General features: G+C 40.4%; 8 protein-coding genes and 1 long non-coding RNA gene across 16 annotated transcripts in view; 5 read left to right on the plus strand and 4 right to left on the minus strand.

The window, feature by feature from the left end:
* The window catches only part of arid1ab (AT rich interactive domain 1Ab (SWI-like)), a 64,016-nt gene extending 41,353 nt beyond the window's left edge, over positions 1 to 22,663 (plus strand). For both annotated transcript variants that reach the window (XM_042012011.1, XM_042012012.1), the window contains exons 5-20: positions 6,967 to 7,207; positions 8,365 to 8,454; positions 8,750 to 8,920; positions 9,435 to 9,741; positions 10,261 to 10,406; positions 11,020 to 11,117; positions 11,202 to 11,411; positions 11,495 to 11,699; positions 13,662 to 13,794; positions 14,970 to 15,145; positions 15,237 to 15,366; positions 15,459 to 15,578; positions 15,757 to 15,853; positions 16,035 to 16,851; positions 18,983 to 19,113; positions 19,205 to 22,663. In XM_042012011.1, coding sequence (XP_041867945.1) covers positions 6,967 to 7,207; positions 8,365 to 8,454; positions 8,750 to 8,920; positions 9,435 to 9,741; positions 10,261 to 10,406; positions 11,020 to 11,117; positions 11,202 to 11,411; positions 11,495 to 11,699; positions 13,662 to 13,794; positions 14,970 to 15,145; positions 15,237 to 15,366; positions 15,459 to 15,578; positions 15,757 to 15,853; positions 16,035 to 16,851; positions 18,983 to 19,113; positions 19,205 to 21,127 — 4,995 coding nt within the window. In that variant the 3' untranslated portion in view covers positions 21,128 to 22,663. The remainder of the gene's footprint in view (positions 1 to 6,966; positions 7,208 to 8,364; positions 8,455 to 8,749; positions 8,921 to 9,434; positions 9,742 to 10,260; positions 10,407 to 11,019; positions 11,118 to 11,201; positions 11,412 to 11,494; positions 11,700 to 13,661; positions 13,795 to 14,969; positions 15,146 to 15,236; positions 15,367 to 15,458; positions 15,579 to 15,756; positions 15,854 to 16,034; positions 16,852 to 18,982; positions 19,114 to 19,204) is intronic.
* Positions 22,664 to 39,735: 17,072 nt separating this feature from the next.
* LOC121656291 lies at positions 39,736 to 66,755 on the plus strand. Its single transcript, XR_006013381.1, has 3 exons — positions 39,736 to 39,789; positions 60,612 to 60,621; positions 66,744 to 66,755. It is a non-coding gene; the product is annotated as an uncharacterized LOC121656291 (long non-coding RNA).
* Positions 41,194 to 42,530, minus strand: LOC121656290. Its single transcript, XM_042011323.1, has 4 exons — positions 42,444 to 42,530; positions 42,310 to 42,365; positions 41,324 to 42,234; positions 41,194 to 41,258 (listed from the first exon to the last, which is right to left on the minus strand). The coding sequence occupies exons 1-3, from the start codon at positions 42,464 to 42,466 to the stop codon at positions 41,327 to 41,329; spliced, it is 987 nt and encodes a 328-aa protein (XP_041867257.1). The 5' UTR covers positions 42,467 to 42,530; the 3' UTR covers positions 41,194 to 41,258; positions 41,324 to 41,326.
* Positions 48,825 to 50,043, minus strand: LOC121656289. Its single transcript, XM_042011322.1, has 3 exons — positions 49,942 to 50,043; positions 49,808 to 49,863; positions 48,825 to 49,732 (listed from the first exon to the last, which is right to left on the minus strand). The coding sequence occupies exons 1-3, from the start codon at positions 49,962 to 49,964 to the stop codon at positions 48,825 to 48,827; spliced, it is 987 nt and encodes a 328-aa protein (XP_041867256.1). The 5' UTR covers positions 49,965 to 50,043.
* A 7,106-nt stretch (positions 66,756 to 73,861) lies between the features above and the next one.
* tpbga (trophoblast glycoprotein a) lies at positions 73,862 to 77,587 on the minus strand. Its single transcript, XM_042011300.1, has 2 exons — positions 76,784 to 77,587; positions 73,862 to 76,559 (listed from the first exon to the last, which is right to left on the minus strand). Exons 1-2 carry the CDS (start codon positions 77,035 to 77,037, stop codon positions 75,710 to 75,712), a joined length of 1,104 nt encoding a protein of 367 aa, XP_041867234.1. The 5' UTR covers positions 77,038 to 77,587; the 3' UTR covers positions 73,862 to 75,709.
* Positions 77,588 to 81,013: 3,426 nt separating this feature from the next.
* tmem222b (transmembrane protein 222b) lies at positions 81,014 to 90,031 on the minus strand. The gene is made up of 6 exons (XM_042012054.1): positions 89,884 to 90,031; positions 89,014 to 89,098; positions 87,003 to 87,034; positions 86,800 to 86,896; positions 86,577 to 86,707; positions 81,014 to 81,570 (listed from the first exon to the last, which is right to left on the minus strand). Exons 1-6 carry the CDS (start codon positions 90,000 to 90,002, stop codon positions 81,483 to 81,485), a joined length of 552 nt encoding a protein of 183 aa, XP_041867988.1. The 5' UTR covers positions 90,003 to 90,031; the 3' UTR covers positions 81,014 to 81,482.
* Positions 90,032 to 98,773: 8,742 nt separating this feature from the next.
* paqr7a (progestin and adipoQ receptor family member VII, a) lies at positions 98,774 to 104,276 on the plus strand. Of its 6 annotated transcripts, none has more exons than XM_042012051.1 (4): positions 98,775 to 98,873; positions 100,446 to 100,529; positions 100,643 to 100,795; positions 101,583 to 104,276. In XM_042012051.1, exon 4 carries the CDS (start codon positions 101,595 to 101,597, stop codon positions 102,651 to 102,653), a length of 1,059 nt encoding a protein of 352 aa, XP_041867985.1. In that variant the 5' UTR covers positions 98,775 to 98,873; positions 100,446 to 100,529; positions 100,643 to 100,795; positions 101,583 to 101,594; the 3' UTR covers positions 102,654 to 104,276. The 6 variants fall into 6 exon arrangements, with proteins under 6 accessions (XP_041867982.1, XP_041867985.1, XP_041867987.1 ...); XM_042012050.1 differs by having other exon boundaries at positions 98,832 to 98,862; XM_042012053.1 differs by lacking the exons at positions 100,446 to 100,529; positions 100,643 to 100,795 and adding an exon at positions 99,657 to 99,718.
* Positions 104,277 to 116,256: 11,980 nt separating this feature from the next.
* On the plus strand, positions 116,257 to 123,029 carry sh3bgrl3 (SH3 domain binding glutamate-rich protein like 3). The gene is made up of 3 exons (XM_041966914.1): positions 116,257 to 116,386; positions 118,479 to 118,646; positions 121,517 to 123,029. Exons 1-3 carry the CDS (start codon positions 116,342 to 116,344, stop codon positions 121,580 to 121,582), a joined length of 279 nt encoding a protein of 92 aa, XP_041822848.1. The 5' UTR covers positions 116,257 to 116,341; the 3' UTR covers positions 121,583 to 123,029.
* Positions 123,030 to 125,022: 1,993 nt separating this feature from the next.
* trappc9 (trafficking protein particle complex subunit 9) overlaps positions 125,023 to 143,545 on the plus strand; it is a 273,450-nt gene continuing 254,927 nt past the window's right edge. The window contains exons 1-6 of one of the 2 annotated variants that reach the window (XM_042011968.1): positions 125,023 to 125,082; positions 128,486 to 129,081; positions 133,033 to 133,178; positions 134,192 to 134,317; positions 137,598 to 137,624; positions 138,769 to 138,890. In XM_042011968.1, coding sequence (XP_041867902.1) covers positions 128,498 to 129,081; positions 133,033 to 133,178; positions 134,192 to 134,317; positions 137,598 to 137,624; positions 138,769 to 138,890 — 1,005 coding nt within the window. In that variant the 5' untranslated portion in view covers positions 125,023 to 125,082; positions 128,486 to 128,497. The remainder of the gene's footprint in view (positions 125,083 to 128,485; positions 129,082 to 133,032; positions 133,179 to 134,191; positions 134,318 to 137,597; positions 137,625 to 138,768; positions 138,891 to 143,545) is intronic. The other variant, XM_042011969.1, reaches the window with a different exon arrangement.

Here is a 143,545-nt window from a genome sequence, read left to right on the forward strand (position 1 = left end):
TTCTCCTCTTGTTTCTCTTTCAGTCTAAATTCTCGTTTTCTCTTTCCATTGCCTTCCTCCTCCCTCATTCTCTCTCTCCTCTCTCAGTAAATCAGCTTTCATAACGCCATGCAGCACAGCCTTGTTTTGCGAGGCTCTGACGCTGACAGTATTCAGAGTCCGGGGCCAGTTTCCTGTTGCTATTTTGGGGCCCGTGCTTCCTGCATGGACATGTCTTATTCAGATTCCAGGGTGCCTTTCTTGCTCCCCTTCCTTCCCTCCCTCTTCTGAGCTCGTCTTGTTTTCTCTCCCCAGTTTCGCCCCTTGTCTTTCCTCTTTATGATTTTTAATTAATGTACTTGAAAAAGTTTGGTCTGTTGACCAAAGTGTTTTTTTTTCTATTTCTTTTTTGCTTCAGTCCTGACTCCTGTCTTCCTCTTGTGAGCTTGCACACTCTCCCCCTCTTTTTTTTTTTTTGCTCAGTCTCTCCCATGCCCCTCCCCTCTGCCGTTTCTGCTGGGCTGAGCTAGTTTTGCAGCACAAAGACTGTGGCTGACTGCAGCACTGTCTGTCCTCTGCTTTCTCCTGCTCCTGCTGGAAAAAGCTGCTGAGCCCGGACGGATGAAACCAGCCTCACAATGAAATTAGCTCACACTATATGAAATAACACCCCCTCCCTACCTTTTTTTTCTCCCCAGTTTAATTCACTGATAGTGTCATTGGCTTTGGTATCGCCCTCTTATTACACACATACACAACGCTTGTGTTTGTGTGAGGTGTTCAGGAGGGGAGGGGCTGGTCTGGAAGGCAGGCAGACTGACTGTAGGGGTCTGGAGCCTCCCCCTCCCTTTCGTATCCCAGCACCCCTCACCTCAGGCTGGGCAGCTGCCTGCCTCACTTGGGCATCTGTGTGCTGCCCTGGGACTCCCTGCTACTATTGTGATCTCCACAAAAGGCCCCCCAAACACACACCATCTCCCCATTATTCAGAGCAATCAGCGCCCCCCCCCCCCCCACCCACCCACCCCACCTCCCTCCTCTTCTTCAGCTACTCTGTGGTATCTACACACAGACTGCTGCACCGCTTGTGTGTTTTTTTTGTTGTTACCCCCACAGAGAAGCTCAATTAGGCAAATGTGGAGCGTTTAAAGAAGACCTCCCTGCCTATTAATGAAGATTCATAGCCGGTCTAGATTTTTGTAATGCAGAGCAGCATCAATTGGTTTGTGCTTTTTCCACATTTTGCTGCTTCACCCTCTCATCCTCAATGTTGTTATCTGTCCCACGTGGCCACTGCTGATATAGCAGCAGCGTAACGATGATCCTTTGGGAGTTGGAGCTAGCTCATCTGTGAAACTGGTAGACATCATGTGTGTATGTGGCTCTGACACACCAGGATGGATGTGCAGATATGAAATTACAGATCTATGACGTGTCATTCAAACACCAACCAGCTTTTGAGTCAGCCGCTTGCCGTTTGTAATGGCTTCGATCAGGCAAAGGGGTTACGTGTCGCACCTATGGGGGGCTTTTAGCTGTTCTTGTGGAGTCTGTATCCAGCCCATGCTGTGTGTGAAACCCTGTAATGGCTGCTGCTGCTGTTTGAGGCAGGGGCCTGCCTTGCATCTACTCCTTTCTCCAGTTCCTCCCTCATAGTGTGATGGGAGTGCCCCCTTATGGTTGTGCTCAGCCCTGCAAACCTCCAGCATGGATTGGAGCCTATGAGAGGTCCACCACAGGGCTTTGGGTGGACCTGAGCAGGTTTCCTGTCTGTTTACCTTTTCAGCATCTGGATGTGTCCTGCTGCGAGGATGGTAAAGTGCCATGAAATCAGTATAGGTGGTTTAATCGACCAGATAAGCTGAATTCAGAAACAGTTGGGTCATGGATTGGTGGTAAGGCGCCTCTGGACCAAAACAGAAAGAAATTTTTATTTGATGTTATGCTTAAATAGCAAGAGACATTTCCCACAATCCCACTCGGATACCAGAAGCCCACTTCGTTCTGGATGGGTGGCAGATAAACATAAAAATAAAACGTAAAGCTTTCACCATCTTAGTGTGTGTTTGTGTGTGTGGTAGTCATCCCAGCCTGCTCAGCAGAAGGCCCAGAGGCTGAGTGTGTAATTAAAGTGGTGGCAGCGGAGGAGGAGGAGGAGAAAGACGGCTTTGGTGTGTCTGCATTTCCTGTAACAATGACAGGCTGCTTCTTTTGTAGTAGCTGACTGCACCATGACCCTGGCAGGCATGGAGGGAGGGCGCCCAGAGACGGGGGGGCGGGGGGGTTATAGGACTGTGTTGGCTCTAATGTGTCAACCATGTGGATCACAGTAACCATGGCAGCCCTGAAGATGCAGCCATTTTTTTTGTTTTGTTTTTTTTTTTTTTTGTTTTTTTTTTTCTCTCCTCCCCTACTTGAGCACGTTTCTACTCTGGAGTGAGTTCTTCTTCATTTTCTTCATGTATATTTTGTTTTGCATCTGGATGCCTGAGAACAAGGAAGCCTGGCAGCCAAGCGGTGGGTGAAAGACTGGGTCAGGGAAAGTGTGTGACTAAGAGATGAACTCTGCCCCATCCCCTCCTCCTCTTCTTCCTTCTCTTCCAGCAGCAGTAACACCGATCTAGTTACACTACTGGCCAGCGTCACACATTCCAGATATGTTTCATTATCTCATGGCCACTGTGCAGCCTCTCTTCTCCCACTTCCAGCTTCTCATAACCTTCTAAAGGAAAAAAAAGAAAAGGAGAGGCAGGCTAATGGCTCTGGTCAGGCTTGATTGATTCAGTGAAGTAATCTGCAAATGGAATACATTAGGATGGCAAATAGCAGAGCAGATGACTCGGAAAGACACTACGGATACACTTGGAGAGAGTGGAGAATATGGGAACAGTGGAATTTCTTTTACATTCACCTACAGCAAGCACTTTAGGGATTTTATTATAAAGAAATGGAGCATTTTTAAATAAATTTTTCACATCTAAAATGTGTATTTTGTCTCTCGTGGTGCTTTAGATATCAAAAAGACTGATCAGTTCTCAGCCCTGAAGTTCCATGTTAGGCAGTGCTGGGAAAAGCACAAAATGGCTGCCTTAGACGAAGTGCAGCTCTCTGCTTCTCTCCAGTCATGCACCCTTTTTTCTCCTGCCTGTTTAAAAAAACTGGAAAAAATCCTGTCTTTCCTCTTCATTTTCATGTAATCAGTTGCTGTATTTGTCACAGATGATGCTGTGACCCTTTTCTGAGCCTGTTATTACCCAACAACGCTGCCAAAACACACTATACTCAAACTTAACCACACCAACGCCCCTCGACTCCTCCCCTCCTGCCTGATCCACGTCCTCCTCATCATTTTTGCCTTCTAATAATGAGTGTGTTGAATAGCAGAGCCTCAGCAGCATCAGTATCACCAACTGCCAACGCTCCTCACCCCATCACCCCTCCCCCCTCCTTTTTCTCCTCCTCCTCCTCTCGCTGTCCGGCTTGTGCAGTCAGCAGAACAGGCTGGTGCTGTGCAGCATCGAGCCGGGAAAATCAATGACTGCAGAGTGGGAGTAGGTAGGAGCTTCTGTGCAATGCTTCTGCCTACCCAGGCTGAGGAATCAGAGCTCTTAGTTGTCAGATATTTGCAGAATGTCAAGGAGCTTGACTTAAATGCTGCACATGCCGCTGAAGCAAAGTATTTGTTAGAAATGCTTGTATGAATAATTTTTAGTTGAACAATTTTGTTGTGTTTAGAAAAAAATATTTTTTAGTAGTTAAATTTAATTTCACTGCGGGCTACCTTATAGCATTCCCACCAGCAGCTTTTCTCATTTGTTAGCGTTTATTTACTCTAAATCCAGTTCCTTTCTCCAGTCCCTTCGTGACTCCATCGCTTTCAAATTCACATTGAAATCTTTTTAAGGAGGTGGTGGGAATGTGGCTTCTGCAGATTTTGTTGCAACACCACCAGAAACTGACACGTAAACTGATGTGTCGCAGAATGCAATAAAACACCAGGTGACAGGTGAAACTGTGTGTCAAAGTAATGGACATGGCATGAGCTCCCTTCCATAATATTGCATTCACAGAGGTTCTTCTTTTGTATAAGTGCATTTACACTTTGGACCAACACGTCAGTCAGATGTTGAGTTAATAAAACTGTGGTGGATGGAAGAGACAGAAAAGATCATCCATAAAGAGGTTTACAATCTAAAAGTCTTCTAAAAATCACACTTTTAACCTTGCTAACACAAAGATGTTTATATTGAAAAGTGAGACATCTTCAGACATGTTTACGCACAAATATGATCAATTAGATGAGGTGTCTCTGGGGACTGGTTGTGCCTGGGATCCGACACTAAGAATCAGAACATAGCAGATGAAGAGGTGGTCGTGGTGGCGAGCAACCAACCCAGACCAAGCCCTGTGTCAGATGACCGGTCTTATGATCTCTGCTTAAGAGGTGGAGTGATGCTGGTTGGGGGCGTGAAATCAGCTGACGACAAAGGATCCCACCACGGTTGTTTGAGCAAAGAATGTCCTGCTGTTTGATCTCTGCTCTCTGTTCCACAGCATTAAGATCACAGCATGGCTCTGCCTTGTTCTGACCTGTTTTTGGATTTGTGAACATTAAGTTGGATATCAGGCAGCAGAGCACTTTTGCATACAACCCCCCCCCACAACCCACACACTCAACATGCTTTTGGAGCTACCACATCCTCTGTGCAGGTCAGAAAGACCCTGGGTTTGTGCGCTCACAGAGGCGAGAGAGGGCAGAATCAACAGGGTGAATTAGAGCTGCAGTTTGGGGGGGGAGGGAGGGAGGAAGGGTGGATTCTGAATCAGCGTTCTCCTCCTGTCACTCCCTCTGGGGTTCCTCCATCAGGTCACATCCCAAAAATAGCAACGGGCACTGTTTCAAGTGCAAAACCGCCGGCTTCGGGGCTGCAGCCAGCTTGTGTGTGTGTGAGATTTCCATGGGAATAGTTGGCCACCTTCCAGTGTGTGTTTTTTTTTTTTTTTCCTCCTTTTTTTCCCCTTCACCTCATCCCTCCTACCACCCCCTCCTTCCATGTAACTGGCAGATGAGTTTGCATTTCTGAGTGAGCACATGTGCTCCACGTGATCGGCCAATGTGTAAACATTCACCTTCCCACAAACATAATCATCAGCCGACAGCCTTCCCCACCTTCCTGCCTGTCTTTGTGCTTCAGCCAGCGAGGCTCAATAACAACACCACATGGCACCAGAACCCATGCCCAGCACCAATTATTCCTACTGCCTCCTGAGATGACTCGCTTCAAATGTTTTCCTCCCCACTTTCTCTTTGCAAGTCACACAAACAGACTTCTCCTTGCCAGCATGGATCATTATCCACATTTTGGGAGTGATGGGGAGTATTTTTAAAAGGTGGGAAAAGGATCATCGATCTCACTAGTTGACTAGCTGGGTTCTTATTTACTAGATTTGAAATGATTTATTCTTGCTTTCTCTTCCCTTTTGCAGTCTTTACTTGGACTAATTACATTTCTGCACACGGGCAAATTCGTTTTTGATATCCTGTTAGTCCCACATTTCATTAGAGGCAAAAGGTTGCAGAAAGTTCATTTTTTGCTCATTCTTTTTAACTTCAAGGCATTTGTTCTTGCAACTTAATTCCTGTTGAATTGTGCAGATTTACTCTTATAAGTGATGCATAAAGTAAAATGAGCGTTAGCATTGCTGTTTTGTGGATTTGTTGTTAGTGAATCAGCAAGAACATTTCTTGCTTCAGTCAGTGTTTATCCTGATGCCCAAAGAAGAAAAAAAGCATTATTAGTAACACTTAACGCTACCGGCTCGTTCATTTAGTTTATCAGAACAAAACAATATGAACATTTAAATGCATGAAGGGTTTGTATTTCGGAAGTAAGTCTCCATCTACAATCTTTTAAATTCTGACATTTGTTTTTTTTTTTTTTTTTGTACTATTGAGGTGTTTTTAATGAAAGATGTTCCGTGTTTTGCATTTCCTTGTGAGAAATGCTTGTGTTGTGGGATTATTGGCATTCCTATCAGGAAGTTAGAAGTTTATCAAGCATTTTGTGTATAATTTCACGCACCATGATACGCACCATAAGATACGTTTTTTTATATATATATATATTTCTGACAGTATTAGGACAGCCTGGGAAAGGAAATGAGTCACTTTTTGTTTGATTTTGACGATTCACCCATTTCAGTTTTTAGCTTTTATCTGTTGAATATACAAAAAAACAGATTAATTCAAAGTAATTATTTTTGCATATCAGCTGTAGTGATGGGTGTGGAGCGAGCAAAGAAACGCCGCCTCTAAACTTTCACACCGGCTTGTTTTACTAAATGTCCAGAGGCCGATCTTTGGGGTCTGTTATTTGTTTGGAGAAATTAAGAATGATTGTTTGGGTCCATCGTCACAGCGTTCGGTCCTCGGACTGTCGCTCTGTTTTTGTATTTTGTTTCTTGTTGTCCTGTCCTTTTTGTCCTTTTATTGATATCCTGGGTTTCTTGATACACTTAAGTAGATGAATAGAATGACTAAGAAATATTAGTTTTTCAAGAAAGGACTTGGGGGAATATTCCTCCTTATTTCAGATTTAGTATCGGATTTTTGTTGTTTTAATAAAAAAAAAAAAAAAAAAGTAAGGAACCTTTTCTGACACCTTTCCTGTCTGCTTTCAAACACAGGTTATTAGTGTCCAAAAATCCTATGAAAAATATCCAGTATGTGTCGATAAATGAAACTTAAAAGAGTCCATGTCTGTATTTATTTAGCTGTTAGTGCAGAATTGAGCTTAAACAAATGATATAATTTGGTTGCCTCTTTTTTTCTAAGATGTATTTGTTGAATAAGTAATTAATGCCTTAAAGTTTGTTTTTCTTTTTCTGGTTGTTTTGTTGATTTTTATGATTAAAATCAATTTGAAACTATTAACATAACTTCAAAACTTAGATTTTCTCATAATAAAGGGGATGTTGTTGTTTCAGGATCTCTCTGGCTCCATTGACGACCTGCCCACTGGCACCGAGGCGGCCCTGAGCCCGGGCGTCAGCACCTCAGGGGTGTCCAGCAGTCAGGGCGAGCAGAGTAACCCGGCCCAGTCGCCCTTCTCTCCACACACCCCGCCCCACCTACCAGGCATACGTGGGCCCTCACCCTCACCCGTAGGATCCCCTGCAAGCATCACCCCTTCTCGTACCGGCCCGCTGTCCCCCGCTGCTGTGCCAGGTACAGGCGGAGGACTGCTGACCGCATGACCCGAGACCTGTCAGGATTTTTTTTCCTTATATACAATTTAACATGTTAATTATGATTAATTAATTACAAAAGAAATTAACGCATTTAATCGGAGTTTCTGTTCCAAACAAACCAGAATGTTTTGTCAGGTACACAGATTAAACTGAGACGTCAGATCTTGGCTTAATCAGTGTTGTTAGTTTAACTACTTTGGTTCTTTATTTATCGAGTTTTCAGACCCATGTAGTGACTTTATTTCAAATAAGCAACTGACATCAAATCGAGCGACTTTTTCTGGTTATTGGAGACTTTTGGAAACTGACGTGAAAGCCCGTTTAGTTCTTCTGAACGAGCAGCGCTTCCATTAGCGCTAACAGCTGCAGTCAGAGCAGGAGACGTTCACCTCTGCTCCACCACCAGACTGAAAATGAAACGTGCAATGCTGGCTGATCCCGCCCTGGCTTACCGTCAGATATTTATGCCTACTAATGAAGAGTGGACGAAAATATTTACAAAGTTAAAAGTACTGTAGCATGTTGTAGAATAGCTGGAGCTGCTAGGTAAAGTACTTAAACTGACGCTTTAACTTTAGCTCTGTTAAATTTGGGCCAAGTATTTTATTTTTTCTACTGTTTGGAATTGAAATGCAATTAATTGCTTTTTCCAGACTTTGCTAGAGCTTGAGTTTACACAGTATAAATGTTGGTTTCTATTATTTGATTCAATCATCCACTAACATCCATTTAAATCTATTACTGTTTTTTAGTAATTAAATTATCTTAATATTTTATGACCTGTCAAGAACGTCTGAATATTATAGAAAAAAATGACATGATGATAACAGAAAGCACTATTTGTTTGTTTAGCTACTCAGCTAGCTACAGCAGTTATATTTTTCAAACATATCAGTATACTATACCCAACCAAAGCGTTATATCAGTCCATTTTGAGCTGCTATGCTTTCTGATACAGTCAGTTAAACAAACTGGAGAGACTGATTTATAAACAATGGCTACAATACCACCAGCAGCTTTTTGTTTGCTTCTGTTTGCTTGGTTGTGATTATTTCATGATAAGTTTTGCAAGAATAAACAGATTTCCGGACCGTTCCCAGCTCTCTGACCCACTGCATCATCACTGTCCTACAGGTAATCAGATGCCGCCCCGACCGCCCAGCGTCCAGTCCGACAGTCTCATGCATTCTTCCATGAACCAGTCAGCGATGGGCCAGGACAGGGGTGAGTGCAAACCTATCCAATGGTTCAAAACTCACAGAACATCATCAGTCGCCAGCAGGGCCAAAACATGGGCTTCATCCCCTGCAGCTCTTCGGTGTTAGTGTTTGCATTCGTATGCGTTCCTCCCACAGTAAACACTCCCCCAGGCTGTGCCTTTAAATGTGTGTGTTTGTGTGTGTATGTGTGTGTGTGGTCTGCTCACCAGGTCAAATGAGGGTAATGGCAGAGAGACGCATTTTTCTGCCCTAGTGAGTCTCTTCTGTTTGACTGGCTGTTTTTTCCCGATCTCCTACAGTGTACATGCGCAACCCTCAGATGCCTCCATACGGGTCCCCTGGACAACCTGGCTCTGCCTTATCCCCACGCCAGTCTTCAGGAGGCCAGATGCATGCTGGGATGGGACCTTATCCCCAGAACAATGCCATGGGAAACTATGGCCCTCAGGGGGGCCAGTATGGCCCACAAGGTAAGGCTTTCATTCAGTTGCATTGCTGTAAAGAACACTTTATGCTTTAAAAACTAGTAGAGGAATGATGAGAATGCAAGAACCCCCCCTCCCAACACTAAAAATATGAATGAGTTAGCAGCTGTCATCCTATGACTGTCATCGGTTCTCAGACAGACCAGACTTAAGAAAAAAAAAAGCTTTGAAATTTCCTCTCACTTCATATTTTTTATGAAATCACTTCACTTTGAAGTCTCAGACGTTTTCTCTGGACTTTGAAGAAGTTCTGCTATGAGTCATAGCATTGAACAGCGGGGGCCAGCTAAAGCCCACTTCATCAGGCTGCTTGTCAGAACAGGCGGCGCTGAGGTAAATTTAGAGCCGGGCTGGTAAAATACTCATAGGGGAGACGTAAATGGAAGTTTTCTCTGTTTTAAGACTTGAAACACGGTTGGAAGCCATGGAATAGAGAGTTGTGGGAGGGGTCATGAAATTGTCTTAATGGAGTCTAAATGTTGATCTGTAACACTTCCAGGTTATCCCAGGCAGCCGGGGTACACAGGGATGCCCAATGCCAACTACCCCAGTGGCCCTGGCATGGGCAGCTCCATGAACCCCATTCCTGTTCCTGGTCAGGGCAGCGGGGGTCCGTATGGAAACATGCCGCCTGGTAGGGTCGGTCCTGGACAGATGGGTGCTCGACCCTATGGGCCTGGGATGGGCTCTAATATGGGCAGCATGCCTTCTCAGGTGGGTTCTGGTATGTGCCCACCTCCCAGCATGAACAGGAAGGACGGCGGCCCCACCATGCATCATGGACCTTCAAACTCCATACATAACAGGTGGGTCCTTACAGCCCTCAATGACGCATAAGAAGGGGGGGCATTTGAGAACAACTCCTGAGCTTGGAGAGTTTTTCCTCGTCTATTTTGTTGAGCATGTGTGCTCCCTGCTATTGCAACAATAATAAATCATCGGCCCTTCCCACGTGCAAGCCGGTCTGTTATGCGGTTTGGTGCTCGAGTGTTCTTCAGAGCCGATGGCAGCAGACCAAATGCTTATTAATGGGAAAAAAATTAAGAGACTGAGAGAAGAGACTATGTTCTCCTAAGTAGCCAGGGAAAACACAATTACCCCAACACAAACACAATTACCCCAAGCATGGATGCTCAGCCTACAGAGCAGCCGTCGTGACCATGACGGTTGCTGTAATCGCATGATGTAAATTGATCAAACAAGCTGAAGCCTTTGAAGGCAGCACAGATTTGTTCCATCATCAGTAAAAATGACACTGAAATGTGTTTTTATGGAGTAAATATATGTTGTAAGTTTTCCCTCTAAAAAGTTGTTCTCTTCTTCAGGCCACCGGGTTACCCTAACATGTCCCAGGGCATGATAGGAGCAGGCTCTCCGTATGGCCCAGGCATGAACAGCATGCATGGAGTGATGAACCAGGGAGGACCAGGGCCTTATCCCATGGGTGCGAACATGGCCAACAACACTACCGGTGAGTTAAATACTGCTGACCTAATCAGGCCTGAAAGATGAGTCCAAAGACAGTTTTCAGTAGTTTCAGTAGAGTGAAAACTGAGTTTTAAACCATCTTGTTTTATTCTATGAAGTCTAGAAGCGGCTGCTTGAGGCAAAGCCGTGCAGCAGGAGAAGAGGCCTGGCTGTGATTTCTAAATAGTTGTACAATTCAGTTTATGACATGTAGTTTTATAAACCGAGGTTGCGAGGCAGAGCTGAGAGCTGGTATGGAGATGCTAACGCCATCTGCACTGAAGCCTCGAGCCTAAAGCACCATTTAGAAATATATATATTAAAATAAATCACATTTTATTTAGTTTATTTAATTAGATTTTTAAATTATTTATAATGTATTTATTTTATAATTGCTGCATTTTATCTATCAATTTTTTTCTCATCTGATTTTAAATCCCCCCTTTTTTTCTGCAAGGTTTTAGTTTTTTAAACTGTAGGTGGTTGCAGTTTAGTTATAAAAATAAATTAAACCAAGAGATACTAGGATACTGTACTAGAAACGTTGGAGCTTCAAGGTCAAAAAGTAAAAATATTCCTTTTATAGACATAATCTTTTTATTGTTCCATGTATGCAGGAATGGCTCCTGGTTCTGAGTTCGGCATGGACAAAATTAACCCTGCTCAAAAGATGAACAACAAAGTTGACGGGACTCCCAAACCGGAATCCAAAAAGGTAAGAAATGAATAAAAATGTGTCCAGAAGCTAACCTTGGTGTATCTCATCAGGTCTTAGTTTCGGTTTACTTCTGTCCCACAGAAGTCAAGCTCATCCACCATCACCAATGAGAAGATCACTCGACTATACGAGCTCGGCCCAGAGCCAGAGAGGAAGATGTGGGTGGACCGATACCTGGCCTTTGCCGAGGAGAAGGCCATGGGCATGAACAATCTTCCCGCCGTGGGCCGCAAGCCTCTTGACCTATTCAGGCTCTACATATCCGTCAAAGAGATTGGCGGCCTCACGCAGGTACGGCCTCAGTTTTACCTGAATTTAACCTGACTGTTTTGCGTTCAGCTTTTTGAGCCTCTGTCCTCTCTCTCATCTTTCAGGTCAACAAGAACAAGAAGTGGCGGGAGCTGGCCACGAACCTGAATGTGGGCACATCGAGCAGCGCCGCCAGCTCGCTCAAGAAGCAGTACATCCAGTGTCTGTACGCCTTCGAGTGCAAGATAGAGCGCGGCGAGGACCCACCGCCAGACTTCTTCAACACTGACACCAAAAAGAACCAGCCCAAGATCCAGCCTCCGAGCCCAGGTGAGCACCACCGTCTGCTGTGGAGGCAGCGACATGTGAAGTCATCCACCTGCTGTCTGGTTCCTCCATTTCTGACTGGTGTGACCTCAAACGGCTGATTTTGTGGGAGCTTTTTAAGAAGATGCAAAAAAGAGTTGTGTGGTTTTTGTGTTTTTTACTTACAAAATCACCTGATATTTATTTAAAATGTCGTTTTTTTATATTGTGTATTGAAATAAGCTCATTGGGAGGGTGTTTCACCATGCAGCAGGGCACTCTTAAAGCTGCGGCTTGTCTCCGGTAGAACAATGTCAGTCGACAACTTCTGTATATGAGGCAGGCGCTCAACCATACGAGTTAAACACCTCCCCAAACGTGTCATATACGGTGCTTCTCAGCAATTTTAGACAGCAGGCGCGACACATTTCTCTCACACATCTGCACATTAATCCTCAGGGGTCTGAGACTTTTTTGGTTGTCAGATACTTTTGTCTTTATTTACTACAAAATGACAAATAATGACAAATGACAAATGTATAGAAAGAAACTAAATGCCGCATCATCCCAGTCTCACTTTCATATTCGGAGACAGTAAATATTTTTATGCTTTCAAAGTTAACAGTACACAGATTTTGTGAGAGTTGGATTAATTTAATTCATTTTGGAGTGTAAATTCCTGGATGGCCTGATGAGTTATAAGCTATTATTTGTCCTCCATAAATCATCACTGTTGGGTGTTTATTAGAGGAAATGATGTGGGGGTGAAAGTGCACAGAAATACACAACATCCTCTGGATTTCCTTAACTTTGATGTTCGTGGTGAACATTTTAGTGAGCTCTGAATGTTGAGTTAAAGTCAGTGTAGAAACTGGCAGTCAGTCAGGAGGATTAGCAGGAAGGGGAGGGGTCGTCTCAGGACCACTTGGAAGCTATTTGTTTTGGAGGGCGTTGCGTCGTCGCTGCCAGGGGCAACAACACTAGGAGCAACCGCGTGCTGCTCCAGTCTGGCCAAGACCCAGGCTTCATACTGGGAGGGGGGGCACTGAGTCAGAGCCGGGAGGAAGAGCAAGAGGATGAGGAGTGGAGGGCAAGAGAAGCGTAGGGTATGAGGTGATTTGGCGAAAGTGGCGCTCCGTCACTGGCTTGTCGTCGCTCCCCGGTGCCTGGCCCAGGGCTACAGCAGCAAAGCAACACTCCCAGGAGATTAGTGCTGAGCCAGAAATGATGAATGAGAGAAGAGTGTGTGTTAGCGTGTAAAAGTCACACGATTCCCTTTCAGACTCAGTTTCTGCCATGCTACTTTTTTTTTAATGTCCTGACGAGATCCTCCCCTCCCCTTTCCTCCCTTCATCTTTAGTGGAGGGAAATCCCTGCCTAGAGGGAGGAGGAGGAGGAGGGGAGGCTGAGCCAGTTAACGTGTGTTTATGTGTGTGAACCGGAGAGGGAGATGTGAAAAAATGTGAATAAATGTGACCTGCCAATGACCCCATGTTGTGTGTGTGTGTGGTGGTTTAATGAATGGGAACCTGTGACTCATCAGACTGCCGTGTGAATAGTGAGAAGTCCTGAGCTCAAGTTAAGGATGAGCACTGCCTTGTCACACACAAACAAACCATCAGTCACTTTCACACACACAGGATCAGCTGGCTGCCTCCCGTCTCCACAGGCCTGTTATCGGTCAGAGTCGGGAGGAGGTGGGGTTTAAAGATCCTCAAAGACCAATTGGAAGTCAGGATGGAGGATCCAGCACGCTGCGGCGAGCTAAACGAATCAACAGTTTCCCCGGTTGCGCTCTCTTTGCAGCGCTCCAGAATGTCTTGATGGGATTTTTAGGACTGCCCCCCCACCCCCACCCCCCAGCAGTTTTAGACTATTGTGCCCCTCTGTCAACCTTCAGACCTGAGAAAAAAATCCCTGCCTTTCACAAACCAGAGAATTTCACGTTCAGTACAGCGCTCACCATTTTCCATCTTTGTTTTGCAGCTGGTTCTGGATCCCTCCAAGGACCCCAGACTCCCCAGTCCACCAGTAGCTCAATGGCAGAAGGGGGAGACCTGAAGCCCCCAACCCCAGCCTCCACCCCTCACACGCAAATGCCTCCGATGCCTGGTGTCAGGTACAGCACTGAAGATGTCATGTTTCTGTCAGCAGTCATCACGGTAACATTAAACGTGAACCTTGGGGGGGAAACTGAATCATCACAGCGACATGAAGGCGACACTGGAAAGATGAAATGTTCAGTCACTGTAGATTTACGTGTGGGAAAATCCACGACTGTGCCTCATGTGGCTACCCTAACATCTTCTATGACTCTTAGATTTTGGATCTAAATGTTTAATTCATTGAAGATAGACGTCAAAACCTCCCAATTTGCTTTGCTTTGGCTGATTTGTGTACAACAATTAAACAGAATTAAGTTTTAAGGTGTCTACATATGTTAATGCCAGGTTGTAGAAGGGCATAAATCAGAATGTATGTTGTGGAAAAGATTAAAGTTTTCTTAATTAAATCTCAGTTTAACAAAGTAAACCTAGAAAGTTTTCAAGTCCTTATTCATAACGAAGACATCAGTTCAGTGACTGAAGAATATCTTGGGTTTATCCTCAACCCAAATTTAATCACAATATAAGGAATATTTAAAAAATATAAATAAAATTACATACCAAATCAGGCCACCCTTTTGTACATGCTTCCATATTTTAAACTGGCTGACTTTTCAAAGCAGCCGCTTTTACAGTAAAACACGTAGATTCATTACACAACCAAGCTAAAAAAATAATGGATGCAAAACCAATACGGTCTCATCACTGCCATGTACTAAAAAAATATAAGGTTCTATGTTTCAAAAGCTTTCCAATGTGTCAACAAATTGGCACCAAAGCCACTTTGTGGATTCATCTGACGACAGGCAGCAGGTCACCAGGAATTCTGTCAGTAATAACTGGAAAATCTTCCACTGCAGAATCCTGTTTTTCCATGAAAGATAATCATATCTGGAAAACAAGAACGCACCCACTTAGGAAACACATTGTCAGCAAGGTCGTCTGAGTGTCTGTGCATCTGTTTTCAGATTATATCAAGTAGATAGGAATTAGGTTAATATTGTTTGTTTGTACTTTGTCTATTCTGTTTTATGTCAGTGTTGTTTATACTCTAAACTTTTTTCTTCCTTTTTAAAGCCCAACAAGTTGCTTAATAAATTATACTCTTTATCCAAGACATCAGGTGGTCTTTATGTCTGCTATGTTTCTTTGCATTGTCCCTAATATACAAATACCTTGTGATCCACAGGAGTAGCGTTAATCTGCAGGACCCCTTCGCTGATGGCGGAGACCCAGCATTTTCCAGAAAGAACGCCATGACTCCCAACTCTCAGGGCTACCAGCCTGGGATGGGCGGTCCAGAGATGATGAGTCGAATGGGCCCTTTTGAATCCAACAAGGACCCCTTTGGAGGCATGAGAAAAGGTGGGAGTTGCTTTTGCCACCAAATCAGGAACTCGATATCTGTTAGAGCTGACACTAATGGTGTTCTGGTCTGTTTTGTTGTTCTCTAAAGCTGGAGAACAGTTCATGCCTCCCGGCCCCAACAGTGCAATCGGGGAGCAGTATAACCGAGGCCCACCAGGCCCAATGGGCAACATGCCGATGGGCCAGAGACAACAGTACCCGTACGGGTATGACCGAAGGTAAGCCAGCTAGATTTTGTTCAAGATATAAGATGATCAGACCTGCTCGGATGTTTAAGTTAACACAGCTGTTAAATGGTGTTTGTCAACAGACAGGAACCAGGAATGGGCCCTGATGGCAACATGGGGCCCGGAGCACCTCAGCCCAACATGATGCCTTCTGGTGCTGACACAGGGATGTACTCTCCTAGCCGTCCTCCACCACAGCAACGGTTGGTCTCATTCAGAGCAGAAAGGCCTGTTTTATGGATAAATTGATTAAATGTTGATGCTCCTGAAGGCATTTTTTTCCTCTATCATGATATGATTGCTGGATTATCTCTGTCAGAGCTTCATGAGAGCATGGTGTGTACATTTGTTAAAGAGACAAACGTTTGTTGTTGTTTTCAGACATGATTCCTTTACAAATCAATACTCTGGACAAGGAGCTCCCCCTGGTGGTCCATACTCGAATCAGCAGCCTGGAATGTACCCACAGCAGCAACCCGTAAGGACATTTTGTTCAACGGTTCTAGTACTCATGCTGTGTTGTTAAATCAGTCTTTTTAAAATCTAATTTATCACATTTAGGTTTTCTGATATGAATCTGAGGTTTTCATCTCATCTCTGATGTTCTCTATATGAAACAAACTTGGTATTTTGTAATCATGAATACTTTTTAATGACAGAACTACAAGCGTCCTGTGGATGGAGGGTACGGTCCACCAGCCAAGCGCCATGAGGGAGAAATATACAACGTCCCCTACAGTGGTCAGCAGCAACCTGGACCCCAGTCTTCAGGGCACCAGGGCCAGCAGGACATGTATAACCAGTACAATGCATATCCCAGCGGAGATCGCAGACCACCAGGCCCACAGAACCAGTTCCCCTTCCCCTTCGGACGTGACAGAGGACCTTCATCCGCAGGCCCAAACTCCCAATCCCCCATGCCTCCGCAGATGATAAGTCCAATGCCTTCTGGTCCTGATGGCCCTCAGGGTCCGATGTGGCAGGGACGCAACGAAATGGGCTACCCCAACTACCCCAACCGTCAGGGACCTCCTGTACCAGGCCAGGGCCCCGGATACCACGGCATGAACCGCTCGGAGGAGATGATGCCATCAGACCAGCGCATGAACCACGAGGGACAGTGGCCCAGCCATGTCAACCAGAGGCAGCCCCCATTTGGCCCTGCAGGCTCCGGAGCACCTATGACCAGACCTCTGCCCTCCACCTACCAGACTTCCCAGAACCACATTCCTCAGGTGTCCAGCCCAGCTCCCATGCCCCGTCCCATAGAAAGCAGGACGTCGCCCAGCAAGTCGCCCTACATGCATCCCGGCATCAAGGTGCAGAAAGCCGGACCTCCAGTGCCCGCCTCCCACATCGGCCAGGCCCCCGTGCAGCAACCCATGATCCGGCGAGATGTGGCATTTCCTCCCGGCTCTGTAGAGGCGAGCCAACCCCACCTTAAGCCTCGCAGGCGGCTCACCATGAAAGACATTGGTAAAGAACTTCCCTTTTATCCGAATTACAACCTCTGTTACCCCCTTTTCTCCCTTTCAAACTCCCTGCTTTGGAATCGGAAAACTTATTTGAATCTGTAATTAGATGCATTAGTCATATTTACATGGATACAAGTATTCTGAATGACAACCTGATTGAAATAAAAATGCTTTATGTAAACATACTAATCAAAAGATTCTGATCAGATCACGCACAATCGAAAGCTTCATTCTGTTTGAGACGGGTATATTATGCCCATGTTGTTTAAATTGACATGAAAACTAAGCGGCATCCTCTGGCGGTAAAATGTATGCAGGAGTGCAAAAAATTGCAGTTGACCCCTCATCCGCTAGGGGCTGGCTCCAAAACAGAGCAAATCCCTATAAACTCCCATGTTAAAAAGACCAACTTCACAGCAGAAATACACATGTTTAAAGTCTGGTACAAAAATCCATCTTAGCTTTAGCCTGCCTACCGCCATTAGCTGGTTAGCTACCAGTAGCTCCGGGTTAGCTCGATTAGCTCTTAGCTACAGGTAGCTTGGAGTTTACTCCACCTCTTTGCTCATTTTCCTGGAATGACAACATCCGTGACGCTGCCAAGATGGCAACGGTGGGAACCGCCCAATGAGCTTCAGTTCAGCTTTTGAGAAACCTACGGGTGACGTCATGAAAGCTCCGTCCATCTTTTATATACAGTCTATGATGAAAACACAGAAATGATGATTACTGCACGTCACTATAACATAATCCTGCACTTTATGTTACTGCTTGTATTACATTAATAAATGTATTAATATTGCACCTTAAACAGATATAGAATCAAAAAGTGCTTCACAAAGCAATACAAAAAAATACAGTGAATAGATTTAAAAACATTAGTTAAAAACGGACAGAAACACTAAAAAACCAGTCGTGCAAAAGTCTCCCGGCATTGAAAGAAAAAAGGAGGAGGGATTCACGACCTAGAAGCTACTGCTTCAAAATACTGTAAAAAATGTGTCCAAATTTTAAAATGTTTTCTAAAATGCACTGGTAACCAGTGAAAGGAGGATAAAGCAGGTGTCATATGGGCCTGTTTGTGTGTTCTGGACAACTTTCTCCTTCTTATTTTTGCAGATCAAAAGACTTTTTGATCTCGCCGGCGTGATCATAGACCTCTAAGATGATAGTTTGTGGAACTCAGTGGACTTAAAAGAGCAGCGCAGCTGGATATTGTCGGCATAAAAGTAGTAAAAAACAGTTTAGTCAGTAAAGTTTATATATACATTAAATACATCAGGTCAGGTTTCGATTTATACATTAGCCGTGAACAAAATAGAACTGGCCGGTATGTGAAAAAGACATTGGTTGAGATTTTAAAAGTATTTAACTAAGGGGGAGAAACTGAAATCAGTAAAACAGCAGTAAATAGACACGGCAGGGTTTGTTTACTTGGGAAATCACAGTTTCTTCTTCTACTGTTTCCAAATAGACAATTCTTCACATGTTAAAATGATTTATCCCGTTCAAACATGTAATGCATGTAAAGGCACGTCATGATCAGAATATTACTTTTTCAGGGTCACGTAAACGCTACAGGTCTGATGGAAACTGTAACCTGATTGAAGTTTTTGGTGCCTGCAAACATGGCTAATTTTACTATTTTGAACAGAGAAAAAAAAGGACTTTAAGTTTAACCCAGAAGTCCTCAAATTATTGGATGTTGCGAACAGATGGTGCCACACGGTGCCAAAATGGCCACTTTGGAGACCTCGCCTGAACTGTCTGATAATTTATTTTTAGATTTTAGTAGAGTTGGTTTTGCAGAGATAATGTTCACATATTATACTACAATCTGATAGAGGTTCGTCATTACAGAGACATTCATATTCATCCTGAAAATTGATGCTATCTGCCGTAAGACACAGCATGTATATATACGTATACTGATATTTACACATCTTAAAGTATTGAAATAGATCTTGTGTGACTCGTCATAATTTTTTATGCAGAGGGCTAAAAAAATGGGCACAGAGCTAAAAGGTTTCATTTAAAAATTGACAATACTCAATGAAAATCCATCTTTTTATATATAGCATGATAATAAATACTCATTTTTGCTTATATTCATTCTGTTTTTGCCTTTACAGGCACTCCTGAGGCTTGGAGAGTAATGATGTCACTAAAGTCAGGTTTATTAGCTGAAAGCACCTGGGCCTTGGACACCATCAACATTTTACTGTATGATGACAACAGCATCACTACTTTTAATCTTTGCCAGGTGGGTACCACCAATCTGAGCGCTTGGTTCTCAAAGTTTTATGCTTTTAGTTGTTAAAATATATTTGATGTCTTCTTGTTTGACTGCACAGCTGCCTGGATTCCTGGAGCTGGTGGTGGAGTACTTCAGACGCTGCCTCATTGAGATTTTCGGCATCTTAAAGGAGTACGAAGTGGGAGACCCCGGCCAGCGCACACTTATAGACCCCAATGCGGCTGAGGATTCCGATGATGAAATCCCCATGCCTGAGGGCGAAGACATGGACACGGACGAGGAGGATGAGGAAGAGAAGGAGGTGGAGGAAACAAAGACCAGTCCAGACTCCTCCTCGCTGGTCCAGGTAAAAGAAGAGGAGGAGGAAAGCTCCCTGAGAGATAAGATGTCAGAGAATGAAGAAGAAAAGGATAGGGAGTCTTCTACCAAGGAAGCCAGTAGCTCTACCTCAGGGTCCTCCCAGGACCCCAACGTCCACTTGGAAAAGCCCAAGCAGGCTAGCAAATTTGATAAACTCCCCATTAAAGTGGTGCGGAAGAAGAATCCCTTCCTGGTGAACCACTTGTCCAAGCTTGGACAGCGACAGAGCTTCGACAGTGGCCTGATACACTGGAGCATCGGTGGTGGAGACACTACTGAGCACATCCAGACCCACTTTGAGAGCCGGATGGATCTTCTCAAGCATCGGAAACGTACACCGGCTGCAACTGAGGGACGCAAGAAAGTCCAGGCGGCGGTCACGGCAATGGAGAACCTGGAGAAATCGCAGTCCAGCGCGGAAGAGACAGCTCTACAGCAACAGCCCCAGTCCTCCGAACCTCACAAGTCTCCGACAGAGAAGATCCCTCCTCCTCTTCCCATTGGTGCGCCGGTCACTGCCACCATCGATGACGTGCTATCCGCCCGTCCTGGGTCGGTCACGGAGGAAGTCGTCAGAGGAGGCGCCGAGGAGCAGAAAGAGAACGGGAAATACCTCTTCAGCATCAACCCTGATCTTAAGAGCCGACGTAACATCAAGATCTTGGAGGACGAGCCTCACAGCAAAGACGAAACGCCACTCAGCACGCTGTCAGACTGGCAGGACTCGCTGGCGCGGCGCTGTATCTGCGTCTCCAACATCGTCCGCAGCCTTTCCTTCGTCCCCGGGAACGACCTGGAGATGTCCAAACACCCAGGCCTCCTGCTGCTGCTGGGCCGCCTGGTGCTGCTCCATCACAGGCACCCCGAACGCAAACAGGCGCCGGTCACCTACGAGAAGGAGGAGGAGGAAGACGAAGGCGTGAGCTGTGAGAGAGACGAGTGGTGGTGGGACTGCCTGGAGGTCTTACGAGAGAACTGTTTGGTGACCCTGGCTAATATCTCCGGCCAGCTGGACCTTTCCATCTACCCAGAGAGTATATGCCTCCCGCTGCTGGATGGCCTCCTCCACTGGGCTGTCTGCCCATCAGCCGAGGCCCTGGACCCCTTCCCCACGCTCGGGCCCCACAGCTCCCTTTCACCCCAGAGACTGGTCCTTGAGACCCTCAGCAAGCTCAGCATCCAGGACAACAACGTCGACCTCATTCTGGCAACGCCGCCATTTAGCCGCTTGGAGAAGCTCTATGGCTCCCTTGTGCGCCTGGTTGGCGAGCGCAAGGTGGCCGTGTGCCGGGAAATGGCAGTTGTCCTACTAGCTAACTTAGCCCAGGGTGACAGCCTGGCGGCACGGGCCATCGCCGTGCAGAAAGGAAGTGTGGGTAACTTGCTGGGCTTCTTAGAGGACAGCTTAGCCGCCACACAGTACCAGCAGAGCCAGAGCTCCTTGCTACAAATGCAGGGTGGTCCCCAGTTTGAGCCGACCAGCGTGGACATGATGCGGCGGGCGGCCCGGGCGCTGCACGCGCTCTCTAAAGTAGAGGAAAACCACTCGGAGTTCACTTTGTACGAGTCAAGGTTACTAGACATCTCTGTGTCGCCACTTATGAACTCTCTGGTGTCCCAAGTAATCTGTGACGTTCTGTTTCTGATCGGCCAGTCATGACAGCCGTCGGGAGGTTTCTGCTCTGCCTCTCTCCGTTCCCCCCTCCTTAAAGCCTCCTTTTTTTCGTGTGTGTGGGTTTGCGTGTACGTATGCGTCCGTTGGCACGTGAGCGAAGAGTAAAACTGACTTTTTTTTTTTCCTTTTTTAAAAAATTTTATTTATGCAAAATCACCTCGGATTCCACTGTCTTTTTTTTACCCCTGCTTCTCACTAAAGGAAGGAATATCATGAAGTAGCTGCAACGTGGAAAGAAACTGGTGGAGAAGAGCAGATCGGGACCCAGGAATAGGACAGAATTTGTTTTCTTTTTTTTTTTTCTTTCTTTTTTAATGAAAAGAAAAAGCTCCATAAAAACAAAAAAAAGAGAAAAAAGAAAGAAAAACAAAAACTGTAACCAAAGTTGCTGTCTCGTTTACAGTGAGTTTGGGGGATACGTTGCTCGCTCTCTCCCTCGGAGAGGGGTCAGCAGGGGGGAGAGGGCACAGACTAAACAATATTATGGTTCATGTTTGGAGGCTACATAGACTCATGGACTGTGGTGTGGTATAATTGCTGTATCTTTGAATGCTATATACTTCAGCCCCCACAGGAACCACATTATTGGCTGTGAACGGACATCTGTCATTGGAGGCCTGTGCAGTAGATTGTAGGACTTTTTTCTGTACTGTACACCTTAAAAACTGTAAACATACTGTAATAATACTGTTTCACACTGAGATACGCTGGCTTGGCAGCAAACTGTAGTTTTTAAAATCAGTTTTAGTTATTGTCGAGAGAGAAAAAATGGCTTTCCCCCCAAAGTATGGTGAACCTACAACACCCCGACCTCTTCTCTTTGTCCCTTGATTGTATGACTTGACCCTTATATTAAAAAGTCACCTATAGGACTGGTCCTCAACGCTAGATGCAGTCCAAGCTGCGGTGTAAATATGATGTACATTACACTTCTCTCTCTCTGAACTTCTATTGCTCTTCACTGTTTTTAATCTTTGATGATTCAGACCCCACCCCGCCCCCACCCCTCCTCCTCTCTGCATCAAGTGCGCCATGTGATGACTTGACGCCCATCTGATCCGTTACAATTGGGCGCCGCACCCCACTCAGTTTCAAAGGAAAGAGGGGGTGTTAAGCTGCTGTCCGTCGCCCCCCACCCCACCCCACCCCACCCACATCCACGCAAAAAAAATAAAATAAAATAAAAAGAACTTTCAAGTTTCAGTTTGTCTCCGGTCTGGGTGTAGAGTATATTAACAACAACGGTGTCTGCGGTTTCATTTGAGCTCCTTCACACATGACGAACTAAACCTCGATGAAGAAACCAGTTTAATTTTTTTTTTTGTTTTGTTTTTTTTTGTTTTGTTTTTTTTTTTTTCCAGTGATGCGAATTCTGCATATTTGTATTTCAGATGATGTAGCTAAAGACTTGATGTAAATTCCTCTTTTTTCCTTTTTTTTGGCTTAATGAATATCATTTATCAGTATGAAATCTTTATACTATATGTTCCACGTGTTAAGAATAAATGTACATTAAATCTTCGTAAGACGTTTGCTGTGGGTTTATTATTAAGTCCTGAATTTTCCACTTGTACACATGGATGCAGACTCAACACACTCAGCTCAGTCGTTGATTGACATGTCACAGCTGACTCCTTACAAATACATCTACATGGGTGAGGAAGCAGACAAACACCTTGATAAATACAGGCAGACCAGGAGATGTGTAGCAAACATTAACACAGTCGTTCCCAACTTAATTTCTTTGAAAACTCCCTTCATTCAACTACCAAAAAGCCATGGACCTCCCATCCTGCCCTGTGCTGAAGCAAATCTTGGTTTTATGCTTTCATTATCTAGCTTCTCACCAGAAATGATGCATTCTGGCAGAGTCCTAAAATGTTTTCATAAAACCAAAGCTAACTATCCATATACACCCTTGTTTATTTAATATGGACCAATTATCTGCTCTGCAGAATGTTTCAAGTTTTCATTAATAAAAAGATGCAGGACAAATTAAATATACCAGGATAGGCATGAACTACTCCACTACTGTAGCTCTGCCAGCCACCTGACCTCACTTAACCACACAGTAGTATGGCCTACTAGGTAGCTTTTCTTATGTTAACTAAGGATCTATGTTTTAAAATACTGTTGTATAGCAGATTTAGATGATTTAGATGACCCCCTTTTATTTACTTTAAGACCCGTTTCCAGAATTTGTTTTCAGGCTCTCTAAACGCCAGCTCCATGTGAAGGAAACATGGCCTTGTTTTTAATCACACTGGCTCTGAACAGTCGAAGCCACTGGAACCCCAGGTTGGGAAGCTCTGCAATACCATAATACTCCATCCAGCCATCCATTTTCCATATCACTTATTCCAGTTCGGGGTCACTAATGTAATACTTCACTCAAATAAGTCAGACCGATGCACAAAGCCCTCTCCAGCACATCTCAAAGATTCTCAGTGGGGTTCAGATCTGGACTCTGGTGGCCAATCCATGTGTGAAAATGATGTCCATGTTCCCTGAACCACTCTTTCACAATCTGAGCCTCGTGAATGCTGGTATTGTCGGCTTGAGATACGGCCATGCCATCAGGGACGATGGAATAACCTGCTCGTCAGTATGTTCAGGTAGTCAGCTGATCTCATTCTCTGGACACATAACGTTGCTAAATCAAGACTAGACCAAGTACTGCAGCCCCAGATCATAGCACTGCCCCACAGGGTTGAACAGTAGGCACTAAGCATGATGGCTGCATTACTTCATCCTCCTCTTTTTACCCTGATGCTCCCATACCTCTGGAACAGGGCGTATCTGGACTCATCAGACCACATGACCTTCTTCCATTGCTCCAGAGTCCAATCTTTATGCTCCCTAACAAACTGAAGCTTTTATTTCTGATTAGCTTCACTCAATATTGTTTTTTGTTTGTTTGTTTTTTAACAGCTGCACAGCTGTTCAGGCCCAATCCCTTGAGTTCCCTTCACATTGTGTGTGTGGAAACGTTCTTACTTTCACTATTAAACATAGCTGTGAGTTCTGCTGTTGTTCATTTACAATTTGATTTCACCAAACATTTCGGTGATCACTGATTAGCATCATTCATCATTTTTTCCCAACCACATTTCTTTCTAGAAAGAAATGAAAGGTTTTAATAATGTGTTGGACAGTTCTTACCAAATTTTATTAGTTGCAGCATATCCTTAGATGTTTGTCTGCTTGATGCATACCAGTGTTTTGACCATTTTGAGACAGGTAGTGATGGGTAGGAGAAGCCTCACAAAGCACTGAAGCTTTCTTTAAAATTGTGCCAAAAAAAAAATTCAAAGCTTCAAAACTTCAGTGACATTTGGTGGATAAATGAAGCCAAAACTAAATCTTGAGAGGATGACTGAAAAACTGACACTTTTAATCCAGTCCAGGATTTTAATAAAGTTTTAGCCCTTCAAAGTTTGTGTGTATTGATAAGTTGCTATTTAAACAGTGGACACACATTTAGCTTACTGTCAAGGTTTCCAGTGTTGACATGGTCGGTTTGCTGCGGACGATTCATGCCTGGCATAAAGGGACGGTCCTTCCTCCGTCTTTCGAAACTGATCACCTGATAGATTATTTGACCCTTTAGTGTCCATGTGTTTATTAGTCACTCAATGCGAGAATCAAGGCAAGTTTATTTGTAAAGCACATTTCATGCACAAGGTAATTTGAAGTGTTTTACATGAAACATTATAAGCATTACAGATGATGCAAAGAAAGCATTAAAATGTAGTAAAAGGCAGCAACAAATAGCAAAAAATCATAATAAAATCATAAATTACATTAAAATGATTAAAAACAAGTTAAAAGTTACTGTGCAGATTTCAAGCATAGGTGCATAAGAAAATAGATGTTTTTAACCTGGATTTAGTGAAAGTTTAATCTCCACTGGCAGTTTGTTCCTCTTGTTTGCAGCATAACAGCTAAATGCTGCTTCTCCATGTTTAGTCTGGACTCTGGACTGGCTGACCAGTCTTTGGATCTAAGAGCTCTGCTAGGTTTATATTCTATGAACATATCACAGATGTATTCTGGGCCTAAAGTGTTCTCGGGTTTGTAAACGATCAGAAGGGTTTTAAAATCTATTCTGTGACTGACTGGAAGCCAGTGTAAAGATTTCAAAACTTAGTACTGGTTAAAACTCTAGCAGCAGCATTTTGGATGCGCTGCAGATGTTTAATGCTCTTTTTAGGAAGTCCTGTTAAAAGACCATTATAGTAATCCAGCCTACTGGAGAATGAATGCATGGATGAGTTCTCTTGGTCTTTCTGGGAGACTAAACTTTTAATTCTGTTGATGTTTCTGAGCTGGTAAAAAGCTATCTTAGTGAAGCTTTGATGTGGCTGCTGAAAGTCAGGTCTGAGTCTATCAACACTCCCAGGTTATGAACTTGGTTGGTGATTTTAAGAGCCCAAGTCTCCAGGTGTTTGCCAAAGCTGACCCTCTTCTCTTTGCTACCAAACAGAATAATCTCAGTTTTGTCTTCATTTAATTGTAGAAAATTCTCCTTCATCCAGGTGTTTATTTGCTCCAGACACTGACACAATAAGTCTATTGGACTGCAGTGATCTGGTGACAGAGACACATAAAGTTGTGTATCATCTGCATAACTTTGATAATTAATGCTATAGTCCTGTAATATTTGACCCAAAGGGAGCAGATACAAGTTGAACAGAAGAGGTCCAAGGACTGACCCCTGGGGGACTCCACAAGTCATGGCCACTCGCTCTGATTCATATCTGCCGATCGTAACAAAATAACTCCGGCCTTCTAAATAGGACCTGAACCAGTTAAGGACCGCTCCAGAAAGTCCAACCCAGTTTTCCAGCCTGTGCAACAGGATTCTGTGATCTACAGTATCAAACACAGCACTGAGATCCAACAGAACCAGGACTGATACTTGACCAGAATCAGTATTCAACCTAATGTCATTTAACACTTTGACCAGAGCTGTTTCAGTGCTGTGATGAGGTCGGAAGCCGGACTGAAATTTATCAAGATTTCCACTTTCATTTAAAAAGTCATGAAGCTGGTGAAATACAACTTTTTCAATAATCTTGGAAATAAAAGAGAGGTTAGAGACAGGTCTATAGTTGTTCATTATAGAGGCGTCTAGAGTCCTTTTCTTTAGGAGGCTTAATAGCAGCTATCTTTAGTAACTTTGGAAAAATGCCTGATGCCAGCGAGCTGTTAACTATCAGTAGGAGAGCACTTTCTACTGAGGTAAAAACTGTTTTTAAAAAGTCGGATGGTTTCATGTCCATGTTGTTGATTTGAGATGCCAAACTATACCCTGTAGGATTTTTAAATCAACCATATTAAATTTCAACATAACATCAGAATTATTTGCAGGTTTTATAGACAGAGTAGTATTCTTGTTTGACTGTGTGGAAATATATTTTGCCTAATTGTTTTAATTGCATTGGTTGCATTTCTCAGTAGAAAGGAGCTCTGGGCTTATCTGTATAGGAGGATTTGTAAGTTTTTCAATCATAGTAAACAGAGTGCGAGAATTGTTGACATTCCTGTTAATCATTCCAGATAAATGCAGCTCTCTGGCCTTGCACAGCTCATTGTTATAGTTACGCAGGCTTTGTTTGTACAGCTCATAATGAATTTGAAGTTTATTTTTCTCCACTTTCGCATTTGTAACACTATAGGTCTATAACTAAAAAACTACAATGAAGTGAAATAATCTGCCTGTGCAGTAAGATAACTACAATTGGTAATATTTAAAGGCTTTCATTTATAAACCGTGTGTCAGTGATATGATTTAACTTAATAAGCATGCAAAATAACCAATTTTACGATTTAGGAACTAGGTAAGAAACAAAAGACATTTACTCTCAAATCATGATAATCCTTCAGATTTTGTTTTTGTCTATAACTCTAAACATGACCAAAAAGACTTTTTGGCTCAATATAAGATTGTAAGACTTGGTTAGATAGCCAGTTTTGCATTGTAGCACGGGGGACTTTACTGGTGTTAGACCATGGACACAAATGTACTGGCCACTTTGTTGGGAAGCTATGAAGATCCATCCAGCTGACCTTGTATACAAAGTGAGTAGAATCCACCTGACACACCTGTCCACACATACTCAAAACAATTACAGGCTCCAAGGTAATCTGCAAACAGCTGCTTCTGTACCTAAAGGCTAGTTATACTCGCAGGGCGTCTGTGTCAGGTCGGTTACGCTGTCACCGCCGTAGGCTCTGTGTAGGTCCGCGGAGGCTCAACGCATCCCTTTCCTAACCAGACACGCAGTCCAGCTACACGAACGTTGCAACGCGGAAGTAATGCATTGTGACTGGTCAGTTTTCCCAGATTTTTGGATCTTCTAGCATTTGTTTGCACTGTAAAATGTTCAACAGATGGATAATTTCTTTGTCTGCTTTCACAATCTCTCGAAGACACTACACTGTGTCAGCAGTCATTGTTGTTTTAAAACAGGAAATATTTGCTGAAACTGAAGCAAACCACTGAAGAAACTCCACCCTGTGGCTTTACCAACCGATACCAGCCCTACTGCCACCTGCAGATCAGAAAAGAAGCTGCAACATGACGCTGTTACCCTGCACTTGAGTATATACCCACATTTCATTTGTGTAAGCTACGCGACCCGACCTAACCCCCAGTTTCCACTGGGAGCGTGTGTGCCATGTTCGCCGCGGCCTCCGCGGCCTCCGCTGCTACTCGCAGCCATTTTAGTGATTTGGTTCACACTGGGCACAGTGCCCCTGTGCAGAGTTGCGATCGCTGAACCATGTAAACATGTCACTGGCTGGTCAGGGTGTCTCAGTGTTTTTTTTTTTTTTTTTTCCAGCATGGACAAGACACGTTTATCCTGGAAGTGGAGTGGAGATTGTCATGTGATTTTGGAGAATGACGCGCCACAGCCACAGCCATAGCCATAACGTGACGCACACACGCCCCGGGGAAAACTGCGCGAGTATAACTCCAGTTCGCTCAGGCAGCCACCCAAAGCCCACTAAGCTATAAATAAATCTGTACTGGATTCTTGAAAGAGCTGTGAAAAACAATTATAACAACTAGTAGTAAATACACACTGCCGAAGATGTCCCAGGTCTCTAAAGACATTGTTAAGCTGTTATAATAATATCAATTGAACACCTAACATATCCCCCAAAGCTCTAGCCCACTTATTCTGGCTAAATAATGACACAGATGGTTATAACATGTTAATTTCTCAGCATATTAAAAACTGATATCTGGTAAAAACTGAAATGATTGATATTTTTTTCATAGACCATAATTTCCAGGTTGATGTGAAACATGATGTTTACAGAAAGCCTGTTTGTTCCAGCTGTTGGGAATTATTCCAAAAATATTCATTTCAAACTAAAGGGCACAGCTATGATAACATAATCAGTCTATCAAACTACAACCAAAGGCCAGTTGTAGTACATATTTAATCCACTAAATTAGAGTAACTTCTAATCCTTTCTGCAAGTTCACATCAGAAAAAGCATTTGATGTAATGTGTCTATTAAACCACAAGGGGGCATACCAAGCTAATATTTGTACTGTGAACTTAGCTGGTAGTTTTTGGTTTTTTTTAAACATTGGTCGGGACATAAAAGTGGTCCACAAAGGTCATGTCCTGTCTGTCTGTCTGTCTTTCTGTTGAAGATAACTTCTGTGATATTTCTTTTAAATCCAGACTAGAAAGGAGTTTGACAAAGCCATATATTTTCTACAGTGCAATAATCACCATAGAACTGTTCTTTAATCACACAGAACTAAGACATCTACAACTTAAATTAATCATCTTGGCGAAACCTTGAAAGAAAACATGCCAATTAAAAATTTGCAAACAATGATAACAAACCATTGTTACACAGTATATCATCCTTATAATTTGCCATATTAGAGGTAATGTTCATTTTTAGATAATGTCTCATTCTTCTTAAGAAACATGTTAAAATTATCGTCTGTTTTTTGCATGAATAAGTACCAAACAAAAATGTCTTAAGTCTGTATATTGCAATATGCCACATTATAAAATTGATAAAATTTCAAATAAACATGTAGCCCAAGTCAACTCTGAGCAACAACACTAACCTGGCTCAACATCCGTCCTGGCAGTTTCTAATTCTGTAACCTGACTAAACACCTTGATGCATGCTCAGGAAACTAACTAAGACTAATATTTACTCAACATTTGAGAAATTTTACTTAAACTTTTGAGTTGAGTTACTCTGATATAACTGGTACTCACTTTTTTCCCCAGATTTTGATCGAACCACCATCATTAGCAGAGGCATTTCTAGGGCTTCTTGAGGCCTTCCACGTACCTTTTATGTTGCCATGGTTATGAAGTCAGTTCATCCTCTAGTGGACAGTGCTGAGTTTAGGGTTCACTCCCGCATTCTGACAACATTTGGTGGCAGTAATGCACCACTATAAAGTTGTTTGCACCCACCCTACACACTCACACAGCCTTTCACAAGCTCTTGCCATTTCTACAGTCCTCCTTGTCTTCCTCCTGTTCCTTTTTTCTGGTTTTTTCCTTTCACTTGTTGCATGTCAGTGAATACGACTCAACACCAGTCTGGGTTCCAGTGGTAATACTGCTCAGACGTGGCGCGAGCATAAATCCGGCTTTAGTGGTATAGTCCAGCGCTGACCTGTGCATCTTTCTAAAGAGATGAATTGCATTTCTTTTCCTTTTACTGGGGCATTGGAAATCTTATCAAGTCTTATCAAGTATGCATTTATTGCAGTAAAAGTTTGTACTTGGGCCAGAAAAGGAGGCGACATTAGTTTCTCCCAGGAGTCCGTTTAACTGGGGTCCTTTTCTAAGGGCTCTTACAGTAGAAATCTCACCAGATCACACAAAGACAACCCTAGTCATCCTTTTACGAAGACCACAAATTTAAATTAGAAATTTATTTATCCTTAAGCAAGGACAGCTGCATCTGTTGGTATAAAATTGATTAGAAAAAACATGTTTATAGAAAGCAGGATTTAATCCAGAAGCTGACCTGCCCATGAACTACACACATGGACAAAAGTGTTGGTACCCTTCGGTTAAGGAAAGAAAAAAACTAACAATTGTCACAGAAATAACTTGAATCTGACAAAAGTAATAATAAATAAAAATTCTATTAAATTTAACCAATGAAAGTCAGACGTTGCTTTTCAACCATGCTTCAAAAAAATTATTTAAAAATATAAACTCATGAAACAGGCCTGGACAAAAATGATGGTATCCTTAACTTAATATTTTGTTGCGCAACCTTTTGAGGCAATCACTGCAATCAAACGATTCCTGTAACTGTCCCTGAGACTTCTGCACCTCTCAGGAGGTATTTTGGTTCACTCCTCATAAACAAACTGCTCCAGTTGTCTCAGGTTTGAAGGGAGCCTTTTCCAGACCGCATGTTTCAGCTCCTTCCAAAGATGCTCAATCGGATTTAGGTCAGGGCTCATAGAAGCCACTTTAGAATAGTCCAGTGTTTTCCTCTTAGCTATTCTTGGTGTTTTTAGCTGCGTTTTGGGTCATTGTCCTGTTGCAAGACCAATGACCTGCGACTGAGACCAAGCTTTCTGACACTGGCCAGCACATTTCTCTCTAGAATCTCTTGATAGTCTTGAGATTTCATTGTACCTGCATAGATTCAAGACACCCTGTACCAGATGCAGCAAAGCAGCCCCAGAACATAACAGAGCCTCCTCCATGTTTAACAGTAGGGACGGTGTTCATTTCTTCATATGCTTCATTTTTCCATCTGTAAACATAGAGCTGATGTGCCTCATCTGTCCATAGGACATTCTCCCAGAAGCTTTGTGGCTCGTCAACATGTAGTTTGGCTTTTTTATGATTTGTTTTCAACAATGGTTCCTCCTTGGTCGTCTCCCATTAAGTCCACTTTGGTTCAAACAGCGACAGATGATGCGATCCGACACTGATGTTCCTTGAGCTTAAAGTTCACCTTTAATTTCTTTAGAAGTTTTTCTGGGCTCTTTTGTTACCGTTCGTATTATCCGTCTCTTTGATTTGTCATCAATTTTCCTCCTGTGGCCACGTCCAGGGAGGTTGGCTACAGTCCCATGGATCTTAAATTTCTGAATAATATGTGCAGCTGTAGTCACAGGAACATAATGCTGCTTGGAGATGGTCTTATAGCCTTTACCTTTAACATGCTTGTCTATAATTTTCTTTCTAATCTCCTGAGACAACTCTTTCCTTTGCTTCCTCTGGTCCATGTTGAGCGTGGTACACACCATGTCACCAAACAGCACAGTGACTCCCTGTAGCCTATATATAGACCCACTGACTGGTTACAAGATTGTAGACACCTGTGATGCTAATTAGTGGACACACCTCGGATTAACACGTCCCTTTGGTCACATTTTCAGTCTTTTCTAGGGGTACCATCATTTTTGTCCAGGCCTGTTTCATTTTTTTTTTTAAATTCTGTTGAAGCATCATTGAAAAGCAATTTGACTTTCATTGGTTAAATTTCATTAAATTTTTTATTACTTTCGTCAGATTCAAGTTATTTCTGTGACCATTGTGAGTTTTTCCTTTCATTAACCGAAGGGTACCAACAATTTTGTCCATGTAAGAGCAAAACATGAACTCAACTTAAAAATTTTAAAAAGCTGCAAACATCCCTGGTACTGCCCCTGCCTGCAGTGATGAATTTGGAGCAGAGGACACCTAAACCCTTGAGCTTAATTCCATGTCAGTACTTTGATAAGATGAAATGTCAACCCCCTCCAAAAGAAACCCACACAATATGCAATGGTGCACCTGTCTGAACATTGATCTTAGGGGCAAATGGAGATTCTACAGCTTTCCCTCTGCAGGAAAAAGTTTGTGCCATCACTGCAGAACAGATACAGCCGATACCTGCTAGCAGCTATTACGAGATGTATTCCATTTGTCCTACTCTACTACAGCCCTGTTTACAAATTGGTCTATTACAAAAATTTATGGAAAACTGCCACTTAATTTCAGCATAAAAGCACTCTGGTGTAAGTGAGGACACTGAGCTGTAAATGACAATTTAGCTGGAAAATGAGCCTTTTGTCACCATCTCAAATCATGTGCCCATTAACGAATGTTAGCCATTTGAAAAGGCCCATGCAAACACCAACCCTCACTGGTAAAGGTTTGTTCCAACCCTAAAGCTTCCGAGACTTGAAATACACACCAGATGAAAGTTCCCTGTTGTAATATGGCATCTGCTGTAGGGGAGCTGTGGGGGTCTGGTGTGGCTTCTGGATCCTCACTTGATCCTGCTCAGCAGGATCTCTCAGCCGTCTGATGGGGGAGCCACCAAAGCGCTGAGGGATCTCGTAGACCGAGACGGGGGCAAAGCCCGGAGCTGAAGCTCCCACCGTGCTGCTGGGTTTGTAGCTCTCCTGGGTTTTTGTACCAGTCCCAGGATACAGTTGGCTCATGTATGGTTTCCCAGCCCGAGGGGAAAAGTTGCTGGATTTAGATCCACGATTTATAAGCACCTTCTTTGCAGGGGCTCGGGCGTAAGTCTGCATCCGTGCTGGGCTCCCATGTGGGGCAGGACCTACAGGGCTAAACAAGATGGCATTTAAGCCAGTTTGTCCAGCACCAGAAGGATACTTGCTAGCACGCGCAGACCCTGCTGAGCAGGCCAAGCTCCTTTCTGGCCGATACCACCGATGTCCTGGTTTTTACTAACAGAAGAGCCACTTGCTATAGCAGTAGAAAGTCCAAACGACTGCTTTGGCACAGCCTGAGCATTAACCCTGGTTGAAGATGTGGGTTGCCAGCTTGGCTTTGAGACCAAGCTGCTCTGTAACCTCACCGAGCTCCAAGCTGGCTGAGTGTGAGCTGCTTTGTAGCTACTGGTGGGAAGTCCTGGACCAGAACCACTGTGGACTGCAGTTTCTGTGCTCAGGCTGCTCCGCTGGAAGGAGCGTGGAGAAACTAAGACATGTCTGACTTGATTCTGGGGAAAGCTACCATCAAGCTTTCTTAGTCTGCCATCATGCTGAGAGAAGCCAGCATTGCTGTCTTGAGAGCTCCATGCTGGAAGACAAGGAGAAGGTCAACTTTCTACTGTAATTTACTTACACTAGTAATAAAAGCACATGTGCTGCTTACCTTTGGTTGCCCATGAATAACATACATGCTCTGCTTGCACTAAAACCAGCAAAACCCTGCTCACAAAACAAAAACACCATAGTCAAAACAAAGTAGACTCAAAACTTGTCTAAAGAAATGGCTGCAAACACTTACCCCAAACCAAGTCCACAAACCATTTCTCTGAGCCCTGCAGTCTGGTCAAAGGTGCAGCAACCACTCTGAAGCTACTTACTCTGCATGTGTTTAGCAGTGATTTGGTATTTATAGCAACCTGCAACCAATCACTGAGTAATGAGCTGATTGTCTGCAGGTGTTTCTGTGGTAGAGCTGGAGTGATCTCTGACCTTCACACTAGACCAGGGCTACTCAATTCGGTCCTACGAGGGCCGCAATCCAGCAGGTTTTCCATGTATCCCTGCACCAACACACCTGAGTCAAATTAGGTGGCTCTAACAGCCAATCAGGTTCTACACAATGACTCATTAATTTGACTCAGGTGTGTTGGTGCAGGGATACATGGAAAACCTGCTGGATTGCGGCCCTCGTAGGACCGAATTGAGTAGCCCTGCACTAGACCATCCATCATGGCACCATGTACAGTTTAAATATATAGCATAATTACAACAAATCCAGTTACCCACAGTGCTACACAATAAAAACTATTATAAACAAATAACACAAATAAACCAGAATAAAAAGTCAAAAGTCAAAATAAACACCAAGCTCAGTGTTAAAGTCAGTACAAACTAATGGCTCAAGCAGCTCTGATGTGAAGAGGCTGTTTAATGAAAAAGCTTTGTCACGTCTGGATCTGAACCTGGAAAAAGGAACCTCCAGGAGAAACTGGGTAGAAGACCTCAGTGCTTTGACTGCAGCATGCTGGTGTAGCAACTCTGACAAGTCTAATGGAGCATTACCATTCAAGGCTGTAATAGAATCTTAAACTGTGTCCTAAAAGTAACGGGAAGCCAGTGATGATCAGTAATACGGTTGACATGATCATGCGTCTCCTTCCAGAATGCATACCAACAGTTGAATTCTGGGCAAGCTGAAAGTGATGAGATGGCTGATCCAGATCCAGTTTCTGCAGTCTACAATGAGAAAATCCCTTCCTTTGTCTAACCTTTTGTTGGTAGGTAGGCGTTCGCCAAGCAGCCCCAATTCAGAGGAGAAGAAACACTTTTACCCACTGAGATGATCTGCTGAGTTTAAAAAATATTATCACTCCAAGACTTTGAGCATGATGTGCAGCTTAAACTTTGCAACAGCAAATTTTCAAAGTTCTTTGTGGAACACATAAAACCATTTTAAGACTTTGTTATTAAACCTTTACATTTAAAATTGTACGTACTGTAACTTTTCAGAGCCGTTGAATATTTTACTCATGTGTCTGAAATAATTGATAAAAAAAAGAAATCTCTTTTAAACTGATACATCAGTATGGCACAATGTTGCCTACGGGCAACAAACCCCAAAAACTTACAAAAAAATTATAATTACAAAAAACAAAATAAATTTCCTAAGGTTATGTTTATTTAGTCCATTTTAAGACATAAAAGCACTCCAAGCATTTTTTCCTAACTAGCATCATCGTGCGTGCCATAGAGGCGTAAATCCTCGGCTAGAGAATCACCAATTGCAAAGCAGTTGTGGTAAATATTGTGCTTTTTAAATATGGACCCCATGTGTTCTTTGGGAAGCAGACAATGGAAGAACGAAAATAATCTCATTTTCATCACATAAGTAAAAGAAGCAGAGTTGGAGAACATCTGAGAGCTTAGCATCATGATGCACGGTTTATGTTCCTCGGTTTACTGGTATGTTTCATGTTCTTGGTTTCTTGTATTTATGGTCATGTTTAGTCCTGTGTTGCTTTCTGTTTCCTGTTCATTCACCTCACCTGTGCCTTGTTAGTCCATCAGTGTATAGTATAACCAGTGTAAGCCACTGGTTTCAGTTCCTCCTTGCCATCCTTTGTTTGTTGCTGTTAGTGTTAGCTATAGTCCATGCCATGTCACAGTTCTTGCCAATATAGACTTTTGTTTTTGTAAATGTAGTTTTTGTTAAAGCTGGCACCAATCTGCCTCTTGTGTTCTATATTCACCCATCTAACTGAACTCCATGAAGCTCTACAGTGCATGCCTAGTAACAAAGTGCCAGGTCCAGATGTGTTTTTTTTCAGCAGGATTAAACAACTTTGGACCACACCCACATTCCACAAAATGGCTTCAGAAATTATAGAAAATTATAAAATACCTCAAAACATGAATGTGGCAAATATTACAGTAGTGGTGATTTTAGGGTTCTTTTGGTAGTTTATGAACGTCTTAATGGTCTTGGGCTCTCTTTTTTATCTGACCTTCTTTTAAGTCATGAACTCTCGCGGACCCTGAGGTCCTCTGATACCGGCCTTTTAGTTGTTCCAAGAGTGAGGACCAAGACATACGGCAATGCCTCTTTCCATTGTTACGGCCCTCGTCTGTGGAACAGTCTGTCGGAGGGCCTCAGGGCTGCAGAGACCGTTGATGTTTTTAAAGAGGCTTAAGACCTTTTTAGCTTCGCTTTTAACACAATTTTATTTTATCTTAATTTATTTTGCATAATTTTATTTTGTTTTTTTATTTTCATTTTACTCAACTGTACTACTTCTTATTTATTTATTTATTCATTCATTCATTCTTAGCTGTTCTTATTGTTTCTTAACGTTGTTTAATCTAAACTCCAGTGTTTTCCTCCTGGGGATCCTCCACACTGGGAATTTTGCCTGCTTGGTGTGGGGGCTGTTGCTGCGGTGATTGCCCTTATCTAGGTGGCTAGGGCTTTGCACTGCAGGCCCCGGTCTGTCCTGATAGGGGTGGTTGCTGCTGTTGGACATGGGTGGACTGGCTGCTGGTGTGGATGGATCCCCATGACATTGATATTGTTTCCTCACAGCAGCATAAGGCCCGATTTTTTATCACTTTTAGTATTTTATACCAACATTCAGTTTTGAGACAGAAATTAGAGTCATGTTTGTTTTATTTTTAATATGCATGAATGGTTTTAATCATGTAAAGCATTTTATGTTGCCTGTGGCATGAAAAATGCTTTATAAATAAAAATTGATTTGATTTGATGATATTAAAATTAGGAAAAGACACACTTCCAGCCAGTTACCATCCAGTATCATTAATAAATGCAGTCCTCAAAGCTTTCTGCAAAGAGCTCACCAGAAGATTAGAAAAAGTAGCTCCGCTTATCACAAATCCTGACTAGACAGGCTTTATAAAGGGTAGATATTCCTCCACTAATAAATGCAGACTAATCAGTATAATACACTATGCCACCATAAACAATCTAGAAACCACAATCATCTCTCTAAATGCAGAAAAACCATTTGACCGGGTAAACTGGCCCTGCCCTTACTTGGCAGGTTCGACCACAACCTAGTTCTGCTCTCACCATTATACAAGCCTGTGGCTCAGCAGCACCCAGTTACAGTGAGGACAGTGAGGAAATGATCTCACTGCGAAACACTGGAAAAACTGCGTGGAGCGTTGGAGGCTACAGATGGGGATGCTCTGTATGAGCAGCATGGTGAGGACATTGATGGCCTGATTGACCGTGTCTCTGAGTACATTGGGTTCTGTATTGACAACATCATCCCCAGTGTTGGGGTAGTTACTCTAAAAAATGTAATGAGTTACTAGTTACTCGTTACTTCTGTAAATTGTAATGAAATTACTTTACTAGTTACTGAATTTGAAAAGTAACTTTACTACTTATTACTTTACCATTTCTTAATTCACCATGTAGCCGAATCATACTGCCTGTCTGCATAGTGTTTACTGTATATTGTAAACAAAATGGCTTTGAAACCAAAAGAACAGCATCCCTGTCTGTGGGAAGAAATAGACACACTTGTCTCAATCATTAGGCCCGAGTACTGAAGGTGGTGGGAAGGCCTGTTGTAATTGTAGCGTTTTTTACGTATTATTATTTTCTCCTTAAAAGTTAATGGCATTTTTTGGGACCTGAACATGCTCAAAAACTCACCTAATTTTTCCTAACCCTCCAAAAGTATAAAAAAATGTATGTATTTTGGGGTGCTCTGGACTGTTCGGGCAAAATTGAATGAGACAACAGGTCAAATCCTTTCATGATACCACAAAAAAGTTCCTTCAGCAAATGTAACCATGGCGATTAGTGGTCCGACACCATGACACAGGAGGTCCTTGTAACTGACCCATTGTAACTTTGATCTCCACCAAACTTGGCAGGGAGGAGTGCGGTCCGGCCGGGAACTCAGCCACATTGACATATGCTGAAAAAATTGCAATATGTCTCTATAGAGCCCCCTAAAAAGATTTAATTGATCATAACAGCCCACCACATTGGCCGATATGGCTGAAATCCGACATATTGATAGAACTTGGAAAGATGTACAAAAAAGCCTCTTGGACCTATATTTTGATTTTGACATTTTCAAACCAGTCCCTGACGTGACAAAGTATGACAGATGGAGAGTCAGAAGATTTTGCACGAATTGACAGAAATCTTGTTGTTTACTGTATAAAAGAAAGACAACCCAGGGTTCATCCAAGTTTACAAAATAGGAAACAGCATGTGAATATCATCATTTGATGGACGTCAAGGCTGATCGAGATAAATCCAGAACCTACGTTTGGACTCATGCCCTCTGGTGCCACACGACTGCCTTTTATTCAGCTAAAATGATCTATTCTTCCATGTTCAAAGTGTTTGCAGACTGCGCTGTCTAGCCTGCTCTCATTGGTCAGTCCATGAAGCTCCTTGGTTGGCTGTATTGCCAGGCGACAGCCCGTGTGCACGTCTACGTGAACGAGCGCAACATTTCACATGCACGAATGTCGCCTGTCGCTTGGCTGGAGGAGGACAGAGATTTTGGCCTCAATACGCAGGTTCCAAAGAAAATGAATGGAGAAGGAGCGACGTCGCCCCCCATGTGTCAAGCCCATAACACAGGAGGTCAAGTTTATTTTCTTCCTTCAAATTTCTTAAAACTTTAATCTGAAGTTCATCAGGACATTATCCTAGTAGAAGCATATTTATTCTGAACCAACAAAAACATTGTATGAAAGTAGATGGTATGAAACAGGAGCAAGGTTATTACAGTGAACGAAAACAAATGAAAAAAAAATAAAAAGCAGAATTTAAAAAAAAAAAAAACACTCATTAACTGAAATAAAAATAAAAACTAGATTAAAAAAACGACAACTGAAACTGTATTGAGTGTTTACAAATCGAACTAAAACTAAAATTATAGCAAAAATGTCCTTCGTTTTAATTCTTGTAAATTTATTTCATACATAAGCGCTCGGGTTGATATGAAATCTATTTACTTCACTCTGCCTGATTTACACCAGCAGTCTGCATCATACAGCACCTGAAGGTCTGTCCGCCCACGCTGGCTAGCATAATGGCTACGGGGAAAATTGGGAGAAAGCGGCAGAGTGTTGCTTGGGATTTCTTTGATTATGACCGTGCCAACGACAAAATTAAATGCCTTGTACTGAAGCAGAGTGAAGCGGGTGACAAAATATGTGGAATACTTCAAGGGGAAATACACCACGAATAAGTCAATTGAAAAAGCTTGCACAAGAAGGCTAACCAGGAGTACCTGGACAGGGTAGCCTCTCTGACCCCCTCCTTTGGCTCCTTTGGCTTCAGCAAAGTCGAGCAGCATAAGGAAGGAACGTGAGCCAACAGCATCCATACTGGACTGTTTCCACTGGCAACCAAATAGCTGCTGGTCAGTAAATACACAGTAACACCACAAGCAGGAAGCAGCCTTGGTAAATATGTTTATTGAGACGGAACTGTCTACACAACTGTATCACTCGATTGCCTTTAAAAGGTTCAGCACTTCACTCAAACCGAAATTCAGATCACCCAGAGCTACAGTCAATAACCTCATTGGAGCTAAGATGAATAAGACTAAGCAGAAGTTAAAAGATATCATAAAGGAGGCGCGGAAGCTGAGTCTGTGGTTGGAGCAAGAGAGGACTACCAGCATCTTTCGTGGGTGTGTCGGCATGTTTTACCATCCGCCCAGAGGCAGGGGTTCACCATGCTTTACTGAACCTACATCAAATGTAACACCCACACACCGGGGAGGCCATTGCCCGTTGCATTGATCAGACAGATGCATGTGGTATAGCTTACAAGAAATTCAGCAAAGTACTTTACAATAAGAAAACAGAAAAACAAAATGCAGCTAACGGTTAAGTTCAACAATGAAAATATAGGTACATCATTACTATTATGCTGTATAATATTAACCAATGTGGTTGCATGATAACTTGATCTAGGCTTTTATTTTGAAAGAATTATTGTAACTCCCAGGCTGCCTGTTAACATGTCTTCATCTTTCAATCCTGAAGGAATAATGGAAAAAAACTGAACAAAATCCAAAAACAGGCTGGTTTTTAATTAGGTTTTTCTTGTTTCTTATTTGAATTCTGTGAATAGGAAAGGAAAATCAGTTCTGTTTTTCAGATTTTGATTGTAAATTAAAAAAAAAAAAAAAGACATACTTCTGTTTTTTATTTTGGTTTAAAATGAAAACAAATTGCCTAAATGACAGACCGCTACCACTTCCTGGCATTTGGAGATCAATGTGTCATTGACAAATCATCCTGATGTGACCAATAGTCTGCTGACTGAAATAAAGAATGATGTAAAACAGGGTGTGTTTAATGAGAAACCTCGACAGTGTCGATCCAAAACTTGCCCCTGTGGCATTGGACCTTGTTAGTGCCCCTGCCTCAAAAGCTTTTGTGGAGCGCATCTTCTGAGTGTGGACTGTTATCTGGCCTTAGGAACAAAACCACCACATCTCTGGAGCAGTGTGTGTTCCTCAAAAAAATCAAGAAATTGTTGCTTGACTGAAATACACCCATTTCTCTTTCAAACACTGAGTCCCAGACAGTTACACAAAATCTTGAAAAGCTGAATTTGAGGTAGTTCACTCAATGCAAAGGCTTAAATTTTTTAAAAGTTGGACAGCAGGTTATGAACATTTAATACAGACAAGCACATCAGCATCCAGCTGATATGGTGTCTAATATGTTGGTTTTACCTAGCCTAGCACGCTATGAGCATCTAACCTCAGAAGCAGCATTGCAGTTTTGTTTTTTTTTTTTTTAAACTTGGGGCTGCTGTTGTATTTGCTTTGTAGATGGCTGTTCATGTGTACTCTGAATAAAGTTCCTAAAAATTGTATCTTTTGAATTATACAGTGCTCACTGATTTTTGCACCTGAAAAATACCAATTTTATAAACAAAAACCCTAAAAGCCCTTAAACTATGGAGCTCTAAAATTGACTGAATTTGAAAAAAACAGTCCAAAGTAACTGAAAAATCCCAAACTATTAACCTTGAACAGGAGAAATTCTGCTTTAGAGATGCAATTGTTATCAATACTCAGCCAAACCTGTTACACTGATCATACTGGGCTTATTTTAACAGCATTCACAGTACCAGCTGTAATCTAGATGTGTTAGTGTATTGTTTGAAGTCATTTTATTTCATAGCCAGCACTAAACCGGAGTGAGCCTGACCAGCATGATTGCTGGTGGACAGAAACTAGATGTTAAAATTCATCCTTTGGTGCTTTCGACGGTCCACCGATAAATGCGACAGTTTTTGAACATTGCGTTTCTGCAGAAAGTATTTTCCCAGTGAAGTCTAAATTAAATATGCTTCCCTGGACCACACCTTACAAGCCAAAACAAGCAACTTCAATTCAATTTCAGTTTTAGTGCATCTGAATTAATGTTCCACCCCACTGCAGAGAACACTTTCTGGTGTCCAATTCATAGAAAGTCACCATTTGTTTAATTTGACCTAAAGTTTTATCACAAGTTAAACACTAGATCACATTTAGAATTCAGCCAAGCAGCAACACCATTAGAATATAAAACAAAATTTATTTCAATAGTCATTTAAAATCCACTGGACACTGAAAACTGCATCTGTTGAGAAAAGTGAAAAATTAGAATCTGCAGCCTCACTCAGACAAAATAATCCAGATACTGACCTACTAGACTCTGCGGTGCAGGGTGACCTGGTTCCATCTAGATGTTGAAACAACACTGGGAAGCGGTGGCTTGTAATATGGCATCTGCTGTAGGGGAGCTGTGGGGGTCTGCTGTGGCTTCTGGATCTTCACCTGATCCTGCTCAGCAGGATCTCTCAGCCGTCTGATGGAGGAGCCACCAAAGCGCTGAGGGATCTCGTAGACCGAGACGGGGGCAAAGCCCGGAGCTGAAGCTCCCACCGTGCTGCTGGGTTTGTAGCTCTCCTGGGTTTTTGTACCAGTCCCAGGATACAGTTGGCTCATGTATGGTTTCCCAGCCCGAGGGGAAAAGTTGCTGGATTTAGATCCACGATTTATAAGCACCTTCTTTGCAGGGGCTCGGGCGTAAGTCTGCATCCGTGCTGGGCTCCCATGTGGGGCAGGACCTACAGGGCTAAACAAGATGGCATTTAAGCCAGTTTGTCCAGCACCAGAAGGATACTTGCTAGCACGCGGCGGACCCTGCTGAGCAGGCCAAGCTCCCTTCTGGCCGATACCACCGATGTCCTGGTTTTTACTAACAGAAGAGCCACTTGCTATAGCAGTAGAAAGTCCAAACGACTGCTTTGGCACAGCCTGAGCATTAACCCTGGTTGAAGATGTGGGTTGCCAGCTTGGCTTTGAGACCAAGCTGCTCTGTAACCTCACCGAGCTCCAAGCTGGCTGAGTGTGAGCTGCTTTGTAGCTACTAGTGGGAAGTCCTGGACCAGAACCACTGTGGACTGCAGTTTCTGTGCTCAGGCTGCTCCGCTGGAAGGAGCGTGGAGAAACTAAGACATGTCTGACTTGATTCTGGGGAAAGCTACCATCAAGCTTTCTTAGTCTGCCATCATGCTGAGAGAAGCCAGCATTGCTGTCTTGAGAGCTCCATGCTGGAAGACAAGGAGGAGGTCAACTTTCTACTGTAGTTTACTTACACTAGTAATAAAAGCACATGTGCTGCTTACCTTTGGTTGCCCATGAACAACATACATGCTCTGCTTGCACTAAAACCAGCAAAACCCTGCTCCCAAAACAAAAACACCACAGTCAAAACAAAGTAGACTCAAAACTTGTCTAAAAAATGGCTGCAAACACTTACCCCAAACCGAGTCCACAAACCATTTCTCTGAGCCCTGCAGTCTGGTCAAAGGAGCAGCAACCACTCTGAAGCTACTTACTCTGCATGTGTTCAGCAGTGATTTGGTATTTATAGCAACCTGCAACCAATCACTGAGTAATGAGCTGATTGTCTGCAGGTGTTTCTGTGGTGGAGGTAACGCAGTAATAGTAAGGAAAGAGAAGTATTTTGTTTGGCTGAATGAAAATGTATTTATACTCTTAAATTCCTTGGTTAGAACATTTTGCATTATGTAAATTATTCTACCCTTGAAAAAGGAAACACACAGACAAGGAAGCAGTGTATTCCAGACTGTTTTAAGGAACACAGTTTCTTATAAGAAAGTTTTATCTAAAGAAACATATCACTCATGTTTTTTTTTAAAGTAATGAGCTGATAAAACTTCACAACCAAAAAGGATTTAGACTCATTAACATACTGAACCTACAAAAATACACTAATTAGAAAAGGTAGTTTAAACTTGACGGAGTTCAAACTTCAAGGAGTCTTTATTATCCTCATGGGGTCATTTGCAATGTGGCAAGCAGTCAAACCATTAACAATAACACAGAAACAACAATAAGGACAATGATAAAGAAATCAAAATAAAAATAAAGCTACCTGTTCAGCAGAGCAATGGCAGGATGTACCTGCACCCTGACGCAGCAGACTCACGAGCCAACGGATGGCACTGATTCGTAAGAACTGAACAGGCCTGGCTCAGGACTCTGGTTTGATACGGGGTCGAGGGAACATTCAGGATAAACCCTTCAATTTTACTACACAGTCTCGCTATATCTGCTATTTTTATTTTTTAGGGAGAGGAAACCGTACCAACAAATAAGAGGGATTCATTAAAACATTTGTATAAAAGTCCTGTCAATATTAAAACCACAAATCTTCCGATAAAAATACATGTGCTGATGAGCCTTCTTACACACAGCATCAACATGAAGATCTAAGGACAGCTTGTCATCTAAGTGAGTGCCAAGATATTTGTAGTTGTTAAGCAGCTCTACTGCTTAGTCCTCAGTATGACAGTAGTTGTCTGGAGGATTCTTCCAAAGTAAAAAAAGAATATCTTCTGTTTATTTTAATATTTAAGAAGGAAGACTTTGACCAATCAATGAATTTCTTTACTACAGATCACCTTAGTGTTGTTCATCTTTCCTTGTTTTGTATAATTTGCTTTAAAGCCATGCTTTCGATCTTCTACAATAGTTTTCAACAGAACAGAGCTCATAGTTTAATAGCTTAAATTGATCCATATTCAATAAAGGAACATCATGTGCTTATATATATATGTGTGTGTGTGTGTGCGTGTGTGTGTTACAACAAATCATCTAAAATGATTGCAATTAATGGTCACAAGTGTTTAAATAATGACAGTGGGTCTAGTTGAATGTGATAATGTGTGGTAGGCAGTAGCATAAATATTGGTTTCCATTTGTGGTGACTGCAGATTGTAAATAGGATGAGATTAAATACATCCTAGAACCTATTCTGGTCTGGAGCAGGCTATAGGTCGACAAAATAAACTTATGGAAGCTTATGTCTTAACATATCACAATTTCCACTTTCCCACTTTTGTGCAACTGCATCACCCATGAGTTGAGCCAAGATGACCAAGATATTCCGGTTTAATCCCTTATCTTGGTTTTGTGCAGTATGCCCCTGGTGTATCTCTTAACATTAGTGTTGATGTTTTTAGAACAAATTTAACATTTTGAATCATATGATGCATATATTCTGTGTTCTATGTTGGAAATTTAATCAGAAAAGCTCAGCTCTTGACAGTCATCACAGTCTGTCCACACATTAACAATGTTTAAACACAACGATACATATTAATGCAATGGTTTCTTTCATCTGATAGTGGTGTCACACAGAAAGGACTCATACTGTATGTTGAAGACTCTGCAGAACCCAGCTTGACTCTAGGTCAGTGTTTTTCAATCCTGGTTCTCGGGGACCACTGCCATGCATGTTTTGAAGGTGTCCGTCTTTAACACACCTGACTCAAATTAAGGGCTCGTTAGCAGGCTTGTAAAAAACTTGACAAGCAGTTCAATTAATCTGAATCAGGTATACTGGAGTTAGAAAGAACTAAAGCAGGGCAGTGGTCCCTGAGGACCAGGATTGAGAAACACTGCTCTAAGTGAAGGTTAGTTTAGGCTATAATCTGACTCCAGCTGCAGTGTTATTGAGCTAAGAGCTCAGACTATGTGGAGCTGTTGCATGCACTGTCCACACATTTAGATCTGGCAGGGATTGGCTGAGAGTGGTGTGGGCCGAGACTTTGAATAGAGTAAAAGTACTGTTGGAAGAATGAGAATAGAAACAGAAAAACTTGGACATAAAAATCTGGAGCTTTTATTTCTCACGATGGTTTTATACAGAATTTCCACAACAAACCCTTTCATGTATGAATCTTTAGAAAAATATTTCACATGCAGTATTATACGTCTACCGATATGAGAGGGATGCTTTAATTTATTAATTTTTATCTATTCCATAGAAATATTTGGGTGGCAGGGGTCACGGCACCCCGTTCTTGGAAACAGTCATCCTTGTTGTTGTCAGCCTGTTATTTTGCATGGTTTGATAAAATGTATTTTTATTCTAGATATTAAAAATTGGTCAACACGTGAACTGGGCCAACCCTCTTTATTTCCTTCTTCAAAGAGGTTCTGATCCAGAGCTGAACTATTAATATTTTGATCACTGATGCTGCTATAGGTTCACCAACTTAGTGCGAGATGTAAAAAAAAAAAAAAAAAAGTACAACATGAGCTCAGTTTGTTATGCTGCTTTTTAATGTTTTATTAGCACTCAGATGCTACAAATTAAGCACCATAAAGTAGTTATGTCCAACACAATTTGTTGACTGAAAGGACAACTTGCAAACAAACTGTTTATGAACAGCACTGCATAAAAGATTTAAACACTGTTCGATGTGCACGCAGCCCAGGGAGGCAAAGCGGAGAGAAAATTAACCTGAGTTTAGGATGTAGTTTGCAGTATCACAAGGTAGCAAAGATACTTTTAACTACAGCTCAGCATTTAATACCATAGTCCTCACCAGACTGGACTTGCAGTATGACCCAGGCGCTGCGCAGGTGAGTCGGCAAAGTCCTGACCAGCACACCACAGGCGTTCCATTTGGGTCATTACACCTCTTCCCCCTCAACACTAGAGCGCCACAGGGTTTTGTGCACGGGTCTATTCACTGTTCACCCACAATTATGAGGCCACTTTAGACCCCAGTGTCAAAATTTGCTGACACTGCTGGACTGAATTTCCATGATGAGTCAGCCTACCTACCTAGAGGAGAGGCCTCCCATTTGGAGAGAACCATGTCTTGAATCAGCAAAGCAAAACTGAGGGTAGACTTCAACATGCAGCAGCAGAGGTGCCTCCATCCACTTCATTAAATGAAGTGGGGTCTATGGGGATTTGCTGTGTTTTGGAGCCAGCCCCTAGTGGATGAGAAGTGAACTGCAACTTTTTGTAGTTCCGCATAGGCTTCACATTTTACCACCGGAGGCTGTGGCTTGGTCTCAGTACATAATGCTGCTGTGAAGACCAGACAGCATCTGTACCTCCTGACAGAAGGTGCATTGCCATTACTCCTAGAACTGCACACAATATAAAATTTTAAGAAATCTCCATCCTCAAAGTACACTCTAAAAAGTAATTCAGGAGACCTTTTACCACCACTTAATTAAATGTATGGTTGCAAGATAAAACATGTAATTTGTTGATTTAGGCAAACCTCTAAAGTTGCAAACATTATTTTCATGAGTTGTGTTGACATAATAATGTTCATAATTACGCCAACGCAATATTGTGTGTAAATTAAACTAAACTTTTTGTGTTCATTGATTTGAAATAAAATTCAATTTGTAGTAACTTAATAAAATTGGCATGATCATTTCTTTTTTCTCCACCTTGAGTTAAGGATTTCAAGTCCCTTCTCTGCTCACTTAACATGCCTTGACAAGTTCAGACAGTTAAGACTGTGAAGACCTGCAGGGTGGAAAAAAATACCATATGAAGGATATTTTCAAAGTGTCATTTATTTACAAATATATTCTACTAAAGCAATGATTCTGGGCTTATTTGCAATTGTAATATGACCAATAGGTGATTCACAGATGTTAAGCTACACCTGCTAATAGAGTTGATGAATTAGCAGAAGTTAGCTTGTACTACTACAAGCTAACATAAGTCATCTTTAGCAGTGTAATTTGGCCTTTCTGTTCTTTAGCATGCAAGAGATAGAGATGAGTTAGGTATGGTATTTGTATTATAAATTTAGGCTACTACTGTAATACAAAATTTAAATTGGTATTTTGGTCATTAAGGCTGCATTACATTTGTTTCTTAAGATGTCAAGGTGTGTAGAATATCATATGATTCTGTCAGTGTCACCACAGTGAGACTTTGCTCATACAAAGATACTATGTGTGCTTCACGTTGGACACTTCACACTTCTGTGTCGTCCATTATTTTATGATAATGGACACTTCGTCAGGCATTATCCCTTACATATATATTTGTTGAGTAACTGTAATGGATTATCTATCTGTAGTAAGTTTTAAGTCTCTGCAAGTTTAAACTAAATAAAAGGGAAACCAGTACTTTGACCAATGAAGTACTGGATTTGTCCTTAACTTTGTGAAGCCTGCGAACTGCTTGTAACAACTGTTAGTTTGTTTTAGCAAGATACTTAACCAGCATGTATTATTGACTCGTCTTTGGTTCCAAGTGGCCTCTATGGAGAGTGACTTCACTTGGAACAACATACCAGTCAATAATGGTGGGTCACTCTAATTTAGGAGTTGTTCCTCTTTAACTAATGTGTTGTATTATGAAATGATGCAGTATAGCCAGGGGTTAAAGTGGGCTGGAACCCCTCAGAGCTGAGCTCCACCACCTTAATCAAATAAATAAATTATTCAATTTAAGTTTTGCAGTCATTTACATAACCTTCTCTAGTGCACTACAACACCAAACTTTCGGGCCCCCTACCTGTCAAATCCCACTTTAACCACTAAGTATAGCTTATTGTCTGCAACATTTAATTCTTCTGTTTATGTGATCTACAGGCAAATGAAGAATTTAAGAGAATAACCACCATAAACCTTGAATCTACCTTTTGTGGCCAAACTTGACCATTGCATCCCGAAGCTGATGGACATAGTTTCATCAAGGGTAGACGCTACAGGAGTGAGAATTAGGCAGATCAAGGACATGCTTCTTGAGGTGAGATGATTATCTAGACTTGTCTTTGAAATGAAAGGGTTTTTTTTGCAGTCATCCAATCAGATTATGTTAATTTAGGTACTTCTTTATATATCTTTTATTAAATAGCACAATACAATTGAAATTGGTAAAGTAGCTATCCGCTGCCTTGTCATTGGAGAGAAGGAAGGGGACCTTTTCAAAGAGTTTGGTGTAAGTAATCCAACATCTTAAAAGGAAATTGAATCCACACTGGGCAGAAACCTGCTCCTCCGCTGCTTTGTTCCTTTAATGCAAACTAGAATCTGTTTTGTACAGTGAACTTGTCAGATGACTAAGTAGCAAGAATCGACCCATAATATACAGCATATGCGTTAGAAATGCCTTTTGCTTTGCCATAGCTGGCTCTCATTCCAACACCCCTGCTTGATAATTTTCCGAATTAAACTCATGTTTAGTAATTAACACACTAAATTATTTTAATGTGGGGAAAAAAAAAAAAAAAAAAAAAAAAAAAAAAAAAAAGCTAATTTATGAGCATTCAACTTAACATGTTTATGCTAAGTGGTAAATATACCTTTTATTATAGAACAGTAAATATAGCGTGTTGGTTGAGTTTCGTAAGTTGTCATAACAAGACTTTTTTTTTTTAGAGTGTAGTCTCTTTAGACAATTTTACGGGGATGGCTAATGCACTAAACACCGTTTAACACACCTGCAAATTTTAATTGCACTGTGGAAATTACTATTTTGCAAACAACTAAATGAAACTCTGCTAGAGACTTCAAGCTCCCCACTCAGGAACTTATACACCCCCACCTGAACAACAAAGACTCTGCTGCTTGAGGGGATGAAGTTTTTCCAGCCATTTGGACAGTTGAGTTCTCCAGTTTGTATCCCTGCACACTTAAAATATCCTTAAAATCCTGCACAACTGCTCCTAAGCTTCCTAATGTGAAGCACATCCAAAAATATAAAGTTTACAGTAAAAATTTCCATTTTATTTTTGAAAAACAAGCCACACACAAAGACAATACATGCAGCACCTGTTGATAGAGAAGTATTAGCAAAACAGTTTTACTGAAAACACCATGAACTAATCCCGATACTGACCTGCTAGACTCCGCGGTGCACGATGACCTGGTTCCATCTAGATGTTGGAACAACACTGGGGAGCTGTGGCTTGTAATATGGCATCTGCTGTAGGGGAGCTGTGGGGGTCTGCTGTGGCTTCTGGATCCTCATCTGATCCTGCTCAGCAGGATCTCTCAGCCGTCTGATGGGGGAGCCACCAAAGCGCTGAGGGATCTCGTAGACCGAGACGGGGGCAAAGCCCGGACCTGAAGCTCCCACCGTGCTGCTGGGTTTGTAGCTCTCCTGGGTTTTTGTACCAGTCCCAGGATACAGTTGGCTCATGTATGATTTCCCAGCCCGAGGGGAAAAGCTGCTGGATTTAGATCCACGATTTATAAGCACCTTCTTTGCAGGGGCTCGGGCGTAAGTCTGCATCCGTGCTGGGCTCCCATGTGGGGCAGGACCTACAGGGCTAAACAAGATGGCATTTAAGCCAGTTTGTCCAGCACCAGAAGGATACTTGCTAGCACGCAGCGTACCCTGCTGAGCAGGCCAAGCTCCTTTCTGGCCGATACCACCGATGTCCTGGTTTTTACTAACAGAAGAGCCACTTGCTATAGCAGTAGAAAGTCCAAACAACTGCTTTGGCACAGCCTGAGCATTAACCCTGGTTGAAGATGTGGGTTGCCAGCTTGGCTTTGAGACCAAGCTGCTCTGTAACCTCACCGAGCTCCAAGCTGGCTGAGTGTGAGCTGCTTTGTAGCTACTGGTGGGAAGTCCTGGACCAGAACCACTGTGGACTGCAGTTTCTGTGCTCAGGCTGCTCCGCTGGAAGGCGCGTGGAGAAACTAAGACATGTCTGACTTGATTCTGGGGAAAGCTACCATCAAGCTTTCTTAGTCTGCCATCATGCTGAGAGAAGCCAGCATTGCTGTCTTGAGAGCTCCATGCTGGAAGACAAGGAGGAGGTCAAGTTTCTACTGTAGTTTACTTACACTAGTAATAAAAGCACATGTGCTGCTTACCTTTGGTTGCCCATGAACAACATACATGCTCTGCTTGCACTAAAACCAGCAAAACCCTGCTCACAAAACAAAAACACCATAGTCAAAACAAAGTAAACTCAAAACTTGTCTAAAAAATGGCTGCAAACACTTACCCCAAACCAAGTCCACAAACCATTTCCCTGAGCCCTGAAGTCCAGTCAAAGGAGCAGCAACCACTCTGAAGCTACTTACTCTGCATGTGTTCAGCAGTGATTTGGTATTTATAGCAACCTGCAACCAATCACTGAGTAATGAGCTGATTGTCTGCAGGTGTTTCTGTGGTGGAGGTGGGATTCTAATAATAAAAAAAAGAGTAAATAACAGTAAAATGATATAAATGCAAATTGATTATTGGTTTAAAATGTAATAAATTTACAGAGTGATAAGGAATATTTATTATGTGATTATTCAGTTTTGCAGATGATCTGAAAATTTCATTTCAATATAAAAGAGAGTGCAGACCTCTGCCAAGCAACATCACTCAAAACGTCATGGACAGATTTTAAAACATTTTCAGGAAACCTCAGAAATAGAATAAAGGAGGAAATTATTAGATTTTGGGGGTGATCCAGAATTTTTTTAAAGGACTCTTTATTGTGGGGGGATAGGGATTATTTTGCCATTAGAGTTTTAACTGAAAAATAATGTCCACAATCACTGGGGAAAAAAATACATTGGCTTGGCAGAAGTTTGTCCTGTCAGAGTGTTTCTAGTTAACTGAAAAATAAGCATGTAATGTCTCAATCCAACCACAAGGGGGCACCCTGAACCTTCAAAATGGTGGTAGAAAATCTGGTTGTCTTCAGTACACAGCAGCTAGTGCTAAAAATGACTTGTCTCCTATATTTGGAGGAGATTCTGTATTATTTGCAAGCGGGACTGTTTTTTTTTTTTTTTTTATCATTAAATAATTAAGCTATCTAAACCTTTAAATGTCCTGCTCCACCATTTGGTAGAGCATTTTTTTCATTGGCTGTAACAAATCTTATCCAAAAACTTTGTAGAAATAAACTATCTCAACCATTTGGTGTAGGTATGTAATACCAAAAGTGTCTGTTATCCCATTACAGGCTATAGTTTTGATAATGTCACGATTGTGACTATATTATTGACTATTATAGCAACCATTTATTAAGAAACAATAAGTTTTGTTATTGTCCCAAGGAAATTAAAGACAGTGGGGAAAAAATTCCGTTGCTTTTGTGTATTTTTCCTTTTTTTGAAGGAGGAAGGGGAAGGAGGCGAGTACCAGGGGGCTCATGTACAAAAGATGCGTACGCACAAAAACGCGGCGTACTCTCAGTCACAGTAAAGTTCAGATGCATCAAAAGTGAAATGATGGCGGAAACGTGCGGTGCCTCACGTCCCTTTCATTGCTGGTGTACGCACGTTTCTACAGCTGTTGATGGTTTGGCGACATTTAGAGGTGATGCTGGGAAACTGTTGTAATAAATAAATGTGAAAACAGTCCTCAGTCTGAGTGATGTGCATATTGGAGACACATGAACAATTAACACTGATGAGCAACTAACACGTCCACGTGTCTGCATTTACATGAGTGGCTATAAAAGCCTGCACAAAGTGGTGCAAAAAATACCGTTAAACCCATCACTGCGTTAGCAGTATTAGAAGTAAATGATCAGCGTATGTTCAGAGACAGAGAGGATTTACTGGCACACGATGTGAACTCATCAGCAGCTTTAGGTTCCCAAGGGCAAGCCTCCTGGAATTATGTGCAGAGCTGCGGCCGGTGTTCTGTCAGTTTAGCATACGCACCAGAGTAGCATACATTAAGTTAATGCGCATGTGGGTTAAGGTTAGGGTTAGGTGCAGTCGTCAGTTTGCACTATGCATATGCTGAGCTGACAATGTATGCTAAACTGACAGAACACCGGCCTTGGAGCGCAACACAGAGAGGAGCTACGCGCTGCCTGTGCCCCTACAGGTGCTGACCACACTGGGGTTCCTAGAAACTGGGGCAATCCAGAGGGAGCTGGAAGATTGATCAGGACTGTGTCAGCCAACCCTGAGCCGAGCTTTGCCAGCCATGTGGGACAGAATTACCCACATGGTGCTGTGCGTGATGGGTGGCTTCTTGGTGAGTAAATATGTTCGTGTAATTGTCCTAAAATGAATCCCTGTGATGAGCATTGAACATGCACCCCCAAATTCTATCCCATTTTCACAGTATCATTGCTGTTTAGTTTTGCTAGTTAAACTACAGCTTAAGTTCTTTCTAACAAGCCCCACAACAAAAGTGCTCTTGTTAATAACCGCATGCATAAAGTGTAAAATGTCTTAAGTAGCCTCACCTTTTCCCTGGCGCAATTATTGTCTTGTAATTTTCTGATCATGCTGAGAATCTCAGGTGCAGGCTCATTTAAATATAATTTGCATATTTAAATGAGGACGTGGACAGGGAGGAGTTGAGTACTCCAACACCTGCACTCTATTCCATGTTGTTTGGGATGTACAAAGGAAATGTGCTTGGATTAATGCGTGAGCACAGATTCATACGTGTGGATTTTTTGTGCTTACAACATTTTCTGGATTTGAGCATAGGCCATGTTTCAGTAGAAAATCCACACAAGTCTTTGTAGATGAAACCCCTGATGGGGCTGGATGGAGTTATCTCGGGATGAGGCAGGAGTGCGCTGGAGCTCAGGTTGGTCTATAAAAATCGATCTACCCTTTACCTCCTATGTGTAACAAAATTAGAAGTCAATGATAAAAACATTTCATGATTAAAAACTTTCTATTGCTCATCACTTTACTAAAATACGTTTTGCGTTTTCATTCTCTGACAATGAGCCATTTTTATCTACTTGCTGTGGGTCCACTTACATGGCAGCTGCCATATTAGTGCCACCATTTTTACTTCGGGCTTCATGAGTGGACAAACAGCTGTGTGTGAGGTGAGAATTCTGAGCTTTAAATTGCAGTACCAGCTTTGTTTGATAGGCATTAGAGCACATTTTGGTATAAGTAACACCTTAAAAGGCACCAAAAGAAATTACCTATAGTGTAGTCATTGCTGCACCTGAGGCTGGTGGATCAACTCAGATAAAACATCTTCAAGTCTAGAAGAAATTTGGCCACTGACAGCCACTGTAAGAGCATGCAAAACATATTTTAGTAAAGTGATAAGCTACCAATAGAAAGTTTTTAATTATTAAATGTTTCTGTTATTGACCTCTAATTTTGTTACACATAGGAGGTAAAGGGTAGACCTATTTGTCTAAGTATTTATTACTGTGGTTGGTATTTGAAGTCATTACTATGCCCATCTTTACCACTAGATGTCAGTAATTCTTATACACGTTATCTTTATGACTGGGATCACAAACTCGGTCCTCAAGTGCCAGAGTTGGTGATCCCTGCTTTAAGATGTCTCTTTTCATTTAGGGTGTAATATCATCGAGCCTTTCAGCAGGAGCTTTGGAGACCATTAGATGACCACTAACACCTGAAGACTTATAAACAAAAGAGTTTAGATTTGTTTGCCAGAGGATGATTGGTCAAGGGCAGGATTGGACCTTCATTTGTTTCAGTCTGACTCAGGGAATCTCAGAGTTTGCCATAAGACGAACTTTCTATAACAATGAGATAAACTTTGCATTGGAAAATCCATCTTTCCATTTTGTATACCTGTTTGATCTAATCCATGGTTGTAATCCAGGATCCATTACAGGGCCAACACAGATCAACAAGGTCCTAGAGTCAGTTTAGAATCAGCATTGAATCTAAGGCTACATTCATACTGCAGGTCTTTATGCTCAAACCTGATTTTTTAATGAAATATGATTTTTTTTGTGTGTATGTGTGTGAGTGATCTTTCACATCATCATTTTAATGCAACCTTTATCCCAGTGAAATGTGAATGGTATGTGGCCCTGAGGATAACAGCACATCAAGTAGTATTTACAGATGTAATAATACTTCAGTTCTGTTTATCAATTTGGAAATACATATCCACACTGAACTGATAAAATTATGTCCACTTGGCATGAAAGCAGGAGACTGAGTGGCTCAGGCGGTAGAGCAGGTCGTCCAATGACCGGAAGGTTGGCGGTTTGATTCCCACTCCCGCCTGAGTCAACTGTCGTTGTGTCCTCGGGCAAGACACTTAACCCTCCTTGCCTCCAGTGTTGGCATCACATGTGGATGAATGTTTGGTGATGGTCGGAGAGGATGTAGGCGCAAACTGGTAGCCACTTCTCTGTCAGTCTGCCCCAGGGCAGTTGCGGCTACTCATGTAGCTTACCATCACCAGGTATGAGTGAGGAGTGGATGAATAATGGATACACAATGTGAAGAGCTTTAGGTGCCTTGAAAAGCGCTATAAAAATCTAATCCATTATTATTAATATTATTAAAGAGCACACAGGGCTTCGACTTCTGTACAGAGGCATATACAGACAATGCAGCCAAGTTCACCTCTGCATGGGTCCAATTTTACCAACCCACACCCACCCGAACCTGTTAGGATGATTACCAAACCCGACCTGTGGATATCTTCCAGTGAAATCTAGACCCGACCCGACGATGTAGGATATAAAATGTGACCCAACCCGCATGCTAACACATGCTAATTGTAAATACACCCCCCTCCCTCCCTTCATTGCATTACTTTGCTTAATTCGCTCATATATTTAAAGTGATGGTGTTGTTTTGTCATCGTTTTCATTTACAATAAAAAAGGAAAAGACAGCAACACAATAAATATTTTGAAACAGCAGAATTTTGCCGTTTGTCTGACTTTTGTCAAAGTCGGATAAAATGCGACATGACCGTTCAGACTGAAGTCACTTCCACACAGATCTAGGACCACATATGAAAATGGCCTCGTGAAATATTTATGTGTTGGGATGCTGGCGTGTACAAGGCTGGCCTAAGTCTTCGGTCAGAAAAACTGCAGCCTTCCAGGATCTTAGTCAACAATTCTTTATTAAAACCAACAGGTGCATTCGTGTGCAATTCTCTCTGTGTGGGTTTGGTGTGTGTGTGTGTGGTTAACTGAAAGGACAAATTACACCATTTCCAGTTAGTTCAAAATGCAGTTACTCTGGATAACTCTTAATATATAAAAAATAGCAACAACTCTGACAACACAGCACAGTAAGGTAAATAAATACTCAAATTGTCCACCAAAGGTCTCTGTTAACCATGACATGGGTGGTAATGAGTACTATAAACAGAAACCTACGGAAATTAGCGTTTTATGATTACAAAGGGGGATCACAGCGACATACCGACTTAGTAGATATACACAGTGTTATCTCAGAACAGATATGAGATCTACTAAAGGGCCATACCCAAAGCTATATGATATCTCAGTGACTGCAAACCATTTAAATAGAACTACACAAATTAGCAGTAGTGTTTTGTATGAATAAGCTGATAAACTTCAAAGGATAAATAAAGACACAATTACATCTTAATTCACGAACACTTAACAGCCAAGCTCCTAGCTTGGCAGTGCCCAGCAGTTGTTTGGGTGCGTTCCATTACTACATCTAGACAGCCAGAGCTGTCCGGGCAGGGATATTTGCATAGCCACCCCCAAATTCCCCCAAGGGACATTTGTTTCTTCACAAATTCACAGACTGCAAATGAAGGTTGTAGTCCTTAGTCCTCTGGCATTTTGGGAAGTGAGATGAGCTTAGCCACAGGACGAATGTATTTTGTTCCCTTTATGTCCACTTCAACTGAGCGAACCTGGCCATCATCACTGGGCATGACTTGTGTTATGCATCCAACTGGCCAAAGTGCTCTTGGGAGCTGGTGGTCAGTAATCATGACCACTTGGTCTGCTTTGAGCTGTGGAGTAAATGCATGCCATTTCCGATGAAGCTGCAGATTGGGGAGGTAGCAATGCTTTGCTTAGCCAGCTGTTCCTTTAAGCTCGGCAAAGGCTTCTTGCAACTCTTTGTCTCCAAGCTGGAAGCTAGTGCCACGGTAACAAGGAGTCTCATATGGTTTCTCTCTTCTTACCACAAAGTGTCGCAGAGCAAGCAAAAAGGAATCTGTATCCAGACTGCACAAAAGGTCCAAATGCATACAAGGAGTCGTCATGCATTTGAAAAGTATGACCAATCTTTTCTCATGTCTGCGCCCTATTTTTCTGGAATAGGGACCAAAGCAATCAACTCCAGTTGATCAATATGGTGGCTGGTTGATGCGCAGTCGTGCAGCTGGTATCGCCAAAAGACAATTAATTAATCCCACAGTGTGGTCATAAGTGGGTGAGAGTGAGAGTGAGAGTAAACGGCTGTTAGAGTTGACAGGTTTACTTGATTGTAATGCTGACACCTTGGCAGGAAACTCTCTTGCTGTGTTCTCATCAGGAGGGCAAACTCACTCTTTTGCGGCTAGAGGCAGTCATAGGAGGGGCAGCCGCCCCATATAAGGACTAATAAGCAGCATGTACCAGTCCTGACCCGGATTTGGATTTAGTTAGGTCCAGGGCCATTGGACTGGTTGTAGTGATGTTATCACAGAAGGCAGTGTTGCGGGTCTCCTCACTTCGTTCAGGTTTTGCTGTAGGACTGACCCGCCAGCAGTCTTAAGATTGATGAAGGAAGGTTGGACCAGATGTCCAGCGACTTGGCTTTTCTAGATCTGATAGTGATTTTCCCAGAGTGATGTCATCTGCAGGGTTTTCTCCAGAGGGGACATATCTCCAGGTATCTGATCCAACAAATTTCTGGATTTCTGCAGTTCGTGTCCCCACGAACACTTTGTACTGCTGGGATTCAGACTGTATCCAGTGGAGGACAGTGGTAAAGTCAGACCACAGGGTTATCTGCCGTATAGGCAACGTGAGCTCTGTTTGCAAAACCTTGGCCAACTGTGCTCCTGCCAGGGCAGCACAAAGCTCAAGTGGGGGTATTGAGAGTTGCTTTTTAGGTGCTACACGAGACCTTGCCATCACAAAGGACACATGAATGTCATCATCATTCTCAACCCGCAGGTATGCAACAGTAGCTAGACATTTTGGGGTTTTTTTGTAAATTAATTGTTTTTATTTTATTGTAACCTGACTTATTGACTGACTGCTTGCTCCTCTGGAAAACTAATCCTTGACCACTTACGGGGATGAATGGTTGTCCTACCAGTCAGCCAGTTTCTTCCCCCGTGACAATTTGGTGTTTGTCGGCAGGATTGTTTTTCTGAGTTGAGTGGCTGCCATGTCAGTAGATCGGAAGTCCAGGTGCCAGCCTCAGGACAATTAAAGACGTTTTCTTTTGAGACACTCCAGAGAACCTAGATTTGGTAGAAGTCTAGGTCTACATTTGGGAGAATGGAGGTCAGAAATGAAGCCAGTGCGGAACTTACAGCTTATCGGGGGCTCCCAGAAGGCCAGCCAATATCCAGAACTGTAAAGTGTGCCACAATAAGCATTACTGTCCTCCTGCAATATACCTGTCACTGCGTCGGACCCCTCCAAAACAACCCTTGTTATTCATTGCCTAGATGCTAACATTGCTGGAGAACTGTCCCGTGATAGACATTAAAGCAGATGGGGTGGGCAAAGTGCTTGGTGGATACTGTTTTCCAGGCCACCTTGCTTGGTAAAAAGGTCTGCAAGGAGCTGCTGGGGCGTATCGTTTGCAGGACGGAGAAGACTTATCTTGGCTAATGCTTAAAGCGGCAAATGACTTATGCCATTTGTTGGTTATGGCTGACTTCAGGTTTGTGGGGTTTGTGGGGCGCTACGACACTGGAAGGAAGCTCGCAAGCTAGCAAGCTCCCATCTTGCCTATACCACTTGCGATTGCAGTAGAATGGCCAAACAACTGCTTTGGCACACCCCGAGCATTAACCCTGGTTGAAGATGTGGGCTGCCAGTGTGGTTTTAAGACCAATCTGCTCTGTAACCTGAGCTGGCTGAGAGAGCTGGTTTGTAACTACTGGGAAGTCGTCTCTAGATTCTCTGTAGAGGCTGCTCATCTGGACTGAATATGGAGAAACTGAAACATGTCTGACTTGATTCTGGGGAAATCTACCATCAAGCTTTCTTAGTCTGCCGTCTTGATGAGACAAGCTAGCATAGTCATTGCTGTTCTAAAAGGCCCATGCTGGAAGATGGGAAGAAGAAGGTTAGCTTTCTATTGCTGTTTATTTTTGTAATAGCTGTGCATGACCTGCTTTCCTTTTTGTAACCCATTAACAACAGACTTTCACTAAAACCAGCAAAAACCTGTTCACTAAAAACCCATAGTCAGAACAAAAATGACGGCGAAGTTATGTGACCACACCAGCCGAGGCCTTATAATGACGTTTATGCATGTTGAGCTGCTCCCCGGGATTTCAACGGACTGAGGTTGTTAATCAGTCAATACTTTAAAATAGATTAAATCGCACTGTAAACCAAAGGTTTTTGAGAAGAAATTTTGATATTCAGTTCATCATTTCAGATTGAAGGAAAGCCCCACATTAGAATATTAGTTATTTGGAAATCAAACATCTGCGCAAGATGCCGTTGCCAGGGTAACTGTTGAATGAGCTTGAAGAGTATGAGAATGACTCCCAATTTACACCGAGTGTAAACGGCTGCACCGTTTTAGTGGTTTCTCCGCTAAACATACACATCAGGTCTATTTTTGTCTATATTTGGAAGCAGAACGTGTCAAACTCAGCAGTTAAGATAGGAGCATACAGGAAAACAGACACGGGAGCAGTGTAAAAGCTTCTGGTCATTTTCAGACTGCACTCACTCCACATCAGACACACTCCTGCGGAGGTCGGAATGAAACCGTGGCGCACACGCACCCGGTGGAAATTGGGGGATATTCTGCATGTGTTCAGCAGTTATTTGGTATTTCTTGCAACCTGTAAACAATCACTAAGTAATGGACTGATTTTTTTGCAGGTTTTTCTGTAATGGAGGTGGACCTAACTCCCTCATAGTTTTTGTTACTATGTTCAAATTATTATTGATGTGAAATGCATGATTTTTTGTTTTCTTTGAGCTTGACGTCAGCTTGCTGAGGTTTTATTGTCTGGTATGTGACAATGCTGGACTCTCCACATAAAAATGACCTTTTACACCATCAGTGTAAGGGACACACACACAATAACAACACACTCCCTGGTGGTCTGACAGGTGTGAACCCTCATCCCTGACTGTGCTTGGTCAGCAGCATTCAATAATGGCAGTCACCTGCTGTGAGAGGAGGCGCAAAGCACATCAAGTGAAAGACAAAGAAATGGGCTGTGCCAACTACCTGCCTTCATTATCTGCTTCCTAAACCTAGGTTTATTTCTATTTACAATCTTTTTTTAAAATCTTTTATTAGTGGAATTTAAATGGGCATTCTGTAAACAGAGATTTCCTCCTCTGTCATATGATGAAGTGACACTTGGCATGCGATAGCCATATGAGTGCAGTGGCTTAGATCAAAGACACAATTTCCTGTCAGAGGAAATAACACAGAGGATTTTTTTTCTTTTTTTTCCAGGAGCAGTTTCCTCCATTCTGAATTCTTCCCATTCGTAGCTATCAACAAAACTCTACTGGAATTGTTTCCAGTCATTGTTAAAGGTAAGAAAATAAATCAGACTATTATGCATTAAAGTAGCTATCATCTCTGTGTGAACAGTGTCTCTTATTTTAATTCAAAATCTGATTCACAGATGAAGGTGCTGCTGCTCTAACAGAAAAACATTGCTCCATCTGCAGTCTCTGCACAGACCCCTGACTTGCTAACGAGTCGCAGATATTTGAGGAGCCTCTCTGTGTAAAGGTTACACTAAGTCAGATCCTGGTCTAAGATGGGCTCGTCTGTGTGTGCAGGACCACGGACGTGGTGTGATGGAAGAGGGGGTAAACACAGCAGAGTCATCTAATTTATCTGCAGAGCTGTGCAGGACGAGGGAACATTTGAGAAAGGGGTCAAACCCCTCCTTGGTTACTGAATTTTTATTTATTTATTTATTTTTGTTTTGCCTTAGCTTCAGCTTTTATTTGTTAAAGGACAGTGCTAGATCCTGTATTTCTTGCAAAGCTGCTCAAAGGTGATCTGCATTTTGTGGGGTCACACATGATGTGCGCTGCACTTTTGTTCCTCCTGTAGGTTTGTCTTGTAACAGGACAGAGCACATTCACCAGGGATGGTCTGGCCATCATTTTTTTGGGGCTGACATAGTTTTTTTTATAAGTCTTACTGGTCCATAAACTCAGTAGATTGGCAGCCCAACTAACACTAAGCTGGCCTGCTCAAAATTTTAGACGCCACTCCTTTTTGCTGTGGTCCTTGTGCCTGAGTAATCCGTGGGTCCAAATAGTTGGCTCAGAGCTTTCTTTCCTTACCATTTCATTTATTCCTGTAAGAGTACAATAAAATCTTGATTCAGATACAAATAATATTCATTGAAATAGCTCACAGGAATCAGTTATACTGTTCATATGCACACTTCTGTGATCCGTCATATTAAATAAAGTAGTTCTTTACATTCATTTAAGGTTCAGTGTGTAGCAAAATCAAAGGTCACTGACAGAAAACTTTAATAAACCATTAATAATTGGGTAATTAAAATTGCTTTAATGTTTTTATTCTCTTAGAATGAAACATGTATATCTACTTGCCATGGGTTCATGTACATAGCAGCTACCATATTTATTTTACCATTTTTATTACGGTGTCTGTGAATGGACAAACAACTCTGTGTCAAGTAAGAACCCTGTGAGCTTTGAATTTGTTTGATAGGTGCTGGAGCACCATTTGGGAAAAGCAACACCTTAAAAGGACCATAAATGAAGAAAGAATACATGTAACAGGTAAATGGCAGTTATTGCTGCATCTGAGGCCACTGGATTCACTCAGATAAAAACATGTTTACGTCTGAAGAGTTTTGTTCACTGATGGCCGTCTATTTACAACTGTACTTGTGAAATCCTTACCACCAAATGTCAGTAATTCTTCTTCTTCTACTGTTATCAGATGGATTGAGTCCTTTTCTCATTATTAAAACATGGATTTCATTTCATCATATCTGATGTCTGATACTAAACCATAATGGGAACTTTATTTATATCACATGCATGCAGTGTTGCAATATAATGACCTCATCCATAGTCAGCTTCCTCGAACTCTTTAATATGCCAAGATGACATGAAGTCAGAAAGACAGACAGTCAGCAGATGGCGTCTCCTCTCCAGAAGAGTCTGACCTTTGGCCTCCGAACCATTCCCCTTTTTCTGACCAATCAGGTGTCTCAGATCCCCGTAGGGTTTGCCATGCCCCCTCTCGCTCCGGCATCTGGTCTAGAATTGGATATAATGAAGGTAATAATAATGAGCTTAAGTTTTCTCCCTTCAGGAGGCCGAGAGGTCAAACTACCTACAGAGAGTTCACACCCAACACATTCCTCAAGCAGCTCGAACACTTATCATCATCATCATCATCATCATCATCATCAGAGAAGCTGTTCTCTCCTCATTCCAGATTTTAACTAACATGGTTCTGGGGAGGAAACTGTGGACCTGAAACATTTAAAACAAATAGTTACCAAAAAAAACATTTTAGAAAAGCAGGACTTTAGATTTAATTTGTTTTGATTAAGAAAGTTTATTTGAACATAATGACAAAAAATAAATACTAAAAGGGAAAATTAAACAAAACACAAAAGTTCAAAAGGATTAGTAGAGGAGTGACATGGATGAATTTGGGGGATTTAGTTATCAGCTTGCAGCAGCGAAATGACTAGTGCTCCTTCCTGTTTCTCTACTGTTTAAGTATTTATTCAGTTAAAATGTGGAAATTTGGACATTGTCTGTGTTCCACCTCCAGCCCTTTCCACAGTTTGACCCCACAAACAGACACAAAAACCTTTTCGGGTGGTTCTCACCAAGTGCATTTTAAATTTTGTGTCCTCTCGTTCCCTCATTGATGACCTTGTGTCTTATCATTAAGAAACAAGTGAATTATCTAAAGCATATATGTTGGGTTAAATGTTTAGAAAAGAAACATTTGATTCATTGAACTATTAAACCTCTTTCTGATCTGAGAAATAAATTCTGTTTTTGTGTTTTTCTGGATATCGTTTGTGAACTCAGAGATTTGGCAGTGAGCCCGCTCACTAACTGAATTCAGTTATGTCCGTTCTTAATTTTCAGAATTCAGTTGAGTAAATTTGATATTCACACATCTGTATGTTAGTTATAACACTCAGCTTGTCTACATTGTTTTAGTTTTCTTTATTTATTTATCTTTTTTATTTAATGACCACCAGTTCTGTTGGTTTTGATAATGTGCTCTTTTCTTGAACAATTACTATATGATGGTGTACTAGTTATCAAAATTTTTGTTATATGAATTTGTCTTATACCACAAACAGGTTTAAACGGCCTATACAATGTTAGAAATTGTTTGAGGGGGGACCATTTTCACTAATGCACCACAATGCAGCTGAGCAACAGTTTTACTGGAGATGTTGAGCACTGAAAATGGACAAAGTTCAGAAGGTGAAGCTGGGGCAGACATTTAGAAAAATGTAGCTACATCTATATCAGAGATATTTTGACATGGACAGAAAACTTGTTACTGTAATTACTGAATGAACTTGCTGCACCACCTTCTAGATCCAGGTCCTCAGGTGCCCTGCATGTTTTAGACATGTTCCTACTCCAACACACTTGATTCAGATTAATGAACTTCCTCATCAACTTCTGAGCAACACTGTTTACGAGCCATTTATTTATTTCAGGTGTATTTTAGAGGGTTACCTCTAAGAATCAGGATTGAGAAATACTGCTTTAAAGTACCAACAACATAATAAACTAAGATCTGGACCCACAACATCCTCATAACCGAGAAAGCTGGAGGACACTGGATGTCACTTGTAGATGAATTTGCTCGACATACTGATAATGACAAGCAAAGAACAAGCAGTGGATCGAGACAACCAACAACATCACAATCCATTCAGCCAAAGACCTGGTTCTGATAAGTTCTGTAGAGACAGATGGATCCAGGAGCATGATCAACACACTTTTTTTTTGTACTATGTACCTTTTTCATGACAATAGAAAAGTTTATTCTTGGAGAATCTACTGCAGTAATTCTTCTCTTAATCAGTGGGAAAAGACCCAGTCATGCAAGGAAAAAAAACTGAAATGCCATCAACAACCATAAAACCATTATAATTTTCAAAAATCATACATAACTTTGTTCATACCACCCACCACTTAGATCTGCCAAATTTGCCCCCTAATGATGGCTAATTTGGCATTTATCTTGCATCCTGTCTCTTCTCTGAGCTCTGTCCAGCCAGTAAAAGTCAGTCCAATGTTGACTTTTGTCTCATCTCTCACTCTGTCACTTTCTCTCTTTCTTTTCTTCTCATCTTCTGATAATGTCCTCTTGTGTTTCTTTAATAAAGCAACCATTAAAACCAATAAAATGAGTCAGAAGCACAGAGTTTTAATTTATAAGTCAGCACATAAAAAGGAGGCTTTTCCCGTGAGAGGTTACTATTGTTGCTGCATCACTTATACCACAAAAGAATAATTAGCATTAAGTGGCTGTGGAACAGTTTCCCGTTCATCAAAAAGTGGAGGCGAAGAGGAACCCTATGTATTAAAAACAAACACAAAGAGATTTTAAACAAGTGTCAGGAATTAACCTTTCTGTCCTGTTTTGGGTTTTTTTTTATGACTGCTTTCATCAAGTTCTGTGTCCCCAAATCTCATCTATTAAATTAGCAAATACTGAATTCGTACTGTTGAGTGAGTGATGTCCTAAACATTGAAAATAAGGTTTTATAAAACCTCAGTTTTCCTTCTGTGTTTTTGCAGGGTTGAACTTCACAGCAAGCTGAAAACTGACATGTTGGACTCGTGTCTTCTGTCATTTCTCCACATTTGTACTGTAACTGGCTCCACATAACCTGGTCAAATTCAATATAACTCTTCCTCTGTTGTCACTATTTTGCTTTTATTTAACTCTTCTAATGTTGGTTGATTTTGGATAACTTTCATGTTTCACATGGGTCATAGTTTTTGTGTATATATTGATGATTTTAACTTTGGTGTTCAGATAAAAAAATCTTCTAAGTGCAACTTTAAAAGTGTAATAATAATATATGTAATTTAAAAATTAAATTGTCTAAATAAACAGACCTTATGTTAGGAGCTTTGTTGACTTTTGTTATTAAAGTATCCAGAATGCTTTGAATCAACTTAATCCCAAAGAAATCTGTCATTTTGGATGAGACTGACGAGTCAGCAGATTTTCACATATCTGTGGTCATACAGGCCTCCCCTAAATTTGGAGTACGCCCATCTTCTGACTGTGAATGCATTGAAGCTGAACAGAGCCAGCTGACATGTTGGACTAGTATCTTCTGTCATTTCTCCACTTTATAAAGAGCACAGAATAGTAAAAGTGAATTTATGAAAAACTTACTTACAGATATTTGTAAAGAAAAATCCATATTTAATTCAAAACGGTTTCTATCTAATAATTTTGTTTAAGTAAATTCTCTGTTTTTATTGCTGTAGAATTAATCACTTCCATCGTTTATGATGCAAGAGAATGGGCTGAAAAAGAGAAAATATCTAGTGAGCAGCAGTTGTCTGGGACATAATGTTGATGTCAGAGGTCACAGAAGAATGGGCAGACTGGTTGGAAATAAAGACAACATGAACTCAAATAAGCACTGGTTCCTAGCAAAGTATGCAGAACAGCATCTCTGAACAAAACACGTCTAACCTTGAAGCAGATGGGCTACAGCAACAGAAAACCATGCCGGGTACCTCCTGTCAGCTAAGAACAGGAAACTGAGGCTTGAATTCACACAGACTCATCAAATCTGGACAATAGAAGATGGAAAAACGCTGCCTTACGATGAGTGTGTCTTCCAACTTACAACACACAAAGAATAAGTCTGACTGGATCCCTTCCCAGCTTGTCCCACCTTTCTACACAACACATTTAGGTTTGAATATTTCCATCTTGATTAAAATATTAATTAATTTAGAAATAGTTCTTGTCCCTGAGATTTTGCACAATTCTTATCTCATTTTCATCATGAAAAATAGTTGTTAACAAAACTATGAGAAAAACTGAAATCTAACTAAATGAACACTGGAGTAAAGATGTGTTTAATCTCAAGTGTCTTCTAATGACTCCAGTTTTCAGCTGCATTTGCCCTGCTCCTTCTTCAGTTACAACTCTGCTCACTGATGCGTGAAAACAACGATGAAGGAGCAGAGGAGTTATAAGAATCTTGTCCTTTCCATAAAACGGGTCAAGGCCATTTATAATCAACCAGTAGCAGGCTTTATTTGGTTTTCTCACAGAGGACCAGAGCAGAAACTCTTTAATGAATCAAAGTGGGGCTTATTCTTCTGGTCCTTCTAATCAATTGAATGGCTTGATTAAGTTCAGCCCCCATGGAGACAATCCATCTTTATGCTGTTTTGTTCTTTCTTGAGAATATTTTCAATGCCATAAAGCAAAGAAGAAAACTGTTTCCTATCCTTTAAACTGCAGGACATTAAATGAATCACATGAAATGAAAATTACTTTAATATTCCTAGATGGAAAATGCAATGTTTATCATTATTATTATTATTATTATTATCTATAAAAACAATAACAATTAATCAGAAGAAAATATTGCTTTTTTCCGGAGGGTGATGGCTGCTGGCAGGAACGATCTCCAGTACCTTTCGGTTTTGAAGTCTCACGTTGAACACACTGTTGTTTCTTCACTGGGTTGTGTGATTCTTCATGTGATTCTTCACATCCTAGATTCTTCGAGGATGTGAAGAATTGTCCATTATTGTCAGCAGCTTGTGCAGCATTCTTTTCTAACAATCAGCTCCAGAGTTATCCAGCACAGAACTAGAGCTTCTTGATAAGTTTCTTCAGTCTCTTGTAGTCTCTGGCTCTGATGCTGCTGCCCCAACAGATACTGCAAAGCTGTACTTTCCACAACAGACTTATAGAAGATATTTAACATCTGGGTGCAGACACTGAATGATCTCAGCCTCCTTAAGAAGTAGAGTCTGCTCTGTCTCTTCTTCTAGATGCCTCTGTGGTACATTTCTAATCTAGTCTGTTGTCTAGCTGAACTCCATGGTACTTGTATTCCTCCACCACCTCCACCTCTTCTTCTGGGATTTATTCTTGTTGCACCTGAAGTCAACAATCAACTCTTTTGTTTTGTGTGTATTCAATGAAGTAATTATTTCCACACCATCTCACAAACTGACCGACCAGTTCTCTGTACTCAGCTTCCTGTACGTCACAGATACACGCCACAACTGCAGAGTAATCAGAGTATTTCTGCAGATGACAGGACTCAGAGTTGTACTGAGATGTACAGTGTGAAGAGAAATTGTGAGAGTACAGTCCCTTGTGGTGCTCCAGTGCTGCTGACCAGCATCTCAGACCCACAACTTTTCAGTCTCACAAACTGTGGTCTGTTTGTTAAGTAGTCATAAATCCAGGTGGCTGTGGAGGAATTCATTAAGCTACTCACACAACAGAGTAGCTGAACTGCATTAAAAGCACTTGAGAAATCAAAGAACCTAGTCCTCAAAGTGCTGTCTGATTGGTCCAGGTGACAGTGGGCTCTCTAAAGCAGGTAGATGGTGGCGTCTCCAACCCCAAGACCATTACGATATGCAAACTGAAATGGGTCCTAAAAGGTCTTTACTGGCTTATTCAATTCGGCTTTATTTGTACAGAGCCAATTCACAACATCTTCTAAGGGCGCATCACATACAATCAATTTGAGTCATTTCATTCATTATCCAATCTGTATTCATGCAAGCCAATTCATAATAAATAATAGCTAGTTAAGGAAAACCAACAGATTGCATTGAATCTTGACTTCAATTCAATCCCCCATTCTGAGCATGCAGCAAGCAACAGTGGAAAGGAAAACCCTCTCGTTTAAGAGGAAGGAAAAATCTCTGGTAGAACCGGGCTCAGGGAGGGCGGCCATCTGCCTCGACCGGTCTAGGTGGAGAGAACAGGAAAGAGAGTCCAAGCCAGCATCACAACTTTTAGCCAGGGAGACCTGCTGAAAGAGGAAAATATGTTAATATTGCTTGTTGCTAAGTTCCTCCTGCTGGTCTATAAAGCCATCAACTAACCAATCTCCAAGACCTTCTATCCCAGCAATCCACATCTCGGTCACTTGATTTTGGCAGCCAGAATCTTCTCACTGTCCCCTGCACCAGGCTGTTAACCGTGGGTGACCGTGCCTTCTCCTCCCTGGGGCCTCGGCTGTGGAATCAGCTTCCTGAATCAATCAGGATGTCAGACTCCCCTGCTACTTTCAAAAGTAGCCTAAAGACTTATTTGTTCCGTGTTGCCTTTGACAAATAGACTTGTAGCCGACTGCCTCTATTGGTGTTCATATATATATATATATATATGTATAAATTACAGGGCTGCACTATCCTTGGGACACAACTGCTTTGATGCTTGAGCTAGACGACAACCATCTTTTTGTTTGTTAATTAAAATGTTTTTTGAAAATACATGATGAAAAATCCTTAAATAGAGAGTTTTTTTCCCAGTTTTCTATACCCAAATTGTCCTCCAATTTTGGAATGACGCAGGGATAAACAGATGCTGAGTTGTACGTCCCTGTATTGTTTGAAACAAATTAAACTGACTGATCCCTTTCCACTGAGTGCAGCTACTGACCACAGAGTCGTGTTTAGTTATTCCAGAGGCTCCATTTAACATCAAAGAAAACATAAAAATTACAGTCTAACTAGCAGACGTGTGTATTACCGAATAAATTATGTTTTTCTTTTTTTTATCTGTGTACTTGATAAAAAAATATATATCAGTGGGTTGAATCTAAAATGAACTCAGACATGAAGATAAACTCAGGAAGGCATAGAAAACATTACTATAAATATTCTGATGACCTTTTGCAGAACAGACCAGTGAGGACACAGGAAGTGTATATAGCAAAAAGAAAAGGACAGTACATAGAGAACAAAGACAAGAGGATGAGGGAAAGGGAGTGGTCTGTGTGAAACATGAGTTGCTTTTATTTTAGATAAATTTCGGTCTTTATTCTAGTCTCCTGGGATGTGTGAGTAATGACACAGTCTCTTTATTGCTGTGTGTTTAGCATTTGCAGCTGCCGCCAGTGACATAATGAAAGCATAGAAACAAATTTGTTTAGCCAATGTTTATGTCTGGTGCATTACTACAGGAAAAGGGCTTTTAATGTCTATTTCACAATAAAAAAAAATTACAGTTGTACTCTTGTTAGTAATACAAACCACAGGATTATAAGTGATGAACAGGAAACTAGCATTTATCCAGTTTACTCGATATCGAAATAAGGTGGGCTGGTCTTGAATATAAAAGTCCTGGGTGTAAAATTGTTTCCATGCCAGGACTGATCAAATTGTTGGGATTTTTTAGGGGCTGGAACAAGGCGTTTTCCACACCACAGGAACGCTTTTTCTGACTCAGCCTGATGTTGAAAAGGTTCTGAAGAATCCAACATAGCTTCTCTGAGCAGGTGATCTTTTAATGCCTGACTGCACATCCCTCACATTGTTCTGCTGGAGCTGCTTTCTAACTTGTAGTCCCCATTGCACTTCTTGCACTTTGGTCTTGCACTTCTTTATTTTTGTTTTAAAATGTTTCTGTTGTCTTCAATAACTCCCTGTCTCCATCCATGAAGGCTTGCTTTTTGTTGTTTAGCAGCTCTTTAAGGTAACTGGTGATCCACACTCAGTCATCTCGTGGCTCACGTTCCAGTCTGTGGCCTAAAAGCACCTTCTCAGAGCATCTTCGGCTATATTAGAGCCGGTATTAACAGTCTGTGTGATGACTGGTTGCTGCTGAACGATGGGCATGTAGGTAGAGGTGAGATAATCAACCAGTAGCAGGCCTTTTTTTGGTTTTCTCACAGAGGATCAGAGGCAAAGCTCTTTAATTGAATCAATTGAATGGCTTGATGAAGTTCAGCCCCCACAGAGACAATTCATCTTCATACTGTTTTACTCTTCCTTGAAAAGCTTTCAGTGAGAAAAGCAAAGAAGAAAATTGTTTTCTACCCTTTAAACTGCAGAACATGAAATAAGCTTCAGCTTTAGAGGCTCATCTAGAGGCAGGATGAGACTCAGAGGGAAATACATCTCTTTAACTGAAAAGTCCCTAACCTCATATTCCTGAAACAACTACACCAACAACAAAACAAACTTCTGACAAGCCACAAGGATGGAGAAACTGATCTGTTGCCAGCTGGAGGACACCCGAGCCCAAACAAGGCTGAAGGACTCCCTCTGCTAGAGGCCCAGACGGGGGAAGGTCTAAGGGTTGGGGTGGGGATGTAAGGTCTGGCAGTGCCCTGTTGCTGCGTTTACAGTTGGTGTTAATTCATACATCAGTGGAAATGCTGTCACGAAGACTTCAGAGCCATGCTGTTGTGGTGGTATGTTTTACATGAGCCTTTCTTTCATTCCAGACCAAACTTTGTTGAGAGCATTTGTTTCTAATTTTCCACAGGTCTGGAGACTCACTGTGGTAATCCACCAAGAGGGTTTTGTTTAAACTTTCAAGAAACGAAACAATCCCCTTATGACATGCTGACACAAAGGCCTGCATGGTTTGCATATTCAGTTGTGGTTATACTTACTGAGACAGATAGCCTGGATCAAACAATGAAACAGAACAGGACCATCTGCATTGTGATGATTGTCTAATTAAAACTGCAGATAGGAAATTAAAATAAACTACATCGCATTGTCATTAAGAACTTAAGAGATGCTTGTTTATGACATTGAACATTCAGGAAATCCAACAAGTCTCCTGCTTACCATATCAGCTGAGAATCTGAACCTAGCATGTAAGATTATTTAAAATTCCTCTTGGAAGCAGAAAGGAATTAGCCTGGACCCAAAAATCTTACAATTAAAATTCTGTAAACACCAACAATACATTGTAGAAAAGATTAAACAATTACTAAACAATTAACTCTGGTATTGTTTAGGGAAAATGAGGGTGGAGCATATTTCCCAAATAAAGGAAAAATTATTTACAATGCAAGGAATCCAAGTGTTCTGTGTCTTTAATCTCTTCTTAACAAGGCCTATTTTTCTGCCTGTCGGAAATGACATTCCTAAAATAAATTCCAGGGGCTGTATGTATAACCTTGGTCTCAAAAGAAAGCTGAGGCATGTGAAATTACTACACAAGTGTCAGAGTCAAGATATGTGTTACTGTGTCAGAGTAGATTCACCTGGAACGCAGTAAAAAAGTACATTTTTTTTCCTAAACAAGAAATGTAAATGTTTTTAGGAATTAGGAATTAGTAAAGTAACGTCTGAGAAGGAACTGTGCAAAAATAGAAGCTTAAAAAAAGTGAACCTGAGCAGTTTACAGATGTAATAGAGGTTTTATGCAGGTAAATATCTCAGGAAGCAATCAGCCGATGCTGATGATCAGCACCTCTATCGATGGTCAGAGTCCGGAGAATCGAGGCATAGTCCCCAAATTCACCTTAGAAACACCATGAGGATCCAGAAAGAAATGAAGCCCAAGATATTATATGACAGAACGAGTCAATATTTCACTATTTAAACTTTTTCAGCTTCATGGAAAATAGCAGGACCTTTATGATTCATTTCAAACAAAGACAGTCATACGAGAAATATTAGCAGTTTTATTTTAGAGCTGGAATAAAACAAATTGACCACAAAACAAAAAGAGTAAGACCTGACTCTGGCTGCTAGCTCCCAGACTTTTTGTCCTGTTGTGATGAAACATCTTTGTGATCAGCAGATCAGCTGCTTTTGTAGGTGGATTCGTGTGGATTGCTTGAAGTGAAGAAATTACCAGAAGCTCTAAAGTGGACAGTGTTGTTTTGTTACATTCCCACATAACAGCGTGGGTCTGAATTGTGTGGTTTTTGTTTGTTTGTTTGTTTTTTTGGGGGAGGAAATGCTTAGTAGAGTGTTTTTTAGCCGAGCTTCTCCCTGTCGTTTTGCTATGCTACATGTTAGGATTGGTGCTTCCTGTGTGCATAGATTTTCTGTTTTGCACGAATCTTATGCTGTTTCTGCCAATAAGTGGTTAATTGTTGGCCACAGGGATAAAGTAGCACCAGCAATCACCAACTGCTTGATGCACAGACCTGCATTCACGAAAAGGAAGCAGACTCATTGATTTATTGCATGGGATGAAGATTGTCTAGTTTTGAATGGTAAAGACAGACCCAATAGCTCTTTTTACGCTGCTCTGTCATGATGAGATGAACTTCATTGTGCCTTAATACCTCCGCCAAGGCAGAGGTTGTTTTCTATCTGTCTGTTTTTTAACAAGATAACTCAAAAGGTAACAGATGGATTTTGTAATAGAGAAAGGTAGAAAAGCTAATATGATTTAAAGTTTGTCAAGGAAAACACTAAATGTTCTTCAAATTTTGCATAGATAAAGAGGAAAGGCAGCATCTGTAGTTTTTGTGCATGTTAACACAGACATAACAGTTCCTAACTGTGTTTTTACTTGTTATACTTCTCTAAACTTATGAACGCACATGTACAGCTGTTCAGTGTGTAGGTATTTATTGCAGAACATGCTGTTCTCTGACAAGATAATTAACTGCAAAACAAGAAAAAAAAAACAACCATTTTACATTTTCAATACATTTAGCTTGAGGGTTGAATACCTCTAACTTTGGGTGAGTGTTTAAGTTACTAAAATGATGACCTGATACATACACATGAATGTACGTATAAGTGGTGTCCAGTCTGTTGCTATCAAGAAATAAATGCAATTATCCAAACTACTGAGGAATAAGTGGAACGTGTTCTGAATGAAGAGTAACACCAGCATTTCGTACTTTGTGGTGAAACATTTTTTTCCACACAATACATTATGTTCATCTCAGTTCATAGAGCTTCACTGGTACTTTTTTATTCAATTGTCTACTGTTCTAGAAAGCAGGTGGAGATGATTTAAGCCTTGTGACATGGTGGATTATCCTGCTGGAAGCAGCCATCAGAAGATGCTCCACTGTGGTCATAAAGGGATGGACATGGTCAGCAACATTACTTAGGTAGGCTGTGCTGGTTAAACCAGGTCACGTTGGTAGTAAGGGGCCTAAAGTGGGCCAAATAAATATCCCCCCACCATTACAGCAGCAGCAGCCTGAAGCGTTGATAGAATGCAGGATGGATCCATGTTTTCATGTTGTTTTCAAGGAATTCTGACCCTACCATCTGAATGTGGAGCTGAAATGGAGACTCATCAGACCAGCAACGTTTCTCCATCCAGTTTTAGTGAGTGTGTGTGAATTGTAGCCTCAGTTTCCTGTTCTTAGCTGACAGGAGGCACCCGGTGTGTCTTCTTCTGCTGTAGCCCATCTGCTTCAAGGTTGGATGTGTTGTGTGATCAGAGATGCTGTTCTGCATAACTTGGTTGGATCCAGAGCTTATTTAAGTTCCTTCTGCCATTCTATCATCTCCAACCAGTCTGTCCATTCTCCTCTGACCTCCGACATCAAAAAAGACATTTTGGTCCAGACAACTGCTGCTCACTGAATATTTCTCTTTTTTTCTCTGTAAACTCTAGAGATGGTTGTGTGTGACAATCCCAGTTCATCAGCAGTTTATAAGATACTCAGACCAACAACCATTCCACATTCAAATCCTCTTTCTTCTTCATTCTGATGCTCAGTTTGGACTTCATCAAGTCATCTTCACCATGTCTACATGACTAAATGCACTGAGTTGCTGTCTTCTGATTGGCTGATGAGATATTTGTAAACAAACAATTAATCAGGTGTACCTGATAAAGTAACCAGCAAGAATAGGCCTGTGTATATATATATATATATATATATACTTTTTTTACTTTCATTTGAAAAATAAAATTCTAAATCTTGATTTTAATATTTACATCAAGGAAGCTCTTAAAGTACTACACTCTGATAGATACTAGCATGTACCTACATGCTGTATTTCAGTGTGGGTTACCTCCTGCCTTTATGAAAGTGATAAATGAGTTGTATTGTGGCTTTAATTGGCAGTTGGACCAGCTGTACCACCTCCTCCTCACCTGCATCCACTGGAAAACACAATTAGTCTCATTGATCAACTGAGCAGCTGGACAATACCCCACTGGAACCACTCCTGTAGTTTAGTCTCTGTCTCTACTGGCCAGACTTGTTAAGGGATGATGGATAGGGCATGGGGTGGTTGGGCTGCTGGATTCAGTGATCTCACACAATGAATAAGCTTTCATTGTAAATAAGAAAAGACGAAAGAGAGGAGTTTGGTATGAGCTTGGTTGGGTTTTAAACACTTTATATGAAGCAGATTACGTGCAGTGTTTTTATCCAGTAATGGCAGATGTAAATGATGATATGTGTGTTAATCTGATAGGGAGAGACAGCTGTATTTGTCATTCTATGCCAGCATTGGGGCTTAGATGCCACTTTGTCTATGTCGTCATGCTTTTGACTGTTGTGGTCTCTTTCTAACATGTTCAATTCCTCACAGATGTGGTGTTTACTTTTAAGGCATATTTCCTATCACAGCCATTAAACCCATGTAATGGTGCCAAGATGTTCCCAGAGACAGGAGGCATATAAAATGAAAAAGCCTGCTGTGCTCCAGAGGGAAACTGGAAAGACGTATGCTCAGTGCGCATTTTGTGCAAACCACATGCTCCAAAAAAATACAGCAACATCAAGCTGTAAAAGTTTTTTAAAAAGTTTTTCCTCTAAAGAAACCTCAGCGGTGCAACAAAAGGCTTGTGGGAACTAACAGCAAAGTAGAAATAAAGATGTGCTCTTTTCATCAGACATGTGCAACATGCAGTCTGAAGAAGTAATTGGAGCAATCATTCAGGATTTAACAAGCCTCTCTTTTGCAGGGGGAGTAATAGAAAGTGTCTGGATGTATTTGAGAGTTCCTCCCTTTTCATTGCATCCCTACTGAGAAGGTCTGTGCACAGCCTATGGCCAAAACACCATATATTTCTCAAACAAGCAGACTCATAAAAGGACAGAAAAGGCACAGCTTCTAATGCACACTTTAATGAGTGAAAACGGAAGTAATGACATGCAGTGAATAGTTTTTCTCCTTTCTGTTCTGCAAATTGACACCAATAACCCGTGGCCGGCTTAATGCCCCGGGTGTGACATGTTGTGTAATAGCTGAATGAAAGCTCCTCATGGGATTTTCCTCCCACAGACAATAATTAAGAATGATGACACTTGAACAATAGCTGGATCAGAGCGCTCAACTTTGTCATCATAAGTGAATCCTATTACACCCGGAGATAATGGCCGTCTGTGAAAGCTAAGAAAAAAAAAGAATAAAAGAATGAGTCTCACAAGGCATCTTTTTTTTCTCCAAGCTGGAAAACAAAGCTTATTTGAAGCGTCTCGCCATCCGAGCTTCCCCTTTGTGTCGGCAAACGGGCCTCAATTGTTTTCTCCTCTGCGAGTAAATGCTCGGCTTAATGTGGCGCTGCAGCTCGGGGGGGAAACGATGCTTCAACTTCAGTCCAAACATTACAAACACATTCAGTTCTGGTTTTTATAACACACTGGATTACATTAGAGCTAAATGAGTATACAGACATCAAGACTTCCTAATGCGTCATTTGTCATTCACATGCAGTAACAAGGCTCGTTGGTATAAACATAAGCATTTCTGGATCACTCCCAGAGGAGTTTGAGACCATTTTGATGGGATGAAGATGCAGCTCTGGCTTTGAACAAAAGGAGGTTGTTTCACTTTAGTTCATCTAACCCCCTCCCCCTCAATTCCAAATACCTTGATAGCCAGCAATTTAGACAATAAACACATTGAGGAATGGCAGCTTACCGTGTCTTCTTTTAGAGCATAAAAAACAGAGAATTGCTTTTGTCATTTATTGAAACAATGATGACCCTGTCTGCATTTTATTCACTTTAAAGTTTAACATGTGCATCAAATGTAAGGCTCTGAGTTCCAGTGTTATTTGAGGAATTGCTTAGAAAACTTTACCAAAAAGGACAGGTTTTTTAACTTGTCTAAGATAGGGAAAAGCAAACATTTAGGGGAAGATTTGAAAAGCATTTTCCTTTTACTTTTAATAAAACCTCTGAATGAAACAGCATAGCTGGTGTTTCTGAATCATCTGTATCTTATCAAAGGAAAGAAAAGCCCCTAAACAGAAAAACGTGGAGAGCCAGACTTTTCCTTCAAAGAGCCTCCAGAGTGGCTGTTGTCTTAAAGGAGGGAGGGAGATTGCTTTCAGCGGCCCTCAGCTCGGGACTGGTTCTCATCATTTTGACAATAAAATTCAAGAAGTTGAAACAAAGCGACATTTCATGAAAAAAAGAAGAAAGAAAGCATGAAGGGGCAGGGAGATTTCCGCTGGCCTGTGCTGAATTGTCTCCCTCTCTTCTAATCCAACAGCCAAAGAGGAGCAGGGTGGTGATTTTAAAGGGGAAGCTTTGGAAAAAAAAAAAAAAAAGCTTTTGGTAGTTTAATTCCTCTCTGGCACCCTGGGGTAAGAGGCCGGAGGGACCAAAGCGCTTGAGATGGATCAAAGATGAATGAGTGATTATGCTTGAAATTCCCAGAGGTTATTTTGCATTGTGTCAGAATTTTATTACAGTGCTGTGTTGCCTTTTTGAAGATAAAGACCAGATCAGACAGAATACTGAGTGGGTTTGATTCAGATCACCGAGCTGACTTCAGGCACTTTTGCTTCAGTGTGTATGTAAAGAGCTGGACATTTGGCAGCGCATGCATCGATTAACAAGGCTGGTTAACATCTTATGCATATATTTACAGATAAATCTGTACATTTTTAACATTCTGCTAAGGATAAATGCATTAGAAAAAAGTCAGCCTCATAAGAAAATACTCTGGGGGTGATGCTCCTTTCACACGTCAGCACTTGTGGAGACCTGTGATAACCTGGGGTCAGAGTCAATCTCAAAGCGGTAGTGGTAGCCCTCCCACACCTCCCTGCAGGCATCCCGCATGTCATAGATTCGTTTCTTGATACCCTTTCGGTTGAGGTAAAGTACAAAGAGGAAGATGAGCCCTACGAAGCCCAGGACGATTCCCAAGAAGACGTACGAGGTCTGCAAAGCCAGGTCTGCTCCTGCATCCCTCTGGTGGCATCCCAGAGTCAGTGTACCCACAGCGAGCATGGACGTGTTCCTCATGCTGGCTGGGAAGGCGCACATGAGGCTCTTTGCATCTCTAATGTGATCCTGAGATCTGTTGAGCCACAGGGCAAAAGATTCAATTCCACATGTGCACGTGAAAGGGTTCTCCCCCAGCAGGAGATCAGCTCTAGGAAGAGAGTCCAGCTCCTCCATGCCCTCCTCAGTAACTGTCTTGAGGGAGTTGAGTGTGAGGTCGAGCTCCTCCAGGTTCTCCAAACCCGAGAGGGTGGAGTTGTGGATGGCCACCAGTGAGTTGTTGGAGAGCTGGAGCCGCCGCAGACTGCTCAAGTGAGAGAAGATGTGTGAAGGCAAGTAGACGAGGCTGTTGTCGGATAGGTCCAGAACCTGCAGAGTCTGCAAGGAGCTCCAGCGGAGAGATGTGGCTAAGTCCATAACTGATGAGTGGTTGTAGAGGGCTCGACTCAGGTTGAGCTCTCGCAGAGACTGGTTGAGGACGGTGAAAGCCTCGGGATGAATGACAGCCAGCTGGTTGTTGCTCAGATCCAGAGATCGGAGGCGAAGGAGTCTGGCAAAGGTTTGGGATTCCACTTTGGAAAGTCTAGGTTTGGAGAAATCAGTGGGAGACAAATCACACATTATAATCTTGCAACAAAGTCAGGATGTTACCAGATACAAAAACATGACTGAATATATTAGAAAATACTTTTTAAAAAATAATAAATTTTCCACTGACACAAACTGTGACCCTCTGTGTATTTGATTTCTCTTTCTACACCTACAGTGATGACACAAACGCACAGAAAGCGACCTGGAGAGTCATACCTGTTATTGCTCAGAGACAGGTTGGTTACGTTATCCAGACCTCTAAAAGACTCCGGACCGATTCGACTGATAAGATTCCCGGTTATAAATAGATTCCTAGTGTATCCGGGGATCCCAGTCGGGATACTCCGCAGATCTTTGGAGACGCATTTGACGGTGTGAGCCGCCTCTGAACACTCACAGCGCGGCGGGCACGACGCGTAAACGGAGCAGAGGAGCGCGTAGAAAAAAACAGCCCGCGACAAATCCAGCATGTTGCAGGGGGAAAAAACAAAACAAAACGTGCGGCTCGAGAAGAAACTGTAATGAAACAAAGGGGGGAAAAGGGGGGGACGAGCAAAAGTTGGTTGCAGGGGAGGGATGAAGGAACGATCAGCTCCTCAGAGACATCCCCGTCGCTGGTTGTCCCGGCTGGGAATGCGCCTTCAACTTTGCAGCTCTGCTGAAAGTGTTGCCGGGAGGCAGGCCCTGATTTCCATGAGAACAGAAGTGGGGGTCGCCTTGATCAGAGGGAGTGTTTGATCCTTTTTGCCGTGGCAAAGCGGGGCGTCGCTTCTTTCCTCCTCAACAATGAAAGTTAAAAAGAACCATGGACTAGTGCGATGATCTGCGGGGAGGAGCTTCTCTCCTTGCCCGTCCGGATCTACGAGATCTCTGCCCTTCTGGCAGGAGGGATGGATGAGGAGAAGGTGGAGGGTACGCCAGCTCTTTCTCGATATATCACGCGTGGCGCAGCAGGGTTTTTGGCCAACATCACCTTCACCTGAGTCTATATTTAGCATCTGAAATCTGGACCGTGTGTTACCGCAGAAAGCCACATAAATAAAATAATAATAATAATAGAAATTCCTTCATTTTCTTTTAGAAATTGAGGCATTCAGTGATGGCTCTGGTATTTCCAGCCACCCAGGTGTTATAAAGACGGGGGAGGGGTGTTAACCCTTGGAGGTCATTGAAGACATTTTAGTGCTTTCAGGTAATTTCCCCTTTAACATTTGGCCATTATTTTTGACGTGTTACTCCGTATGGAATGAATTTATGTTTAAAAGGTTTTTCTTAAAAACCTTAGAAATTCCAGTTCAAATTTTCTTAAAGGTCAGCAATATGTCGTGTCAGAGGACAAAAAGTCATCTCCCAAATTCTGCTAGTAAAACAACATTTTTCCTACTTCTCTGCTCAGATCTTTCAGTTGACTTCATATTGACTAAATATTTTAATAATTTAAATCTCAATCATATTATACCTCACTGTTTTAAAAAATATAAGTAAATAAATAATAATAAATAAATAAATAAAAAACATATAACACAGGTTGGGGGACTGGGGGCTGTTTTTCTTTTGTTTGGTTTTTAGAACCAGTCAGGTTGTTTTTAGCAGACTATTTTTTTTTCTAAAGACCTGAAAGGGTAGTCCCTTTTAGATATGAAACTACAAAAATAAAAACATGCAAATCAATGTTATTTACTGATTGTTGGTATTGTAAGACTAATCTTTAAAAAAGAGAAAACAAAAGTTCTTACCTCACAGACATGTCTTTGGTAAACAACAAATTTTTTTGTGTATATTTAAAAAGAAACACAGTGACATAATAAAATCAATTTGGTATTTAAAGGGTTAAAATATTTTAAATAATTCCATATCTAGCAGTTTTCACAAGAAGTTAGAAAGATTTTTGCAAAAATAAATAAAAAGTAGTATATTTTAAACAAAACACTGCAAAAATCCCTTTCAATGCATCAAAGTTCATGTTGTTACTGTTAGCTTAATTCAGGACTGATTATATATTTTATAGAGGTTTTTGGGAAAGGACTTTTATCTTCTGACTGGAAGGGGTAGTAAATTAAAGCGACTTACAAGAGTTAAAGCTTTTGAAATCCAATATGCTCAGTGGCTAATTAACCACTTAAGAGTTGAGTATCAAAAAAAGTGTATTCAGACAGCTTCTATTACAGGATTCACCTCTGAGTATTTATAAAAACTTCATGAAGAGGCTGAGCCCTCATCCCTCCCACTGACAGTTCTGATGAAACACAGCCATCATGATTCAATAATGGAAACTCATAAGTGGAAAAAGAATAGTCCTACACACTTCAACAATAATAAATATCTTTATTTGCATTATAGCTGTAAGTTATGAACACATTGAGAGTTCACAGTTTTATTTCAGGATTCTTAAAGTTCCCCATTACCACATGAGCAGCAGCATAAAAGATATTTGAAGAATTAGTGAAACAGAAGTTTTGAATTTGCAGATCAGTTTATATATATATATATATATATATATATATATATATATATATATATATATATATATATATATATATATATATATTCATATGGATATAGTGGCACTGATAATGGGAACCCAACTGTCTTGTATTCGCTGGGACCACAGGTCTCCACATTCTTGGAAGTGGCTCTTGGATACAAGGCACCGCAGCAGGAAGCATCTAAAACTATTTAAATCATTTCCACTCAATGCATGCATTTAGTAGAGAACTTATGAACTATTTGTCTGCACATTTTTCTATCTAATATACACACAAGTAGCTTACATTTGTGAAGCAGTAATAACATCAATGATCTCAAAAGGAATTTAGTAGCTCAAACTATAATGAAAGGCCTTCAGAGTTATATGCATTTAAATAGAAATGTGATGATAATTTTGTCATTTAATCAAATATTTTTCTGAACTCAATGAGCTCGGACATGGATGTTAAATGGGCACATATACAACATTTTCCCACGTTTTTTAAAAATGTATGCTTTATTTAACTGCTCTGTCTTCTTTCTTCCAGTGCTTAAAAACTAAATATTTCAAATAGTTTTAAAAAGATTAGTGTATATGTGTATGTATGTTAAATCATGTATTTTTATAGCTTTAAAGACAATGACTCAAATTCTCAATTTCTTTCCTATTTTTAATGCTTTGAAAGGAATAATAGTTGATCTACACATGAAACAAGCTATTTGCGTCACAACCAGATCAATGTAAGCAGGTTTGTTATATATATATATATATATATATATATATATATATATATATATATATATATATGCTAATATATTAATTATTCTTACTAAAGATAATCAGCAATCATAAATGAGAGGAGGAGGAAAACAATATGGAGCACTAAATATAGAAATCAATCACAAGGCAGTTTGCTCCAATTAAACACAGCTGATTATTATTCGAGAGGCCACAGCTGTGAATTCCAGAACAACTCTCAGACGTTTGCGTTCGTTTTCTTGCATGCATGTAATTCACACATGCTGGCGTGCAACTGCATGCTCTTTCCAGTCGCTATGAAGAAAAGCTACCACACGAACTCTTCCAGGCACGAGTTTGCTGCACAGCCGAGCAGACCTGATGTGCAAAAGGTGACTCAGAGTTACAATAAACGTAAATCATTTAGAAGATAAGTTTATAGCATGAGGCATCAAGTTAAAGTCATGTTTCATAAAAGCACCTGATGTACATTTTAATGTGAGGTCAAATATTTACAGGCAACAGAGGTGAGACGTGAGAAGAGGCCACAGCGATCTGCTTTCAGAAGCCTGATGACAACAGCAAAGTGTAGAAAAACTGGCACCAACTTAGCTCTACGGTTAAAAGAAGAAAACACCCTTTTCGGTGACATTTACTTCAGATTATTGCAGGATGTTGGTTGGCAACTGTCGAAGTTTTGCAAACAACCTTAGAATCTGACGATGCTGCTCAGCCATCAGAGGAAACGGGGGCATATTGAGTTAGGGGTTGGTGAGCGTGAAAAACCTGAGGATCCTGGCTACCTGCTGCTTCTGGCAGCACCGCAGACAAAGAGAGGGCTCAACATTTTTTTCCCGTTTGCAAACAATGAGAGGATTTGAGAGTGCTCACGACCGCCATGGCAACGGATTTGGAGTGCCAGCCATCATGTGGAGTTAAAAACATTTTTAACCGTAAAACTAAAAATGTAGCACGTATAAGAGAGCTGCGACACCAGTAACGGTTAGGCACTGACTCTTTTCCCCCTTCACATTCTCCTACTTTTGGCCCTTGTAGAAAACCAAATATTATTCACAACCTCACATTCATTGAGGATGCTACAATCTTTGCACTGATGACCTGATGTTAACAGTACCATGAGGTGAAACATGTGATGCATGTACAACTTACCTCTGAGAAAATATTTTACGTTAGAAGATGAAGACTGTTTCATATATCTACAGTGTAAAAACACACAAAAATATTTTCTGTTCTTGTGTATTTGGATCTTAACTGCAGTACTGTGGAAGAGCTACTTTAGATCAAGCATGAGATGCAATAAACTCTCAAGAAAGGCAGCTATGATATAACCTGTCCATGCTCCCCAATAGAAAAGTCTGAAAGCACTGAATCAGGGGGATTATACTCCCAATCCATTCAAAATCTGAAAGCAAGGCATGAGTGTGTTTCAACTATGTTGGTTTCAGGACAGATAAATCTAAATGGACCTCCATCACTGGGGTATTGCAGTTTCAACACTGCAGTAATGTCAGTGACGAATCACAATCTTGTCCAACATTCCTCTCTTAGAGGTGAGTAGTCTGTCTCCTCGGTTACTTTTGTTCAACACTGTGACATCCCCACCCCTCCCATGCTGTTCTGAATGTCAGAGTTACGTCCTCCATCTCCGGGGTGGGGGGAGTCACTGTGTCCTTATCCTGCCTCGCTGGGTCATCGGAGGTTGATGGCCAGGGCCACTGTAAGGACGACACCCATGAGCATCATGAAAGGCAGCCAGGTCTTCAGAAAGCCTGCACAGCTGGATCAGAAACAGAGCGCCGGCAGAGGAGAGGACACGAGGAAAGAAAGGAGAGAAAAACATTTGTGAGGTTAAATGCCATGAAGAGAAACAGAGAAAAAAATCTTCCTTACATCTACATAATACCTATAATACTTTGCTGTACTACAGGCTGACGTAACCTTTAACCTGGGTCTTTTTATTTATTTTGGATTTATCAGATAATTCAAAGGATCATGTAGACACCATAATCTGATTACGCTTTATCAGATAACGGCAGTTACCAGACTATGAGAAATTGGAAATACACAACTAGATTTCTCCCAAATACTCTGATGTATTAGTGCATGTAGACCCGTATATCTGTCTTTTTTTAGTTTTTTATATTTATATATCTTCATGTGCAAAAAACTGCTTCTGTCTTTTCAACATCTTCTGTTCAAAAGATAGAACAATGTGAGCAGAACATGAGGAAAAAAACATCATGTGCAGCAGCAGAAAGGTGGTGTATTAATTAAGCATTCTGATTTTACAGATTTGTTAGCTCCCGTATTAGCATTTAATGCTAAGAACGTGGGCACTCCCATGTTCGAACACAGGATGTTCTGAAAATAATAGAAAGTGGCGTCACTACGTACACACACACTTTGAAAGAAATATGATAACCTGAAAAATTTAGATCAGGGTTTTTTCCTATCGCGTTTCACAAGCTGGGAAAATCTTTCTCTGCATTTAACCCGTAGTTGCTAGAAGCAGTGGGCTGCCAGACTCCAGCGCCCAGGGAGCAGTTGGGGGGTTGAGGGCTTTGCTAAGGGACCCACAGTGGTTTACCTTAGCCAGCCCAGGGACTTGAACCCAGGTTCTCCAGATCCAAGCCCTCCTCTGTAACCACTAGGCTACCACTCCCACACATTTAGGAAAGGAATGTTGTCCCATTACAGGATTTTAGCTGCTCAATAGTCCTGAACCTTGGTCGCTGGATTTTTGCTTCCATGATGCTCCAGATGTTTTGTATTGGTGTATTTCAGGGTGAATTGTGTTCACAGACAGTGATTTCTGGAAGTCTTCCTGAGGCCATGTAGTTATTTCCAGTAAAGCATCATCTGTTTTTAATGCTGTGCTTCTGAAGGGCCCAAGATCACCAGTATAGAATTTAGACCTTTGGCCTTGTCCGATGCACACAGAGATTTCTCCTGATTGATGACAATTTTATGTTGAGGAACATTTTTCTGAAATTGTTGCACAATTTTTAGATGCGGTTTGTAGCAGAGTGGTGAACCTCCATCTTTACATCTGAAAGACTCTGCCTCTCTGAAATGCTCCTTTATACCCAGTCTGACCTGTTGCCAACTTACATAATTAGTTGTTAAACTCTCCTCCAGTTGTTTGTAAATTCTGACAATTACTTTTCCAGCCTTTTTTTTTTTTTTACCCGTGTTACTGCCATCAAATTTAAAATGAGCTAATATTTTCCACGAAATGGTGAAATATCTCTGTTTCAACATCCGATAGGTTTATGTTCTATTCAGATTAAAATATGGCTTGATGAGATTTCCAAATCACTGTATTCTATTTTTACTTGTGTTTTCCACATTACAGCTTTTTTGTAAATGGGGTTGTGGGGAAGTGACGCTCCAAAGAGCCACTGGATGTGCAGTCCTTTCTGATAATACCAATATCCAAAGTCCTTCTGGAGGAATGTCCTATATACACTTATTATAGTGCCCAAGAATCAGGACGCTCCCGTTCTCCTGTCCTGAACCCCTGGGATCCCGCTAAGGAGCCTCATTCACAGGCTTCAGCCCTACTTCTTACACTGGCTTTGAAGAGGGCAGCTGGACATTTTAAGGCTTGTGCTGCATCGTCTTCTTAGACAATGTTCAGGTATTTTTAGACTTGGGAAAAGAGCAGCAAATGCAGCGTGTATTTTTACTCGCAATTTCTGAGTAGAAATCGCTCATTTAAGTGTAACCATTAAAGTTTTTATGAGCTCGTCTTGAGAGGTTCGGTATTGGTTCAGTCGTCACATCGCAAGACCAATAACAGCTGAAGCTTACGTGTGAACGCAACAATTACTGAACTTTAAAGAAAATTTACTCCATGTTTACTGTGGTTATGCAGGGCCTGAAATTCATTTTTCAAAACAGGGGGGAATTCCCCCCTACATGCTTCACATAGGGGGGATATTACTGTGAGCTTAACTACAGGTCTAGCAGTGTCCATCTCGTAATTCAGATTAATCTGAAGCTTCCGTTTGTCGTCTCTTTCTCCTTTCTTAGTCATTATCTCAGATACCTCTCTCTTGCCTCATCTTCATGCTCTTAACGTGCTCACATATGAGTCTTTACCGACTAGGTATAAAAAATATACTCATCGCTGTAATTTGTTGACTCTCAGCTAAATCAGTGTAATAATTAATTTCCCTCCTTGCTCTATTTTATCCTCCGTCTCCTCTTATTAATCCCTTTCCATTTTAAAAGGGTTGGAGTAAAACCAAACTGGTCTTGGGGAAGGTCAAGCTCTGAATTGAGCATCAGACTGGTTATGTTTGTGTTATTTGGTTAATCCTCCTTTGTGCTGAATCCATGTTCATGTGATTTTGGGAGTTCCTTAACAGTTTTGCTTAAATCTGATTATCATCTAGGTATCTTAATGAGTTACTTGGTGTTACTTAAGGTGGATTTATCCATTAGTAAGGACAAAACAGGACTTTTAGCACAGCTTTGTCAATATATTTCACAAGTGTACCTGTAATAGCTTGGTGCATTTTGGGAGACCTTTTTCATTCATACAGCTACCATGGCTTGGTGTTTCTAGAAGGATACACCATCTCTTTCATGAATTTAACCAGATGAGAAAAATTTGCATTAGTCAATTCATTTAGGACTGAAATCGTTCAGTGACATCGATCGGATAAAAAAAAACTAAACTAGGGGCTACGTATTCTTAAATCAGGGGCACGATTACTTATGAACCAACAACCCAGTAAGCTAAGTTCTTATTCTATAATTACTCTCAACATTAAACTACAACAAAATTAAATAATAATTGCACAGAAATGTGAGCTTAACTAACGCAGGGCCACAAGTTAATGATCTCATTCCATGACTTAATAATGCGTGACCATGGGATTTTTTTCTGTCGATCTCATCAGAGGAGCTCGGTAGTTTTGTGCTATACAGCTATAAAGTTTTAAGAAACCTGTTAACTTCCTCTTTAAACTACAAGTGCGTTATTGTGGCAACGTTGCCGGCACCCAACGCTACAACATCCTTGACACCAGCCCCGCTACAAGCGCTGATCTTTTCTGCTGATGTTTTTCCCTTCAGATGATATGAGGTCAGATTTGCATTTAAACCAGCTGCCCGTGAATGGATCGTCTTACCGGTGGGAAATCTGCCAGCGTTTGGTTTACCAGCAGGAGCGAAGCTGCGGCAGCAGAAGGAACTCAGAGCTTAGTGAGAAAGAGAGAGCGCTGAATCTGTAGCGGAAGTCGTCTTCTTCCTTTTAGTTTTATGCAAGCAGCAACCTCCGGCGGTAAACATGAAGACTATGCGTAAGTGCTAAAAAATTGCAGTTCAGCCCTCATCCACCTGGGGGCAACTCATGTTAAAAAGACCAACTTCACAGCAGCAATAAACATGTTTAAAGCCTGGTACAAAAATCCATTTTAGGATTAATAGGTCAAGTTTTCCTTCATGACAACTGTAAGGGGGGTGAATGTTTTTCTGACTCATCTATTTGGATGTTTTTAATCTTGAAATTTGGCATAATTAGGGGTGTGTCCTTTTGATTGACATGTATCCAAAATCCACGGAAAGAAGAGAGAGTGCAGCACAACCATGGTTTTTAGCCAGCTAACAGCACACCTTAGCCCGCCTACCTTCATTAGCCGGTTAGCTCACGTTAGATCCGAGTTGGCTCAGTTAGCTCTTAGCTACAGGCAGCTCAGAGTTTGATAGACGTCAATCATCCACCCCCACGCTCACAGCCCCCTCTCAGCTCCTCCACTTTGCCCATTTTTGTATTTTCCAGGCGCAAGGGCAGGCGTGACGCTGCTAAGATGGCGATGGTAGCAACTTTTATTCCTCAGAAACCTACGGGTGACGTGACGGAGGCTCCATCCATCTTTATACAGTCTATGGTTTTATGGCTCCGATGCAAACGTTCACTGCACATTATTATCACACTGCTGTAATTGTATGCAGGAATTTCCCACATTTTAAGAGCTAGGTTTGTGGGAATTGATTATATTTTACATGATTCCCACAATCCCGCAGTGAATTTCAGGCCCTGAGAATAAAATATAATGCATCAAAACTATGACGTGCTTTAAAGTCCCTTTCACACATGCTGTCCATTAATCTAGTGGTAACAGAATGTGTCAGTCATGTACACATTTCTGTAACAGAAATCTGACTTTAACGTACCGAATAACGTACATTATGTGTTAAGTGTGAACTTCTGCTGTCAGATTAATCGACACACACACAGCAGCAGCTGTGGGACCTGATTTTATTAAATAAATAGGAGCACTGTCCAGATTTTCCTCCCGTTTTACCTCCAATAGTTAGATGCAGCATTGAGATCCTCAACATCATCAACGTCAAAACAATAAGACAAAAGTGTTTAAAAGTGACATAAGGTGTCCTCAACTGAATTAAAAGATCATATTCTTAAATGAGTTACAGCAATGCTGTTAGCATTGTGCACTTTAGCCCTAACTGTTTAATAAGGATGTAGAAAAGTTAAGTTTCCTGCAGCTTCCATCTGTTGTTGTTTCATACAACTACAACATCTCTGTCACGGGATAAATAGCATCATTAAAACATGACCACAATGTCTGAAAAGGGCTTAAGATACTTTCGTCTTAAACACAAACAACTGACTTCAGGCTATTAAATTAGCAAGTAAAGATCAAGTCCTTAACCCACCAGCTTTCCCACTGTGAAATGTTGTGACTACGGATTTTCTCACAGATCTCTCTACAACAAAAAGGCTTTTTTTTTTTTTTCCCCCCACCTTACCTGACATGTTTTCCGTGGATGAGAGCGAGCAGACAGAGGTTAACCATGTTCCATGAGGTGCTGTTTTCATAGCGCATCAGATTCAGAGCCATGGCAACGTGTGAGTGACAGTTGTCACAGCACAGGTTGTGCTTGGGAAAACAAAACCAAAAAGTACAGATTAATTCTGTTTTTCCTTTTCTGCAAAGTTAATAAAACTCGTGTTTCCAAGACATTTGTTTACCATCCTGTGCTTGTACTCCTCTGAGGCGTCATGTACTGCTGTGTCCCAGGCATTGGAGCCACTAGCGTAGACTCTGCTGACATCAAGCATCCAGTACCTGCATGAGCAGAAAAAAAAATATTTTACTGTTGTGCTGGACGACTATAAAGAGATAAGTCTGGTTTTGTTACACTACATTCACTAAAAGATCTTTAATTGCTTACTTTGTAGGTCTTCCAAAAGCCATGTTGTCCTCCTGAAATATAAAAAAAATATTAGTTTAAGTCATCGTTTTTGTTTCTTTGAATTATTTAGGCTCCTTATTTTACTCCTAGGCTGTATTGCTCAAATATTTATTGTTTTTTCCGGTTCCCAACATTTGTGTCTTAGAACAAAAACAATCAATTAGCTTTCTATCGATCAGATTTGCTAGTTTCTCATGATCGATGCTCTCCTTAATACTCCGCTAGAAACCACAGCTAGAAAAACACTTTCTGTCTTCCCAGTTGATAAAAGCTGCTATGAACAGCTGAATATGAATATTTGAACAGTAACAACAGATTTTTTTTTCCCTAACATATAATAAATGAAACCTAAAGGGTTTTTTACTTAGATAAAACTGAAACTATTGCTGACATGATAACTTTCCAGAGTTGTAAACTCCTTCAGAAAATTATTGACCATTTTTAGAGCTGACCATGGCATTTTGCTTGGTTTTAGAATAATTTAAAGCCCTCTGTATAATAACATCTGGATTAAATTTGGTGTAATTTTTCCAACATAATTTCTCAGTTTTTGACCATCTTTGAAGTTTGACCATTGTTTGTGTTTCAATTAATCTTACCAACTTTATCTGAATAAAGAAGAAAGTATGTTGCTTAAATATTACCAGGTTCATACTTGACTACCAACCTTAAATGAGCAGAGACATTATTTAACAAAAACATTTGGCCCTCATTCACCAATATCTACTAACAAATCTTCTTAAAATTGTTCTTAAATTGTATATTTTTTAGTAAAGTTTTCTTTACAAAAATTCTCCATCAGATTCAAGAATGTGATTCATTAACCACAAAACAGATCTTATATTTTAGATAAGTGAATATCAATTGTTCCAACAAGTTAACCCTTTAAAGCCTGATCCATTAAAAAATAATAAGTCCAATTTTTATAATATGAAGTCTTTATTTGGCCCTTTAACAAATATAACAAATTTTTTTTATTTTTTTGGGGGGGATATCTAACATTTATTACCATGTGATAGTTTGAAAATATTATAATGTGGTTTTTCTGCTTCTGGTTATCTATTAGGGGACAGAAGACAAGTATCAGATTGTGTTCAACAGGATTTTGAGCAGTTTATACCATAAATTTAAGCAAGCGCTGATTTTTTTCAAACATATCAGCACTCAGACGTACGCGAGTACTCCTGAAGCTGGATTTATACTCGAGCGTACAGTGGTGAAGCTGGTGAAATGTGCTCTCGCATTCAAGCATAGGGTCAAACTGTTGTGTTGCAGCTATCACACAAATTCAGTGAGAAGATCCAAAAATCTGGAAGGACCTAAACACAAACTGGCCAATCACAAGGAAGAACTTCTGTGTAACCGTGCTGAATAGCAGGGATGCAGGGGTGCATGTCAGGTATGGAAGAGGTGTGTGTCAAGTCCCCGCGGACCTGCACCAAGCCTACGGTGGTGACGCTGTAACAAACCTTACATATAAATACAAGCTTGAGTATAAATACAGCTTAAGTGTTTGTAGGATTTTTTTCTTATATAAGTGGGATTTAAGAGCAAGTTATTAGTAAAAGTTAGTGAATGACGTCGGTTATATTAATCTTCTTGATTATGACAGCCCTCATGTTTGCTAAACTTTCAGTCTCACTTATCCTATTAATTTCAACTTAATTGTAGAACAGAGGTGTAACTGCTTTGCTTTGATATTTGTTAATATTAAAGCAAAGCCGTTACACCTCCATCCTCACATACTGTATAGATAACACCTAAAATACAACAACATTAGGCTGTGCTGACTGCAGTCTACTTATCAGCTGAACGAGTGAGTGTCCAAACACTCAAATGTGTTCATTAAACGTACATTCCTCCTGTCTTACCTCACATCCTCTGTGCTATAATACAGCTGCAGTACTGCTCATGCTTTACCATAGAGACAATGCTATATTTTCTCAGAGTTGCCTTGTTTAAGTCTCACAGCACCACAGTCATTACTCACTGAGACAAAGTATGGCCCGGCAAAGTCCCGGATGACTCCAGTGGAAGTGCAGATTCCCATGTGACCGATGAATGGAAGCAGCCATCTGAATAGAGGAAAAAAAAAAAACAGAAAACAAACACATCTTCTTTTGTTTTTGATATCTCTGGACATAACATCCACACAAATTCCAGTGTGGGTAGATTACAAGTTATATTGGAATGCAGACAGACGAACAACCACATTCAACACACTTAAAAACAGTTTAAACTCATATGCTTCAGACATTCAGGTTTAAGTTTACATTATCTATCCAATCCTTTTTTAATTTTAGAAACTGTTCTTTTAATATTCATATGCCAAATGACTCTCCTGTTATATCCGATCATATAGCAGAAACATTTAGAAAACACATTTTGATATATCATGTTCAACACTGAAATGGAGGACTGTTTTAGATAAAGCAGAAAAAATCAGAGCAAAAGTTGTTATAGTAACAAAGACAATCACAAATTACTTTAAGTATCCACACGCACACACATACATGTGACTTTGTACGTCACAAGGTTTGGTTAAACCTAATTATGCATTCTTTGTTTGTTTGTTGTTTTTTTTTTTCCTTTTTGTGTACTTGGTATTAATTATCCAGTTTCTGCTGTGTTGTTTATAACCCGAAATTTATTTCCAGTTGAACTCCAGCTCATTTTTACAGCATTTACACTGGCGCTGAATGTTATATGAGCAAAATCGGAGTACTCTTAATACATTACTTTTAAGGAAATCAGCAACAGGAAGGTCTTGTTCGTGTGCTAGCTAGCTAAGCTAGTCAGAGCTGTCGATGCACGAGCTCTTTAAAAAAAGCTAACTAGAACACCGGCGATCATAACTCACGATAAAACGGGGATGGGTGTCCAGACTATACAATAAGGATAGCGACTGGTCTCTGGGTTTATTTTCTCAGACGCTAAATGGTAATTCTTCATGGTGTCTTTTTCAACAACATCCGCCATCACCAGCTGTGGAGCGTGAACTTAATTCGTCTCATTTATGGCTACGTCAAGACACCTGAAAAACAACGGCACGTAACCGGAAAAGGAACAAAAAGTGTTTAAAATAAAACTACCAAATGTATCGATTTTTGGAAAATAATAATAAAAATTCTACAGCGGTAGAAGGAATTAACAGAAAATTCTATAGTATTTTTTTATTTCATGTGCTCTGAACTTAGTAGTTTATAATATAGTGTGCAAATAGACATATCGGCATTACTTTGAAAGGAACATTCAAACTTCCGTTCTTTATTTAATTTTACTTGACAGTGTTGAAGAAGCTTCCGGGATCTAAGAGCACGATGAATAAATTATTCCATTAACAGCATAACGTGAAACAAGACAGCTTTTATCTTTAATTGTCAATCCAAAGGAAAAATAATAAATCTAGTTCTTAAAATTGTTTAGTGTATAATCTCTTTCAGTTAACTCCTTAACATAAAGATCTTTTGAACTTTGTACAATGTGCATATTAAGATTTTCAAGATTTATTTTCCAGTAGTAAAGTACAGTTTCTGTAGGGAACTAGTATGCAGTGATGCTTCCAGGGTTAAATATTCTGCTGTACGTGTATGATTTAGTGAGTAATGTATAATGAAGTGATTATAAAACAGTAAGGATGTTCTGATTTTTAAGTGTTAGCTAATGTTTTTATTGATAAATATAAACTTAACACAAAAAGTATAGTAATTTGTGTTTAATGGATTATTTTATTGTTGTAAAAATGCTTATTGGCAATTGATTTTACACGGTTGGAAAACCTGTTTATTTCCCCTTTAAATTATGCTGCATTTGTAAGGAAAAGGCAAAGTGACCAGCAGCAGAGTTGAGTATGTGGGTTGTGCCCTAACAACTTGACAAATCTTCTTTGCCAATGCCAAACAGCATATTGACTCTTGTTTGATGTGATTTATTGGGTTAGATGATTGAAGTCTGAAGAAACAAGACATATTACTATTTAAGAATTTGTTAATTTAACAAACAGGGCATGTGGAAGAACCATGCACAGCCACAACATCCTGGCACCTCCTCCTCACGCTTGGTCACACACAGCTGTGGGATGATATCCCATTCTTTAACTGGCATATGTCCCAAGTCAGCTGATGTGAATGTGTTGGTCACTCTGGTGTGAACAGTAGAGTAAGATGATCCGTGTTCAGTGGACTGCTGGCAGGTCCTTCCATCCTCTTCACTCTCAAATTCTGGAGGTAGTCTGTGATCAACCCCATGCTACAAAGGCCCCTATTAAATGAATAAATTGTTAAATTGCCAATATGTTATATGTTTTAAGACTTCAGTAATGCAGTCCACATACATACAGTATATGTTTATTGTACTTTTGTTTGTGCATCCATTGTTAACATCCTAACACAAATGCTTTAATAAGACTTGTATCTAGTTTACTGCAAAAGGCCTCTATTTGTTTCATGTTAGCACATAGAGAACTCTCTAGTGTAGCTGAGGGTTCTTGCTCTTGAAGTAGTTATCTGCAGTAAAGGTGGAAACGGAAACAGAGATGAACCCAAGAGATCTGCCGCGGCCCTGTGTACTCCACACTGCTTCCCACGAGATGTCACAGGTGATAAAGCGTGCAAAGGGCAAAAATAAGCTACTCAGCAAAAGCAAGCAGACGTTGATAAACTAAGGCATACTGGGAGCTGAGGGAATTTGGCAGCAAAATGCCACCTCGATATCTGGCTGAGCCATCCAGCCCAATTAGGCCAGAACATGTGCTGCTTTAGGGACTGAAACTGTGACATGTTATCTTTTTTCAGTCAAAGGTTTGAAAAGTAAAATGTCAAGCATCTGCAAGCTTTTAGTTTGGCTCTTCGAAAAGGGGAATTAAGTGAGGGTCTATTTCTGCGCTTTTAGAAACACTTATTAGAAAAGTTGTGTAAAAGGCGACAGAAGATAAAAGTTGCAGTCTTTGATTTTTCACAAGTTCTGATCAAAAAGAGAAATAAAAGACGATGAGCTGTTATTTTAAAACTGTAGGGCACTTTTCTTAGTTAACATCACTTAACAATCTAAAAAGGGATAGCTGGTGATGTATGAAAACACACACACACACTTGAAATTCCCATTTGTTCATTGATTGAGTGTAAACTGCTAAAACTGTGGTATTGATTTCTATAAATAAAAAAAAAGATGGATACGGCATCGAGATCTTTTGTGTATTATCTCACTCATCACTCTGAGGTAGTAGTTTGTTTTTATGTTATTAACTAAAATATTTGTGAATTTTCAGCAACACAGCAAAGCATAAACTGTAAACTGAGTGAAAATGTCTGGAGGCATGATATCAGTTTTTCCTGATCATAAGTTTAAACTGTAATAAAACTTTCTTTGTCTCCACCGGGTTTCATGAAATTTAGTCTTGCAGTTTTTAGAGGAAACATGTTGTTAGTCTTATGAATTGAAGGCTAACTGGCAGAAGCAAACCCCTAAAGTTCTGTCCTCCAGGGCGAGCTTCATTGTGCATTTCTGTGTCATCTACACTGTGGCTACTGATTGGCTCTATTGTAAAAGCGGTGCTGGAAGTCAGCCTCATGTTTTAACTCTTCATCTGACTGGTCAGCACCGTTATCTATCATGGAGATCAGGGTTCAAAAGCCAGCCTTGGAACATTGTTTTTCTAAATACAATACATTTAACTAGTCTATGACAAGACATGAAGTTTCAGACTTTGTTAGAATCAGTAAAATGAATTGATGAGAGCATTCCAGACACATGCATTAAAAATACTTTTTGAAACATGAATGTTTGAGGGTAATGATCTCCTAACACTCATGCTTTCACTAGGCCTTGATGAACTTTTCCTCCCAAAAAATGGTTCTCTGCATTAAAGGGGTTTCTTCTTACAGAGAACCCTTGAAGAACCTTTCAATGAAAAAGGGATTGTCAGACACAAATGGTTCTGGGTAGAACCTCTGCCCTTCATGGAGAACCTTTTGGAACCCTTATTTTTAAGAGAAGCTTTGGCCAATTCCCAGTAAATTACCTGCTCTGTGAACACGTGAACCTTCTGACATTTTCTGGACTTTGGGAACTGGCTGAGTCACAAACGGAGGTTCTGTTAATGCAGACAGTTGCATACTTTTTGAAGGGCTGCACATTATCTGCTATGTGGGTTCTAAAGCGCTGCAGATGTGAATAAGATGTGTATCGTCACCTAAGACATCTCATATGTTAAACCAGTTTTAAGTGATTTTTCAGTTTCAGATGGTGACTAGTGAGGGTAATTTACAGCTTGTGCAATCAATCCCAGGTTATCGAGGGACCACTGCCATCCACCCATTCCTGTTTCCATCCATTTTCTTTCAAGGACTGAGTCCCAACTGTTTCATAATAAAACATTCTGAGCAAAAACCCCAGACTTACAGACCATCTCTTGCTGCCCCTTCAACTCTTCCAAGATGTTCAGTCTCTGAGCGATTCGTGGATTGGGCCTGATACCTTCTTCCAGAGGAGCATGTATGATACTTCACTCATCAGAGGTGTCTGAAAGGCATCCTGAAATGCCCAAAATGCTTGCAGAGGAGGTTTAGTCATGAAGTGGAGTGTTTTTGCTGCCTCTGCTAAAGGAGTTTACTAAAAAAAATTTAAAATAAAAGTTCCTGCTGAAGGTTTTTCTGCAGACAACATCTTGACGAACACATCTTCAGCACAAAGGGAGGATTGAAAATCGAATAACTAACAAGCAAAGAGAATAAATCTGACTTTATGGAAAACCTAAAGGAGATTGAATGCATAGAAGTGGAAAAGTGGCAGAAACTAATATGAGATCATTGAAGAAAACGTCTAGAACTTTTTAGAGGCTGCCATTGCTGCAAAAGCTTCCCTTTTTCTAAATTTATGACATGAAAGTAGATTAAGGTTGTTCAAAAACTATAATAACAGTGTGTATTTCAACAAAATATTCTGATTTTACAAACAAAGTAATGATTATTTATTTCTGAATAATCTGCTCCAGCATCTGTGTCCTGGAAACAAACTGTTGTCTGTAAATATGACAAAATAGCTGCAATGTTACATGTTAAGAAAACATCAACAGTCATTTGAGTTTTTTCTGGTATAGGGCCAATAAAATGTGCAAGAAGAAACACTGCCCCCGTGTGGACACACTAAAGAGTCACCAGACATGTTGAACATCTGAACGCAGAAAATAGACTCACCAGCAACTTTCTCAGGTCCACCTGTTCAACTGCTTGTTAATACAAGTAAGTAATCAACCAATCACATTGCAGCAACTCTGTGGGGTTTACAGAGAACAGTGTGAAAAAGAGAAAACATCCAGTGAGCAGCAGTTATCTGGACCAAAATGTCTTGTTGATGTCAGGGGTCAGAGGAGAATGGGCAGACTGGTTGATGATGGAAAGACCACAGGAACTCAACTGGTTCCAACCAAAGTATGCAGAAAAGCATCTCTGAACACACAACACGCCCAACCAGAAGACCACACCGGGTACCACTTCTGTCAGCTAAAAACAGGAATCTGAGGCTTCGATTCACACAGACTCACCAAATCTGGACAATGAAAGATGGAAAAACACAGCCTTATGTTGTGTGTCTTCCTACTTACAACACACAAAGATTAACCCTCTGGTGCATGAATTATTACAAAACATTACCAGATGTTTAAAAATAAAATATTTTACTTCTACAGACATGCACATTGATGTTTTTCTGAGTTAAGTCTGACGGGATCTCTTCCCAGCTTGTCTCATCTTCTCATCTCTGCAGAATATTTCCATCTTGATTAAAATATTAATTAATTTATCATTGTCTCTGAGCACTATCTTTTATATAATTCTTGCCTCATTTTCATTAGAAAAAAATAGTTGTTAACAAAACTATGAGAAAAACTGATATCTAACTAAATGAACACTGGAGTAAAGATGTGTTTAATCTCAAGTGTCTTCTAATGACTCCAGTTTTCAGCTGCATTTGTCCTGCTACTTGTTCAGTTCCAACTCTGCTCACTGATGCAAGAAAACAACGATGAAGGAGCAGAGGAGTAATAAGAATCTTGTCCTTTCCATAAAACGGGTCAAAGCCATTTATAATCAACCAGTAGCAGGCTTTATTTGGTTTTCTCACAAAGGACCAGAGCAGAAACTCTTTAATGAATCAAAACTGGACAATAGAAGATAGAAAAATGTTGGTCTCCATTGCAGCTCCACATTCAGATAGTAGGCTCAGAACTAGGTGGAAAGAACGTGAAGGCAGAGCTCCATCCTGCTTTGTGGTGTGATGATGTGGGAGATATTGTAAGTTTGACCTGTAATGCAAACAAACAAGAAAGAACTTACTGTAAAACAGATCTAACAAGCAACGGTTAGAAGTTCAAACACACACATCTGCAGGCAGCTCCAGCACTGCTCTGCTGCCTTCTTATACTTTTAATCAAGTCATTGGAAACATTTAATAAAATAACTGAAGGTGTATGTTAATAGATAATATTAATTCCATGTATTATTAACTAGAAATGACTGGCTTTGAAACTAGTTTTGGACAAAAAGGACTAATATGACAGACCAACGCTAATAGTTAAAAAAAAATAATCTGCTTTTAAAAACAATGTTGAGTTTAATGAATGACCAGATGTGCTCATCCTTGCCCAAAAAGTGACTCATTTTCTAATAAAGCTGATTATTTATCTTAACCTTCCTGTTGCTGGAGTCATTTTGACTCCAGATGAAATCTCATATTTTCATAACAATTAATATTCATCAAATTGTCTAAAAATAAAGAGGGTTGCTCAGTACCATAGACGTCATCACACTTTATTATGTCAGACTAAAGGTGTGAAAAAACTTATACTTTATGCTTTAAATTAAATGTAAACTTGTAAATTTGAGGCACATTGTGTAACAATTTTGGGAAGACATTACGAGGATAGTTTACAAACACATGTAACTTAACAAGGAGAGGACACATAGACTTGATGATGCACTATGAATGACTTGAAACGTGCTTCACAATGTTAGAATAATAAGAAAAACAACAGTCAGTTTCAATTCAGACAAAAATGCAACATGATATAAAACACACGAAAAAACTGTGGAAAAAAGGCGGCGCAAAGGAGGATGTCATGTTACAGAGAGAGAGAGTGTGGTTTGTAACAGGAAGGGTGAGAATATCTGTAAAAGAGATAAACAGAGACGGAGAGGCAGACTGACACCCTAATGCTCAGGATGTGTCTTCATCAGAAGTAGTTTAATACATTTATATCTGGAAGAGAAACAGAGATGCTGGTGTTGTGTGACTGCAATGCCTTGGAGACTAACTGGTGTCCTGGTCATCAAGAATAAAAACTGCTGAGAGGAAACTGATCATATTAACCAGAAGTTGCCTAAACTGAGCTAAATATTGATATAACTGTAATACAGCCTATATAATTAAAATTACAAGAACATTTTAAACAAGTCTTTTGTATTTCCCATATACATAAGCAGCTGTTGCCAATGTGAGCTAATTTCCTTCCACACTGGAATTTACTCTAAACTCTGATAACAGTTTCTATTCATATTAATATAAAATGTGCATTCAGAGTAAGAAGATGTTTTTAAATCTGTTGTTGTTTTCACAAAATACACATGTAAAGTGCGAACAGTCACGCATAGTCGTCCTTTTACACAAATTAAATGAAAATTCTGCATTGTGGGAACATTCTTTGATGCTAAATCTAATCTAAACCATCCTGGGCAAGCCTCAGCATCGTTTCTATTACATTAACCAATCCAATCTAAACCTGAAATCTCTCTTAAGAAGAGCAACAGGACTAACTGGAGCTGTGTTATTTTCTAGGCTCCAACACTGTAAAGTTGCCAAACTACAAACGTCCAAACTTCAACAAGTGGTTTGCTGGATGCTTGTGCTCCAAATGTTAAACATGTAGGAACACAGGATGTTTCTGTTCAGCAGAGCTCAGTTCAGACTGCTGCTTCAAACAAAAATAATTACACAACAGGCCATGTTCTGTTGGCTTAAACCCAAAACCACAAACGATCTTTGAGGGGGATCTAGATCTGATACCGGTCTGCTTTTACAGAAAGTTCCACTCAGCAAGAATGACTTTATTTGGAGAAATTTCTTAAATATCACAATACATTACAAAGAAGACAGAAGTAGACCTGAAAATCTGGTCTTAGCTGCTTCTGCCGCCCGCATGATGTATTGTATGTCGTGCATGTGTCAACTATGTAAACTCCTGAGCAGAGTCACTGACAAAGAATGTTCCAGCACCTCACACCCACAGTCTGGATAGCCTTCTTGCACTTGTAATAGATCACTGACTCCTAATCCAGCATTTCCACTTTTAATCCTCCCAAGTAGTTTTAATATTAAATCTAAATTGTGTTGTACTCTTCTGACTGCTTGATTTTTTTTCCATGCAGTTCAGACTGAAGAAAAAAGCAGTTTTTCACTGTACTGATGTAATTTACTCTAAATTCACTTTCTTCCTCAACTTCTCAGGATATTAAGCAATTAAAAAGTTTCAGGCAAACAGTACGATACAACTTCTGGTAAAGTTTTTATAGCAAAGGACTGGAGCCACTTTCCAATGACTTTCTTTTCTCTTCTGGCCCTCACTTACAGTGTATTAGTATGACACATTTAGTCTTAGAATACTCCTTTAAGCCAGGATCACCAAATTATTATGGCTACCCTGCAGGTTTTAAACGCTTCCGTGCAACATTTTTGGTGCTTTATTCTACTCATTATAAAATCTGTTGTTCGGCCTTCCAGGCTTCCTGGAGTTAACTTTCAGCCAATCAGCATTCAATCAACATCTACATTACTACTTTGTTAGCTTTTTGGAGGACTGCACTTGTGTTTACTTAAAAAAATTACCCAAAATCTTTGAGTCTGCTACACGGATACATATCCGAAAGTAAAATTTGGCTCTGAGGCTGCATGTTTATCATGGCTACCTTGTGTTTTTCATGTTTTTTTTTAAGAATTGTCTGTGCAAACCTTCAGAAATTAACGCTACACATTAGCAAGCTGTAATAACTGCTAGAGGCAGCGTAGGGACCACTATGAAAGGATGTAATGTCTGTGGATCAACAGCTGTAAAAACTACTGATAGTTTAGAAAACAATTCATGTCATGCCTGTTTAAGGGGCATCGCGTACACTCTATTATATCACTGCTGTCGTTTTCTTCTGTTTTCTCAATCTCAAAATGAACTAATTGCTAAGCTCCTCTATTGTTGCCAAGTTTATTGCTCGATTTACACTGAAGAAATTTAGCAGCTCAGTAAGGACTGAGGTTTTAATGCGCCCCCTAGTGGAATCCTGCTGTAACAACAAGTATAGTACACCAGCAAGCACGTGAATAAAATATGCTGTCATCAGGTTGTCTTTGAATACGTAAAGTGTTGTATATTCTCGGTCTAAAGGTTTTTAACTTTTTTGGAACATTCCCTAGACATTGCTTAAGAAATATAGTCTTTTAACTTGCTGGGAACTCACAATAAATGCCCGTCTGATTAATAGAAACTATAAGTAATTGTATACCCTTTGTATTTCTTGAACTGCAATTACTTTTGTATATTAAAACATATATAACAAAGTTAAAATTATTTATCCATTTTAATGTAAATCACACAAACGTTTGCTTTTAAATGAGGATTACGCAGGCGAGACGAATGAGGGGGAAAACAGAACTTTTATTTTAATGGTAAAGTCAACGCACTTCCGATTCTACTTCCGGGCAGCTTGACGCTTACTTTACACTCCTGAGCAACAATTCAATCTGTTGCATGTCTGCCAGCCGGTGGAGGGAAAAGAGAAGATTTCAGCAGCGAAAATCAGTAAGCACAAGGTGAATTATCGGTAGGATTTTAGCTTATAGATAAACCGGCTTTTTAGCTGACAAGCGCGTGCTGAACGTTACACTCCTGGTTCAGTTCATGGCAGAACTTTTCCTGATTTATCTTGGCTTTATTCCAGTAAATTCAGAGTGGCATTCACGATTGTTACTATATTATGTAATTTATTGACGTATAATTTAGCTGGATTCAGTCAAATTGAACCAGAGGAGCTCTGTTTCATGCTAAATATCCCTCAGACATTACCACGTTTCTGCCAGGGGCGGATATAAAAAACAAAAGGAAAATAATAAATGCTCACGGAGGCAAAAAAGGAGGGAGATTTATTTATTGTTATTTTTCATGCCTCCGCTTGGTATATTGTTTATAGACATAGCTTTAGAATTTATTTAAGAAGTTCTTCTAGTGGGAGTGTTTAGTTTTAGGTTTGTTTGTTGTTGTTGTTTTTAACCGAGAATAAGATAAAAAGTTTTTTTTCATTTTTTTATTATTATTATTTATATATATATATATATATATATATATATATATATATATATATATATATTTAAAATTGATCTCTTTTTGTGTGTTTTCTCTGAACAGCTCAGGAGTCTGAGGGTGGTGAATGTAGCTTAGCATAACCGCTGGAACATTTAGCAATGTCCAAAGTTTAAATACATCAGCTGTAACAGCCAAATCTAATTAATGAAAACGTAATTAAATGCTGAATTTAAATAGGAATATAAAAGCAGAAATGTTGTTTTTACTGCAGTTATTCTTTCTTGTCAAAGCAGGAAACCTCGACATGTTCAGGATGGGCTAATTCAGTCAAGTGTGGAAATATTCAACATTTCAAGTAAATTTCCAAATCATTGTCAACATTTGCATGTGAAGTTTATGTAGATTTTAAAACACGCTTAAAATAGGTCCCTCGTGGAATTGTCCACAGGCTCTGTGTTGGCCTAATTTTAAGTTGCAGTATTATTCTGAGCAACATGTCTTTCCTCTTCATTTTTTTGCAAAGGATTCCAGTTGTTTTGCCCATTTTGAGCCGAACATTTTTATTAGTGAACCAGGACCAACAGAGTGAACCTACTTAGGTTTACACAAAGGCGAATATTGGAAAAAGTTAGAAGTAAAGGTTGGGAAAAGGGTATCACATGTAAATTAGACTTTTTAAAGGTCAAGATTTCAGTAAACCGTTAACCCTTTATCGTTCACACTGAGGAAAAAAATCAATGGGAAAATGTTTCTTTGCATTTTTTTATGTCATTTCTATGGAACAATAATAAAGAATAATCAACATATTTAATCAAATCTTTACAGTCATCAACATAGTTACAATAATTAAATGGCCAAAACTTGAAGCAATAATGGGATAAACCCTTAGTTTTGGTATTACATTCCCTAACCAAGTGGTGGAGATGGTTCAGGTAGGTTTAATTTTTAATAGAGTTAAATATAGTCACTGACAATCTTGCTCTAGCTTAATTGTTAATCCCTTCATATCATATTCATGTACTGAGTGTTTTTGTCTTACAATGATTGCTTGATCTTATAATTACATTTTACATTTCATATAGATGTCCAATTCTCTTGCTTGTGTGAGTTCACTCTGAGGTCAGATTGACCATCTCTCCCCAGGCCTCTGATAGAAGAAAGTACAGGTTGGTAATTTGAAGACGCACATCTTGGGGCAGATTGCCCCCCCCCTTAGATAACATGGGTTGTTTAAGGTCCCGGTCTGCACTAGGTTTTGGATTTACGATTCTTCTCTCAGGAATTGGAGGAGAGATGGTTCCAATCTGTTGTCTGTTCCTGGCCTCATCAGCTCTGTGGCTGACCTTCGCAGGAGACAGAGAACGATAAACGTTGTGTCTGCACGGTTCTCTTCGACTTCCCGCGAGTCGGTCGGCAGCGCTCATACTTGCAAGTAATTCTGTCTTAAACTTTGTTCTGCCAAAATAAATTTTGTTAAACTTTTTCTCAAACCGGACTCGTGATAATTTTTCTGCTACACAGTGCGAGACATTTAGATGTAAGAAAACATCCCAGAAACAGCTTTACTGAGTGATCTTATATAAATTCTTAGTAACCAGACTCACTCAGTGCTTGAATTGGATTGCAGACATTACAAGTAGCTGCTGACCGTTTTTGTTGACGACTTTATTCCACAACTCGTTGGGGCAACAAAAGACATTAAAGCTTCTTTTTCTACCAAACTGGTTTCAGTGCTGGTTTGAAGACACAGCCTAACGTAGAACCAGTTCTTCCTGTTTTCACCACTCTGGTTCCCACACTGCTGGAATTACACATTTATTAACATAGCGGATGTTTTGATAAGGTTAGCAGGTGTTTATAGATCCTACTTGAAAAATAATGTGTAAAAATCAACTTTTTTTATCACTGGTTTTCATTTATAAATACCAGAAAAATGCACTACATCAAGCATTCAGTAAATGGTATGACAATGTGACACATTTGATTACTGGGGAAAAAGGAATGTGGGAGTGTTGGTCACCAAAATCCTCCAGAAGAAGATGAAAGTGCTGCCTCCAGGTGGACAGCAGGAGGACTCAAGTGTCCGCCTGTGATTTTCCTATTGAAAATAATTAGTTTTGTATTTGTTATTTTAAAGCAACATATTCATTAATATAACTCAAACATTTCATAATTTAAAAGTAAATCTGTTCATTTCTGTGGATTTTTGACTCTTGAAGCAACATCCACCCATGGCGACCATTGTGATGGAGAGGATCGGCCGAGTGTTCATCAGCCTCCAGCAGATTCGGCAGGTTCCCCGGATGCTGACTGAGGCTGCACCCTCCATGCCTGGCACCGTTCGCGACACTGAGGTTCCTTCCTTCTTCAGAGAGCGCTACGTCTGCACAGGCTACAGACCACTGGACCAAAACTGGCGTTACTACTTCCTGTCCTTGTTCCAGCGCCACAATGAGACCATCAACATCTGGACTCACCTGCTGGCGTTTTTAGTGTTTCTGGTTAAATTTCACCAGCTCGCCAAGACTGTGGACTTCCTTAGTGACCCTCATTCGTGGCCTCTGCTGATCCTCATCATGTCCTCGCTGACCTACTCGGCCTTCAGCGCGGTAGCTCACTTACTGGGTGGAAAGTCTGAGCTGTACCACTACTGCTTCTTCTTTCTGGACTATGTCGGGGTGGCTCAGTATCAGTACGGCAGCGCTGTGGTTCACTTTTACTACGCTGTGGATCAGAGCTTGCACAGGTACGTGCACGGGATCTTCATGCCTACTGCCGCCATCCTCAGCTGTCTGTCATGCCTGGGGTGCTGCTATGGCAAATACCGCAACCACAGCTTACCGTGCTGGGTGCGGAAGGTGTGCCAGGTGGTGCCCTCAGCACTGGCCTACATCTTTGACAGCAGCCCTGTGGCTAAGAGACTTTTGACATGGTCCAGCAATGACCCTGCCATCACCTACCACTTTGGTCAGGTGGTTTTTTTTCTCAGCTGTGCCTTCTTTTTTACCGTCCCCCTGCTGGAGCGCTACCGCCCAGGACAGTGCGATTTCTTGGGACAAAGTCATCAGCTGTTCCATGTTTTACTGTCTTGCTGCACCTTGTGTCAGATCCACGCCTCCTACCTGGATTATGTGCACCGTAGGAAGCTGTACTCGCAGCTTCATAAGAGCGGCAAGGCCGCTGTCTTCGTGGGACTGTATGTGGTCACCTTAGTTGGATGTGCACTAATTGCAACCTTCATGCTGAGGAAAGTTAAACGTGTGCTGGACTTGAAATTTAAGTCCAAATAAAACCATTGCCCCTGTGCCTTTACTCCCCACATGCAGTTCCGATAGTGAGGGAACTGGTTGTTTAAACAAGTGGCAAATTAAAAAAGGGAAACACAACATGTCAGAAGTTAGTTTTATGTATTACAATCTATGTAGTATTACACAGAATCTACATTTTCTGGTTAAATGTTGAATCGATTCTCACAATTTATCAAGGTAACATGAAAATTTGTGAAATGGAAAGTACTTTATTTTTCCCAGTGGGAAATTGCAATGTCCCCTTTTTAATTTTTTTTACTTTAAAATGATGCAGTGATTCTTTGAAACATGAGCAAACAAACAAAAAAAAAAAATAAGTATAAAAAGCAAAATCAGAATTTGTGATTCTAACAGGTTTAAAAAAATTTATTCATCAGTTTAGCCAAAATCTTTTCTTTTTTATCATTACTTTAATAGTCCTCGGGAATAGCTCTCCAGGCTTCTTGAAGGACTTTCCAAAGGTCTTCTTTGGATGTTGGCTCCTTTTTGTTCCATTCTCTGTCCAGATGATCCCACATTGCTGGAATATTGTGGCGATCCGGGCTCTGCAGAGGCTTCATCACTGCATCAGACATGTTGCAGCTGATTTTTACTTCGTTTATTGTGTCATTTTTCATACCTCAGCCTAGTTTCTCTGTTTCCCTTCTGGCTCCTTCAGTCACCCTTCCATTGAGACCATTTTGATGAGGCTTTAGTGAACAGTAGAGGGATCAGTTGAAGATCCAGAAATATCTCTCAGGTCCTAAATCTGGACTTTGCAGGAATTTTAATTATTTCTTAAGGACGTTGCCTTCAGATCCTGTTCATTGTTTAGGCCTGACTCTTCTTCTTTTATCCTCCACTTGTCCAGTTCATTCAGATGTTTTAATGAAACCACTGCACACCATGCTGAGATACAAGTTTCCAGCAGCTCATCACCTTATTGGGGTAACAATACTACAAATGTCTAACTCAGGGGTGTCAAACGGACGTTGGCTACTGTGACAATTATATAGAAGATATTAGCCACACATTTTAATAAAAGTAACTAGTTCCTAATTTATCCACTGGAGGTTGTATTTTTAATACATTTACAAGACGGGGGATTACTTCTTATATTGTTCAAATCATAATGTGAAATACTGTGTTTTTCAGTTCCAGGTACCTGTGATTAAATGTTTTGTAACTTTGTAAATCCACCTGCACTTATATGATCAAGAAATGTCATATTCATAATTAATTTTTCTTAAAAGGATAGTTAATGAAATGTTAATATCTTAATAATCTACTAAACCTCTGTGTAGTAAAACAAAGAGGAAAAAAGTAAATTTTTTATAGGTTATTATGCTGTTATTTTACTGGTCTGGACATTTGAGATCAAATTGTGCTGAACTAAAATGAGTTTGACACCCCTGCTATATCTGTTATGTTTGGTATTTTTCAGTGATGCAACTAAAGAAATGGGAACAAATTGTGTGTCTTTGCAGCAGGCTTTTAATTACAGAGAGCCTAAATATAAATATAGCTTAAATGGCTGAACATTCCTCTGAAAACATGAAGTACACGGACTGAAAGCCGGATTGTAATAACACCTGACTGTTTGAATATAAATCTTTAATGAAATGAGGAATGGCTTTTGCGTTTTAATGTATTTTGTAGGATGTAAAAAGGTACAAGTGTCTTTCAAAGTTACTCGTCCTTTTTTTGTTAAATTAGTTATGAAACTTCACAGTGTTGCACCTTCATCCTCGTGCCTTAAGAGTTTGTTTGTTTTATGTTAATTGAATTCTCCTTTAAGAAGAAGTGGAAATTTTGACATTTCGTTGTTCCATTTTCAGGCTCAGATGATGATGCACTGGGCAATTTTTAAAAGATAAAGCCTGAAGATTAAAACATCCCTTTCGGGGGTTTATGTAGGTTTTAAGTCTTTGTGGACACACTATAAATGTTTTTGACTGCCAGCCTGAGGTTTAGAATTTATTTTCATGTTGTGCCAACACAACTTTGATTTTACAGGACTTAGACGTGGTTATTTGTCTACCACTCAATTATGTTTAAAAAAGCTCAATAAGTTCTATGAGACATTTGATAGTCGTGAAAGACTGAAAGTCTTAACGTTTTTTTATGTATTATTGTAGACGTGTTATACATTGCAGACTATTGATGTAATCACTGTCATAATGAACTTGTGTGTGCCTTGTGAAAAAGGCCATTTCATGCTGGAGGATGTTGCAGGCGGAGACCTTGCTCCAGGCCCCAATGGTGTCTGCCAATCCTGGTGTTCTCTGGCAAATGCCAGTCAGGCTGCACAGTGTTGGGCTGTGAGCACTGGCCCCACTTGTGGTTGTCAGGCCCTCATACCACCTTCATAGACTCTGTTTCTGACAGCTTGAGTTAAGGCAAAAAAATTATCAAGATATTTTCATAATGTCTGATCTAGATTTTTATCACGTTTTTTAAAAATACTACCAGTTTAAAAACATCTAGAGATTAGTTACAAAGTAAATAACAAGGCAAATAAGATCAGTCAGAATCTTCATAAATCAGGATAATTTTTTTGCTGGCTTCTGTTCACCACTGTGAGGAAGCACATGCATCTCCAAATGGAATTTGTTTTTAGTATAGAACAGCTCAAACTCCGATATTTCGGATAGCATCAGCAGTAGCGTAACTTCATTTCTGAACGCCCGATGATGAATATTTTAAATGTAAGGCTTTAAAATGATCAATCTCCATAAATTTAGTTTACCACTGTGACAAAGCACCTATGTGCCCAAAATCAACCCCCCTTAGAGACATAATGCCAAATTTGTATCTTTAGAATAGCATCAGTAATAACTTAGTTTCTTTGAAAGAACTTTACATCCTAATATGAGATTTGTCTACTTCTACTTTTCTGCCACGAGTGCATGCAGTAGTAGCTGCATATAGTAGCGGAAAGCCCTGGTGTTACTGGGACCCAAGCAAAACTTTAGCTCCTCTTTGAATGCTGCTCGTTTAGCGAAATGGCTGCAAACGATGACACCATTGACGGCTGCTTTGGTCATGTGGCGGCACGACTGCTACGTCTGTATTGTGTGCCACACTGCTAGGCAGTGTGGACTGTGCTTTTATGCTTGCCGTATAATCACTTGGGTGGTATTCCTTTAAATGATTAAACAGATTTGTTGGGTTTGCTGGGTTGGAGGATAACTGATATCGTGTCTGGCTTTATTTTGCTGCCCCCAGCTCCACGTTTGATCATTCTGCTTCTTTTCAACTTCTTCAGCATCTTAGGAAGTGGGGCAGGGAAAGGTTGACTCTGGTCATGTTTACAGCCAGTTAACTCTCTCGGCCAACTGGCTGTTGTGAACAGGCTCACAGCTGATCACCGTGATCGACCAGAAATGTATCGCGATCCTTAAGCACGATCATATGATCGCCCATCCCCAGTTTGTGTAGAAACATGCTCATAAGTGGCCTGACGGAGGTACTTATGTTTTTCTTTGCATAAAGGAGCAAATAGCAGTCCTGCTGCTGAGTTGTTGTCCTTCTATGGCCCCGTCCAAATCTCCTGGTTTTATGATATAATTTTTTTTATGATATAAAGCACTTTGGTCAACTTAAGCATTGTTGGAAGGTGCTATAGAAATAAACTTTGATTAAGACCGGCCTGTCTCCTGGTATCTCCCCACTGTGCTGGGAGACACAGCAAACCTTGTTACCACAGTGTGCATTGATGTGCCATCCTGGATGAGCTGCACAACCTGAGCAATTTCTATGGGTTGCATACTTGTTACCTCTAGTGGTAAAATATAAACATGACCAAAAATCAGCTAGAAAGGATGAAGACAGGTTAAACTTTTTAGCTGGACAGATTGATATCCCAGAAGTTTGTGTGTGTGCATATATATATATATATATATATATATATATATATATATATATATATATATATACTGTGTGTGTGTGTTGTATCTGCAAATCAAAGCTGCAAAAAAAGTCAGTGATCTTTTATCTCAATGTTGAGACACATCTTCTTTCAGTGTTTGTTCTGTGCCTTATAAAAATAGTTTATTAATCTATATTACATTGTTAATTTTACGATATGTATTAAACATTGAAAACAAAAGAAAAAAAAGTTCCCTAATAAGAAACTGTACATTTCCATCTTTGTAATTTAGATTTTCATCCAGGTCTCTTCTGAAGTCATGTTTTTCATTAAATTACTGCTGCTTAAAAACATTTACACCATCTTATCCTTTCTTATCAGAGACTATCACACATCATTTAGTGTCACTGTCACTCTGCCATGCAAAGAAGAAGCCATATATGAACACCGTCTATAAATGCTGTCAACTCCTCAGTCGAAGCTCATTTAAGATGGTTTAAAGAAAAGTTAAACTCTTGTATTATCCGATGAATTGTAACTTTAGATTCTTGTTAAAGCTTGAATCTGATGCTGCCATCAGATTTGATGAGCCAGTATTTTTCATGGCTTTAGATTGCAGAGAGTTAATAACAACAGTGTTATTTACACTGTAATAAGGTTCCATCTGTTTTAGAAATGTGGTTGAAATCCAGTAAGCCATGGCACTGGCTTTAGATGCAAAACGGATGCCCAATGAAGGCTCTGCCCCCATGGACATCTCAGTGCTTTTTCTTTTGCCTCCATGGCAACCTGCAACAGTGTTCCTTTTAGTGGGACTTCAACTGCTATTTGCATATTTTACAGATGCATTTGGCAGTAATATGCTGTGGTCATTTGTGCTATCACCATGTCTGGATTTATATGCTGTAAAGTGAATCGGTGCGTTGCGGTTGTCATATAAAACACTGATATGCATGTTTGCAGTAGGTCCTGCATGTATGGGGCATGCCATCCTCTATACCTGAGGGTACTGAGGTTAAAGCTCTGAACAGAACCTAATATTCATTAATGAAACTACTTTCAGTCTGCAATGTGCTTTAGCAACAGCTAAGTAGGTGAGTGAACTCCTTGCACTTTCTTTGAAGCCTTCTTTGTTCTTGCTATTTATAGCAAGCAATTATAGGGTCAAACTGTGGTAAATATTTAACAACAAAGTAAATAACCAGCCTTTTTTTTTAACATAATCTCCAATGGATGCTTATGTTTTCTCGGTTATACTTGACACATTAAACTGAATCCACTGAATTAAGCTAATATGAATAAAAAAGAACTCCAGGTTCTCTCCATCTGTTTGTCTGAAAGCTCTGCTGTATACAACCGCCCTAGGCTAAATTTAACAAAACAAATAAAACCATTAAATGTGGTTTACTGAATAACAAATTTATATAATCATAGTATCTGCCAGTTAATAACTCGATTGATGATCATTATATTGATTTATTTTGTCTCACAGAAACCGGCTGTAGCAGGAGGATCACATTAGTATAAATGACTTCACTCCACATAATTACTTAGATATGGCAAGCAGGTCTCTAGGAGAGGGACCAGACAAAGCGTGGCTCATAGCAGCCCTGATGAAGAAAAACTATGGACCCAGGTTTCCCTTGCCCAGATGTCAGTCACCGGGGTCCCCCTCTGGAGCCAGGCCTGGCGGTGGCCGGGCCTGATCTGAATCCGAGTGGTGTTTTGTTATTGAACTACTGTGCTTGTCATGGATTGCCCATAATGAACACCTTGTTCAGGCATAAGAGTATCCACATGTGCACTTGGTACCAGGACACTCTAGGCCGCAGTTCGATGATCGACTTTGTAGTCGTATCATCGGACTTGCGGCAGCATGTCTTGAACACTCAGGTGAAGAGAGGGGTGGAGCTGTCAACTGATCACCACCTGGTGAGTTGGCTTTGATGGTGGGGGAGGATGCCGGTCAGGCCTGGCAGACCCACATGTGTTGTGGGGGTCTGCTGGGAACGTCTGGCGGAGTCCTGTCAGAAAGAATTTCAACTCCCATGTCTGGGTGAGGTGGGGACATTGAGTCCGATTGGGCTGTGCCCTCCATATGTTGAGGTGGCCAACTGGAGCTGTGGCTGTATTATCGTCGGTGCCTGTCGTGGCGGTAATCCCCGATCTTGTTGGTGGACATCAGCACTGAGGGATGCCGTTGAGCTAAAGGAGGAGTCCTATCGGGCCTTTTTGGCCTGTGAGACTCCGGAGGCAGCTGATAAGTATCGGCAAGCTAAGCTGGACGAGGTTTTGACTGTTGCTAAGGCAAAATCTTGGGTGTTACAACCTCTATTGAGTCCAGGGATAGTACCACAACAAGTCGGAGTCGGATTCTCACAATAAGACCAGTTTATTTACAATAATATGGAACAAAACAACCAAGGACTCAGATATCAGGCATACAATGTAACTAAGGAATCAATCGTTTAAAAAGTATCTGTTAATAAATAATACCATCTTTGAACATAAAACAAACTCAATGAACATAAAACTCAACATAAAATGCCCTGTGAAAGGTTTAAAGCCCACAACGGCAGTTTAACAATAACCAAAAAGAAACAAACAAAACACAGAAAGAGCTCCAACAAAACAAAGGACTAAAAATCACCCAAAACTGTGCCCCAATCTCACACAACTGCCTTGAATGGAAATAAAGCAGTGGAGTCTTCCTGGTTGGCCGGCCACAAGGGAACCGGAGCAGACGGCAACCAATCCTGGTGGAGGAGGGTGGGTCCAAAGGCCTGTAGCCAATCACCTGTAAGCACTGGCACAGTTCTATGTGCATACAAAGCACCATGGGTTATCTAATCATATTTTTTCTTTCATCGGCATCTCAATGTTTAGTTAACATTTCTAGTTATGTGAGTACAGGATGACTTGGTTCAGCAAATATATAAAGTTAAAGCATTTTTTTAATCAAATTTTACTCTAGTATTTTAATTTTCTACCATTTCAAAAACAAAAATGGCCCAAAACAAAAGATTTAACATCCCGTGTGGTCAGTATTTCCTAACATCCTCTTTTGTAAATATTACTGCTTGGAAACACAAAGTATGAGGTGCAACGAAAGCCCATAGCATTACTGATGCACTGCCATGTTTAACATTGGGAGAGGAGTTATTTTTCATTCAATTTTGCCCCATTTTCTTTAAAAAATTTGTTATTTTACACACAACTAATCCTGACATCTGTGTTGGGGATGCAAAAAAACGTTTTCTTTTAACTGACCTTTTTCTCCCTCTGAGAAGACCACACAGAAAGTTTCCTTAGTTTTCCAGACATCCCTGGTTACACATTTTAATACATTAGTGAAGCTGAGTAAAATCAGTTGACACTTCTGTTTATCTCAAGAAACTTACATCAATTTGACATCCTATTAACTATCATTAAATTGCAAACTGATGGTACACTATCTTCTTATAGTTTTCTTCTGCTATGTGGCATGAATTCCAAGGAAACATAAGTGGGTGAATATACAATATCTGTGAGTCTACACACTGCATGTGCATGTAGCTCTATTGCCCTCTAGTAAAGATATTGTTCTGCTGCCCTCATGTGTTGAAGGCACATTTAATTGGGGTTAAAATATTTGCAGAAAATCCTCAGTAGCCACTGTTCACCTCGAGGTGGTATTATCCTTCTCACTTGCAGATACTGTGAACATGCATTGACCTTCCTGGCTGGTTCTGCAGTCCGGTCTTAATGTAGGATTTTGTGGCCTGACCCATACAGCACGGCTCATTTAAATCCCTGAATCAGCTGAATTATGGGACCACTGGGCACTCTCCCACATTCTTCCTGTCTGACTCACAATAGGAGTCAGGCAGTCTGCTTCACCTCTGATTATTCCATTTCATCTCAGCTCAGTAAAGTTAATGAGACATTTGCCAATGACTGAGTGTAATGTCTGGAATAATTGTATATAATGATTATGTAAATGGTGATCTGGAGAATGTCAAGTTTTATACTGTTGTTGGGTGGTCTAGTGGGTTAGACAGACCAGAACAAAGCCAGAGTGGACCCTCTAGGTCAGTATTCTTGAGCAATGAGTACTATTTGGTTTATCAGTATACAAATTTCCATGAGGGCTCTCCGAAGGGATTAATAAAGTATTTCTATTCTATACAGGCTTTCTGCACAACAAATGCCCCTTCATCTCCATCAGCTGGTGTAAAACTATGAATACTAGCATGGTAAGATGCTAAATTAATATGGTGAACATGGTCAACATTGTTCCATTTTGTTATTAGTCCACTGTAGATGGCTTGTTATGAAGGACACACTAACCAAAAAGCTTCAGTAGCTTAGCCAAGAACAGTAGACTGTAAACATTTCTTTTGGCCATTTAAAAGCTTATTTAATCTGTCTGCCTGCAGCTTTTGCAACTCTTTAAATACAATGCACTTTAATCTATCTTAAATTACTACTTTAGATAAGATATGTAACTTCCAGGACCTTAAAAATGTGTGTTTCTGACTCATTTGGACGCCACAGTGACATTTATAATGTATATTCATGGAGCTGTAAGTCACCCAGCAGTGTACCAAGGCTGAGAAACCACACATCACCACTCTTTTTTCCAGGATGCTGGTCACTTTAGAGCAGCATTTCACTTTACGGCACAGTGTCACATGCTGGAGACTGGATATCAACACACTGGCCGTTCAGCAAATAAACACAAGAGGACATTATTGGCGGAAGGGAAGAAAAGAAAGAGAGAAGGACAAAGAAAAAATCAAGACATGGGTCAAGATCAGACTGACTGTTACTGGCTGGAGAGAGTTCAGAGTAAAGTTAGATGGATGCCCAATGACACTGACACTGGTGATGATGGTGGTGTGATACGTTTCACTTCTGGTTTTATAAACTCCATTGATGCCTCAAGTACTAATTGCACAAATCAGCCAAACAGTATATTGGAGCTAAGTTTCACTGGAGGCAGGGCACCGTTTTCCTCCTTTTCTTTTGAAAATGGACAATTTTTACCAGAGTTCTACCTTTGTTTTCTTTATCCATAGAACAAAAGCCTCGAAAGATTAAAGCTTTATCTATCACCTGTCTTTGTAAACATTTGTCTATTGGTAAAAACCACTATTTTACATTGATTCAGGACAGCCTGAAGGTCAATAAATATCCTTCTTGATGGGTTTCTGTGTTATGTATTTTGCACTAAGCATCACAGCCTTCTGTCACTGAGTTTCATCAAAAGCTAGAGACTTTAAGATCTTTGGGAATCACTGTGAAACCTACAGAATCATCATGTGTTCTGATTCTTTCACACAGCTGTCTTGTCTTAGAAAACCACACCAAAAACAGTAATTTAATAACTTTATCATTTCAATGTGGGGGCCAGTAACTCTGCAATATAATAATATATAAAAGACAAAAGCTTTGGGCTGAGATGTAAAAATGCTTATGTTATGTATATATACTGTACATGGTAGAAACAGCTCACACGCATCCATGGTTAGGTTACTTTTACATTTTTTACTTGTAGCACATGAACAAAAATATGAACATTTACTTTTTCTACTATCTACATTTACTAATTTCAGTCTTACATGCATGGGTTTAAGGAGGAGAATGTGAATGTGGAGAGAGGGTAAAGAAGCCATAGAAATACTGAGAAAGGTAAAAATAACTAAATAAAAAGACAAAAATAGCCAATTTATATCAGGATATCACAAAAAAACATCACAATCCCCCGGTAATATAGTCAGCTATTGTCTCTTTAAACCCCACATAATTCATAGTATAGTGGGAGAGTTGAGTCAAGTTAGCCAAACAGTGTACCATTTCCTGTATTTGTTTCCAGTATTAAACATTTATTGAGAAGTTACTTAGCTGATGAGACAGAAAAAATATAAAAAATAATTAAGACTTACAGGCCAAGTTTATTTCAATCCATTCAAATACTCTGCCTCTCACTTAATGGAAACTGGGACAGGCTCCTTCTTCACCAAAGACGGTCAAGCCGGTTTAAGAAATGGTTGGATGAATAACCAAAACAACAAAATAACCAGTTTTATACGTGTGATAAAGACGCGTCATGACACAGGTCAGATGATGTTTTCTGATGAAGTTTGCTGTTCTGCAGCATGTTGAAGCTGAGAAACTGCACTTCACAGCTTTGTATTCCAGCCTTGAGCATAACATTACAGCAGCATTTTTTTTTCTTAAGGATTTTTGGGCTCTAGTGGCCTTTGTTTTAACAGAAGCTGGACAGGAAAGATGGGTCAGGGGGAGTGAGTAATGACCTGCACCAAAGGGCCCCAGGCCAGGACTCAAACCTGTGCTTGCTGCACCGAGGAACTGTAGCCTCTATATATGGGTCAGCTGCTCAACCAGTTGAGCAACACGCCACTCCGTTACAACAGCACTTTGCTTTACGGCACTGCATCACATGACAGCAACTGGATATCAACACAGTGGAGCATTTTGGATGTGCACCTTGGCTGATTTAGGTAAGAAGCACACGAGGATATTATTGGAGCAAAAGAAAAAGAAAATGACAGAGTAAATGATAAGACAAGTTGACATCAGACTGACCTTTACTTACTGGATAGAGATTATGGAAGAGGCAGGATGCAAGATGGATGCCAAATTGACCATTATCATTGGCAAATTTAAAAAATCTTTCATAGTTTGCTTTAAACCTGCAAGTTGCTTTACTTAAAGATCTATCGATCACATAATTCAACTTTCTTATTTCTTTTAGGTATTTAATGTGTGAAATTGCTTCTTAGTGGTGAAAATACTCAGACATCTCACATCTTTCTTGTGCAAAATTACGTGTTTTGGTTTTTTTTGTTCCAACACTTTGTTCACTGGAAGTACATGGGCCTGCAGAAGTCATGTTATTTTAATCCAGGGATTCCTGCTCCCTGCTCAAGACATGTCAGCTAACTTCCTTAAATTAAAGCTCTCTGCAACGCCACAGATGAAGACATCCGTGTGTTACACTAGTCACCTGAGATACCTTTTAGAACCGTTTTGTTAATTAGAACTTTATGACTCAAAGCTAAAAACATGTAGTTCTTTCATTGTTTAAACAAACATTATAACATTTAGTTTTTTAAACATTTAGTTTCATAGAAAAGCCAAACAAACATTAACTAGGAGGTCAGTTTTACTCATTTTTTAAAAATAGAGAACTTTTTACAAGTTTTTGTTTTGAGGAAAGACTAAAACAGTAGCTGGGTTTACATGGAACACGTTTCCGATTGATTGTCCAGTGTTACGACTGCAGGCTTTCCAGCCTGTGTGAGAGTGTGTGACAGGAAGACTGCAACCAATGCCTAATTATGATTGACTGTGAGAAGCTTACTGGAACCTGCCTTCCCTGCACTGTGATTGGTCAACACGTCCTCCGGTTCCCAAGTGGCTGTCCAGTCCGGAGGAGAGAGCTCCTATATACCTGCTTCGTCATCGTCATGCGAGGCAGCTGTGGACAGTGGGACACAGTTGGCCAATTCTGGGACTGATTAGGTTCTGTACACTGTGTGAGACTTTCACCTGTGTGGGCTGCTTACTAAATTCTGGTAAAGAGTCATTTCTGTTGGGTTTTTAAAACGTACTTGTATCCCTGCCTAAGGTGAAGTTTAGTTTTTCTTTTGGTTTTGTATTTGCCACTGTGAGCATTAAACCCTTTAAGGCAGAGGTCCCCAACCCTGGTCCTCAAGGCCCACTATCCTGCAGGTCTTAGATGTCTCCCTGCTGCAACACACCTGATTCAAATGAATGGCTCAGTTGCAGACTTGTGCAGAGCCTGTCAGAGAGCCGTTTAATTTGAATCAGGTGTGTTGCAGCAGGGAGACATCTAAGACCTGCAGGATAGTGGGCCTTGAGGACCAGGGTTGGGGACCTCTGCTTTAAGGGACACTTTGAGTCATTGTTATTGCTTTTAAGTTATACGGTTTTGCTTTTGGTTTATGTGAATTGTATATTTATTTATAAATTTGTTTGCTTTTGAGACCCTACTTTGTAAATATTTTCTTTTTGTTATCAAATAAATTAAGAATATTTTGCATTTATTCAGTGTCCGACTCATTGTGTTACTGTCTCTAGTTCCCTAGACTGACGGGGACGTAACATATTGGGGGCTTGTCCGGGAGTTAATTAAGATATTTGTCTTTACAGGCCTTTGTTTTGTTGAAATTGTTTGAATTAGTTATTACTGAACAGCTGCGTGTGTGGTGTGTGAACTCGCTGCTGTGTGGCATCTCCTCAGGTACAGTATGTAGTATTGTTCTCAGGTAAGTTGGCCTTGTACATTCTAGAAGTGTATTGTGTAGAAACTTAGTTATGGCTGGAAGAAAGGCTGCGTTTGATCCAGAGAGGTTTCTTATTGGACCTTTTCTGGAAAAAATCAACGCCTGTCATAAAGATGATTTAACCATTGTATTAACCATTGTATTAACTCTTAAACTCCGTGGCCCCTTGAGCTCCTAAAGGAGGAGTTGTTAGATGTAGAAGCTTCCCCGAAAAGAAACCTTTTAGATTTCGTGGCAAGTTATCGTGATCAATTATTGCATGCTTGGGAATTCGCTATCGCTACTTTGGAGGAATCGCAAAAGGAAATGAAACGCTGGTATGATAAAACTGCTGTTCCCAGAGAATTTCAAGAGGGAGAAAAAGTTTTAGCATTGCTCCCGATTTCAAGTACTGCTTTATCTGCTCGCTTTTTGGGGCCGTATGTAATCCAAGCTCGTTTAAGCGATACTGATTAAGTGATAGCAACCCCAGATAAAGCCAGATGGATTGCATAGATTCATCACAGATTACCGAAAGGTGAATGCGGTAACTGTTCCGGACGCATATCCTCTCCCTACCAGACTGTGTTGATGCCATTTGGCTCAGCTCGATTCTTAAGTAAATAGGATCTGTTGAAAGGATATTGGCAAATTCCCCTTACAGAGAGAGCATCAGAGACATCTGCTTTTGTAACCCCTGACCAATTCCTTCAGTACACTGTGATGGCGTTTGGGATGTGTAGTGCCCCAGCAACTTTCCAGCGTTTAGTGAATACCCTGTTTGGAGACGTTCCACATTATAATGCTTATTTGGATGACATAGTTATTCATACTGACACTTGGGAGGAACATATGTTAGGGTTGTGTGAGGTGTTTTCTCCCATTAACGCGTGCGTCATTAACTTTAAATTTAGCTAAATGTGACTTCGGTAAAGCTAGGGTCACATATTTGGGACGACATGTGGGACAAGGAAAAGTACGACCTACTGAGGTGAAGATATGGCCATTTTTCCACTGCCAGCAAATTGAGGCTACAGTTCACACACACTCACCAGAACTGGACAACAGAAGATAAAACATTGACTGTTCAAATGAATCTCCATTACAGCTTCACATTCAGATGGTAGTGTCATAGTTTGGTGTAAACAACTACAAAACATGGATCCATCCTGTCACCAGGCTGCTGGTATAATGGTGAGGGGACTTTTTCTTGGCACATTTTGGGCCCCTTAGCACCAGCCTAGCATGGTTTTAACACCACAGCCTACCTGAGTATTGTTGTTGACCATTTCCACCCCTTTATGACCACAGAATTATGACATTTCTGAAGACCAAAAGGGGTCCAACCCGATTGCCAGGTAGTGTGAATGGCTTATTTTGAATTCGGCTGTATTTTCAGTACATTTATTTTGGCAGACAGTGCCACTTTTCTCTCTGACTTCCGGTTCAATTGCTCAACTTGACACCAGCCAGAGAAAGCTACTTGCAAGCAGATACACAAAGGGAGAGTGAAAGGATCTGCAGCCATGGGAATCAAACTGTACTACACAACCGTTACTGCCTCGCGGACGGTGAGTCAGGCGGACATAATTCAATAAGTTTTACGTATGTTTGGGTCTTGAGCTCCAGTGGCAGTCGCTAACACCGCTTCAGTCCAACAGACACACCCAGCACCCTAACAGTAATAGCTTCCTCCTGACTAACAGTGTAGCGGGCCTATGCAACTCACTGCTTCGTTTTATCCTTGTTGAATTACAAGATTTAATGTGTGTGTAACTTACAGTTATAAATAATTTTTAAAGTTAAATGACATGTTAAGATGAACGGCTTATTTTATTCCACTTTGATTCTTGTATCTTGTGTGGAGGAACGAGTTTTGCTATCTGGGCATGTTAGCTAGTTTTGTTTGTAGATACTTATAATTAATTAAAGAAATATTACTTATTATAATCCGTCAGAAGAAACCGTGTGTAGCTTTGGTCCGTTAAGTTCACGGAACGGCTGGGTTATGGCCACATGAATCCGTTTCCTGTATAGAGAACAGTCCGCTGAACTTCATTCAGAAATTTTGTGATTTAAGGTGTCGTTGTTTCCGTTGTTACCCGGCCGTATTAAAACTAAATATCCAGGGTTTTTCTAACAACGAATAGTTAGCAAATCAGCAAACTTCGGACACACTAAGAGACAATTGTTTTGGATTGTTTTTAATTTGTTAAAGTGGTCCCCTGGCCACCAGTCTTCGTGCTATCGCTGCAGAAGCCTAGTAGTCAGTGAAATAATAAATGATCTCTAAAATAATTTAGAAAAGAGCCGCCTAGAAGGTTATATTTTAAGCCGAACTACGCAGTAGAGGCACGAGTAAGCAAGTCTATGGGGTTTCATCCTCTCAGTTATATTTTCTTGTTGAAAAGGACAATGCAAGTAAATTCTTGAATTCTGTAATGGAGTTTTGCCAGATATTTTATACAGTATGAGTGAAGTTGGATGTCAAGAAGTAAAAAATAAAATAAAAAAGGTAGTTTAAAACACAACACATGAAAATGACAGCAGGACTTGTTATAAATGTTGCAGCTGTTTCTTTAGTCTGTAGTAATGCACTGGGCCAGCCCTCTGGTTTCTGACAGGCATTAGGAAATCAGGTAATGAACAAGTTTTGTGACCTGCATTAGATTTTACTGTAGTAGTCTGAGTGGAGTAAGCTTCAAACATGTTCTGTCTTTCATCCGACTATTGTTCAGCAGTGGTATGATTGCACCAGCCTTTCTTCTCTGAAGTTTGTATATATATGTATATATGTGTGCGTATATAACATGCTGTTATTCAGAGGAACTTTCATAACTTGCAACACACCGAACTAATTCCCCTTTTTTTCCAGCATGAGGATATGAGACTGACCTTGCATCAACAAAATGCCAGCTTGTATGTTTCCAGTTAGAGCCGTGCTTAGGTGTGGTCACATTTTCAAACACCCCCCTCCCAACTTCCTCAGTTACCCATACAGATAGCAGACTGTTCACATGCCGATTAATCATCACCCCGAGAAGGAACTTGCTGCAGCCTTGTCAGGCATGCCTTAAAAAACAGTACTTAAATCATCTATTGTTTAGTTGTTTATTTATTTCCTGTCAGCACACTGCATCTCATAAACTGTTTGATAGACATTGTCTGCTTGTTTGGATGATATATTCTGCTTTTCTTGCTTGCAATGCCCCAAAAAGCTTCAGAGTTGTGATTATTTTGCACTACTTAGCTTTAGAAGTCCATTCAGTAAAAATAAGTCTGTGGTAAATGTTACTACATGGAGATCTTGACACAAAATAAGCATGAACATGCAGGGTTGTGTTGCCGGAAGCAGCATGGTTACCATCTGTTGGTACCATTACACATAGAGAGAATTACATTTAGCTATCCTATCCTAATATGATTTTTTTTTTTCATATAAATAGTTTATTATTTTCAGCTTGATACCAGGAAGTAGTATTACAAATAGGTTGGTGCTCCTGTCAGGTTGTTGCATAAACAGATGTGTGTTTTAAAGGTATTTTGGTTGCAGCAGTGAATACTGACGTTACCCTTTCTCATTTAAGGTTGAAGTCAGATGTTTGTGGGTAGCTGTGGTTTTTATGGATCTTAAATTTCTGACTGAATTTAATGTTTTTGCAGGTGAAATCCCAACAGGCAGAAGTGATGCGAATCCTTGACAGTAAAAGCATCCAGTACGAGCTCATCGACATCTCTGTGGGTGGGGAGCTTCGTGACGAAATGAGAAGCAAAGCGGGGGACCCCACAGCAGTCCCTCCCCAGCTTTTCAATGAAGACCAGTACTGTGGGGTGAGGAAAACTCATGCACAACACATTTTCCTTTGCACTTGTTTTTGTAGTTTACTCAAAAAGAATTCTTGTAGGTGCTTGTTGTTATTCAACAGAAGCTGCATTTTCATTTTTACAACACGCTACATCTGTACTGATCATGCCAGCTTCGGTTTTGGTGAGTCATAAAGATGTCTGGGCATTCACTTCCCTGCCTGCTCTTACAGTTTTATTTGTTTTTGATATTAACAGCATTCACATCACGCAACAGCTCACAGAATTCAGAAGCTGAATAATTAGCTAAAATACGACCATAAACTAAGCATTACAGTTGGATTAACTCTGGGGAAGCTTGAAGAGATCCTCTGCTCCGTCCTGTTGAAAGTAACCAGTCCTGTTGGTTTGGACAGTTAATTAAGATTCCCTCTTGGCATATTCTTTGTGGTAGACCCAGAATTCATATGAGAGATTACATACCTGGAAACACCTTCAAATCCTCTCAAGAGTAACTGGTGGTTTTGAAAAACTCTAATCTGTTGCTACTGTATCCTTACGTTGGATAAATAGAAGAAAATGGATGAATAGTGTCAGTCACAGTAGCCGTCTCACCTGAAAGTGCTTCCTCCCACCGTTAGGTTGTTTGGTCACTCTGAATTCTCCCTGTGAGTGTGTGTGTGTGAGTGTGTGTGTGTGTGAGAATGGTTGTTTGTCTCTGTCTGTGCTGGCCCTGCGATGGACTGGTGACCTGTCCAGGGTGTACCTGCATTCCACCTGCTAAAAATGCTGCATTAGGCTCCAACTTACCTGCGACCCGTAGTGGACAAAGCGGTACAGAGAATGAATAATTAATTCTTAAACTCTGGTAAACACATCAACTTTTACACCTCTGCACCTCTTTGTGGGGAGGTAGGGGTGTAATAACACATTGGTCCACACTGATGCCTAAATTCAATAATCAATGAGCCAGTAACAAATGGAAAATATCAAACATAGATACACTGATGCAGGAATCACTTTTTAAATTATTTCCATTTTCTTTGTTCAAATTCTTATTTGAATTTGATGAGAAAAATGCAGATATCCAAAAGTGTAGAAGTATGAAAAAGTCAGACTGTACTGCCTTGGTTATTTTAAATAAGTTGTAAAAATGTTTGGTTTGAGCAAGCTTTACATCCCACTTCGTTAGAATGTGTCACACTTTGATGTCTTGGGTGGCTGGGGGGGGTTGGACCCCAGCCTGTCCACATCTGCACTGTTCCTGTGGTGGCAGCCTCTGTGGCCATGGGCGGGGTGGGTCACGATGTGGACAGATCCCCAAGATATCATATCCTGTTCATTTGATTTATAAGCTTTTATTTATTTACCTTGTCAGTTGCAACTCTTCATAGCAAATCATACAGAGCTCTACCAGAGCTTTGTAGGGTCCCCAAATAATGCAAATCTATTTCTCTTCTGAAGAAAGTTTCTTTCCCCAGCCTGACAGAACCACATTGAAGAAATGTGACTTCCAGGGAGTAAGATTACTTTTTTTTTTTTTGAGGAGGAAGAAACTCTGTCTTGTTGCCTCTGGCTCCTGTAGCTGACTTCTGGTTCGGTGATTTTGTCACTTCCACCTGATCCACCTCAGCCTGCTCTTGTATTTCTGTCATGTAGAAGAACATCGGCTGATTCGACTACTTTTTTTTCTCCCATTTTTGTGAAGTCACATAAAAAAGACGAATATGTTGAAAGAAAATACAGCACCTGCCAATCCATCTCACTTTTACACTTAGATTAATATTTTGTAGTCTGACGTTAAAACTATTTTATACCATGGTCTGGGTAAATACTCCATTCTGATTGGCTGGAGGGTGTCCATTAAAAAGTGATAATGGACACCTATGAAAGAAGTTTCGGCTAAATAGCCTTATTGCTGTAAATTATTGCGCTGACTAAACGGTAACCATGGCAACAGAAACACAGACGCCGGGCTGCAGACTCGCCAGATCAGAGCAGCTTATTGATCATGTAGGAAACTATCTGTGGACTTTGACTGTTTGAAACAAAATGTTGCATCATCCTCTGGACACACACAAGCTGGAAGAGCTGTACCCGTCCTCTGAAATGTTTGTGTCACGTAACATAACGTTAAGCAGTCATCTCCCTTTCCTCCACTGATCAGGTCTAACACAGAACCTGCTGTCGACCGAGCTGCAGGTTCTGTGTTAGAGCCGGTTGCTGAAATAGTCCACTCAGCTGCTTCTTGTGAAAAACTTAAGATTTTACCGGTAAAAAACAAGATTAACGCATTAATAATTTATTTAATATTTTTTTCTTCCTTCATGGATCATAGTATAAGCGGGATATTGCCCTCCGAGGTGGCCATTTTCATAAATTAATGGACTTCGCAGGAGGCAACTTATGATAATGGTCACCTCGGAGGGCATTATACCTTACATATTTAAGGGATATATTCTACAGAACTACAGATATAAATGAAAAACAAAAACTGGGAGAGTTTCTTTTTATTTACTTGGAGGGAGGTCGACAGCAGCTCAATGTTACCACCAGCGTGATCACAGACTCCTAAGGGCCAACATTATCGTTGTGTGATTGTGTTTAATCAGCATGTGATTTAGTCTCTAATCAGTTCCTGGTTCCTGAGTTTCAAATCATATCACAGAATTTGTGACATCGGCAAACACTGAATTAACTTAATATCAAATCAATGGAACTTGTTATTTATCCTTATTATTACCCATAACCAGTGTTCAGCTGCTGTCAGTCTTGTAGTTGATTTAAAGTCGGTTTCCCAGACAGAAACTTTGTGGTTTTAACGGAAAAATTTCTGACTTTACATCTGCTTTAATAAAGCTTCAGATTTCTTATATTTGTCATTTTTTTCTTCACAGAACTATGAAATGTTTTCGGAGGCGGTGGAAGCAGACACAGTGGAACAGTTCTTGAAGATGGCATGAGGATGGTGGTGTGAAATTCTCCCTCTAAAACCCATCTCCTCCAACCACTTCCCCACCCACCCCGTGGCCTGTCAGAGGCCCTACATCATCGAGTCTCTCTGCCCCGCTGGCAGGGTCCACCCACTTTCAACGCCATAAAGAAGAATGCCAAATATGTTATATCTACTAATCAGAAGACACACATTCCTCCCTACTGCACCACAAGTCTCTAAATCAGTCTTATTTGTTTTCTTTTTATGCATCCTTTTTGTTTTTTTCTCTTACTCTTCAGACAGACTAGTATAACTAAGTGCCCCAAGTCCAAGGAATCAGTGAGCTGGGTAAAAGTGCTGTAATTAGGTCGACTAATCTCCGCTGCGACCACATGATCGCTGGCGATTAAACTAATCCGTTGGATGACAGCATTCAACCCAGAATCTGTCTGATCCTCTGCAGACCAAACACACCATCATCAGTCAGTCTTAAACACTTCTGTCTTTTTTCAGTAGCCTTCAGCTTCCCATGTCCGTACGGCGCGCGGATGAAAGTAGCGAGGACTGGAAAGAAGCAATCGAAGCAGCTAAGAGTCAGCTTTTAATAACTTTGGTTCATAGGTGTCATTATGAGGTATATTATTATATTATAAAATGGGAATTCATTATAGCCAGATGAGCTGGTCTGACCAGATTACTTGGACCTGCTTCAGAGAAACTAGTGCATTTTCTTAAAACTCAGATATGTGGATTAGGTCATTACATTGCTGTCATTCCACTGTGAGGCTGAATCTTTGCCTTTAGCTGGTTAGCAGAGCTGAAGCTAAGGTCATGTCGATGTAGTTGGTGAACAAGTGTAGGAATATCAGCGATTTGAACAGCATTAATGGCTGCTTGTGTTTTCTGGTTAAAACAAGTTTGATGTCTGAACAAAATGACACCAGGTGATTAGATCGTCATCTTCTCTAATGGACCAATTCAGTGGTTTGACATTTCATTAAAGAGCTGCTTTATTGTAACACAGCGCAGAGATGAATTTACACATTTCTTAATTCCACATTTGGTGCCAATAGATTATCTCTTAAGCATTTATGCTGGTGGATATTCGTTATCATGTTAGCATTTACCTGCCATCGTCCACATTTTCCATATTTTTACTGCGTGACTCAACACCAGATTGTTTAAAGTAAGTGTTAGGACCAAGAAAAAGATGTGAACTGTCTAGCTTTCAGCTGCGAAGCCTCTTAGTTCCAGCTTCTCTGATTCTACCGGGTGTGTAGATGCAGTGATGTGTCCGTGCCTGAAACGCTGCTTTATCCAGACCACACAGAAAGATCCAACATGACCCGTTTAGATTGATTAGACTCAGTCTTTACCAGCCTTAGGGAGCACTCAGCTTATGGGAAAAATGAAGGCTTCCCTTATGTTTGTGTTTGGTTGAAATAAAACCATCATGTATTCTGTCTTAAGCTTGATTTTCCCCCCTCTGTCCCGCATGACATCTGTTGACCTTGTTAGGATTTGGGAGCCCCTGTGATTTCCACACACAATGTTTGTGCACTGTTTTTGTAAGTCAATGGTTGTAGATGTTTGTCTGATATTGATGTATGTTCACTATGAATCATTGTTTAGACATTCCATTCTGAGCTTCTGCTTTGGTTTTGGACCAATTACCATTGGCCAAAAAAAAAAAAAAAAAATGAGAATAAAATGCTGTTGTCTTCCGAGAAGATTGTGAAAAGTGATTTATGGGTTAAGCAAATAAAAAGGAGTTGAATCTGTCTGTGTGGATGATTTAATTGCTCCATGTGACTATAATTCATTAGCTTAAGCAATTTTGTAGAAAAATCCACAATCGAATGGGGAATCTTGCAGTTCTGTGCAAGTGTATCTCATCCACAAGAGGATGATTTCTAATTTGCAAGTGTAGTGGAGAAATATGGGTCACACCTGCTCAGCAGATCGTTATTACCTAAGAGATTAAGTTTAAAATATAATTGTTTGGAGCGAGGTGTGGTTTAGTGGATACTGTTGTCAGACAAAGACATCACTAAAGGTAACTACTGGGAAGCCAATAATACTTCTAATGTGTATGATAATGACAGTCTAAGGACAACAATATAAGAGGGATTATTATGCATCTGATGGGGCTGAAACAACCCTCAGACAACAGGACCCTCTCGCTACCAGAGGACCAGTCCACCCACTGAGCCACGCTGCCACTTAAGATGGTGGAAGAAACTCCGTGTTTGGACCTCATCTCTCTGCTTCGGAGTTGGGTCAGTCATAATTAAACTGGTGCTTTAAAGTAAGTAGCAGTGGACACAGGCTGAAATGGTAAATAAATGAGTGTGTGGGTAAAGTATTTATTGTTGTAGCCTATTGAATATGTCTTAAAAATGACAATGAGTTCACTGTTCTCCAACAGCCTCCACAGTCACCAGATCTCAGTCCAGTAGAGCAGCTTTGGGATGTGGTGGAACGGGAGATTCTCATCATGGATGTGCAGCCCACAACTCTAAAACAACTGGGTGATGTTATCATGTCAAAATGGAGCAATATCTCTGAGGAATGTTCTCAACACCTTGATGAATCTATGCCACCAGGAAATTAGGCAGTTCTGAAGGTAAATAGGGGCTGTTTTGCTTATAAAGCAAATCTCAAAAAGTTTACATATACACTGTTTTTGGTCTAATTTCTAACTTATAAAACAGTTTAATTTAGGTCTTTTGCATAAAGATGTTTAAAGGAACTTCGATAAGAAATAAGAAAGCCATCAAAGATTTGTATTTGTAAATATGTTTGTTTGTATTGTAAATATGAATAAAAAAATGTTACATTTACATTTACATCTATTAGGTACGGTGTTGTGTGGCTACAGTTTCTCATTTCGTCTTTAGGTGGCGCTGTTTGTAAACTATACACTACCGCTTCGTAGAAGAACAAAAACCATCGAAAAAGAAAACGCAGTTGTCAAGGAAACCAGAAGAAGCAGGACAGTCGGGACTTATTTTCAAAATAAAGACCTGAATGTCACCTGTCAATAGAACACGGTTACGGTTTTGGTTTAAGTGGTTCAATTAAGAAAATATGTAACTTTAGTAATAACAAATACACAAACGATTGTCGTTTTTTTTAAATGTGATCTTGAATCTGAATTTTCACTCAGCTTACTATAATGGGAATAATTTGTTTACTGTGTTTTATTTTCTTACAGCAGGTAAAAAGCATTGAAAATAATATAAATTCTGCTTGTTAGTCTGTTAGTGAACTACACTTAAATAAACTTAATTTTTTTTTCCAAATCAAAAATCAAAATCAAAACAAAGCATGCAATAGAGAGAAAAAAAATCAAGAAAAGGTTTCAACTTAATGATATGCAGACACATATATGAACCTTTATTTCATTATTGACCAACAGATGGGGCTTTTAATGTTAAATTTGACAGGAAGTTGTGCTACAGCGTCCTTAATGCTAAGTATATTGGCTCAAAGGAGGAAGCTGAATTTTGACTGATAACAGCAGAGGTAATGTAATTTTTAAAAATGATTGTTAATGGCGCTCTTTTGAAGATAAAACTGGCCTGAACTGATATTTGTATTACTGACCTGTTTTTTTTTAATGGTCGTTATTTCCGCGTGACATTTATGCGAAATCTTTACTGTTAGCTAGCTATACTAAGCTAGCTGACTGTTGGGTTTTTACACATGAAAGTAACAAAACGTTAGCACTGGATTCATGTAATCAATTAAGTTTAATATGGGATAAAAAAAAAAAAAAAAAAAAACCCCAGGCTCCCATTTTCACTTAAATAATCGGTCTCGTCACGATTTGCCGTTGTAATTACTTTCAGCTGTTACATTTAGCTGTTACTGTTTGGTGTTTATGTTTTCACAGACAGCAGCAGGTGCAGCCTGAGTTTCGGCTGAAGGAATTTGGTTAGAAACACAATATTATTCATATTTTTTTAAGTCTTTTTTTCAAAATCCAGTTTTTCATTCTGTTTTCTTTAGTGGCTCCAAAAATAGTTTTCACTTACGGGTTTGCAGTGCATGTTTGCACAGTATAAGTTGATAATATATGTTTATTATAATCAGAGGATACTGTTTAAAATAGCTACACATGTTAAGGCTGTATTTGTAAAAGATATACGAATGGTTTTTTATTTTTTTATTTTTTTTTTGTATTATCGTTCGACCTGAATTATCAGCTTCTTTAAAGACAGAATAAAGGAAGGCTGGAGCTCACCAGCATTAATCTGTGTAAACAGACAGATGTTTAAACATTGTGTCTTCCTCAGAGTCAAGGTGGACAGACAACCTATGCATGCAATCACATTCAATCTTAAAACGTGTGCATGAGTTTACTTGGGTATTATTTGAACCTAGTTACAACCAAGTGGACAGCTAGTATAAGGGACTCAGCTTTAAAAAAACCAAAACAAAAAACAAAAACTCGGCAATGCACCTTATTTTATGTAATGCTTCTTTATTTTTGTCTAGGGCCACTTTTTGCTAAATCTATTCATTTCTGGGGAAATAATCTTCTGCCAGGCTCTTGATGATCACTGACTTTAGCCCTGCCAGTTACATACACTTTTATAAATAATTATTTTATTTAAGACAGACATGATGTAGCCTTCTGTAATGGCACTGTTTGCAGCCAGGCTGAGAGTACTTGATTTTTCTTGTTTTTTGAAACAAGATCTAACGCTCTGTTGTACGAAAAGTCGGACACAGTCTCACACTGGGAACATTTAAATATTACACTTGTCATGGTACTAATCAAAATCCCTTTTTTTTTTTTACATTTTTAACTTTTGATTGAATGATTTTATTTTGCATGTAGCAGAAAACATGCAGACAGTGGTCAAAATATGTCTGACCCTGATCTGGCCTTTATTGATCATTTTGCTCAGGTGCTGTGAACACTTCTTAAATTTGCAGGTAAAGTAGATCACACCCACATTTTAATTCTACAATATTCAGAGTTTCACAATTGATTCCAGTTTCGTAGTCGAAGTTCATGATTTAGTCCATGTTTTCTGCATTGCAGAAATCATATAATGCGTTGTAATACAGACCAATGTTACGTTTCTGGATGCAGCAGCAAACTGTAGAGTGAAGATAGTTTTCCTGGTTCTTGAGTCCATGTGGTTCTATTGATCTTGATGGTATGACAGTTTCTCTTTGGTTACAGTTGTTTAATAAAGATGTTCTTTGCAGTTTTATATAGAGAAATGTAATCTCTCTTTTTTCTTTAACTTATTGATAATTATCCAACTATATTGCACCAACTGGTGATCCACAACTCATCCTTATTTGGAAAAACATAGCATTTCATAGATATTTCTTTTTATACACAACTGTGAAACCCTCACCTGTAAGAGAACAATGCTACTGGTATAACCTAGTAACTTGGATTCTTCATTGGCTCTCTACAACATTTTTTGTGGAGTGTGTTGCTGTTATCTAATTCTAGATGTGTTTATATTTTCTAAAAGCAAGGATATATCTAGAGGTAAACCGTACCTTGTCTGTTTGATCTAGGCCTGTCACGATAACAAATTTAGCTGTACGATAAATTTTCTCAGAAATTATCGCGATAAACGATAATATTGCGCAGAGCGCTAATGTGTCATTTTGAGACCATTCTCAACTAATATAGTGACATATGCCGTAATAATGCAAGTACACATTTTCAAAGGTCAATAAACTAAATAAATAAAAGCGCCTTTTTCACTGTTGCATCTTCAAATAAACTCCAGACAAGTAGACAAGCATGCCGGTTTTAATGACGAACCAAACTTCAGCACTTTACATCGAACAAAAACCCGTGTTCTTCTTCTGCTCTTCAAAATCTACTGCTTGTGAAACAAAGTCATTCTGCCCTCTGTTGGCCTTATAAGTAACTACAACCCAGCAGTTAGCTGGGATACCACATTCACATACGCCGGGACACCGGCCCAAAAGTTATGCGGCCCACTGGGAATCCTCCCAAACCTCTCGATTAGCCGGCATTGCTCTTAATGTGTATTTTGTCATATACGGTAGTATATAGGCTGATTCTATTTGCGTAATGTGCCTGCGGATTACAGGGGTTATTACGGTAGACCAGGAAGTGGGGGCTTTGTACTGACGTCGTAAGCTAGAATGTGTGTGTTCTGCTTACATGTGGGAAGCAGCGAAACAATAAAAGAGGAGATGCTTGCATCTATTATTTACATATTTCAGCATGAGAATCGGAGGTTTAGCGCGAGAGCGTGAGAAGCCACTTAAATACGCAAGTCTCACGGCCATTGCGTGTTGGCAGCCGTGCAAAACAAATGCGGCTTACCGGCTCGTGCTGCAACATGCTGCAGTCAAGTGTGACACTAGAGAGATCACTCCGCAAGAAACCAGAGCGTTTAGTCGAAATACTCCATAGTGAAACCTATTGTCATACACAGTCTATGGTAAAGGGGGGACGAAAAAAAATTATCGCGGCCGGCAAACTTATCGTGCTCTTATTTTCTTATCGTTCAATTAATTGACTTATTGCTTATCGCGACAGGCCTAGTTTGATCCATATTTTTGTGTTCAGTTGCTGTCACCTGCATATGTTTAATGAGGTTACAGCTCAGAAAATATATTTAAAATCAAATATTTATACAGTCAGATTCAAACAAGTCTTCATTTGTATAATCCACAATGTGGGATGAGGAAAATGGTGAAATAGTAATTATTTCTTTTTTTGCAAAACAAACATATTTGTAGCAATGGTTTATTTTTCTGTTGCCATAGTGACTGATAGTATCACAGCTCAGTTAACAGATTTTTTTGGAGTGACCATTTCAGGGTTCAGGTTTAGACCCAGTTAACTGAACCTCCTTTATGTGTCAGATCCCAGATCTGTTAAACCTGTCTGTTTTTCTTTCCCACACACATGAAGCTGCTTGTAAAGATGAGTGTCCCAGACTATATGCAATGTGCCGAAGACCACCAGACAGTGCTTGTGGTGGTCCAGCCCGTCGGCATCGTACCTGAGGACCAGTTCTTCAAGATCTACAAGCGCATCGCCAGCGTGAGCCAGGTGAGCATCCGAGACTCTCAGCGCCTCCTCTACATCCGCTACCGCCACCACTACCTGCCTGAGAACAACGAGTGGGGCGACTTCCAGACTCACCGCAAAGTGGTGGGTCTCATCGCCATCACCACCTGTGCTTCCGCCAAGGAGTGGCCTCAGACCTCGGAGCGCTTCCACGGCCAGAAGGAGGTGTACAGCTCCACGCTGTATGACTCGAGGCTGCTGGTGTTTGGGCTCCAAGGGGAGATTACAGAGCAACAGCGCACAGATGTGGCTTTCTACCCCAGCTTTGAGGGGTGCTCCGATGTGGAGAGGAGAGTGGAGGACTTTGTGGAGTCCATATTTATTGTTCTTGAGTCCAAACGGCTGGACCGAGCTACTGACAAGTCCGGTGACAAAATACCACTGCTCTGTGTGCCCTTTGAGAAGAAGGACTTTGTGGGTTTGGACACAGACAGTAGGTGAGTTATGCTCTACTCCTTTACCTCTTTTTCTTGACTATTTAACAAGTTCTTGCGTAACAGTCAGTAAAAACTGCATTTTATACCATGTGAATGTGTTGGTATGTCATGTCAGCTTCACCTGCTCTAAAGGTTCTCACAAAAATCTGTCTTTTGATTTTTGCTGCATTCATTGTTTTGTTTTGTTTTATTGCCTTGCTTTATTTGTCTTTCTTCTTTTTTTCTTTCATACTGTCCTGTGAGTTTATTGTTGGGTGTGAAAAGGTGAGATGTTAGACCCATAAGTTAGCTTCCCCATCCCAGTCCCATCAGCTTTAGCTCTGCCCCAAATGACTCTGTGCTGTCGTCATTTGTTCATGACTCCAAACCAAACTCCTCCCAGGTTTTCAGTTTACACACAAAGTGATTAGAGAAAATTAGTTTCTTTAAAATTCCTCAACAGTATCACAGCTTACTATATTCAAATTAAGCCTGAATGACCTACAAGTAATCAGGGTTCAATATGAAACACTTAATTTGCTCTGAAATTCATGTGAACTCAAAGGCTCACTATCAGATTATTCATTCAAGGTGTTTTTGATAAAAGTTAATATGGGGTTTTATTAGTGTCTGTAATCAATTGTGTGTAGTTTTTCTACGCAGCTCAAAAATTCAAGAAATGAAATATTACAGTTAAATCTTTATTCATTATATATTGGAATGCGCGGGAACAAAATAACATAAGAATGATCAGTTGAAACCAAAATCATTAATCCATGGAGGTCTGGATCAGAATCATAGTCAAAATAAAAGTGGAAAGATCAGATCACAGGCTGACCCAACGTCTGTGGAAATTCCTCAAGACAAATTGAGGTTGACTTGTGTGTGTGGGACCCACAACATCTGGGCATGTTAGCATGTCAGACCTTCATACCACCCTCATGGAGTTTGTTTCTGACAGTTGGAACAGAAACATGTACTTTACTGGCCTGCTGGAGGTCATTTTGTACTGCTCTGGCTGTTCTCCTGCATAACGGAGCAGAAAGATATGAGGCCAGATCAGTCTCAATAAGAATGAACTCACGCCAGGTGTTTCACAAATGCACACGCTCTGGTTTGTATTCGTATTTCAGAATCGGAAATGCACACGCTCTGGTTTGCATTCGTATTTCAGAATCGGAAATGCACACAATCTGTTTCACAAATGCACACGCTCTGGTTCACAAATATAATTTTGAGGCACACTTGTAAGATTATACGAATTGCTGAACGTGCATTTACGAACTGCTTCTCATTTGTGAACATCTCTGCATTCGTGAGAGAATTCTCTGCGGTGGATTTTGAGACTCCCCTGACGCCGCAGTGTAACGAATCTCACCATTGGTTGACTAATCTGTCAATCAAATTTCCGAGTGTGATTGACAGATTCATCAGTCAATCAGTTAATTCGATAACATTACATGATCTACAACGAGGGAATGTAAGATAAATGTGTTACTTACAGGTTGTGATTGTTGCGTCTCCTCCATGTCTGCCCGCTAGTTGGACTTTAACTACCATGCTCAAATAGCAGTATTAGCTCTGCGACAGGTCTAAAAGTGTGGAGAAAATGTAAGGAGCAGTATGATTGGCTGAATGCAAACACACCTGATTGACCGATGAATCTGTCAATCACACTCGGAAATTTGATTGACAGATTAGTCAACCAATGGTGACATTCGTTACACTGCGGCGTCAGGGGAGTCTCAAAATCCACCGCAGAGAATTCGTAAATGCACGTTCAGCAATTCGTATAATCTTACAAGTGTGCCTCAAAATTATATTTGTGAACCACAGCGTGTGCATTTGTGAAACAGATTGTGTGCATTTCCGATTCTGAAATACGAATACAAACCAGAGCGTGTGCATTTGTGAAACACCTGGCGTGAGTTCATTCTTATTGAGACTGATCTGGCCTCATAGAAAGAGGTCCTGCCCCCTCCACACTCCTGGTATCCCGGCCTGTCTCCTGGTATCTCCTCCATGCTCTCCACACTGTGCTGGGTGACACAGCAAAGTTTCTTGCCACAGCATGCATTGATGTAACATCCTGGATGAGCAGGTTTGGGATTGGGAAGTTTGGGTGAATGACACAGCGGCCTCATGATGGACGTCATGTTACCTCTAGTGGTGAGGGTACTGGTAGTGACTGGACGTATTGCACCAAGTCTTCGGAGTGTGTGTTTAGTAATCCAGGAATTATGGAACACTGAATTTTTATAAGACACTTTCAGAGTGCATGAGCAGATTTTTAACGGGAAGAGCAGTTCGAACTCAGAGCATATAAACAAGGAAACTAAGTAAAAAAATCTATGCACTTGATTGAAGGCACTAACATGGCTCCGAAGTTTTCAACAGTTGTTGAATCCCGAGCTTCTCTACAACCAAATGCAGCTCAGACAGATGCATCAGTCTAAATACTCTTTTCTCCTCGTGTTAGGGAAATTTAGCAGATTTTCTTGTCAGTTTTTGGCAGATTTGTCAAGCAGGCTGTGTTTGTTATTATTGCTAATGTTAGGTCAGCGTGACAACGGTTAGCTGTTCCTCTAAGATTAGTTTTGTTATAAAGTTACCCAGTGTTTACAAGGAAGATCTCGCACGCTTCGTATGTCTTATATTAAACTAACATTCAGTGCATGACAGCTTTGTAGCGCAACTTTTTCTTTAAAGTTTTACAGCAGCTGATGAAAGAGGAAAATCATGAACAACAGTTTCATGTAAGCTGGAAACTCTTATGTTCTGTCACTGCATTGATTCAGACTTTGTCAAAACCCACATAGCAGTTCATCTCAGAACTGGTTCAGTTCCACTTCTCTGGGCTTGGGTGCAAATCTTTTGGTATTTTCTAATAAAAAGATGATGAATTAACAGAAACAGATGTTGAGCAGGTCTAATAATGGTGACGAGGCAGACACTCTAAAAATACAAGAGACAGATATTCACAATGCTGTAGATGTGTCCGACGGCCTCTTTCTTATAAATAGTCGCTCAATATAATTTTTTTTCCACGAAATTAATACAATTATTAAGAAATTACTAAGAAATTAGGTCTTGACATTATACACTAAACCACAGTGGGATTATTTCCTTGTATTTAAATGAGAACTCATTTTAAAATGATCCTATTAGATATAAATTATTATTTATAGCAAACATAAAGCCCTGAAACCAGCTGAAGGCTTTGTTAGGGTTCACTGAAGGAGGAGTTGGTAGTTTGGATGCCAAGCTGCTGAGGATGATCCCAACTTCAGAGAATATTTGGGATTGGGAAGTTTGGGTGAATGACACAGCGGCCTCATGATAGATCTCATATCTTATTTATTTGTTTATTTATTAGATCATTCATTGCCTTCCAGCTTGGCATAGTACTGCCAAAACATACAGAAACAAGACCTTTGTGTTAGCTTCTGTAGTCCACGGAGCATTAGTCTGAATTTTAAAGGTGTTTGTAGTTCCTTCCTTCTAGATTCAATAACTATGAAACTTCACCTTGAGTCCTTGATCACCTGCTGATCCTCTTTATTGTCTTTCCTTGACCTTCCCAGACTTTGAGGGCTCAAATGTCTTGCACACTTATTGAAATTTTCCCTTAATGCAGTTAAATTTTCTTTGTATCCTGATGAAGCTGCTCCCATCTTTGTCTCATTGTGCAGGACTGATAGGCCTGTTCATACCATGTCTTGCTCTGCTTCTGCTCTCCCAGCCCATTTATCCCCTCTGTAACTGACTGATGCGTCTACTGTCCTGGTCCCATGCAGCAATAATTTATTATAGTGCAAACTCAAGAACTTCCACTTAGTAAATCAACAAAAAGTTATCCAAGAGACCCCCCCCCCACACACACACACACCAAAAAATACAGTAGAGTTATCCGATTCATCCTGCTGTTGTCTGAATAAGTGTTTCTCCTCCTTCCGGCTGCTTTTCCCACAGGCATTACAAGAAGCGCTGCCAGGGACGAATGAGGAAGCATGTTGGAGACTTGTGTCTGCAGGCAGGGATGCTGCAGGACGCGCTGGTCCACTATCACATGGCTGTGGAGCTGCTCAGGGGCGTAAATGACTTCCTCTGGCTTGGTGGTAAGCCTAGAGGATGCATAATATGAGGCCTTCTAATAGGCTGGGCAATATATCAAGATTTTCAAATATATCGAGACTTTATCAGACGCAGTATAGATGGAGGGAATATCATTTATATCGAGACAGCTTGTTTTGAGTTAAAAGCATCTTTTCTTTTGCATTTTGCACAGCTGTATTATTGTTATGGTCATTGAAAAGTATTTTTCATTTATTTTATTTTAGGAGCATTTAATTTAAAATAAAGGTACTTTAATTTCAGTCAACTGTTTTAATGCGCATGTGCTGCTGATCCTTAATCCATTAATTAAATACCACTAGGGGTCTGAATCTAGGAAGTCCTCCCAGGACTACTTTAAGAATGTTGTTGGGTACGTTAAAAACAAAGAAATGCACAATTATGAACTGTGATGAAATAATGAGGAAATTAATGAGTTGTCAGTAATCCAAATATATAAATTAATTCTGCAGAAACTCTGTACTGTATTATTTAGGTCCTGAAAACATTTCAGTCCTTTGTTCTGCCACTGCATAAATACAGCATCTGCCCCAGCAGAGGGAAGTAAATGGTTCCTCCGTAGAGGAGTCTTTGAGGAAGCTGAAAGGAACTAATAGTGGAGGCTGAACTGGTTCCAAATTGAAAGGGCAGGCACACAGGCTGCAGACAATTTTAGAAATTATTTCCGTGGGAAAGGGTTGCATCCCATCTAAGTGACCTTTTATAATGTGGAACAGCAGCTGTGGAAAATTATAATGCCTGTTGTTCATAAAATTTTGAGACCAAATTTTTTTTTTTTTTTTGGCCTTAGATGTGGATATATAGAGCTATAAATGTAGACTTTCATCCATATCTTTTGAACTCATCCTCACACAGTTCCTCCTCATAAACTATTTCTAATTTTCTTTACTTACTGCTTGATTTATTTAATTTTCTGTGCTTAATTCAGAAAACTGAAAAATTAGATAAGCAAAGAAGGGAGCAGATTCTTCTATTGTTGTCTTTTTCTTTTTTGCAGCTGCATTGGAGGGATTATGTTCAGCCTCTGTCATATTCCACTACCCCGGAGGCACAGCGGGGAAGATGGCTGGACGCAAACCGAGTATCTCTCAGCCAGCAGATGCAGGGAAACGCCACAGACCAGGTGAGTCCATCCCGCTTTTAACAGCCGGAAACAAACACTGGGACCTGTGAATGACTGAGAGTGTCTGTAGACTGGAAGCCCAAACTTTGCTCTATGTGTGCTTTGTATTAACTTAATCTTCTGCCACTGCTGAAGGCTCTGTTGTTTATACTAATGAACGCTTAATTACTTTATAACCTTCAATTAACACACTGTGACATTAATGTGATATTAATGCGGCTTTATTTATGTCTTCAACTAATACAAACAAGTAATGAAAACAGGTCTTTAATTATCATTTTTTGATCCATTAAAAACTATAAAAAGATTTAAGGAGCATTAAAAAGTCAGAGGAATAAATTTATGAGAAAATCATTACAATTTTTAAAATCAGTGATCTGCATATTTACCCAACTACAACGCAGAATTTTGACAAACGATTCAACCACGGAGAAATTTCCATGTATAAAGTAAAAAGGGTGCAAGGTGCCTGTGATATCTGATCCATCAGATGGCACCACAGCCAGAAACACCATCCATCCAGAGCAGATGGAACGTCTTGCTTCTGGGAAGCATTTAGTCAGCGCTACAAAATGGAATTATGCTCACAAATAACTCTTTACTCTGCAAAGAAACCTCATGTTAACCTTGTCCAGAAGAAGTGTTGACTTCTCTGGACTCAGAGGCATCTTGGGTGGTAAATGGAAAAATAAATGTGGACTGTGGTCAGACCAGTTCCAGATTTTTGTTGGAGGAAGCTGTGTGATCAGAAATGAAAAGGACCGTCCAGACTTCTCAGCAACAATTCTGAAATCCAGGCTTCATGATGGTGTGTGTGTGGGATGTATCTTCTTGGCAAAGTTCATTTACTGAGCATGCCTGTGATGGCAGATTTTACAGCAACATATGCTGTCTTCATGGCCACATCTTTTCCATAGATGTCCATTCAGTTTTCAACAAGAAGATACAGAAACACATTCTGCACACACATTACGGAGGCATGGGACGGCCCTGTGCTGCTGCACACCTGAAGATGTATGTGGAAGAAGAAAGTTGGGACAACAAAACACTTGAATATTTAATGAGTTTTGCAAACAGTTTTTATGTTTCCCAAGAAGGAATTGCAAAATTATAAAGTAGTAAAAGCTTACTGATCCCAGCTTTGTTTTATCTTTTTGTTCATTTTAGGAATTTGCTTCAGGCCTAAAATGCTAAAAGTATTTATATTAACAAAGTAAATTAAACTGATAAGACAAAAAAATTAAAGATATTGGGTTCAGTTTGTCTACAATGAATTAAAATCAAATTAATTATAGGTTTTTTATAAGGATTTTCCATACTGCCCTTACTTTTTCAGTCTGGGTTGTAAATTAAAGCCAAAACATGATGGAATGGCACGACTATAGGAATCACTTTTGAATACAAAGGAATGTAGCTGTGACAAGTAAATACCGTCACCAGAGCTTATCGTGTCATCTTCAGCCACTCTGCCCTCTTCAGAGAACTGCTGCTCACTGGATATGTTCTCTTTTTCAGACCATACTTTGTAAACCCTAGGACCGGTTGTTCAAAAAAGTTAATCCTGATAAAAGCTATCCGGATTTGGGAATCCCATTTTTCAGGATGGAGGATCATGTAAACCATCTTACTTTGATCCCGGTTGTTCAGAGCAGCATTGGATTGGATCACCCTGATCCAGAATCCCGTTTTTCAGGATCAAATCCAAATTTTCAATGTGGTTCCGGCCATGTGAAGAACAACAGGTAGAAGAGACGGTATGAGGTCACTTTAAGTACTTTTCCCTTTGCGACAACACACAGGAAATCATGAACATCCACTTCTGTGTATAATTATATGACTTCTCATCAGAGCCACAACAAATATAAAACTAATCCGTTAACAACTACATTGTGGATATTTCAGGAATGTCCTAATTAAAAAAAGCGCAATGTCCCTCTCTGTGACGATGTTAATGACGACCTGAGCCCCGTGTGGAGGCCCAACCTCTGGCTTTCTGTCAGAATGGGGGACGGACGGGACGTGTAGTGAGGGATGCATCGTTAGATTTCTGACAGGTTCTTTTCTGATTAAGTAGTGATGACTGACAGGAAGATAGATCATTGTATGTGTGTTTGTTATTGAATTTGGGGGTGTATTTCATGGGGACAAGATGTTTATTTTATTTATCTTTGCTTTACTATGCTGAAAGGCTTCATAGGTAGACTGCGCCCATTTTAACCACTTTATTCCTGTAACGGTTAAACACGTCAGGTGCAAAATACAATTATAACCATATGAACCGAAAAAATTCTTTGATCAACTGTTAGGTTGTACCCCATGTTCTTCCTGAGATCCGCCTTGTAATCATACCGTCTGCTGGGATCAGGATAATCCTGTTTTTTTTTTTTTTTTTTTTTTTTTTTGGTCTAAGTTATCTGGATGCTTCTCAAAAGTTTTGAACAACCCAAACCAAAGGTTTTATCCGGATAACAACCAGGATTGGATTACGCCATCCAAGCCGGTTTCAGAGTCCGGTTTTCACTTTTGAACAACCCATTTTCAAGATTTGATCCTATCTGATAACCAAAAATTCAGTTGGATTACGTTTGAACAACCGGGCCCTGGAGATGGTTGTGAATGAAAATCCCAGTAGATCAAAAGTTATCAAAAAACTCAGACCAGCAACCATGCCAAGTTCCAAGTCACTTAAATCCCCTTTAATCCCCATTCTGATGCTCAGTTTGACCTTTAGCAACTATTGACCATGTTTACATGTTTACATTGAGTTGCTGCAATGCAGTTGGCTATTCCCCATCTGTTAACAAGCAGTTAAACAGGTGTACCTAATAAAGTGGCTGGTGCATGTAAATGTAAAGTGTAGATGGAACCACTTTAAAGTACATACTGTATAACTTCGCCAGTAAACAGCAATGTGTCGTAAAAATAGATCAGTCAGTTCAGTTGGATGTAAAGTCAGAGTTAATGTGTATTAATGTAACTACAATATAAACACCGTGAGAGTGGCAGTGGGCTGTAATGACAGCTGCTGCAGTTATGGAGACAAAATAAAGTAGCTTTTTCATAAAATAAAAAAAAGATATCCCCAATGAAATAAATATATATTTGTGGAAGTATCCTGTGTCCCGTCTTATTTAACCCATTGCTTCATTGCATAAGTGGCAGCTACATGCTAACTGTTGAGAAAGGATCTTTGCTAGCACAGCTGATTGTTGGGACTAACACTGCTAACACTGCGCCTTGCGTGATGGAGTGAATCTGCATTTTTTCTCTCTGTCTGTAGGGGCTCAGGAGGTTCTCATTGACCCAGGTATGAAATGTCTAACCAACGTAGCTCTTTTAGATGCCACTGTCCCTGTTTTTTTTTTTTTTTTTTATTTCTTTTATTTTTATTTGTGGTCACATGAGCCCTGTTTACTTCCTTTTGATGCTATCACCACCTTGATTTGTATAGTTTATTTTAAAACTCATTGAGGATTCACCATTCTTTAAGTTTCTTCAATTTCCAGTTTATTTTTCTCTTTATTCTAATTTGTCATATCCTAAATCTAGTTGTGATACAAGCTTTTCCAAATCATTGAGAAGTAGTCTAAGAATGTAATGTAGTTCTGTCAGAGCTCCTGCAGGTGGCAGTCAAACATCTGTTTAACTTCCTGTTTGTTAAATGTTGCTTAAAGGGATGTTATCAATGAACACACTTTTTTTTTTTAAACTAATTATCTAATTCTATGATGTGATATGTTTTAATAACTTCTCATCTCAGCTGTTGCTGGTTTATAGTTAAAAAAAATCAATACCTATTTTGTCACATTGCTTGTTCTTTTTGCCAAAGAAATGGTGCAGACTAGCAAATCATTATTCACACAGAAACATCACACTGTTGCTATGGACACAGCCCCGTTTCTAGGCAATAAGCTCTCAGTTTCATTTGTATTCTAATCAGATTTGGCTTAAAGAAGCACCACACTGTTGCTTTTGAGCTATTTCAGGTACCAGTTTATTTGTGGCTCAACATTAAGCTACTTTTTTTGGAGGCATTACATCTTTATAACTCTGGGGATTGTAAAATATTCATTTTTTTTTGCTTTTTATTGATTATGGGGTTCAGCTGGTCTCAATTTAATGTTTGCATTTAATTTTAAAGGAATCCACTCATTGAGTTTTATTTAAACATTTTTTATCACCTTTTTCTTTTCCTTGATCCCAGACATTTGAACAACGTGCTATGTCTTATTTATTATACAGGAGTAGTCAAAGGTTTGGGCGCACTTACAAACAAAATAAATAAATAAATAGTAGTTTTCAAGTTTTGACTGATAGTGTACATATGTTTATGCATGTGGTGATGGGAGGTCAGGAGAATCTTTAAGGACTTAGTGGTACATTTAAAAATTCTCTTTGCTTTGTTTTCATGTTTCCTTTGCTTAACTTATTCCGTCCTGTTTTGGATATAGGTGCCCTCACAGCCAACGGCATCAGTGCAGACACCAGCACTGAGATTGGACGAGCAAAGAACTGCCTGAGTCCTGAGGACATTATTGAGAAGTACAAAGAAGCCATCTCCTACTATGGAAAGGTACTCACCTCATAAAAAGATGTATGAATGTATATACATGAGAAACAAGTGTGCTTGTCCTGTGTAAATAATAAATGGTGAGGGTATTTATTGGTCCTTTAAATATCTTGACTATTGAATTTTTAATAAAAAATGTATTAGAAGGTATTAAAAATACATATTTAATATCCAGACCAAATTAAACCAATAATATTACCACTGCAGCAGTGGGTGAAAATGGGCATTGTTCACGTTGCTTTGCAGAGAGACTGGAGTACAGAATAGACTTGAATGTGGGAAGAATGGAGCGGGAGATAGACAAGAGGTCGGTGCAGCGTCCACAATGATCTGGGCTCTGCATTGGTCTGTTATGCTGAAGACGGAGCTAAGGAGATGAGCCAGATGAGGTTGATTGGGCATCTAATAAAGATGCCTCTCTGGTGAGATGTTCTGGTGATATCCCAGTGGGAGGAGGTCCCGAGGGAGACCCAGGACACACTGGAGAAACTACTTCTCTTAGCTGGCCTGGGAACACCTTAAGGGTCCTCTGGAGGAGCTGGGAGAAGTGGCTGGGAAGTCTTGGCTCCCCTGCTTAAGCTGCTGCCCCTGTGACATGACCTCCGATAAGCAGAAGAAAATCGATGGATGTAGAATAGATTCTGATGAAGTTACCAGGCAACCTGAAGACATCCCAGAGGCTACCCTTTACCTGGCTGAGATGCATCAAATGTCCTCATTGTAAACCTTTATCTCATTATTTACTCTGGGCACATTCACACTGGTGCTGTTTGGTCTGCTTTAAACCAACTTTGATCCACTTCCACAGATAGTGTGGTTTGTTTGGAGCAGTGTAAATGCTCATGATGTGGACTTTGATGTGGACCAAAGAAGCATACTCTGGTCCGCTTGAAAACCAGGGGTCTCAATTCACTTTGCAAGTGAACCCTGCTGTGGTTCGCTTTAGTGTAAAAGCAAACGGACCATCCAGTAAACCAAAGAGAGGAAGTGATGTGGCTGCCTCTCCTGCTGCTCTTACTGGACAGATTATCCTGAAAATACCAAAGTAAAAAACAGAAATACCAAGACTGAATAAACTCTGTGTTGCTGCATTGTTTACTTGTGCGAGCCAGTTGAAGGGGGAGTGGAGGTGATGATGAAATTGATACTACAGATAATGGAAAAGGCTTTAAAAAGTCTGTTTTTGCAGGTAAACTCATTTTTAAAACCCAGGTTAAACACTACTTTTTATGTATCAGTAGAGCCATCATCTCACTTTGGAATACAGAGATCACCTTGGTCTTTTTTTCTTAATGACCACTTCCTGCTTCTCATACTTGGCTCTGAATGGTTTCCTGGATCTCCTTCTGTGCCTTCCATCGGTGTTCATAGGCAGCTCTCATCTTTTGGTCCTCCTGCCGGGCAGAGTAGGCTGTCGACATTAAGTACAGAACGTTTTAGTCTCGTCTACATTAGCACGGGGACTTTCTGTAAGGATGGTGACTTCCACCTTCATCTGTGCTGCTTCAACCACTGACTGCATGAATCCAGAGCTGAGATGTGGAGACCCCTTGCTCCCAGAATCCTTTGCAAGGCATTTGGTGTCTTTCTTTCTGTGGTTGACCCAGGTGATGCTGAGGCAGTTGTACCTCAGTGCTCAGTTTCAGGACGATATTTTCAAGGAGAGTGTAGTCTCTGAGGGACAGTATCTATCCTGAAGACCTGCCACACATAAACATGTTGTCCCCCATGTTTTCATCTTCTTTTAAATGTTTTTATTTTACCTTTTTATTTTTATTTTTTATTATCTCTTGTTACCTTAAAATCTGTTGTAAATGTTTTTTTATTGACTGTGGAGCACTTTGTTGAAATAAGCTATTTACGTAAACCTGACCTCGATCTTCCAACAGATAACATCAGATTTACATGTGAGGAAGTTGGAGACTAAATTGTTGAGATAGATGACAAGTGAAGTTACAAACATTTAGTGCTTTTCAAGGGTGAGTCAGATGAACTTGGATGACTCGGCAGTTTTGTGCAACTTCTGGCCTTTTTTTAAATTTTTTATTTTTTTTTTAAATGCTGCAGATATTGGCTGCTATGGCTAAATAATATAATTGGCATTTTATATTTCTTGGCTTGTTTCTGAAGTTTAGTTGCTTATTTTGGCTTCATTCCCATAAGAAGTTTGTCCTCCTGTTCCTGGAGGCAAACTTCCACCTCCCTCACTTCCCCATAGACATGGAGTTAAATTATATTGTTTCCAGACAACTAAATATTCCAGATTTTTCTTGAAAGAAATGACTGCTCTCTCCTCTGGACCCAAATTAAAAAGAGTTGTCTAGACTATTATCAGCAACTGATCCCAAAGAAAGGTTCTGTGTTGGTTTGGGATTGTACCAGTGCTCTCATCACTAAGCAAAATAACACGATTGACGGTTTCTGCAACTACTTTTAACACATCTAATATGTACTCTCAACACATAAATGTGCTGAATGCTACACTGTAGTCCGAATTTCTTCTATATTTTCCATTTCTGCACATGGGGGTATATAAAAGCTTTACTAACTCTACAGAAATAATTGTATATTAGTTGCAAGGAATTTGTTAGCGCAGTTTCAAAATGAAGATTTTAGCTTTACAGTTTCATCTTTGTGCTGTTGTCTAACATGGCTATAAAAACAGCTGCATTGGTTATTTATTAGGGCTGGGTTTAAAAAATCAATTTATCGATTTTAATTGATTCAAAGAAAAAACAAATACAATATTGATTCATAAAACTTGGAAATGGATTTTTTGTCATTCCTGGTAACGTGACCCTACTCTTGAGTGACTTACCAAAGCTCGGCGAGATCTTAGTTTACACAACTGGTTTCCTGTGTGGCCTCCGTCTAAAATCAGCTTCTCATGCTGAGATAATGTCACATTCAGATGTTTTCCTTCACCAGTGTGGATTATATTCATCTATGAAGTCTTTCGCAGCTTATTACTGCTGACATTAGCAGCCAATGCTAAGACTGCGGGCAATCATATTAGCAGCTAATGCTAACGGGTGCTGCCACGTTCCACAACAGGAAGTGATGTCAAGGGAAGACTTAAAAATCTTGATCAATGAAATTATACAGTTGAACATCTTTATTCATTACATGGTGGAATGTGTGGAGAAGAAAATAAGGTAATAATAAATGGAAATCAAAATCTTTAACCCATGGAGGTCTGGATTCAGAATCAAAGTCAAAATAAAAGCGGAAAGATCAGATCACAGGCTGACCCAACGTCTGTGGAAATTCCCCAAGACACTTCAAAATGAGCTTCACTAGTGTATGTGACCTCAGCACGCCTGTATGCACTCCCTACAACATCTGGGCATGCTCCAGATGAGACGACAGATCCTCTCCTGAGGGATCTCCTCCCAGATCTGGATCAGGGCATCAGTAAACACGTGGACAGCTTGCGGTGCGATGTGATGGTGATCAATGGAACGACACATGATGTCCCAGAGGTACAGGACTGGATTCAGGTCTGGTGAACGGGCGGGCCAGTTCATAGTATCAATGTTTCGTCATGCAAGAACTGCCGACACACTCCAGTCACATGAGGCCGAGCATTGTCCTGCATCAGAAGGAACCCAAGTCCCACTGCAGCAGCATATGGTCTGAGGATCTCATCCCAGTACCTACTTGCAGTCAGGATACCTCTGGCTAGCACATGGAAGTCTGTGTGGTCCTGTACGTAATTTTGTAGGGCTCTGGGAGTGCTCCTCCTGTTCCTCCTGCAGACCCCTCCGCATCTCCTAGTATACTAGCTTGTCTCCTGGTATCTCCTCCATGCTCTCCACACTTTCCTGGAAAACACAGCAAACATTTTTTTTTTCTTAACTCTATAATTTTTATTACAGTTTTCATATACGAACATTTTCATCTGTTGCTCCAAATCCATATTTATAAGAATGTGAAATTCAAGTTGCTACGACCAAAAAGTAGAACCAGTGGAAAACAAAAACATACAAAATAAAAACAAAACAAAAATACAAAACAAAGGTAGAGATATTGTTGGTTGTGGCTGTCCAATATATAGTCCATGAATATGTATGTATTCAAACTATTTCTTTGATGTCACATGTCCACTTTTCCCACTTGTCAAAACAAAAAGTTTTTGTAATCATAGGTAATTTGTTTCACTGTATAAATGTCAGTAGTAATGTTCAGTTCTGTTATAGAAGCCAGTTTCTTTTTTTTTTTTTTTTTTTTTTTTTTTTTTTTTTTTTTTAACTTGTCTTGTCCAGCATCGTTGCAAACAGAATGATTGTCTGGCTGCTGTCTGGTGCTGGGCAATTTTACTCTATCAAGCAGGGATTTATACTACATGTATAAAGTCCCTCTTGATGACATGAAAAACTTTATTAAATCAGACTCTTAATGCTGGACTCGACCGGAGGGGACAGAGAGAGAGAGAGATAGAAAAGAAAGTAGAGAGAAGAGGGAGGGGAGAGAGAGGGACAGAAAGGGTGTGGGGAGTGCGGGTGGGGACTTAAAACATTATACAGAAAACCATGTAATCCATACTACTTGCAACATATATAGCTAAGATCATCCTGGCCAGTAGGTCATTACACAACTAGTTGATAATAGTAACAATAATAATAATCACAATAATAGTAATAATAATAATAGTAGTA

Source organism: Melanotaenia boesemani, chromosome 17, assembly GCF_017639745.1.
Source record: "Melanotaenia boesemani isolate fMelBoe1 chromosome 17, fMelBoe1.pri, whole genome shotgun sequence".
Taxonomy (NCBI): domain Eukaryota; kingdom Metazoa; phylum Chordata; class Actinopteri; order Atheriniformes; family Melanotaeniidae; genus Melanotaenia; species Melanotaenia boesemani.

Coding starts and splice junctions, on each gene's coding strand:
- LOC121656289 (XM_042011322.1), bottom strand. CDS start 49,964: ATGGTTTGTGGACTTGGTTTGGG. Junction 49,864..49,941: donor GTTTGTGGACTTGGTTTGGG/GTAAGTGTTTGC, acceptor TTTTGTGAGCAG/GGTTTTGCTGGTTTTAGTGC. Junction 49,733..49,807: donor TTGTTCATGGGCAACCAAAG/GTAAGCAGCACA, acceptor CTTGTCTTCCAG/CATGGAGCTCTCAAGACAGC.
- LOC121656290 (XM_042011323.1), bottom strand. CDS start 42,466: ATGGTTTGTGGACTCGGTTTGGG. Junction 42,366..42,443: donor GTTTGTGGACTCGGTTTGGG/GTAAGTGTTTGC, acceptor TTTTGGGAGCAG/GGTTTTGCTGGTTTTAGTGC. Junction 42,235..42,309: donor TTGTTCATGGGCAACCAAAG/GTAAGCAGCACA, acceptor CTTGTCTTCCAG/CATGGAGCTCTCAAGACAGC.
- tpbga (XM_042011300.1), bottom strand. CDS start 77,037: ATGCTGGATTTGTCGCGGGCTGTTTTTTTCTACGCGCTCCTCTGCTCC. Junction 76,560..76,783: donor CTGTCTCTGAGCAATAACAG/GTATGACTCTCC, acceptor CTCCAAACCTAG/ACTTTCCAAAGTGGAATCCC.
- paqr7a (XM_042012048.1), top strand. CDS start 98,812: ATGTCTGCCAGCCGGTGGAGGGAAAAGAGAAGATTTCAGCAGCGAAAA. Junction 98,863..101,582: donor GATTTCAGCAGCGAAAATCA/GTAAGCACAAGG, acceptor TGACTCTTGAAG/CAACATCCACCCATGGCGAC.
- tmem222b (XM_042012054.1), bottom strand. CDS start 90,002: ATGGCGGATGTTGTTGAAAAAGACACCATGAAGAATTACCATTTAGCG. Junction 89,099..89,883: donor ACACCCATCCCCGTTTTATC/GTGAGTTATGAT, acceptor TCCTCTATTCAG/ATGGCTGCTTCCATTCATCG. Junction 87,035..89,013: donor CCGGGCCATACTTTGTCTCA/GTGAGTAATGAC, acceptor TTTATATTTCAG/GAGGACAACATGGCTTTTGG.
- sh3bgrl3 (XM_041966914.1), top strand. CDS start 116,342: ATGGGAATCAAACTGTACTACACAACCGTTACTGCCTCGCGGACG. Junction 116,387..118,478: donor CCGTTACTGCCTCGCGGACG/GTGAGTCAGGCG, acceptor ATGTTTTTGCAG/GTGAAATCCCAACAGGCAGA. Junction 118,647..121,516: donor ATGAAGACCAGTACTGTGGG/GTGAGGAAAACT, acceptor TTTTCTTCACAG/AACTATGAAATGTTTTCGGA.